At 40.0% G+C, this 144,179-nt stretch overlaps 1 protein-coding gene across 5 annotated transcripts; it reads left to right on the forward strand.

Moving 5' to 3' along the window:
- Positions 1–14,004: 14,004 nt before the first annotated feature.
- On the forward strand, positions 14,005–117,955 carry RBM33 (RNA binding motif protein 33). 5 transcript variants are annotated; one of them, XM_069859291.1, is made up of 19 exons: positions 14,005–14,257; positions 23,722–23,800; positions 28,456–28,504; positions 30,371–30,447; positions 33,090–33,390; positions 34,470–34,580; positions 40,867–41,038; positions 48,118–48,323; positions 50,130–50,436; positions 55,381–55,439; positions 70,621–70,780; positions 71,638–71,960; positions 74,202–74,438; positions 75,495–75,782; positions 83,187–83,825; positions 96,942–97,151; positions 98,605–98,793; positions 110,962–111,050; positions 111,249–117,955. In XM_069859291.1, exons 1-19 carry the CDS (start codon positions 14,230–14,232, stop codon positions 111,295–111,297), a joined length of 3,573 nt encoding a protein of 1,190 aa, XP_069715392.1. In that variant the 5' UTR covers positions 14,005–14,229; the 3' UTR covers positions 111,298–117,955. The 5 variants fall into 5 exon arrangements, with proteins under 5 accessions (XP_069715392.1, XP_069715393.1, XP_069715394.1 ...); XM_069859292.1 differs by having other exon boundaries at positions 96,945–97,151; XM_069859293.1 differs by having other exon boundaries at positions 50,283–50,436.
- The last annotated feature ends 26,224 nt before the right edge of the window (positions 117,956–144,179 follow it).

Genomic DNA, 144,179 nt, shown 5'->3' on the forward strand with positions numbered 1-144,179 from the left:
TCTGTCCCCCCAACAGACAATTTATTTTATGGGCCATCAAGTCTGGGAACAACTGCCGGCAGTCTGTTCTGTGGAACAACAGTCTTCAGGAAACTTGTGTTTGATTTGCACAGAAATGAAATCTAATCTCCTAAAGAGAGGGACAATGAGTCAAGAGTCTTGTATAAAGCAGAGATTTTGGGAGAGGAATTAAATTTTGCCTTATGGTCAAACTTCTTGCATGATCTTAGAAAACACCCTTCACCCGTGAATGTCTGCACGACACTGTCTGGGAAGCAGCCTAACTGTGATGAATTGGTTTATCTGGAACCTCATGCTGTTGTGGCTGGCCTAACTCTGGGTCCTGAGCCAGGTCCAAATGAGCTCATGCTGATATCTTTACAGGGATCCGCATTATAACTGTGAGGGCTTATCTGTAGGCATGGATCTGGAAAGACAAGAAAACTAGCCTATGTGGAATCCTGTGACACAGGACTTCTGGCAATAGCTGAGGAAGCTCAAATACCTCTACAGACCATTAGTCCTCTTATAACCTTTTATTCTTCATTTTAAAATGGTAATGATAGTGCCAAGTGGTGAGGTGAGTCTGGCCACCCTGTTTTGGGGGTAACAGAGTTCAGTGAACTGGGACAGTCCCGGGTTCGTCTCTGATGTCTTCTATTTACTGATACAGGTGTACCCACTCTCTTCACTCTAGGACTCATTTGCTTTTTAAATAATGATCTTACAGTAAATCGTGTGAAGTGAGATTGTGCTGACTGAATAAAAAGTCTGTGAATGTATCACAATCTCAACACTTCTTGACAGCATTGATGCCTAACAGGAAATCTCTATTTTCCCTAAATCAAAATTGCAATGAAATACAAGCAAATTTGATCCAGACTTCAATGAAAGGCAGTAAACAAGAGATTATATTTCTTCTGTTTCTTGAGCTGTTTTTTCCTGAAGCTGCTGAGAGTACAACTGCATACTGATTCTCAGTCCTCTTCAAGCTTTGATTAAAGTGATGATCTTATGAGGTCTTCGTATTTCATTACACTTGGAGACTCTTACTGAGAATGGGATCTGCCTTTTCATAGCTTTTCGACTGTCCCTACCTCAAAGACCTCATAAGGTAAACATACAAAGCCAGACAACCAAAATATTTAAAACCCAGTCTTAAGGATCATAAAGGAACAGAGGGGCAAATATGAGAAGTGGAATGGCCACTGTCACAGCATGCCAACTCTGCATAAAGCAAGTTGCATGCTTTATGTCCTAAAGTAAGCACAGCCACTTCAGCATTGCGTAAAGGTGTTCTTCTGAGATAAGCACAGCTCACAGCAACCCTCCTTCTACCCATCACACACTCGACACACAGTCCTTGGCATGTTCAAGGCTGCTGATTGCATTAGCACAAATTTCTTCCTGCAACTACTTATTAAAATTGGTCTTTCTTAAAAAATATTACATCTGGAAATTTCATAGATAATATTTTGTCTGAAAAACAAGGATCAAATGCCTTTGGAGGGTTTTTTTTTTCATTCTTCTATCAAAGTTAAGAAGAATGTTATGGTCTCAATGGCAAATATCAAAGCATTTAATTGATGTTCTTCTCTTTCTTGTGTCAAGTAGACATTACTGGATTCAGCTCAGACCCCCGTGTCCAGCAAAGCCTGAATAATGATCAAAAACCTGACATGTCTAGCTACAGTTTGAGTTCTGTTGTGCTTAGCTGGAGATCTGTCAACTTCTTTTTACAGTTTTTAGATTCTTTACCTTTTTTATTTTTCAACTTTTCTTATTCCACAAGTCTTGAAAGCATCTCTTACTTTGTTTGGGTTCTTCATAAGAGATTCTTCATGTACTGTAGAGGGAGGACGTGCACAGAACAGTTACACTTCCAACTGGACGTTCCCTCTGCAGTACAGGTCACCTCTGAAGAAGTGAAAGCTTGAGCTTAGATGCTGTAAAATACTCCATGGAAAATCCTATGACTACTCTAATTAAGATGTATAGTCTCCATATACCATCTAGCAAATGGAGCAAGACTTGATCTTTGGCTTTACTGAAAGGTTCTTTGCAAACATTAGGGGCTTTTCTGAGCTGAGGTAAGGTAAAATTCCTCTACTTCAGTGGATTTAGGGTCAAGCTGTAAAAGCAAAGAAATATCTACAGTGGTATGTAGCCTCCTACAGTGGACAGCCCATTGGTTTCTGTCGGACTCCTCTGGGTGATAAGTTGTATGGCTAGTGCTAAAGATCTGTGTACAAAGAATCATTGCTTTGAAATTTAGAATTCCTTTGGATAATAATATAATGAAAAGTTCACAACATGCATGTGAAGAATGATGGGAAGGAAATGGAAGCAGAGAAAGGTGTTGTGTCTTGAGAAAGGTCACAGAAAAGATTGGTAGCAAGACTCAGAACAGAAACCAAGCGTTCTGGTTGGGGCTTTTGTAACAAGAAAACAGACCCCCTTTTCATAGGAATCACTCATCTCAGTATAATGCTGAAGTAACTGCTGAGGAGACTGTGTGTACTCAAGCATCAGCCAGCCACCTTTTCCAGCAAGGAAACTCCTAGAAATTTTGGCAGGCAACTACTATTGTGTCAGATGATCTTTTGCCAGAACACAGCACCAACATATGGTTGTGACATGTGCAACATCATGACATTGTAACAGAAATACCTGGCAATGTCCTTTGAAAAAAATTGCTTGCATTAGATGGCACATTCAGATGCACACATCTTCACAAGCAATAATAACAAAAGTAACAGCTGTAGAGTTATAGCCCTTACAGACTGACCATTTCCCACAGAACTGTTTTACCAACAGCCAGTGTTTTTTCTTCAATTCTTGTTTAAAGACTAAAGGACTTTTCCCTCATTATTTTCTCATATTGTACAAGGTATTCTAACAGCTGCTGGAAGCTGAATACTGTGTTAACAATACATAATTTAGTTAATATATGCCCATATTGACATAGAAAGAAAACCTGAGATTGCACCACCGTATTGTGTGGTTTTATTATACTGTAAGTACAGTTTCAAACATAATAGGATTTATTCATAGCATATTTACTCCGCTGAAGTGAGTATAAATATGTAAATGTATGAGGCTTAGGCTGGGAATTGCCTACTGCTGCTTTCAAGTCATGCAGCTCTCTCTGCACTCTAAATGCAGGCTGACAGCAGAAACAGCAGAACTGTACTTCCAAGGCAAGTATTACAGAAGGATCAAGCTTGCATATCATTACCTTACCCCTGACTTCTAATACAGAATGACAGTGGACACACAGTTGTAGCTTTCACACTACTTTAATGGAGCAACTACACAGAGAGAGTGAGAGAGCAAACACTGCTGACTGGGGCAGCTCCCACCGGAGTGTGATTTGAAGGAAGAAAAAAAATCCCTTTTTATACAATACCATTCAGATGTATGAAGCAAAATAATTTTGTGTTGAAATACTTGTAAGCGGAGGGGGCTGATTTTGTTCCCCAGTTGTCAAAGGAAGAAGAGGACAGCAGAGTGCTTGCTAGTAGCACTCAGATAAAATCTTTTTCTCAGCGAAATAAGCATGAAGTATGTGGTGGGAAAGTCATTCTGCTGAAGCCAAGGATGCAGCTCTGTTGGCTTCCCTGAAGCATGAGCCATCAGAGACCCATTTCAAAGCCTTGCAGGCATGAGAGGCTACACCAAGGTGAAGGAACTCTATATTGGGTATATCAAGGTAAGGGACCATCCTCATAACTTCCTTTGAGGCAGCTGCAAATAAATAAACAAAAACACATAGCAGAAAAATTGCTCATGAGGCAATTGCTGAAGGGTAGTTGGAGCAAGACAAAATAATTCCAGCTTCACTGCTGGGATTTGAGGTCTAAGCAAATATCTAAGTAATCGTCTTTAGCTGTGTACACATTTTAATTCACACCTTTCCACTCACTTATTGCTTCTGTGCCAGACACTTTTTAAAAAAGTGAATCAATTGCCCATAAAAGGTGTCAGATTGTCAACAATGGAAATGAAATCCCCTGGTTACTGAACAAACGGACTACAAAACTTCCGCTCACCGCTGAGGCAATTTGCCTCTCGTGTAACCTGGAGGGTAGCTCTCATTACAATTGCTAGTCGGTCCTGGCATGAATTGCTCCAAGCACTTCTAATACAATCTGATCCCTTTAGACCCCGCTTTACTGCCCCTGTTCAAGCATGAAGAATTCAAGCTGGAACAGGTGCAGAGCAGGATGATTAATACAATCTGGGGAACAGGGAGTCTTTCACAAGCAGAGCTGCCAATGCTATCAATTTATGTGGTAGACAACTGCTTTGGGCAGTACCCTCCTGGATTTTCAGTATTTGGCAGCTTAGGTTCTTGGATGTCTGGAAATTCAGGACAATTTCACACAGCCAAAACAAAGCAACTTGAGGTGAAACAAACAGTGAGTCTGATATGTCCCTGGTCCCTGGAGTTGCACAGAGTCAATTTGTGGTTGTCACTTCTGGACCTGCTAAGGCAGAACAGTCTGATGGGGCTTGGTTTACACAGTGTAGTAAAGGCTGAATGCTGTCTGCGCTTACAAGAGAATGGGAAGGAAAAATGCTGGAAAGGAAGAAACGTCACTTATGGTAAAAGATAATATCAGTATATGGGAACAAATAAGTATGGACTAGTCACATTGTAAACTGGAAGATCTCAGGTAGCTGTTAGTGCAAGCATGTTGCACATCTTTCCTCTAAGGGAGGGAGAGGCAACATCCTAGCTACTTCTAAAAAAAGCTTGAACCTTTATGAAAGGATTCTATTTAAAAGAAAAAAAAAAGTCTGTAACATTATGGGTTAAATTTGATAGGTCCAAAGATCCTGTCCTGTATTCAACCACCCAGTAGCCCGTAAGTGCCTTTCTCATTAAAAACCATATGATCGTCTCTCATTTCTCTGGAATTTCCTTTGTGTTCTTCTGCACTGAGCATTAGCAGCAGTATGATTTGTGGTTTTCAGCTTGTCTGTCTTAAGTTAAGTGCTAGTTCTTTGTATTAGCCTTCATTTCTTTATATGTTTTCTGTTTATATGTGTTTACATCACATAGGTAAAGGACCAGTGATTTTGGCATCCCTTAGCTTAGCTGACAACACAAGCATTAAAAGAACAGACTTGAAATCATCTGTATCCCCCATTTTCTTCTATTACATAATTCATTTTTTTTTCCTAAACTTTACAATGTAAATGTAACTGTAGCACATTGAAATCAGCAATGAATGAATCTCTATGGCCACGACATCACGAAGTCGCTGGAAAACCTCCTGCGATCAGAGGCTAAATTTCTACTTGAGCTGAGAGCTGTTATGTTGTGAATAAAAATTACACAAAACCTATTAATTTCACCCAGGCAAGGCCATTGGTAACATTCTTCCCTTTTACAACCTCCCTTATAAAAGTCCATTCGAATCTGTAATACTAAGCCATGAAGAAAAGACAACAACCTAGAACTCAAAAAATAAGGTCTTTTCAATTAACAATTTAAAAACAGGGGAAGGCACCTTATGTACCTTTTTCTTATCTTTCGGATAAAAGCCTCTTGGGTAAGCTTGGTAAATCCTTATCTGCTAGATAAAGGACAACTATGATGGGTCTTATCGCTTAATTAAATCCTAGTACTATGTACAATGAAGTCAATAATTTGTTATACAAGATAGCGCTTCAAACTGTGACTGCACTGGGTGATGCATCTCTATTGGTTCCCTGTACCACAGCACGCTGAAATGGGTCATGTTCCATAACCTGCTTCTGGGCTGCCAGGAACTCATTATAGAAAAGGTGCCCAGCTTAATGTGGATGGGCTGTGATAAATAAATCTGTTGGATCCACTAGATAAACTAAGGCCCCTGGTTGAAACTGATTTAATATGTAGGGCCTAATTCTGTCAGTCTTCCTTGTAAGGAAATCAGTTGAATGTGAAAGATTTGTGGATATTGGCCCAAGTCAATTACTGATGTTGTTGATCACTGTAATGGAAAAATACTATGCTCAAAGTTCATGTTAGAAGATGCTGTGAAACCTGTGGAACAGCTACTGAAGAAAATATATGATAAAGTCTAAATCCTGACTCTCCTTTTAGTCATTCAGGTTCACATCACTCATTGCATTTACATCCACACATATCAGGGTGCAAAAAGAAACTGGTAAGTAATAGCTATAGCAACTATCACCAGATATCATACTGGCAAGTTCTTTCTGAATACTAAACCCAGTCCAATTGGTTTTCTTTTCCATGCAGGCAAACATATTTGCATAAAGAAGTCTAACGGTTGCAATGCTTCATTTCATTAATTGGCTTATTGGTAATGTGCTGATGATCTGTATCTGAGTTTGTCTTGAGTTTGTCTGGTAATAACGCTTTTGTACATATGGATAATCCATAAAATCAGGTGCATTGTGTCTCTGAGTCTCTGAAGGGCTCCATTACAGCCTAAATCCAGTACTCATTATGACCAGCAAACACAGAAATAGCCTGATCTGGAAATATATGCTGAAGCGCTATGAGCCAGGAGTCTTTTCCTGGTAAATGTGGAAAACTTTAGACTTGAGATCTGCTACTGGCTCTAAACTTGCTTGTCACTATCAATAAAAAGATTCTATGGTTGGGATTTATTTCATCAAAGGAGATTCACACAAGAAGCTTAGATTAGGCATCTAATGTTTAGCCAACTGGAGCTAGAGAACACTTATCCTTCCCTTAGAAAGAATTCCCGAGGAGTGTCTGAGCAGGTAGCTGTAGCAGTGCTGTGACAGAGTCTGTCCATTAAGGACAGGGCACCAGAATTGTTGGGTGCTCAGTGAAACAGATGTCGATCTTGTTCATACTGAACATGCTGATTGCTTTGAAGTGTGCTAACTTTACTTATTTATGCCAATGATATGCTGAGAACTACACTCTCAATGTTAAGCTGAGACAACTCCTGGTCACTGTGATAAACAGAAGTAACCATAAAACGCCTCTAGATTATGCCAACCAAAACCATCCTTGTTAGTGCTACTCTGTAAACACAGCATCATTTATAAGGTTTATTACAACCACATCCATACTTTCATAAAGCTGAGGACACAAAAACAGCTTCCAGGAACCGCTGGTATTGAGGACAGTCTAAACACACTCTTAAGCTGTGTGCAGAAGTTCTTGGATTGCACAGCCGGGTACATCTAGCAAATTGTACTCCTACCCATGCATAGCCCCAAAGGATAACCCCATAAATGCATAGACCTAGTTCTTGCATGTCTGGCAAACTCATCCTGTATGCTTGCCAAGTTTTAAAGGGCAAGGAATCAACAGCTGATAATTTATGCCAGGAACCTACAATGATCCAAATTCACCCCTTGTGTAATTCTGGTAATGCCAGCAGTGTTCCAGGGGAGAAGTTGTTGGCTTAGCAAAGTAAATTTTCACTGACATTTGAGGAATACATAGTATCAATTAAAGCAGAGCTAATTATTGCTACTATTATTTGCATTGCAGTAGTTCCCAGAGGCTTTTAACAGGATTATAGCCTTCTGGTAAGAGGAGTTTTTAGGAACATAAGCTCTGATCTGGAAGTTCATGTATGACAGCTGACATTTGATACCTGTGCACATCTCTACACTCGGTGGGGCTTCACGGAGCACAGGGCTTTGCTCACAGGTACAGGCCTCAGGAACCTGGGACACACAAGTCACTTGTGATGCTCCGAGGTTTGCCTAGAGCCACCACATGTCTTTCTACTCTTTATGGTGTGGAAGGGGCCGGACTGGCCTATGTCCAGAGAAAGCAAGTGCTTCCCGAAACTCAGCATTTGGGCAAGGCTAACAATGCCGTACATTGGTTCATCACGAAACCTTGGGAAACACTCCTAACCTTTACTCCTCCTGTTATGTTTGTCATGGGGTACCATACCCTTTGCCTGAGAAAAGGGCATCTTAGGCATTTTCCACTTTAATCTGAGCCACTCTTGAAAAGAAGGACTGCCTTATGTTTTTCAGCTTCACCTTAATTCCCCTGCTGCCCCTGACACCAGATGGGCTTCATGGTGAATCAAAGCACAGTTTAGTCACTAAGACTTCCAGCATCCAGACTGAAAAAAAAATAAATTACAAATAAAATGCTGTAATATGTGCAACACTTGGATTAGTCTGGTGTTTCTTAATTTCTTTTCTTAAGATCCCTAAAAGACATTGCAAATGCTGGAGTTCAATATTCAGGCTTCTGTGTGCTGCTCTCAGTTCAGCACAAAAAGCTACAGCCCAAACCTCCCTGCAGCCAGTTGGAGCTGCAATAATTTCTTTATTTTACACTATACTTCAACAATATCTGTGCTCTGTTGAGATTTTGAACTCTAGTGGGGGATCAGTTTTATAGGGACTCCACACGTGACACATTAATAACACATTTGACAGACACATTGCTGGTTCGCACAATTTCTCAGGACACAAAGTCCCGTTTTCCACCCTTGCAGCTGTTTCAGGGGCCCTTAGGTCATACTGCTCTGAAAAAATTACAGCTGAAATAAGATGCATCAAGTGGCTTACAAGGCAGATAAGACAAAACAAGTGGATAAATAAGTAACAAGAATGGGGGAGGAAACAGAAAGAAAAAATACAGTCTTAAAGGCTGATGCACATGAGCACTGCCCACAGCCCTGAAACTACAGTTAGTCTGGAGGGTGTAACATTCTCGGAATATTTTCTGTTCAATGTTTATCTCAGCAGTGTTTTTTGTATATTTTAATTGTTTTAAGCTTTGTACTGTTCTCTTTCCTTAAATAAGGTATTTACTAGTTTTTAAAGTCTTTCTCATCTCCTGCTCTGCCTTTACCTTTGAATATATTCAAAGAGAAAGCATCCTTCACCCATGTGTATCTTTTAAGAGGTACTGCTGCCTTCTAAGATTGCTCCCATTGTCTATAGGTCATACATCAGGTTCAGGGGCCCCTACAAGAGAGTGAATTTGCTTTCATACTCCTCATTTGTACACTTTGAATACAAAATTTCCTGTCAAGCATAACAGAACACTTGCTGCATCACAAAATGTTGCTGAAATAACCCAAGGTCTGTTTAGTGTCTGATTTGGAGGAACCTGTCCGAAGACAGGCTTAATTCTGAATGAAAGAAGGTGCCTCAGAATTCGATGTCACTTTCAGAGGCTAACCATAAGAAGTTTATGAGGCAAACACATGGTGGGAACACCTTTCTTGGCCAACCTGCCATGCTACGAAAACCCAGGCTGGTTTCACCAACAGGGTTAGAATAAAGCTCACAAAAGAGGCAATTGTGGTTAAAAAATAAGGCAGAATCACATTTTCTTTAAGGACTTAGGAGCCACTTGCTGTTGCTAACACTCTTCTTACTACCCTTCTATTAATTCTAAGCGTTTAATAGAATTAAATTTATAAGTCTGCTTTACTGGATTTCTGACTAGCAGTTTTTAACCATTTGAGTGTGCATGCAAAAATAAATAATTTAAATAAAAAGATAAACAGATAAAAAATTAATGTGTCTCCTCAAAAAATAAGCCACTAAGTGGCATGGAAAAGATGTTAAAATCCCAAACTAGCATAAATATAACTGATAGTGACTATTACAGTGGAAATAGCTTAAAGTAGAAAAGTTAGGCAACAACAGTTTTTACCAAAAAGTTTCAAATAATCAGAAGAAAATTAGTTTTGCATGATTCTCCCCAGCTTAGAGGGGGAAATCTAAGGCAGCAGATACAAGACAATATGCCCCAGTAATGCATCAAGCAAGTGCAGAACCAGGGCTACAAGTTTCTCGAGTTCTGCCTCAATTATTTACTCAATTCCCTGCAAGACAATGTTGTATTTTCAATTGCAGCTGGATTTGCTTTGGAAGACATGGAGGCAAATACATTACTTACAAAGAACTTCCAAAAGTATGTAAATAAATTGATGATGATGATTAGCGCACATACAGTCATTTTAATTCATGGATTTCAGGGGTGGTAAGTATGTTAGCCCTCATTTACAGAAAAGACACAAGCACACTTGTATTTTATAGCACGGGTTAGGTAGTATCAAGAAAAAGCTGGAGTTTTTAATGCAGAATCCAGAGCAACTATAGTTCTTGGAACTGGAAAACTCATGGGAAGTCCTCAGTGAGGGTGAGTAGTCACTGTATACCTATCTCTGTCATCATTGTTTAGGTTCCTGTTCCATACCTGCTGAAGTTCAGACATCTGGTAATGGCCATGTTTTTATGCCAGAGCTGTGCAAAAATGGCAGAAGGGTTTGTATATTAACAAACAGAGAAATAGTGAACTATCCTGGAGAGAGCCCAGTGGACAGCCACTAAGAGGATTAGAGACTGGAGCCTCTCTCTTCGGGAAAAGGCTGAGAGACCTGGGTCTGTTTAACCAGTCGGGAAGGCTGAGAGGGGATCTTATCAATGCTTCTATAATGGTGTGGGCCAAGGGGATGGGGCCAGACAAGGCCAGTGGTGCCCAGTGACAGGACAAGAGGCAATGGGTACAAATTGGAGCATAGGAAGTTGTGCATGAATATGAGGAAAAAGTTCTTTACTGTAAGGATGCAAGAGCACTGGAACAGGCTGCCCAGGGAGGCTGTAGAGTCTCCTTCTCTGGAGATATTCAAAATCTTCCTGGACGCATTCCTGTGCACCCTGCTCTAGGGAACATGCTTTAATGAGGGGTTGGAATGGATGATTTCCAGAGATCCCCTCCAACTCCTACTAGTCTGTGATTCTCTGATTCCACTATTTCTCTTTAACACTGGATTGGTATGTCAAACAAGTGGTAACTTGATTTGTGTTTGCACTGTCAATCATGGAAATCAAAATATAGAGCATAAAACACCTATAAAATACAGTCTTCTACATAGCTGAATGCTACAAAGATGCTCATGGTGAGTACTGCTTATGTTTAGCACTTCATTTCCCAGTCTCAAACAGAAGGGATACAGAGAATTATGAAGAGGGTGCTGTGAATTGTAACAGGCTGCTGCTGAGACTGGCCAAGTCTTGCTCCATACAGTTTCTTTTTCAGTCTTTAAGTGGCCTGAACCAGAAAACTCCCTCCTTTGCCTGGAAATCCCTTTATGTTGCAAACTAGCTACCCAAAAGAAAGATCACTACCAAGGAGCAATGGCTGAAACCTTGGTCCCACTGAAATCACCATTTTTTTTATCATTGATATTACCAGTGTTCACCTTGTTTGCCACCTCCGTGTCAGGCACTCAGAGCTGTACTGATGGACTATGTATAAGATACTCAGCAAGCATCAGCTACTGATGGTCTGTTTCCTAAATTAAACCTTCCTATGAGTTTTAAGAAATATGTTAAGAATAAATCTTTAGCTGTGCAGTTGTGAAAAAAACCTAAAAAAAATAAGACCAAATGCAATGCAGAAATAAGTCTGCAGGGAACCTGGAAAAAAGTGACATGAGAACTTCCCTAGTCTCACAGCGAGGGTTTAATCAGATAATGCTGATAATTTAAATACTAACATTGTTAATTATTTCCACGAGGACTTGTCCACCTGGGAAAGTTCTGCCATTTACTTGAACTAGCCTTGTTTTAGTAGGCTCCATTAAACTGTTTTAGATCAGACTGGACTTCTTCACAGGCAGTGTAACCTAAAAGTTTGGTTTATATCAAGGTATAATTTTATACTGTGTTTAACCTGGTCTGCGCAGAACGCCACAAGTCCTGGTTCCCCTGTGAAAAGGAAAACTAGGAAAAGGCAAGAAGGAAACTCAAAAGGAAAACTCTTTCTGGTTAATTACTTCTCTGTGCGATCGGCAATCCAAACTGATCTACTCTGCAGCCACACTATCATTAGGTCCTTTGAGGAGACACAGAGCATACAGATATGCAGCTAGGTAGGAAGAGCTCTGAGAAATGGCTAGCAGAAAAGGACTTTTAGCTTGCAGTGGGAGTGGATCCAGCATATTAGGAAATTAAGCTTGTAAACTATGAACCCAGGTGAGGTTGGAGTGGAGAAGCAAGAACTACACGGCCAGAACCATTTTAGCCTAGTTTAAGGAAGCATTAACTCCCCTGCATACTCCAGCCTTAAAAAAATGGGAGGACCGCAGATCTACCCAACACAAAACAAATTGTCCCTTTTGCAGTGTATTTTAATCCCATTAACTCAACTCAAAGAGCTATTTTCCATGCAAGAGGCAGCTGAACTTGGGGGTTCAAGCTGGACCTGCAATCTACTAAAGCCCCAATGCAGCCCAATGTGAGACGGGCATTTTGGAGGTGTTGTGCACTGCCTCCCACTTTGGCAAGACACGTCTCCAGATCTCATTCAGGAAGGCATGGGAGCACTGAAAAGCAGCTCTTTATGCCACCATTCCCACTCCCCACTATTTGTCCTGGCGAGGTAAAGGCACTGCAGCCAGCTTGGCCACCTCTGCACACAGGGGTCAGGCTCTGGGGAGCAGCCTCCCTCATGGCTAGGGGGCTGCTCTCCTCTGAAGGGGAGGCCAGGCTGGGGGCTGCTCCCCTGATGAGAGGAGGCCAGGCTGCTGATACTTCAAATACTGTCAAATAAACCCTCTAAGCCTCATTTTAGAATTTTAGAGACTCGTGGAGTTTCAGAAAGCAAGCATCCTCTGTGAGGCGTGAGCAACATGAGGGAGTGATCTCCATCAATAATGCTGAACGAGAAAAAAGCTGGTTACAGAATATATTTCTCACTTACATGCATATGTATAAATTTTCCCAGAAACCTTATGCATATTCTATTACTTTCCAAGGACTAATTTTAATGCTATTAGGAACTCCACAACAGTCAAAACTCTTGCTGATTTGGAGCTGGCTCCAGACCTCTTCTTGACCTTCCATTTGAGATAGACTCAAGAGAGAGGCATGTGTTCAGCACAGATCATACTTCACACAAGATGTTATCATCTTCAAAGAAGGAACAGCATCTGGAAAAACTGGGTATAAACTGGAGAGGGGCAGATTTAGACTAGACATAAGGAAGAATTTCTTTACTGAGAGAGTGGTGAGGCACTGGTTGCTCAGGGAAGCTGTGGATGCCCAATCCCTGGAGGTGTCCAAGGCCAGGTTGGATGAGACTCTGAGCAGCGTGACCTAGTAGGAGGTGTCGCTACCCATGGTAGGGGGGTGGAACTAGATGATCTTTAACGTCCCTTCCAACTCAAATTATTCTGACTCTGAGTCTCTATAACTACCTGAAAGGAGGTTGTAGAGAGGAGGGAGCTTGCCTCTTCTCCCAAGTGACAGGGGACAGGACAAGAGGGAATGGCCTCAAGCTCCACCAGGGGAGGTTTAGGCTGGACACTAGGAAAAAATTCTTCACAGAAAGGGTCATTGGGCACTGGAACAGGCTGCCCAGGGAGGTGGTTGAGTCACCTTCCCTGGAGGGGTTTAAGGGACGGGTGGGCGAGGTGCTAAGGGGCATGGTTTAGTGTTTGATAGGAATGGTTGGACTCGATGATCCGGTGGGTCTCTTCCAACCTGGTTATTCTATGATTCTATGATTCTATACAAAACAGTTTGAAAGAATACATGTTATCAAAGGGACAACCTAACTTTCACAAAAATACCATTTCTTAAATGAAACTTAACTCTACTTCAGCTTAAACCAAAAATATTCCGCTTTCTGTAATAGTAACTAACTACTTCTTGTATCACGGAGGGGCTGCTCCCCTTCGAAGGGGTGACCGGGCTGGGGGGGGGGGGGGGGGCTACTCCCCTGACGAGGAGAGGCTGGGCTGGGGGCCCGCTTCCCCGATGAAGGGAGGGAGGGAGGCCGGGCTGGGGGTGCCCCACGCCCCCCGCTCAAGGCCCGAACTCCCGGCCCTTCCGGCCGCCATTGCACGCGCGTGCGCGGCCCCGCCCCCTCGCGGCGCGCGTGCGCGGCCCGGCCCGCTCCCGGCGCACGCGCAGGGGCCCGCGGCGTCCCCCGGCGTGCGGCGCGCCTGGGCCCCCGCCAGCCAACCAGCGCCGGCCGCTGCCCGCCCCGGGGAGGGCCCGGGCCTCCGCCGTCCCTCCGTCGCGGGGGCGGCGGCGACGGTGACGGCGGCGGCCGCCGCCATGTTGTGGTAGTTTGTTGTTCTCCTGCGGTGGGCGCCTGTGAGGGGGCGGCGGGAAGGGGGGCCGCTGGGCGCTGAATCCTGAGCCCTTCCCCATTCCCCTCGGCCGCCTGCTGAGCCTGGGGGCGGCACGGGGTCGCTGCCGGGAGCCGCCGCCGCTTGGGCGAAGAGAAGCGCCATGGCTGCCGCCCTGGGAGGAGGCGCAGGTGGGTGCCGCGGCCCCGGGGGCTTGGCTTGAGGGCGGGCAAGGGGACTGGGGGCTCCGAGGCTTCCTCTAGCGGGGCGGATGAAGGGGCTAAGGGCTCCAGGGCCTCATCTGGGGGGTCTAACGAGGGTGCTGGGGGCTCCGGGGCCTCTCCTGGGGGTGGGGCTGGCGCTGGCGAGGGCTGGGAGCTCCGTGGCCTCGCCAGTGGGCGGGGGGTTCTGTGTCCTCGCCAGGGGGAAGGATGGAGGGGGAGGGGTCGCTGGGGACTCCCGTGGCTTTGCTGGGGCGGGAGGTGTCGGGGCGGGAGGTGTCGGGGGGGGAGGGTGGGGATTCTGTGGCCTCGCTTGGGGATGTGGGGGTGGGGGGCTTCGGGGACTCGCTGGGAGGCGTGGAGCAGCTGCCCGGGCTGAGGGGAGCCTTCCTGAGGCGTAGGCACCCCTCTTCGCTCCCTCCTTCATCCCCTCCTTCACCCTCCGCTCTCTTCTCTACCCTGTTGTTTCGTTCCTGCTTGGGAGTGGCGGTGTAGAGTGGGAGCTGCCCTTGTACCTCTAGGTCTGCCTTTGGCTGGAGCAAGGCCGGGAAGGGACAACAGCTTTCTCACTCACCATGGGACCTCTGGGTCAGGTGGATGTGCTTATTTAAAGGCAGCTTCCAATAGTTTTCACAGCTACAGTGTGTGACCTGCTTGAATAACTTCTTTTACATCAGGGGAGTCGTTATGATTTCTTTTGCAGGTGGCCCTGAAGTGGAAGATCTCTTTTGGAAAGTGTAAAACAAAGTTGGTGCTTGACCGCACAGTTCTCAGGCGAGCCTTGACTAAGGACACTTTTTCTCACAGCATTTTAAATGACAACTCAAGCCTCTTTGTGGTTCTGGCTGGTATATTAAGCGTATTTTAAAATGAGGACGTTTGGTTGAGTGGTTAAAAGAAAGACATACAATGTCATACAAGAGTGATACAGTTAAGAGGAAAAAGTCTGTTTCTAGTGCTGCAGGCCTTGCTTTCACTAGGAATAACAGTTTTGATAAAGGCTGGTCAGAGTTGTCAGTCTTGTCCTTGGCTGTGCAAAACTTTCCAGAGAGACATTCCAATATTTAAAGGAGGCCTGCAGGAAAGCTGGGAAGGGGATCTTTATCAGGATGTACAGTGATAATACCAGGGGGACTGGTTTTAAGCTGGAAGAGAGTGAATTTAGATTAGATATTAGGGAAGGGTTTTTCTTTCCTGTGAGAGTGGTGAGGCACTGGCACAGGTTGCCTAAGGAAGTTGTGGATGCCCCATCCCTGGAGGTGTTCAAGGCCAGATTGAATGAAGCTTTGAGGAACCTGATCCAGTAGATGTCCCTGCCCATCCAGTTGGAATGGGATGATCTTTGTGGTCTTTTCCAACCCAAACCATTCTATGATTCAATGATTCTAGTCTCCTTTTTTTTTTCTGTAAGTAGGTGTCATGGAGAAGAGTGTGACTTGTCCTGGTGATCCCTCAAATAATTGGTCTGACTGTTCATCATTGTTAGCTAGTTGGTAACAGTGTGTGTAAACACAATTAAACTTCCTACTGTAGTTAAATGCTACAAAAACATTACTGAACTTAGGAGTCAGGGGTTTTGGGAAGAAGGCTAGTAAGAACAGCTCTGATTGGTAAAGCAGTAAATAATTGATTATTTTGGGCATCATTTTAATGATGTCAAATACATTGTGTGGTTTTTAATGTTGGTTAAATGTTTGTGCTAGTTTCTGTGGTTCTGATCAGTTATTTGTGATGTGGAAGTAAATTTTGCATGCACGTTCCTTCTCTGAAAGTTTTTTTTCTTGGATTGTGAGAACAGAGTAATTTAAAGAAACTATCACTTTTGAATCATTTTAGTACTTGTGTTTAAAACTGCTGTAAATTGAAGGAGCACGATTTTGTATACAAAGGTCTGTGCAACAGATAGCTTTCAACTAAGTGGTGAAATTGCAGTTTCAAGACTTTTTTTTTTTTGTTGTGGAGTACTGTTTGTCTAACAGTGAATTAGGATCCCTTTGTACTAAGTGGGCGCAAGCATTTGTTTGTTCAGCATTAAGGCTGAGCTTATCAATAAATGGCAGCCAAATAAATATGATCCTTGCCCCATGTAGACAGCATTTATTTAGTCTGAATGATCCTTGTACTGTACTTACCTGAGTGAAGAAACCCAGAGGTGTCACACAGTTATGTCTGTATGACTAGTTAAGGAAAATTCATGGTTGAATACACTTTTCACGTGTTAAATTCAGTTTAAAAAAAAAAAAAAAAAAGCCTAGCAATTACTGCAGTGGTAAAGGCAAGTCTTTGGAAAGTGGCAGCTATCTACAGTCAATAGTTGGTAACAAAAGGGAAAGAATGTCTACAGGGTGAAAAGACCAGGACTAAGTGGTTATACAGCTTAAATGTTTCTGGTCAGATGAAGTTTTAACTGGAGGAACTAATGTTTTGGATGTAGTTTTTGAAGTTGGAGGGGAGATATTTTAAAATGAGGAGATAATGGCACCACAGTGTTTTCTTAAAAAAAAAAAGAAAAAAGAAAGGCTCTATTGATGGGTAAAGTAGTATGAACTAGGCAGTGAAAAAATAAATGGGGTGTTAATTTGTTGACTTTACAGGGTAGGAGTTAAAAGTTACATAGTTTTTGCTCTGAAGATGCAGATTAAAGTTTATGTTGTCTGTAAGGATATGATGCAGGGCTGAAAACTGAGATATGGCTATGTTGGCTGAACACTTAAATACATTTGATGGAATAGAAGGAAGGTGATTTGTCTATTGGACAGCACATATGGACTCACTCATTTATAATGAGCCACTTAAGATATTTTAGTCTCTGGCTTGATTCATAAGAATATTCATATGTACTTCTGTGACCTGATGCTTGTGTGGATTCAGGTAAGCCTTGGATGTGAGTCATGACAGGGGATGGGGCAGAGGAGGAGCTGAAGAGGGCACCGTCTGTACATGTCTACCCCATGTTCCTGCTGGAAGTCCTGTACCAAGAGTAGCCGAATGGGTGTTTCTGTACCTCAGAGCCTATTATGTTATTCCTCCAGCTTGAGTTTAAGATGTCATCAGCTTGATTTGATTTTAACTACTCTGAGGGCTGCTGTTGCACACTCAGCAATGTCGTGGCTTTAAAAACCTCTTTTGAAGTTGTTGATAAGAATTGGAGAAAAGCTGATACAGCTGGCACAGCAGGCACCTTTCTCTGTTGCAGGTCACTCTCCAATTGAAAGATGTAGTATAAACTCTCAGTCTAATAAATTCAATTGCTTTTGTTGTGCTTCAGGCTGTTTGGCGGCAGCATACAAGGACTGGAAATAGATTCTGCATTTGTGCCTAGATGGAAGTGGCTGTAGTGCTGGCTGTTTTTTGGTTTCAGTGGGTGTTGCATCCTGCTTTATTAGGTGGCCTGATTCCACTGGTAACTAACTCAGAGTTGTATTGGAATAGGTGCACAGTGAAAGTCCTCCAGGTGTCAGAGGCCTATGGATGTTTTAATTAATGAAATACAAATATATCATCATGGGCTACTATACCAGCTAAGCACTAGTACCGAAATGTTACTACTTGAATGAGCTTGTGGTAGACAGATTTGTGTTAAAACATAGCAGTTGTTAATATTTTTATGCTTCTTTGACAAACTTTCATTGGAAGTCATGTTGTTTTGAATGTTCTTCGTTTCAAGTCATCTAAATTAAAACATAGTGTTAGCATGGCTTGCTTTTACAATAACCAAACCATGCTTCATTGCATCGAATACTTGACCTCAGGTTTTAGGTCGCATAAAACTTGTCGTCCAGTGTAATTTAAGGTGATGTTTATGCTTAGTTCTGTGTTATATTGTGTTGTAATGTAGTCACACTTTTAAATATAACATTTGATGGCTTGGAAGGATGCTGGAGAGTTTTTGGGCAGTTGCAGTTTCTCATCAATTTCCAGAGCTGTTTGGGAACTGAGTTCACATGGATTTCGTTTAAACTCTTGGCCTTTATTCACTATTCAGTATGTTTGTGAGGCAAGGACTGTGACACTTCTGAAATATTTTTGCAAAGCAAATACATTTTAAAATCCAAGCAGACTTTAGAAACATTTTCTGTTGTGGCTTGGTGGCTATGGGCTTTAGATATAGATTCTTCTTCTTTTGAATATAAAAATAAATAAATGATACGGTACAATTTCTTTCATGTAGTGATTAGAAAGAGAACTTCAGTTCCTGGCAGTATATCATAATTAGTTCTATTCTTGCTTGTTGCTAGTGACTTGCTTTGCATTATGACAAACTCTTTCTAAAAAAAGAAATCTTTAAGAAAGCAAAAATTAAGCTAAACAATCCTGTAGGATTAATTTGGAAAGAAAATGTAATGTACTGGTTGAGGGACACGTTATGCAATTGTTACGTGGTTGTGAATACTTAGTCACTCAATACTTAAGGCTTTTATGAGTAATTGTTTACCAATATAAAGCTACCTGAAGACTTCCTGAACAGATACTTCACAAACAGCAACAGTTTAGTTTATTTGTGCACTTGTGTTCTTGTGCATAATGCAGTAGTTTGAGTAAATGATTTTTATGATGGGGTAGAGAGCTTGATTATCTGTTATAAATGAGACTTGATTTGCAGTGTGCTTTGTAATGTGTTAGGTTTACATCACAGACATTGTATTTTTACTGCGATTTGGTGCCAGTTTTCATTCAACTAGTATGATTATATTGCCAGCCTGTGTTTTAGATACGGCTTTTGCTCATTAAACCTTTATTCTTCTGTATCACATAGAAAGAGATACTGAAATTCAGTTCACTGTCAGGCAGGACCAGAGGTTTGTTTTTAAATTATACACTTGGTTCCTGAAAAGTCAGGGTTTTACAATACTTGTGTGTTGTGTAGCCTTTTGCAATGAAATCTGAAGAAAAATACCCTGTAGAAATAAGTTACATAAAGATAAGCTGGTAAGCTGTTTTTAATCTGGAGACTTGTGCTTGAAATGCTATTAGAAGACCTGTTAGGTAAAATGTGTGCAGTACTTTTTAATGCAGTGAATTATTGGATCATTGTGACATCTACATCTTGTTTTGGATAAGGAGAAATCTTTGATGCTTTTTCAATGCCTAAAACTAGTAATGTGTTTGATCTTGGTGATAGTCTAATATTGAAATGAACCAATACACAAAATTTTGAAATGTTAGGGAGATTTATGAGACAGCATGTGGTTGATGTTCCAGAAAGCACACAGGTGTATTTCTAGGAAGACAAAACTATGCAGTCATCAAATGTTTTTCCTGATCTAGAAGTCTTGGCCATATTGCAGTAAAATACTCGATCTTAGCAACAGTTGCTATGTAGGACTGCCTTTTTGGGCTATGTTGGTACCATTTTAAGACATTAAGAGCTCTGCACTGTTCCTGCTGATTCACCTCCTACGCTTGTAAGACTTGACTGCATGGCTTAGAACTTGCATTTTACAGAGAAAAATGATTAGTGAAAGGGTTTCTCTCAAGTTAGAAACTACCATCAGCATAGACAAAGAGGAAATGAGGCTTGTGTGTTGTGTATTTCTAGTGTGGATGATCTGTTCTTATTAAGCAGGAAAAAATTCTGGCCGTGTGTCATAAAACCAAAAAATAAGCTGTATAAAAAGCTTATAGTACTGCTGGTGCTACACCAGGGTAGGTATAAAGCAAATGGGAATCTTGTAGCATGGGGAACCAAATATATGTAGCTGTCTTTGTGTGTATTGTGGTTTACAGCTGGCTAGAACCTTGTGAGGCAGGCTGGTCTAATAAAACAGCCAGTGATAGTTAGTCTGTGCAGCATCCTGCAACTTCTCCGTCACTTTGATAATGGCAATTTTCTTAGAGCTGGAACCAAATGTCCAAATGTTGAATTATTTCTTCTGTTTTCCTCCGTAACTGGCTTGCCCTGTATCCTTGTTCAGTTAGTGGGTTTTTTTGGTATTTCATGGGTCTTGTTTGTTTTTCCCTTCTAGTGGGAAGTTTACCTTCTGCCTGGAAGTTAAAGAGGGGGCTTAGTGTGCTTACTGATTGCCTGTCAGGTTCTTCCAGTTTATACCCATCTAGTGCGCACACTTCTTGTTGAGCTTTGCCATGAGAGCCCTGAACTGAAACGAGGAGTGGTAGCCATTGCATTGCATGTCGTGGCAACAGTTGCTATGTGTGACTGCCTTCCTAGGCTGCACTGATACTGCTGCAAGAAATACAAAACCTCTTCCAACTCCTACAGTGGACGTTTTTCTGTTTAAAAAGCTAATGTTCATGGATTCCTCCCCTCACTTTTTTGCTTTTCTGTTTACCTCCCACATAGTCATACTGAGAATTATTAAAAAAAAACAACCAAAAAACCAAACCACTTTGGCTGTTGTTGTCAGTGGTTTTCAGCTTTGCTGGTGCTGAGTTTTTCTCTTCCTGTGCAAGTTAATGTTTTACAGGCACTTACCCATGCTTGTCACAAACATTGGCTTAGTGTTTCTCAAGGAGAATCATAGACAAATGTTATACTGATTCTTGTTTTCCAGTAGTTTCCAGCATTATTACCTAGCTAGGTAAAAGAAAAATGAAAATATGTATAGGTTCAGAAATGGAAACAAAAGTAAGCCTCGCTGAGGCTTGCTAGGTATCACATTGTGTTGCAGGTGTAAGCCCTGTGCCTGTTTCAATTCTTGCAGTCTCACAAAGGATAAAGCTGGCGATGAATGTTATTCATAGGTGTCTGATTGTTGTTTTCTAAAGGAGAGCCACAACCTGCTTTGGGCTCTGACAATGCTTAATATCAAAATGGCATAATTTGTAATGCTTATTGTCAGTGTCAGCTGTCACAGGAAAAATAAGCATAAAAAAGAAAAGCTGACTCTATCCTAAAGATCTTTATATCATAAGTATGGGATGAGATGAGAACAGGGATGTAGTAGGGACATGGGTGGAGTGCTTCTTGTAAGTGGTGGTCACCACACACACAGATGGACCAGTCATTTTTGAGGTTTTTGTATGCATCCTGCTAGAGGAGGCTTGTGAAAAGGGCTTTGCCTGGATGTAATTCAGCTTTGGATTTTGGTAGGAGTTGCTCATAAATAAGGAATAGGATGTGAGAAATTTGAAGGGGTCAGAAGTACCAGAGGGTGAAGGGGTGTTGGCTGAGTGGGGATCCTGGTCTACACGAGGAACTTAGGCCCTCTTTTTGTATTGTTTCTTCACTAGCAGTAATACTAGATTGAAGCACTTTTATGGCCATAGAACTTAACTTTCTGGTATGAAAAAGCGCTATGAAGTATACTAAAGGGTATCTCTTTTTGCTGTAGAGAGATCTCAACAGAGAACATGGACTTGGCCCATAACTTCATCTAGATTTAAACCTGGCTGACATGAAGGGTCCATTTGTGTAAGAATTGTGTGCCAAAGAGCTATGATCTTGTCTTCAAGTGGTGTTGGTTTATAATACAGCCTCTCTGTAGTCCTCAAAGTGATGCCTGTCATGAAAAAATATGGTGTCTTGCAAATAAGCAGGCACAACTTAAAAAGAAGTTCTTGTCTGATGCTGGTCTTTTTTTTTTTTTTTAGTTGTTAGTCAGTGTGTGGGCACGCATAACTTGGGTTGCTGCAAAACCGATTGCATTACACAAAGTCAGTGGATTGCTGCACTCCAGCTGTAAGAACAATGACAATGCAAGAAGTACATGTCCCAGAAGTCACAACGCTCTGAGATAATCACTGCAGTATGGTTTTGAATGAGCATAAGGAGAGCAAGGTGGCACTTTTTTGGAGAACACAAAATTGGATAACTTGGTGTTCAAGGCGAGGATAGTGAATGCTTGGATATTTGTCTGGATTTCCTTGTGGGTGAAATAAGAATTGGCATTGAAGTAGGTTGCTGTACGTAGAGCAGAGAAATAGAAAACAACTGTTTCAAGGGTGTTAGACTATGTAAATTAGCGTAAGCGTAGGAAGTTAGTTAAAATATGGAAGTATCTGTAGGGAGTAAAGGAGGGAACCTGATGAAGGGGAAATGATTTTATCTACAGTTTCAAAACAAAAAAGTTGCCACAGTTGGGTTACATCATAATTCATACTGGGCAGTCTTACTTTTGCAGCCATGATTGAAATTTCTGGTGTGAAAGCTTTTGATTTAGTGGCATTGCAAGAACTGAATATTCTCTTTTTAATATTTTTACTTCCTTTTAAATTTCTAGCAGTCACAAACACCTGGCTTTAATTATATGAAGTAAGAAGTGATTAGGTTTGTCATTGCATGTGTGGAATATTCACCGAAGAATATTTGGTCTAGTTTAAAGAGCTGAAAACAGATTTGGTTTTGAAGAGTCATTAACAAAACCCCAGACAAACACAAAAAAACCCCAAACAGTTGACCCTTGGCATTGTACTTGGTCAAAGAGTTGAGTGCAGATAGAGGAGAATGACTGGATATGTGGCATCTTAGTGTTCGCCAATCCAGGCTGGAAGGACTGGATTGCTCAACCTTCTATTATTTTGCAGGCCGTTAAACTGTAGCCACATACTTGTTTGACTCTTAGAGAAGTCATGGAAATGTCTGATAAGACACTGAGTGTCGGTGTGCATTCTCTGCTGGGCTGTGGCTACAGGATAGGAGAATGAGGATTGAGTGTTTCTGAAGGTATTGCTTCCAGTTTACAGATGATGAGACATCTGGATGTCTGAATGGAGCAGATGAGCTTTGCATTTCTTTTTGCTGATAAACAGAAGTTTTAATATTATTGAGTAGCAAAATAGTCATTTGCAAACTAAGCTATGCAAGAGTAGTATGTGATTTGATAGGCTAAAATGAAAGTACTTGTTGAGAGGAATATATAGCGGACCAGTTTTACCGTGGTAGGCATGTGCATGTCCTAACATGCAGCATAACCTGCTTTAGTGTCTTCAAGTATTCTTAATGCCCTAGTTGAAATAATTGACAGTCTATTACACCTGACTTCCTTCTTCTGTTTTGGGTTGCTGTTACTGTCCTACCTTGTGCTGACCTGAGGTTAACTCCTATTTTCCAAGTGCCTTTGCAGGCCCAGTGTGGGTAGATAAGCTTGTGGCCCCCAGGACAAGCAGAGTTCTGGTATACCTTGCTCCCTTCACCTCCATTGGACCTCAGTTTCATGCGTTGCTGGGGACTTCCTTTCTCTGGGATGATCTTTGTTGACAGCATTTTCCACTTGTTTATCTCATGCTTCATTTCTTTAGGTTATCCTTAAACTCAGTAGTGAGAGGAGAGAAAGCTATACAGGACATGATGGGTTTTTTTTTTTGTTATTAAAGCATGTTGATATTTATCTGTTCTCATGTTAAAATACAAAGTAGAAAAAGACATTTTTGCATCTTTTGAACCCCCCACCAAAAAAAAAGAAATCTCACCTACATAGTTGCTTCCGAAACCTTTCATTTCAGTAAATCATTTATGTAGTCACCTTCTTTTACAGATGATGACTTTGATCAGTTTGATAAGCCTGGTGCAGAAAGGTCTTGGAGAAGAAGAGCTGGAGATGATGACTGGGACAGGTAGGTGGAATATTTTTGTGTTCAGTTTCTGTACGCTGAATTACTTTGCTCTATTTTACCCTTCTGGCATTTTGTATTCTAACATTTAGAGGAGTGCGCATTTAGATACTAATGAAGATGTTTGTTGTTTTGCACGCGTTGGCTGATGCTAGATTGTGCCAAACATACTTGCCCTGAGGAATATAGGGAGCACTATGAAGAGATACCATTTAAAATTGGATAAATACAAAGCATTTGCGGGGTAATTAACTTTGCAAATAGTGTCCTGTTTTCCTTATAAATGTTTAGTGGATCTCAGTGGTTTAATATTTAAACTACGTTGGATGTTTTTTTTAGGGCTTGAATTTGCTCAAATTAACTTTTTTTTTAACTAGACACTTAAATTTTTATCCTCAAAGTCCTACACCAGTTTTGCATTGGGGGAGAGTAACGGAGTCTGGGTTTGTGCTTTTATTGAAAAATATGACTGCTGTAAAGATTTAGAAGTACGTATAAACTTTGTTATTTGGGGGTAGAATAAAAGCATGTTCTTTCATATGAAGGCACTGTAGCTGATGAAGACTTGAGTCAAGCTACTGACCAAAACTCTCCATTCTTTCTGAGAGAAAACTTTCTCACTTTTTTGTGGGGTTGCTGGTTTTTTTTTGTCCATTTTTAGTAACAGAGAGATTTGTTTGACTTTATCAGTGGTTTTCACTATTAAAAGGGGGAAAATAAGTTCTAGACAGATTTTTGTCTGCAATCACTTGACTGATTATTAGTAAACAAATTTTACACTTAGTAATTTTCCACTGAGCTGAGCCCTTGGAGTGAATCAATTACTTTACATTTATTGTCATGCCAGAGGGATTAGTTTCCTCTTCCGTGCTTTTCTGCTAGTTTAACTGCTTAGTTTTCATTGCTGTAGGAGTGAAGAAGGAATTTGGACAATAGCTTCTGTATATAGGGTGTTCTACTGCCTGCTGGTGAGGGGTCTCCTCTTTGTCATGCAGCACAGCTGTTTGTGGGTTGGATGGTGAACAAACTGCATCAAGGAACTGATCTGGTTTGAGAGCTCAATAAAACTTGTTCAGGCTGGGTCACTGTTCTGTGCTGCCTCCTAGCCCTGGATGTTCAGGAATACTGATGCCAGTATTACAGGCAAAATGCTTTGTGTTAGGAAAGTTTCTGAAGTTTTTGCCTTTACTGATTCATGGTAGGAATAAGTGGGCTCTTGGATGCTGTCTGATCATGTTGGTTTTCAGCTGTCCTACTGTTACCACCTTAGAAAATTTGGAAGAGTCAAACAGCTCTTGTATTAGTTGTAAGTTGTAAGCTTATTGCCGGTGGTGTAAACTCCCTGTGACAAATTTAATTTTGTAGGAATATGGAAGAGTTATAGAGTATTTTCACTAAGCTGAGATTTCGAAGCACACAGGGATTCTGTTTAGGGAAGGGAAGTGGTTTTAGATGCAGTGCTGGAGATTCTAGAGTTTCATCTTGCTGTTTATTTCTGAAAATTTTTTTTTGCCTGAAATAGAATATTAGTTTGTTTGCATGTGTTGAAATTAAAAGGTAATAATGAAAATTAATAGTAATCTTTTTAGATTGCCAATCTATCTTTTAAGTGTTAAGTTCTGTGGTTGTTTGGGCAATTTAAAGTGCTGTACGTGGATATGTTGTTGCTAAATGTAATTGCTTGATTTTTTTTTATTTTACTACTGGCCTAATTCAGTATAGGGTGAAGGGGCTGTGCTGTTAGTCACACATCTTGATTAACCATCATCCTTTACTGTGTTGGCACATAACTGAGGTCCATCCCCCAGTCATTTAAACATTTTGGAGTTCCACATCCCTTTCTTTCTCAGACACTGGAGGGTGGTAACTGAAAGTCCCGTGTTATTTGGGAGCACAAATGTAACATTGTTCTTGAAGCATTTTTCCCATTACATATTTTACAAATTCTTTTCCTGAAACACTTGTGCCCTTGCTACTGCTCATGTTTAATGAGGCATGGTCATGAAATTGGAGGCCAGAAACAGCCAGCCTGACGTCTTTATCACGGGCTGTTAATTTATACATTTATCTCTATAAGTAGCTCAAAGCTTGGGTTTGGGAAAAACATGCAGTTCTGGTGCTGTCCTGTGAGATGACAGGGCTGATTTAGTAGCTGACTTCTGCTGAAATGCACTTGTTTTGACCCTTCGCTGAGATGATTCATTTCTCTACACTGGAAAAAACTTTGAGCTTTTTGTTTGTATTTGCTTCTCCTCGTTTGGTGAGCTGAATTTATTCAGTGAGGGGAATGTTCAGTATTGGGAGTTGAGCTAGGGGAAGAATGTCTCTTCTGAGAGCAGCAAACTCTTAGATTATTTTAACCCCAGTTTGCTAGAGTTGTAGTTTTGCAAAGATCTTTGTGCCTAGGTAGTGAGGGTGGATTGCCTTTGGAGCTATCACAGATGTGAACTTTTATTCCAATTTAATTTATTTTGTATGGCTTTATGTGCTATCAGATTTCAGCCATTTGGTTTTGTCTGTTTCTCAACTAACTTAGGATATTTTAGCAATTTTTTTTTCCTTTTGCTTTTAATAGTCAGATCTGGTAATTCCAGTCCCTCTCGTTTTCACAGATAACTTCAGATTCAGCTATTTTAAAAGAACCTGGAGATAGGTCTGCTTTTACTGTGTGAGCTTTTCACTGTTATTTCGTTTATTCAAAAATTACAAAGGGTGATTTTTTTTGTCTTTTAATTTATCAGTGAAAATATTGAATGACATTGAATATTTAAATAGGCTTTGAGGGGCATTGGGTGAAACACTTTTCTGTTACAAGTTCCATTTAATTCCATTAATTTTTTTGACTGTCAAGAAATAATAAACCAAAGCTTTAAAAAATTGAGTATATATGCAATTATTTCTGTTGACCAAATGTTTAAAATTTTTAGAGAGCTCAAACCCAGGATATTTTTTTAGAAATTGTTGAGTAGTCCTAACTATGTTTAGATAATTAAATTAATCTTTCATTTTCTCTCCATTCCTTTCTTATTTGAATTTCTTACTACCTGAACATTCTTTTCATCTTTTAATGCTACTATAACGTGCACTTTTGTTGTCTTTTGGAGTTCTCTAGTGCAGTTTTATTAAAAGCTGTCAGTGGTGGACCATAGTGTTGGGACATATTTTCAAACCGTTTGGTGCATTTGTCAGAGTACTGGCAGCGGAAGAGATTAGTGACTTTTTCCTACTTTAGTTTTGGCTCTAAATGCTTCTGAAACCACTTCTGTTATATAGAGTGTTTTGTCTGTGAAATAAAGGGTTTAAATTCCGGTCAGTTCGCTCTTTGGGATGTATGATTTGTCTTATGTCCCAGTTTTTGTTTAATATTGCAGTGAGCACAAACCAATTGCTATTTATTAGTGTTCAGTCATTTCTTGAACTGTTTTATATTAGTAACTATGGACAAATATTATGTACTGGTGATAATGGCCTATTGAGTGCTGATTTGGAATATCATCTGTTCTCCTCTATCCCACAAGATTTTCATGCCTCCTGTATTATCTATACAGTAACCAGCTCTGAAAGAGATATATCCATCTGCAAAAACAACTTTTAGCACTGATTTGTGTCTTGGGATTGGCTTCTCCATTTTCAAGCATTTCCTATGTAGTCCTAAGGTACTCTTTTACATTTCCCCACTCTGTTCATATATAGCCCATTCTCACTTTGGGGTATTTAATTTTTATGTAGTACCTTAGGTGTGGGGGTTTGTTTTAAGGTGTGCAAATAGAAATAGGTTTGTATTCTTGAATTGCTGCCATCTTATTTTAGTATAAGGGCACATGTATACAGACATTTTTCAGTAATAAGCATTTATTATAGAAGAGGAAATCCATTTATTCTTGTCACTAGAGAATTACTTCACTGAAGGAAAAATGAAATTAAGCAGTTGTCCTAAAGCTTAACTAGTCTGGAGTGCGATTCTTTGTGTTGCATCCTGTTTATGGGACAGATGTTGTGTGATGGCAGAAGTTTTATAAACCAGGTATTTCTATGCTTCCTGAATTCTTGGCCACATTTATAAAGATGTTGAAACATACATTTGATTTTGCTGTCTGTCTGAACTTATCCTCAACTCAAGGAGTGGGAAGTAAGGTATTTATGAAAGATCTAGGCCAAAGTGTGTGCCAACCAGCTCCTGTACCTTTGTCTCCTTGCTGCAGTGCAGCTTGGGCTACGCGGTGGCCTGTAGGCTGAGTCTTGCCACACAGGACATTACTGTCTCACTTGCCCCTTCCCTGGAGAGGTGGGAATCAGCAGTTTGGACAATGTGCCCAGTGGGCCTTGAAGTGAAGGATGTAGAGTGGGAACCTAGCCAGCTGTGTTTAAATGCCTACACTTTGTTTAGGTCTCTGTACTGTGTTGTAGTTGGTGGGATATGTAAAGGAGAGCATATGAAAATGAAATGATTGTGCAACAATGGTCTTAAAGTGTATTGCCCCTTGCTCCGCTTAAGATACATATGTCTCCTTTTGCAACCTGCTGAATGCTTTGCTAAAAGGAAAGCTTTGCACAGACTCAGGGACAGTTCTCCTGAAGTTAGTTTTTTAAGTTGTATACTCTATACGGTGTTTGTTTTGTTTTCTAACATTCAGCTTACATTTGTTAATGTTTTCCAGTGAACTTGATGATGACTTGCTTGGAGAAGATTTGCTAACTGGCAAAAAGGTGAGAGATGTGTATTAAAGTGAATTGTTACAGATGTTAAAATGTGGATGTTGTTCAGCTTAACCACCTCACTTGATTGGTATTGGTATTTAGTCACCTCCCTAAAGCTTGTCACCCACAGGTACCCAAGATCTGTACTATTGCCAGTGTTGGGCACCCAGAGCTCTGTTTCCTATTGTGAAATACCTCTGAGTCTGACTTTTTAAAATAAAAATTTTAGAGAAATTATTTTGTTCTGAGATAGTGTATCTTCTCATAGCGTTGTTCAAAAAGCTTGTCAAAATCGGTTCCTTGGTAGCTCATACTGACTTAATCAAAAAACCAAAACCAAACCCAGTTATGCCTCCTTAGTGCTGATTAGCATCCTGGAGAATTCACTTCAGCTGCAGGTTTCTTGGCTATTAAAAGTTACTCATCAAAATTCTAGCAATATTTACTAGAGGGTAAATAAAAAAGCAATCAGTGGTGCCCATGAAAGGTCTGCTACACTGCACACAGTCCACTACTGCTTTGTCTAGTGAATAGGTAGATTTCCTCTTCTACAGTGAGCAAAGAATATGGGAACGGTGAGCATGGGAGAATGTAAATGAGTCCCCCATGTCTGCTATAGACTTCTCACTCTGATACCCATTTCCAAAACTAAACTCTTTAGAAAAAGCTTGATCAGTTAAACAAATTAATTTAGAATATAGTTTGTAAAGTTTTAGTTAGAGATTAATAGCTTTGTTGAGAAACGCAGATCTGGTAAAAGCTGAGGTTTAATTGATGTAGTTTTTTATAATTATACTCTAGATGTTGAAAGTTAGCTTCTGAGATTATTCTGTAAGTAATACCTGTTAAAGACAGGAAGTTTGTTTGTCTTAGGTACTGGTTTAAAAAATAAAATTCCAGGAGGACAGGGATTGCAGGTGTGTTAGGCAGTTATCAAAAATATAAGCAGTTAACATTACATGTTTCTTTGTAGTTGAAACATGAGTTGATAAAGTTACTTATTTTTAAAAAAAATCCATATGCATACTAACCAGTATTAGATTTCTCCAATGTATTCTGTGTTCTGGTGTTTTTTTCTAGTCTTGTTTTCAGCTTTCCATGTTACAGGGCTCTGAGCAGTACCTGTGGAATATGGACTCCTATGTTGGAGTAATAATAGATTTCTGAGGAAGTTTTCCTTGAGCTATTTAGGCTAAACTTGCTTTTGGATAAATCTGCCCTTGCATAACCTTTCTGCCACTATCAATTTAGGGATGGAAATAATGTTGCTGAGTAAAACTGCAGTTATCTCCTCGTGGGTAGTTTTTTCAAATAAATAAATGTAGCAACTGGAAGTATTATAGACAAATTGGAATGAGTTCAGAAAAGGCTCATTTTTTCTGGTTTTTTTTCCTTCACTTGTAAACTAATTATGTTTTTTCAGTTTTCTTCATGCCATTGTATCTCTTCTTCCAGTCTCCCTAATATCTCTGTTCTTGAGAAAAAGCTGTTAACTTAGTGTTTGTTCTTGATCTGCCTAATTCATCAGAGTCACAAGGCAGTTAAATAAGAGCACTAAAGCTATCTGTTCTTCCTGGTACTGCTCAAGTGAGTTGTCATCTTTGTATTTGGGAATACATCACTAAAAAGTGTTGATAGCTAGGCAGATTTGAGTTTTTAAATTTTGATAAAACTGTCAAATATTTGTCTTCAGATATGTTGTCTTGTATACTGTATTTTTTCTCATTAGGTAATTTTGTTGAGGGTAAAGACTTAAGTCTGGGATTCATCCTTAATATAAAATACTTAGTGTTCAGATGTTTCAGTAGTTACAATACATAGTTAAAAGTTTATATCCTTTTCTTATATTCATGATTGACTTTTCCTGAAACCTAGAATCAGTCAGACTTGTCAGATGAAGAGCTGAATGATGATCTTCTGCAAAGTGACAATGAAGAGGAACAAGACTTTCGGTATCTCTTTTCTAAATCTTTTGTTTTGGATATCTCCAAGCTATTAATCACTACTACTACTGATAGCTAACAGCTAATACACTGAAGTTATTGATATATACTTAAAGTAGTTCTGCTTTTTACTTAGCCAACAACTTAGTGATGTATATGTAATGTGTTCAGTATCATTGTTAGCATTTCAGTAAAATGATTTTTTTTTGAATTAAATAGATTTGAGTTAAATTTATTTAAAAGATAAAGAAGAAACTGTGACATCTCCTCTGCATTTAGTATTATTTGTAAGTTCTTACAGACCTCTTGTTCTATGCCTTCTTGGTATTGTTGTTGGCTCCCCTCTGTAAAGTCCAATTGGAGGCCAGTCACAAGTGCAGTTTCCCAGGGCTCAGTGTTGGGTCCAGTTCTGTTCAATATCTTTATCAATGATCTGTATGAGGGGGTTGAATGTGCCCTTAGTAAGTTTGTGGATGACACTAAGCTGGGAGGAGGCTCTGCAGAAGGATCTGGACAGGCTCAGTTGATGGGCTTCGACCAGAGGTACGAGAACAAGATATAATGCTGAGTCCTACACTTGGAACAAAAAAAAAAAAAAAAGCCCTGTGCAGCGCTACAGGTGTGGGGAAGAGTGGCTGGAAAGCTACCTGGCAGAGAAGGACCTGGGGGTGTTGGTTGGAAGCCAGCTGAATATAAGCCAGCAGCATGCTCAGGTGCTGAATATAAGCTCAGCATCTTGGCCTGCGTCAGAAACAGTGTGGCCAGCAGGACCAAGTATGTGATTCTTCTCCTGTACTCGGCACTGGTGAAGCTGCACCTCAAATGCTGTGTTCAGTTTTGGGCACCTCACTACAAGAAAAACATTGAGATCCTGGAGCGTGTCAAAAGAAGACCAACAAAGCTGGACAAAGGGGCTGGAGAACGGTTCTTATAAGGGGTGGCTGAGGGAACTGGGGCTGTTTAGCTTGGAAGAGGCTAAGGGGTGACCTTATTGCTCTGTACAACTACCTGAAAGGACATTGTAGAGAGGTGGGTGCTGGTCTTTCCTCTCAAGTGACAGGCAATAGGAGAAGAGGGAATGGCCTCAAGTTGGCCAGGGGAGATTTAGATTAGACATCAGGAAAAATTTCTTCACCAAAAGGGCTGTCAGGCACTGGAGCAGGCTGGCCAGCGAGGTGATTGAGTTGCCATCCCTGGAGGATTTAAAAGATGGATAGATGGTGCTCTAAGGGATATGTTGAAGTGAACTGGTATGGTTGGATTTGATGACGTCTAAGGTCTTTTCTAACCAGGCGATTCTATGAATCTGCGCTGTGCAGGCATGTTGTCTTCAAAGGGTAGGAATATATATGTATGTATAACATTTTACATAAATATATGTACACACACGCATGCTGCTTTTGATCTCTATTCAGTCCTTGGCAGGAGTTAGGATGAGGTCCCTGTGTTGGATTGGTGACAGTGTAGTGAAACACTTCAGACCATCAGTTATTGGCTGCTGTTGTTCCTTCCTACATGAGTGGTGGTTGGATTGTTCCCTTCAAAATGTGGGAATCCCAGTTTGCAGTCCTTGCTGTTTCTTCTCTGAATTTCCTCCTTATAAGCCTTGGGCAGCAGGGATGGCTGTGACTGCACAAGTGATGAGAGGGTACCTAAGTGTGATAATATTGCTCAGTGGAAGCAGGTTGCTGTAGAAAATCTTGCATTTTTAACAATTCTATTGCCAGGGAGTGAGGATCTTGCTTCAGTCCTTTCCCCTCTTCCTCTATTTCCATTCAAACTCATTTCTGCCTCTATAGTTGGAAGGATAATGATAATCCTGCATAAAATCTCCACGTTTGTGTTAAATCTTCTCAGTCTTACAGATGTAAAGCTGCCTAGATCTTGTTCCCCCAAACTGAAGAAAACAGTGAATAATTGGAATATATATATATAAAACCCGGTTTTCCTGGAGCCCTCAAATCAAGAGGAGCTTTCCACCTCCTCTTTTCCTAACTAGTCTGCAGTAAGTTAGTTGCTCATTTAAGTATTGGCGGCACTGGCTATTGTAAACAGTAAATTTTGGGGTTTGCTTTTCCTCCTCCTAAACTTGTCAGTGATTATATTGATCTTTTTTCAGTATTTGTGCCAGTGCTGTTACCAAGTTCGAATAAATTTAGGCATTTAAATAACAGTTCTTGACTATATAGTTTACATTATTTTAAGTAGAAAATTAAATCTGTTATAAAAATGTAAGTTTGAATTCAAGCTAATCAAAAAGGAACAGTACTTATACATTCAATAAAAATATTTACTAGTTTATTCTGAAAGATTGGGAAAATGGATGCAGGTACAGTAATCCTGTGTATTTTTTTTGTTAGTATTAGAATTAAGATTGAATCCAGTCCGCTTTGGTTACTGCGCAGGACTTTTGCCAGTTTGACCTGCTAAACCATCTGGTTGATTTGATTCCCCTGGTCAAATAGCCTGCAGCTGGTGATAAGCTGCAGTACAGTATGCATTATGAGAACATGGCATGGAATCAAGTAGTGTGAGGTATTGTTTTGTCCACCAACTTAGAGATTTTGTATTTGTTTGCTTTGTTTTGCTAAATCTTTGAGTAGTTGACTGTTATGCTTCAACCTCTAATTTTTTCCCGCTCCTTGCCATAGTTCTCAAGGTGTCACAGTTAGCCTCAATGCTACATCTGGCATGCTCTCGTCATACGAACTCTCTGAGGCCATCAATGATCAGTCAGTAGAACATGAGTCTGAGTATGACCAAGGGGAAGATGAAATTGTTTATGACAAATCTGAAGCACCAGAAGTATATGTTTCGGAGTATTCAGAGGAAGGACATTATGAAGGCAATGATCCTGAGCTGACAGAAGACCAAATAGAATATGGGGAAGAGCATGGAGAAGAAGATGAAGTGCTAGACCTTGAAATCAATGAACCTCTAGATGAATTTCCAGTGAGTTTCCTTCTTTGTATCTTCAAAGATAACATTGCTTCATGTGCATAGGGTTTTAGACTGATGTGAAATCTGTTTACCTCCCTAGGGAGGAGGGGAAATTAGACCTATTATCACTGTCTGCCAGTTTCTTTATCTAGGCTGTCACAAAGTTTGTGTTGACAGCTTGTTTGGCGGTAGGTAATGCTCCTTTGTCATGCTGGAAAGCAGTTGAGAATCATGACCTTGAGGATTGTATCCTTAAGGAAGAAAACAGCTTTGTGTGGTGGAGATACACTGCCAATTGTTAGAAGTACTTAATGCAAAAGCTTTTATCCAGGCTTTAGACAAGATCTGATAAAGTCCTTCGAAGGTGAAAAGATTATTGACCTGCTAAAGACATCTTTAAGGTGCTAATATCCCAAAGTGATTGATGTCCTGCTCGTTCATCCTTTTTGTAACTGAGAACTGTCTAAACCTGAATAAAGAGATTGGAGGTTAGTTCAGAAAATGTCACCTGCATAATTCAATATAATTTAAGCAGTGTATTAGAGAACATACACTGGCTTTAATTGCTAGTGAAATGATTTAATCTTAATTAAAGCTCGCTGTGATCAATGGTGTTTTAAAATACGAGCAAACTTACTTAGGAGAGGTTTTGCTCTTGGTTTTGGTCATAATTGTTCAGAATTGAAGTCGTTCATGTGTCAGCACTTGGAGAATATTTTAAGAATGCTTATATTCTTGATGGAGTAAAGTCTGATATTGATGTTTATGTGCTATAGGTGCATATTTCCTTTGGTAAGAAAGTACTGCAGTGTTTGCTGCTTGAGTTTGTATTAGAAGGATTACATGGGGCAAACTGGGATCTGAATGAAAACTGTTTGGGGTGTGGCTTTGATAATATTGAAATTACTGTCTAGTTAAAATCTCTGCAGTTTATACCTTATATGATATGTCACTTGCAACTGACAGTTCTAATAGATATACTAGTTCTCTTCCCATTTTGGAAATAGTAACTCTATGCAGACTCCATGTCTGGGTTTATGATTCTGTAAAGTTGGCCTGCGTCTTTTCATGTTCTTGTGTTATTGTCTTAGGATGAAGATTACATGCAATCTTACAATGAGCAAGCAATTGAAGAACAAGGAGAGTATACAGCGGATGAGGAGCTGGAGGAATCCCAGACAATAGCGAATGAATCGGAAGAGGTATGTTGTGAATTTAATGGCAACTTAAAATAACTAGTTGTTTCAGAATTTGAATTTATGGAATTGTCCATCTCTCTGGTTAAGAACTGATGTGACTGCTAATGCTGGATTATTGGTGATCTTACTCTTTCTGTAAGATGAATTGTAGTAGCATCCATATTGTCACATACATCGGATCTCCTCTCCCTCTTGCGATGAAAATCAGAATGGAGATGTCAAAATGTGCATGTCTAATCTTAGCTTCAACATTAGAAAATTCAGGTACTGTTCCAAGTAGGAGAGTGATAGCAGTACTGCATGTTATTTGTTAAATCTCTGTTAGCTATGGTGCCTCATGTTCCACATGGATATTTGCTGCAGTTAGAAGTGTGGATACTGTTCTTGCGTATCCCACTTTGAGGAGGAGTGTGATCTTGAAAGGTTCCTTACATTAGAAAGGCAAAGGTCATTTTGTTGTTTTGGAAGAAGCTGTATTGGGCTTGAAATTTCTGTGAAGTTTATCTTAATTCTTCAATTAGGAAAAAGGATGAGTTCCTTCATTTGCAAGAAGAAAGCTTATGCCAGAGATACATATACTTAGGCCAGTATATGTTCACTTGTTATGGCCTGGAATAATGGTATAATACCTGTTATTAATTTGCAGTTAGCTTTTGATGTGGGATTTTTTTTCCTTTTCCCACCAGGAATCTACTTTGATATTACTTTTATTCCAATTCTTAATTAAATAGGATTGAATGGATTACCTGCTGAGAAGTGTAGTCAGAGTGTGTTCCCTCTTTGGAGCTTTAACTCATCAGGAAATTAATTCCTCAAAGACACAGCAGTGTTATTCTGTGGAGTTCTAACAAATGGGTGTGATACTCTGGAGTTGTATCAAATGCATTATAGTAGAACAGCATTCTTTAGTAGGTGAAGAGAGATGCATTGAAAGGGGCCACGCACATTCTTCAGTCTTTACTGTTGCAAGTTTGACATCTTATAACAAATAGACCTTAGACATAGTTAATCTCCGAAGTATTAAATCTACTTTTCCAAAGAACTGCAAAACACTTCGACTCTTGTGCATTCGCTAGGATATATACACTTTCCTTCTGGTGCTTTGAAAACAGCCTGGTGTGTTTGTGCTCTCCGCAGCCACAGTCTATGTGAGATGATGAAAGCAGATCATGTAAAATAAAGCACATAGGTGGGATTCACTGTCAAACTTAATGCCTTAAAATAGCACAACATCAATTTTAGAGTATGAACTAGTGCAAATTCTGCAATAATCCTCTTGTCTAAATTTGTCATTCAAAATTAAATTCCTTTCATTCAAAGAATATCATCCATACAAGTTTTTAATAGAGCTTTTAGATAATTAGTTCATCATGTAATGTGCATGTTTTGGCCACGTGTTTATACAGTGATCCACATTCTGGTTTGTTGTTTCCAAAGTAGTATTGTCTTTTTATTCCTTCGTTATTTCACATGTAGCTTATTTACATTTGTCTGTAGGCTCACAATTGTATTCTCCAAATGTGAATAAGAGATATAACCTTTGTAGAGTATGCAGTTCTGTTTATTTCATAGTAAGATGCATGCCTCCAGTTCTGAACAGTTTTGTTGTTTATTCGAGTGTTATATTTAAATGTCATAACATTCACTGCTTGTAAACAAGGGTGGTTGTTGGCATTCTCCTGTAGAAAATCCAGCACAAGAATGGAGCTGTAATAGATGCGGTACAAATGAATAGCATTATTATTTCTTGATTGAAGGTTGGCATCTGCATAACTGAGAGCGAGCTGATAGAGAGAAGTGCTTGGTACTGTTGTGTTTTAAGTAGTTTGCGCATTAAAAGCAAATAAAGCTTATGTTGCATGAAGAAATTCTGTAAACCAAAAGAAAAGCTGACTGGCTAGTGAATAGGAACACAGTGCAGGGAAAATGGTGAATAAGAGAAGTGAGAGACCTGTTAAGGGTGGTACTTGGGTGGGAAATGTGAGGAAGAGGCAGGAAAAGTTTGTGTCCTTTCCCAGATCGGGTTCAAGCCATGATTTTCCACTTGATATTTAATGTGATACAGTGCTGAGAAATTGGATTTTGAATAAATAACGCCCTTTGTGGAGCTTCCCTGAAAAATATGGCAGTGCTTCAGACAATATTTTTACCTTCTTAAGGTACAAAGCAAAACCCAATACCCAGGAGTTTGAGCAGCAAACTGGTGTGCTAAAACTGTCAGTTACATGGGTCATCAGATCCTAAGTATTTTTAGAGTAATATCACTAATTATTTCTATGATATGTTCATAAAACTGTAACCTCCTAAAATTAGAATTAATAATTTCTTTGTTTCATATTGAACTTGTCTCCTGTGAACTCTGTGATAGGGGCCTCCCTATTGCAAAGTTTAAACCATGTCATAGGTTATGCTGGTAAGATATGATCAGGACTGTAAGCAAGAAAACATTGCATGAAGAGGAGCTGCATACTGCTTTCCTTTTGATAGAGTATGGACTTGGAAAAAAGTGCCAACTTTGGATTGGACTACACACAGCTGGAACAAACTTAAGTGTTTTAGTCCTTTTTTTTCAATTTAGAAGAGGCTTACCTGTTGCAAAATGATGAAAAGATTGCAAATTGAAATAGCCAAGTTTTAAGCTTATTTAGAAACTCTTAGGTTTGTTTTTTATTCCCAGTTTTCATCTGTGAAGTGAAGGTGCCCTTGAAATAGGTGTAACTTCCTCTTATCTGCTCTGTGTTATTTCTTGATCCCTTAGGATTGAGCAATTGCTGCTGCTTCAGTGTTAGCCTCTGGTAGAAGCCTCCACTGCTTGTTTTCTGGATAGTTAATAGTTCTTTGTTTCACCTTCTTAATGCTTCACGTGGAAAGAATCTGGTTTGGCCTTTACAGTGTGTACCTGGTTTGTTCATCTTAGCAGTCTCTGGCACAAAGCCTGCTAAAGCACTTGACAGTCCTATGTTTTGGGAGGATCCTGTGCGAAGATCAGTGTTTATCATGCCGACTAGCGTGTTCTCCTGCTTTCCCTGTGCTGCGTCTGTTATCAGACCTGCAACTGCCTGGTCAGCTGTTTGGGGCAGGAGCACGCTCCCTCTTGCTCTGGTCTGTGACTGGGATTTATAGGATAATTATTTAATGAGGATGGCAGAAAACTCTGACCTTGTGATAGAAGAAAGGTCATTGTTTTTCTTCACAAGGAAGTGTCAGCAAAGCTCTTCGGTAGCTTTGTGCGAGGCATCATAATGGGACATATTAAGGTTCCTTTGAGGGAGGACTGCTCAGAGCTGTGGCTGGCTAGTCCAGGCAGGTGACCTCAAGTGGCCATTCAAGGACTGTTTATTTCTATGCAGATATATTAATGATTAGCAAGTATTAAATAGAATCCTGTAAGTACTGGTGTGTGTTAATTCTATGTCTTTTCCTGTACAAGCAGAAACAGCATCCATTCATGTACTGTAACCTTAGCAAAAGAACTCATCCTGTTAGGCTGGAAGTTGGAAAAGATGATCTTGCACACTACAACTGCTGAACAAATTGCGGGGCAAGGGTGTGCACTCCTACACAGCTCAGATAACCTTTTCTGGAGCTGTGTGTAGAGAACATATGGTTGGCTGTCAGGTGTGTTTGTCTCTCCATCACAATTAATATAAATCCCTCAATAATATGTGCAGTCAGTCTGGGACGTGGGTCAGTTAGCATTCTCCAGCATCGCCTTTCCTTGGTGCCTGCTTTTTCATTAGCTCCTTTGATTTTTTAATCTATTTTTTTGTCTGTGATATTTAACGCTTACGAGCGTTGTTTGTTAATAGGTGACATGAGGGCTATACTGATGAATAAAGTGAGTTAGACCCAGAAAACTATTGATGTAAGTGAAATAATTGATATAAGTAAAATTTATATAAGTGGCTAAAAATAGAATAGTGCTGGTCTAGAACAGTTTGAAAAATGTGGGTTTTTTTATTGTTGCATAGGAAAATAGTTATCTAGTCTGTTACAACATGGATTTTTTTTTATATTTTTTAGAATGGATAGAGTTGTTTGGGGTTTTTCCCCCCATAATGAATAAATATTAAAAGGCATCATTTTCCACGTGCATTTTCTGTACCATTTCATTAAAATGTTGCAAAAATTTTCGGGACAATAGGAACTGGATTAACAATTGTAGTTCCTGATTATGCAGTCTGAGCCACATGTCGAGCCTTGCATGAGTAAGCTTTGCACTCATAGATGAGATTACATTATTGAGACCAGTATTTGATGAATAAAAACTGGAATTCCAACTTAGCATTTAAGGGGCATGGAAAAAGAGTGGATGTGCCTGGGGTTTATGCTCTGAAGCAGAACAAACAGCTCAGCATAGTGAGAGTGTGTCTCACAAAACAGCCGCTCCAGTTCTGTTGTCCCAGTCCTGATCCTGAAGGGGAAGTTTTTAAAGACGAGCGTTGGGACAGTGAAATTATGGGGTGTTATGATATTTTAAAGCATAAATTTGATAGAGATATTGCCACTCCTTCTCTTTTGAGAGTCCCTATTTTGAAAGTAAAATGCTAACCCAGTCTTTCTCCATTGTTCTTGGTTTTTGTTTTTTTTTGAATCAGTGTCTCTTTCCATGCTAACATTCCGCTTCTCATCTCGGTTCATCTCAACTGCCTGTCCTCAGAGGTGCTTTGATTATACATGGATATGTTAATCAGACCAGTTGTGCTCAATTTGGCTTTGCTTTTGGGGTTTGGATTTCCTTCATTCTTGAAGGTTTTGTGGTTTTTTTTTCTTTGCCTGCTGTCCTGTCTGTTGCTTTTGCTGCATTTTTTTAATATAATATTTACTATAATAGTTACTATATAAAAGTAAATATTAAAATACAAGCCTTAAAGCTTTTTGGAAAACTTCTTTGGATGTTTGTCTGGAATGGATAAAATATGTTTCACGATAAAGTGATGATAAACTGGAAATAACTTGAGATCCGTAGCCCATTGAAACCCACTAACCACACCCTTATGGATCATTTATTCACCAGACCAAAGCCAGAGTAGCTTTGGGCTTGAGTCTGTGTGGAGTGCTGTCTTTTAAAATAGAAACTGTCTTCCCAGCTCCTGTCTATTATTTTGCTACGTATTTTTCTTTTTGCTTTTGGATGAAGTTGGGTTCCTGAAAAAGGAATCTTGAACCATTCTGCCATTAATTCCTTTTCTTGATTTGTGTCTTGATAGTTGTCCACTTGACTGACACACTTGCTGTGCCTTTTTCATAGAAATTACTGCACCAGTCTGGTTAATTAGAAGATTAAACTGACTTTTCCATGTTCCATTTCACTCATTTTTTAACTGTCCTCCAGCAACATAAAAGTTATGGAGCATTTAGCGGCTTTGCAAAGAATTAAAATGCATGTACGGCCTCTAAGGAATCATCAAATAGGCTCGTGCAAGAAATAACCCAATACACAGTAACGTGATGTTTTATGGAAAGCCATACTGTATTAGAACACTTTAATTTTCAACTCTAGAAATCAAATATAACTTGTGTAACGCTCTGAACATTAATTTTATCGTGCCTGCACAGGAAAATGAAATTGATTTTTTTTTTTACTTATTTTAAATTTGAAGGAGAGAGATCCATTTTCATTTGGGACATTATTTCATCTAAATAAATGTTCTCTGTTATAGAGAAAACTGGAAAGTAGATGAAGGCATGGGAGTAGCGTTTTAATATACAAATTTACTATATTCAAGTGTTATCCAATCCTGTTCTCTTCATCAATTGCTGCATTAAAACTGGGAAATATTCAAGGAGTAGAAAAAGTAAAGACAAGTGTAGTTGTGCGTAACTAGAGGTATAAAATGGGGTTGTAAGTTTATTTTTGTTGTGTTTTTTTAACAACATGCTACTGACAATTGTTAACAGGTTAAAGAGAAATACTAATGATGTGTTGTTCATATTAGTTGAATCTGGTAGTATTGCAGGTTTGCATCTTAATTCAGTGATAAAATGTCACTCTTTGCAAAAGTAACTGCTAATCAGATGGTGGTGCTAACTCATTTCTACATTCCCTTAAATATTGCAGGAAAATGGATTTTCTCATATAAGTTTTACTATATAATTTCTTCTATCCTTCACAGCTTTATATTTGTAAAAATTCACTAAGCTCTTAAATGTTGGTGAGTTATGAATGAGAGCAATGTATGATGCCAGGAAATATGTGCAAAGGGACTTTTAAAGAAAGCTTTGTCTTTGACACTCGGTGACAAAGTAGATTTTTCAGTTTGCATCTTCTCTGTATTTTGTGATTCAGGCAGCTATTGAATCTCTGGAACTTCAAGAAGAAACAAAAGAAGAATCTGATGAAGAGGAGGATGATGATGAAGAGTCTGGACGATTACGTTTCAAAACTGAACGGAAAGAAGGAACAATAATTAGGCTTTCAGATGTGACGAGAGAAAGAAGAAACATTCCAGAAACATTGGGTGAGTTTTTGTGGCAGTGGACTATTTCCAAGAACTATAATACAAAAAAAAAAGTAAAAGGCAAGCTTGCCAAAACTTTTAATAGAGAGTTTTGTGGAAAAGATAGAACAGTCACCTTCTAAGTTAGATGGACGTATATCCAAGTTGTCCAAAGTGACATGTAGTTGTTGTAGTATGTATAGGATCTGTCTCCTTGGGAAAAACATTTAAGTATATCATATTTTGAAAACCAATGCAATGTTTGTTCACTGAGACTTCTGTGGTGTCTTTAAAAGTTTTCCCGTTTTCAAGCAGCAGCTATCTGAGCTATGCTTCACTGCATATTGTGGTGGAATACATTTTAAGGAATTCTTTGGACTTCCATCCTTGGAAGATTTTCAGTTGATAATGCAGATCTTGTTACTTGTGTTTTGTCCTTAAATACCTGCATGTTTACTGTTTTCTCCCAGAAACAGATATGTGTTGTGAAACTTGCATTCCTACTATCATATTGATCTAGAGAAATTGTAAGTTGTGAGGAGCGTGTTAGAAAAATATGAGTTCAGCTTTTCTAACGTGAAACAATCTGGATCACTTATCATCTTGATTCTTTAGGCAACGTCTAAAAGGGTTTATTTTCTTTGTATTTAAGTAGTGTAACACAAGTGTGTTTCTAGGAACACTGTCCCATGTAGGTAATGAACTTGTCATTGCTATTTAAGAAGAAGCAGTAGGTGTGCAGCTTTCTTGCAGCTGCTTTGTTTTAGTCTGTAAGTAAAATGACATTGATTTAAGGTTTTGAGAGTTGACTTCAAGACTCTGCACGTGCCTTGGGTACTCGAGTATCTGATGCTGGTGTTGTATTTGCCCCACTGGGGATAAGTATATTGCCATTTCATGTTGGCCTTTTATGGCGGTGGTAGTAATAATAAAAATAAATTATAATAAAGATACTGGGGAGATGTGCAGAAGTTAAGTTTTGCTCTGAGAAAGGTGTGCCAATCTCATAGTTTTCCTGTCGAACCAAAATACCAATTCAAGCTATGGAGAAGGTGCCCTGATCTTTTGAAGAGAATCAAGATATGCAAGAGAGGTGACTGGGTAATGAGGGCAAATTGTCAGATACTGTAACTGTTGTCTGTTTGTCACATACCACTGGAAGATGTATTGATGGTACTTCAAGTTTTACCAGACTACAGGGATGAATTTTTCTCACAGGATAGATTTAATATGGGCGCTATGCAGTGTTAGCTTGATAACTGAGTGCTTCTGCTTTCTTTCCAGATAAGCTCGTGTCTTTGGGACAGCAGGGCATTTTGGAATTACATTCACAGAGGACACACTTAGATTGCTGGAACTAGTCTTGATGGAATTTTCCTCTTACTTTAGAAGTCTTGCTTTGCAGAGGATGTTAGTTCTGAGGATTTTTTTTTCTCTTGAGCTGTATAGCCTGCTAATTCTTTAATTCAGTTGCAAGGAATTTGAGCTTTTACTATGCATGAAGAAACTGAGAAGCCTTAATTCTGTAAGAAAATTGTTGTGGCTAAGAGGACTTGTTCATGAGCAGCAAGGAGCCAGCTGCAGAGATTGAACCAGACTTTCACAGTGGTATTTATGTCGGCCGTGTCATGCTGTGAGACGTCACTGCAAGGTTTCAAATCGAGATCTTTCTAATCTATTGTTCCTGTTTAGCAAATAGCTCTTCTTGCAATATCAGGTGAAGTGTGTTTTGAGGGCCTTTACTCAGCATTGTTTTAATAGTCAGGAATTGATTCTGCTCAGAATAGGACTGGAGGAAGCTCTCTAGAGAGGCATTCAGACACAGAGTAGTCTGTATGGGCAACGGATATTTTATCTGAGGTTCATTGCAAATGTATTTTCAACTATGAGACTGTATTTCTGCATACTATATGCAGGCAATGTTATTTATACAAAAAGTGCTGTTGGCTTTGTAAAACAGAATGTTTTAATAATAAGAGTGCACTGGCATAGCTAAATCTCTGCGCATAATTGGAAGCTAAATGACAGTTGCATACATTTTCGTATGTCTGTGGGTTTGCTCTATTGTTTAGTGTAAAGACCAGCAAATACAGACAAAAGTTGTAGTGGAGCTTGAGTGTAAAGGAACAGTGATTTGAATTAGACTTATTTTTAAGTGTAATTTTAAGAGATTTGGGAAGTAGCTCTGAGATGTAAAGAAAAAGGTGATGCAAATGTGGATGAATCTATAAACTAAAGAGTTTTTTTGAAACTGCTTTTTGGCAAAGATACAGTCTTGCTGATGTGAAATGGCTTCTATTAATACTAGTTTTTAATGTTAATTTGTTGATAAAGAGACTAAATGATTGACCATGGAAAGCTCAACAGCAAAAAATGCTTGTTTACATATAAATATCTGCTTGCTTTTGAGATTAGAGAGCAAATTTTTACAGATGCTGTTGGTTTAAAAATGGAACTTTTTTGCACAGCTACATCTCCTTACTTTAAAATCTGAACATAGTTGAGAAAATACGTAAAGAGGAATTAACATTTCAGTTGAAGTTACAAACGTAATTTCCATCCTGTCACATTTTGGTGACCTTTTGTGACAGCTTGTCTCTATTGGAGGAGTGCATTCTTACTTGCTGATTAAAGATGTCATTTGAAACCATTTTATTACCAGTGATAGTGAAATTAATCTTGACACTTAGAGACACTAGAAAAATAATTGCTGATTCACTGCATTAACTGTGTGCGAGAACTAAGTCAAGATGAGTGTTTGTGCTGGTAAAAATTTGTATTAAAAAATAGAGAGCATTCTCATGAATGTAGCATAGAGCTTTCTTAAATATTTCTTTATCCAAGATAATGTAAGGTTTTGAAAACTTTAAAGGAGACGTATGTAGGACAACTATATAATTGATTTCTAGAGTTACTGAGTTTATATCTTGGATGAGAAGCATATAACTTCCTTCAGTGCATGTAGTTGAAGTCATCCCAGAGTTGGAATTGTCATGCTCTAGATTTTGTTACACGTTAAGGAATGTGAAGAAAAAAAAATGTCCTTGGCATCACCAAACTGAAGTATTGTCTCTATACCTAATATAAAGACCAAAACTCTACAGTTCTGCAGAGCCATTTGTAAAGTGATATCAAAGATGATTGGATGTGGTAGTACTTTTTGTAACGTTCTGCTTAGTTGGCTTATATTCACTCTGATAACTAGTGGCTGAGATTCTGGACAAGACTAGGGAATTAAAATGAATGGTTTCACTGCTGTCCTGTTGTACTGTGTGCAGAAGCACATAATATATTTAGGTTTCCAGAAAAAAATCTAAAGGAGAATATTTGCCATCTCTCTCAATTTAAATTGCACATATACCTAAATGCATATGTATGTTTATAATAGCTGTTCTGGAGTAAGATTTATGTTGTAAATTTCTGCATTATTAAGGATAATGAGGATTCTGGGATTCTCAAACCTGAGAATTTGAAATGCTGTTGCTCTCAGGGAGCTACCCAAGGCGTATGTAGCTGCCAGAGACCTGTGCTCAGGGTCAATGTAGGCAGGAGCCAGTGGCCGTATGCTACAGCACCCTGCACACCGTCCTGCAGGAGTGGCAGCATGTAGCCTGGCTCAGCAAGTTGTGGTCACAACTGCACACAAGCTTTTAGCTGGGGAGCAGCAGCGGGCCTTTTCATGTGAATACCTGATTGTACTGTGGAAGAGTTTAAAGGGGGGAAAGAAGATCTCTTCTTTGTCTGCTCATCGCCTCTTTTCTGGTTAGCAGTCTGATCTTGCTTTTGGATGGACAGGGACTGATTTCCTTGCTTCTCTCCCTGCAAGTCATCCACAGTAACTGCTCTTGTTTTCTGTGTGTGTGGCACAACACTCTCAAATTTCATTAACAGCCCACCTAATGATTGAACTGACTGCATATTTTTCTGCTTGGTGGCTGATAGTAATACAGAGCACTTGAGGTGTTAGTCAGTTTAGTTCACTGTATGGGCCTTCACTTTTGCCATCTGTCTCTGAGGCTCTGAACTTGCAGTTTTGTGTATAAGAAAAAACCTTCACAGGTGTGACACTTGCCTTCGGTGGCATGTTGTTGGGGAACTATGCTTGATGTTAGTGTAATCTTACATTCTGTTGCTTGTTGTTTTGTTTGGTTTTTTTTTTTAAATCAAGTGGTCATATTGTACTTCTGTGGTCATAGATGTGTGAATGTAATGATGCTTACTACAGTGAATTCATGGTGGTTTTTGTTTGCTTGGGATATTTTTTCCAAGGTCAGTGTTACACACAGTTTTCACTTTTCTGGCTCAAGAACTGAATACATGGACTGTGCCTTGAAAGACACAGCCTTTAAAGTTTAGGAACTTTTGTGTAGAGAGAGTAGGAAAACAATTTATTGGTTTTCATTTTAGAGAGTGACGAGATCATCGAGATCATCAGGACTGACTTTGCTCTGGATGCTCTCATCCTTTCCCAAGCTTAATCAGCAAAACCCCTGAAATCATTTTGCTTGGAGCAGCCCGTTCTTCTACAGCTATGTGTCCTTCAGTATGTGCTCTAGAGGCTAAGAGACTCAGACATGATTTTACCTTGTAGGAAGCCTGGCTCTATTCCCGGCTTCATTAGGAATTGCTTTTCACACGTGTGACTCCTAATCTGTTTAATAGGAATCTTATCCTGAATGAATATCAGTGGTAGGTACTTGTTGCAATGACTGAACTTTGCTTTCCAAAACTACCTTGCTGAGCTCATGGTTGTAGTGTGGGAGACAGCAGAAAAATTGCTCTGCCTGTCCTGTTCTTGGAAAAATAAGAACTTTCCAACTAGCAGCATGCCCATGTTACTTTGCAGTATTTGGTTCCTCTCTGGTTAAAGGGAGGAGAGCTGTTGCTTTGCAGTGTAATGGTAGCATTTCTTCCATAAGTATATAGGAGCCAGAGATTTTTCTTTCCTGTGGACTAAGCCCATGCTAGTCTTTCATGCTTGTAAGTGAAGAAACTTGACTTCAGGTTTGGACAGGAAGGAGGCTTGAAATCTGAGCTTTATTTTTCCCATTAAACCAGCTTTTTTCTCCCTGACAGCTAAGGATAGATAAGGTGGTTGTTTTCATCACATCCAATGCTTTTGATTGCTTTAGAGGAGAGTACATTTGTCTTCATTTTCCTCAAAAATCCATAGTGTGCATGTTTAATACCATACTAAGAATTGAAGGAGAGAGATTCCTTGCCCCTTTCTAAGCATGCTGAGATTTTTCTGATGAAGCCTGATTGTCTTGGGCTCTGCCAGTCTTTTAAGGCAGGTGCTAGGGGCAAAGGTAGTATTTTGTGAGGATATCTGGTGTGATTGTAAATTAAGGCTTTGTCACTTAATTGCAGTGTCAGAAAGGGGAGAGAAAAGGAGGTAGAGAAACTTGTCTCATCACCAGAATGCACAAATTAAGAAACTGCATGCTGATCTTGGGTTTGTAGGAGTCTGTCGCTTGTTGTGTTCTTAGACAGCCAGCAAGTTCTAAACTTCTCTTTTAAAAATCAAAAAGCCCTTGCCTTCTGGAGGTGCTGCATACCTCTGAAAACTGGGACATGCAAATTTACAGTCTTTGAAGCTCAGTCTTGCAGGTGGTTTTTGTAGCCAAGTAAGAACAGCTGCTGCAGTGGGAATGCGTGGCAGTCACCCTTCTCTGCCCTTCTGCCAGTCCTCGACTTCAAAGACTATTTGAGATTACGTATGAAGGTGTTTAAGAAGGTGGTGTAAGTAGCTTTGGCTATTAGAATCACAAGAAATTTTAATAGTTTTCTGATGCTTTAGTTATGTATTCTTGATAGATGGATGTAGTGATATGGAGGCATTGTTGTGCCTCAGTTGCCGAAAACAATTTTATTCTGGTCTTCAGGTATTATAGCCATTATGTGTAGTATAACCAAGTAAAACCACTTCATCCTGAAATGTGGTCCCTGTACCCAGTCTCCTTTAAAATTATGAGCAGACTTTTAAAATGGAGAAATAGAGTTCTTGCACTAATTGCCATTTATATGAATTCAAAATATATTTTTATTTGTCAGAAGTATGTTCATTGTAGAGTAGTTTAATTTTGTCCCATTAGAGGCAGAAGTCAGTTTTACCAGGGATAACAAGGTATCTGACTGACATCTGGCAACAAGGAATCCAGCTTACATGGTGTAAAATCCTCAGCTGCATGTTTGGGTTAAAGTTTATTCCCTTCAAGTAACTGAAACCTGGTAAGTGGCACCAGGTACTGGTTTTGGTACTGTCACAGTTTGTTTCCTGAAATTCATTGTAGGCTTTTATCTCCATTTCCAAGTAATTTCATCATCTGGGCCTGTTACTGCATGGATTTCTCTTGATGTTATCAGCGCTGTCCTATGTTTCAAGCGAATCTGGCAGTCTTGAGTGCTCTCTGTTCTCCCGTGTTTACCTGTGACGTCAGTTCAGTGAGTGTTATCAGTGGCCATGTATTTGACTTGAGCCAAGCACAGATTCTGAAGTGTGCTCTCTGAGTGGAATTTTTACTTGTGAACTATATCTCGTTCTTCAGCCACATACAATAGATAAAATACTAAGTAGTTAACATATTGCAAGAACTCTTCAGCAACCTGAAAGTTGTTCTTTGGAACAGGCCAGTGTGCAAGAGGGTCTGGTGGATAAAATCTGTATATATGGAAGACTCAACATATCCTATACTATAAAGTTTACTGGGGTTTTCATTGTGCTGCCTGTCATTTCTGCAGATAAGTGAGATGTGGTTTAAGATGACATGAATGTGAGAAGAGCCATAGCCTCCTCTTACAGCATAAGACAAACTTCAGTAGCATTTAGATAAATCAATAACCTTTTTGTTCATACTTTTGTTTCATTTATGTGCTGCTTTTTGCCTGTGCAACGGACAGCTATCTGCGTGCTTTTTCCTTTTAAAGATGACGTTTAGTGAAATGTTAATATGCCACCTAAAGGAGATCAAAGTGCCTGGAAATTTTCTGTTTGTTGCAGGGATGCTTCTGTAATTCTAGTGATGTTTTTCATCACATTTTTCATTTTCCAGATATGAAGCTAAAATGTTTTTTCCCCCCACATCTCTCACTTTTGACAGAACTTTCTGCAGAAGCCAAAGCAGCATTACTTGAATTTGAAGAGCGAGAAAGGCAGCTTAAACAGGGACGGTATGGCTCAAGGAGAGGAGGGCGAAGAGGAGGCTCAATTATGTGCCACGGAATGGGAGAACAAAGGAGAGACAATGATAGGGGAAGAATGAAGGATCACAGACCTGCACTGCTGACAAATCAGCCATCGACAATGGTACCTTTTAATCCTTAGGATTCTTTGAACATACTTTCAGGAAATTATGGATAAATGCATTCTAAATACTGACTATTTACGAAGGTGGAATATATTCCAATTCACACTTTTTGCTCTTTCAGGGCACTGTTAGGTAAGAAGGGCTCTGTGTAACATGGTGACTGTGAAAGTATGTGCTTAGTCCTGTTACCAGCCTCATCTTGAGGAATCTTAAGGCCTGCAAATGAGAAGTGGATTTTGACTCATGAAACACAACTGGGCTTACCTGTTGGCTTGCGTAAGGATGGAGGAACAAGTTAATTCTGTTGAAGTCCTCTATGTGCAACATTGAAATGTATTCAGTCCCACATTATTAATAGTAATTGGTTTAAAAAATACAATCCTGTAAAATATTTCTTGGTTTTGTCAAAACAGTATTTTTGCTGATACTTCTTAAAAAAAATATTGTATACCTATCATGCTTCTGTGGAGGCAAATAGACCCTAGGGAGGTAATCACCACTAGATAAACTAGTGTATTGGGATTTCAGATGAAATTCAGCTTTGCTCCTCTTTTACCCCCTATGTGCTTTGTATCGCAAACTAAAAGATTTTGATTTTCCCATCCAAAAAAAGCCTCAAAACAACCAAACCAGCAAATGCGTGATCAAGAGGTAGCCCACATTTATTTTTGCTAAAGTTCATAACGCTTACTGGAAGCTGAGATTGCAGAACAAAGCCTGTGTATGTCTTTGCAGGACAAGGTCATCTGCATTAAACAAAGGGGATTTTTTCCAACAGCAGTAACTCTAGGTGCTAATCACTAGCAGGAGTCGGTGGATATCTCAGCGGCTGAGAGCCCTGCAGTAGAATATTTCGTGCTTTTAAAACAGTGAAGGTGGAATAATTGTTTTACTGTGCTGCTACAGGCTTTGCTGGTTATTTTGATCTTAAGTGTTGTAAACATTGTGCTCATCACAATATTTTCTTCTTGTGCATACTTTGTAGCTGCTTTGCTTGATGTATATGGCTGCTGAAAAAATGTGGCACATCTTTGTTACTGAAAGGTTGCCCGTTTGGGACTCTTCTTGCACTACCATTTGGAAGTTAATTGGACTAGGGCTGATATCTAGTATCAGTGAGTTCAGAAGCAGAAGGATGTCTCTCAAGTGAAACATGATAGTTAAAATAAAGAAAAAAAAAACAAACAAAGAAACCACCAAACTGGTTTTGGCCATTTGGATTTGAGAGTGTTGAGCAGCAGTAGAGTTTCTTCAGGGTTACAGAAGGTGCTTTGAAAGTATCTTTAGTTCTTTCTTCAAGCAGTATGGGTAGATGGACTGTACTAATATCTGAAGAATCTGACTTAACTTGTGTTTTGACTTGTTGCTGCTGTTAGGTCTGTGTTCTCAGAAAGGCTCTAATATACATGAGACAAAAGTTAGTAGATATGTTTTGATACTAGGACATATTTCTAGTGATCATCATATGTATCTTATTGCAGTTGATGACGGTTTCCAGTGTCATATGCAGAACCCTGACTTACAAGACTGGGCAGTTTCTTTGTTAAGAATAAGTGAATGAATGTCTGCGTTCCCTGTGTGCTTCCTTGCTCTTTGCCATCGACTTCTGCACATAAGTGTCTTCAATTGTTCCTTTGCTTTACTGTGCTGCTGGTTCTTAACAGTTCCAGTTGATGATATGGGAATGAGTTTTTTGGTTCATATTTGGCCTTAATTGTTCTCCAAAGATGTCTTGATTTTGTGTTGGTTTGTCAGGATATTTTAACTTGAAAGCCTAGTGACTTTATTCTTTTGTCTGACTTTAGACTCATTCACAGAGGTTAATTCCAACACACCAGCAACCTGTTAGGAGTCTGTTCCAGCACCATCAACAGCAGCAGCACCATCAACAGCAGCAGCAACAGCAGCAACAACAGCAGCAGCAGCAGGAACAGTTACAATCTCTGCTTCCTTTACAGCATCAGCATCATTCTTCTCCTCCAGGGCTACATATGCCCCCTCAGATAGAAACGCCTAGAATAATGATGACTCCACCTCCAGTGACACCTCAACAACCGAAGAATATACACATAAATCCGCATTTCAAAGGGACAGTAGTGACACCTGTCCAAGGTGAGCTTTCTGAGTGCCTTTGAAGTCATGCAAGTGTGACTCATCTTTTTTTCCTTGCCAGAGATGTATCAGTTTGTTTGTTTATCACTTCATGGAAATGTGCTTCGGGCTGGAGTTTTTTTCTTGGGCTTGAAACAAATGTTTTGCCTAAAGTAAGACATAGTGTTGTTGGGCTGTGGCCAGCTGAAATAGTAAAGTCTTTTCAACTTCTTTATCATCTTTGTTACTTTACTGTAAAGCCTGCAAAGAGCAGTAAAAATGGAAACTGAAAAGAGAATGTGTTTTTTAAAAGTAGGAAATGTCAGTTTTCAAAACTAGATAAGTACTGCAGTTTAAAATTTCCCCTATCATTCCAGCATCATCCAAGCATTCACAGAATGCCCCCCCACCTGTTTCAGTGAGAGTACACTGAGGCACTCCTTGCACTGTAATTGCTCTGTGAAAGGTACCAGCTGGTGTCCTTGCTTGACAAGGTGCATGGCCTTTCAGTGCTGCATTTGTGATTGATTTGCAGCCTGCAAGTACATTTTTTCCATAACTTAACTAACATAACCAAGCACTCTTTTGGCTACACTTTTTCAGGCAGCTCTCAGTAGAGATGTTAAACACTTCAAAGTAAAGTAGTAATGTTAATGCCTAAAAGGATAAAAAAACACGTGTACGTAGCTGTGATTTGTGGTTCTGTTTGGATGGGGGCAGGGTAAGATGTTGCCAGTTGATAGATACCTACTAGTTTTCTCACACATGGCTTCATAGTAGCTGCATTGTAGAGATTATTTTGGTTTTTTTCCTGTCTAATAAAATCAGTGCTTCCCAACAAATTATGATTCAGGACAGATTATCGGGAAACAGTCCAACAGAGGTCCTTCAGTCTTGGATTTGTGCCTTCTGTGCATTTTCCTAACGTTTCCAAAGCAACAGTTACTGTTTTGTGAAAGCAAAATGTGTTTTTAGACTATTGATGCCTCTTCTCTCTTCCTGCGAAACAGTTGGCAAATTTGTATTTAGGTGAATAAGTGTCCTCCTAATGCCTGTAGGGACTACTGAGGTTTTTTGATTTTGCCTAATGTCCGTAGTAGTGTATATTCCTTCTTTTGTCTGAGTATTTTTTTACATGTTATCAGATGGTTTAGGGCTTGTCTCAGCCTTACTGGTACCTCTGTGGCACTGTGGGTATCTGAGGGGCCTTGCTTTGTCTTAAGCACCATCTGACTGTATTTGCAGATAGTCATTTTAAAAAAGTTGTGTACGTCCTTCATGTTAGGAGATCTGCAATGCTGGGTTTGTAGTCTTTTTATAGATCTCATACGTGCTGACTTTGTGTGTGCGGTCATCAAAGTTTAGTTGTCCTTGAAGCATGAGCAGCCCTGGAGAACGAGCTGTCCATTTTTGAGGGGTGCAAGACCTGTATTTCAGTGAGGAAGGTCTTGGCTATATGTATTGATGGCAGCTGGATCATATGAAGTACCTTTGTGCTGTCCATTTTACTACATGAATCCTTAGCAAGATCACTGAATATATCTAATAATAGGTGTACAGCATACAGTTAAATGCAGTTGCTGGAGAATCTTAACCTTCTTGGTTAGCAGGCTTATATGCTAAGCTGAGTCTTCTGCAGTGGCTGGGAGGAGTGGCCATCTCAGTCATTTAGTCTGCAGTGGTGTAATTATGTGAAAAGTAGACCTATGCATAGCTAAGAAAAAAAGTATAAGAAATCAGGAATCAATAGTCTTCTTCAGGGAAGATAAGCATAATTCTAAAATCAATGGCATTTGCATATTAAGCTGAAGTTTTAAGCAGTCACTACAGGCAAATGCTAGACAAATTCCAGTCTAAGGAAAGCTCTTCTAAACTTCTTTAAAAGTTCTCCTCAGTTTAATCTGTCTGCTTGAGGCCCCAGTAGGCAGTAGTTGACAACATTATGATGCATTTCATTCATTTCAGAATTACAGGAAATACTGAAAGATGAAATTGACCCTAGGTTCTTGATGATGTCTTGCCCCTTCTTGGCTGAATATATTTCCAGATGCATGAGGATAGGTGCAAAGTTTATTGGGGTTCTGTTGTTGAAAATGTGATGCTTGGAAGCTAAAAATGCCATGTCTGAAAGTGTATGATATGCACACTTGGGTTCTGGTAATTTTAATGGTATGCTGTCATGTTTTAGTGTAGACTGGCAATTTTCCCCCTCTAATTTCATGGCAGGATTAAGCTCACATACTTCTAATTGTCAGCACCAGGGACGCTTTTCTAACTGCAAGTCATAGAAATTCACTTCCTCAACATCTTTTTGGTTTGAGTTAGTCTTGAAATGCATTAACTAGAGCAGTGTTTTATAGAGGAGACTCAAACCTCCTGTAAATTATTATGAAATTTTTATGTGAATAACATGGCATGTATAAGAGCTCTAGGAACCAGCTGCTTCAGCCTGCAAGAGTTGAAGCAGTCCTGAAGAATCCTGTCATTGGCTTATTCCTTTGAGGTCTCAAAGGCAGGTCTCTTACAGTGGCCATCATCTCCCTGCCAAGCTTTGAATCTTTGCTTAAATAATAGTTACTTTCGAGCCAATTTTGTTCCAAGCAAATTTCTACTATTTTTAATGTTTGAGGCTTCATAAATTATTAAGAAGGACTCAAACTGTCAAACCCACTGAAATGGTTATGCGAGCCTCTGCAAATACCTGCTGCAGATAGTGCTCAGTTGTGTCTTTTGTAGCATTTAAATCCCATATCTTTTAGTCTCTTGCTTGTTGTGTAGTTTATCTTTTACTATCCTGTAAATTAGTTTGGAGTTGTAAGTAGTAATTTTTGGCTAAATGCGTGTCCAGTTTTGATTATGATCAATTTACAGCTGCTGGAGGACTATACACAGATGTACTATGAAATACTAGTTCAACCTGTTATAACAAGTATTGAGGTTTTTCCCCTTTATACCACAAATAGCTGTGGTGCTGCCAAAACTGACTTGACCCAATGAGCAGTTAATGGTAGCTTGGTAGATTAGTGTGTTATTTGTCATTTAAAAACAGTTTAGGAAAAAATACATTATAGTTCTCCTAAATAATCGATATAGTAATTGTTTTCTCATCTTTTCAGGTACAGCATTGGAATTTATAGACAAAAGCAAATAAATCTGCTTAAAATCATGTCTGACAACATGCTGTGTATTATTTTTGAAACGTGCTTTTCAAATTTATGGAAGATTTGACATCAGGAAAATGAATTTTTATTTGAGACTTCTTTGCTGCTTCAGCGAGTGTCCAAGGATTGAAAGGGCACAGAGTTTGAACGACTATCTTGAGTATTAAATTCATTTGCTTAAAATATATATAAATATATATATTTCAGTGTGCCAGAGGCAGGATACTGAAATAGACACAAGTGCCCTGTTCAGATGACATTTCTGTACATTTCCCACCTTATGTGATTTTTCTCATTGCCTCTCTGACCTGCAATACCTGAGCTATTTTAGTCTTAGGTCTGTCAAGAGCACCCTGTCAATTTTTTCCAGGTGGCCATGGCTGCTTGATATCGACAGATGTTCATTAGAAGCCAAGATGAGACTGTTCAACTAATTTTCTAGTGTAACCTGATACAAAGTTTGTGTGCACTCTTTCAGTGCTGAAAGACTGGTGCAATTAGTTTATCCCGTCAGTCCCTGAACTAATAAACGACAAATACTTAACAAAAGTGGATGGAAGCCAGACATGGGCATGAGCTAAAAATAGCCACTAACGTATCAGTTCTTCTGCCTCAGTTACCATGTAAAAAAAGGATTTTTTTTGAGGCATCTTAGCAAACTCCTGCATTGGGAAGTGCACCCAACTTCTTCCTTGAACTGACTGCATTTCCTAACATCTCTCTTGCTCTGAAGTGTAATATTGTAGTTGTCTACAAAGTCACTTTCAGAAGTGCTAAAAATGAACTGTATAAAAATAACCTTAGTAAAAATTTTTGGTAAATGAGAAGTCACATTCAGTGCTGTTGGAAATGCTTTCTTTTACTTGTCTAGACCTTTTGTTTAGCACTTGAACATTTGTATTTTTAACCCCTTGAATGGCTCAGAGAGGAGATAAAAAGTGCACTGGAAAGTGGGAAGTCTGTCATTACACTTTGTACTGGGGATTCAAACAGGTTCAGTCCCTAAGGGGATCCAGTGGTAGATGCTTTGTGTGTTATGCCAGAGTATTAAGTGAATGTTTTGGGAAATACTATTTTGTGGCTGGTCTTATGAATTGCAGTTGTATGGACAAATCATCTATGTTAATCCCCCTGAAATACTAATTGTGGAGGTTGTTTTTTAGGAAAAGATTCTCCCAATTCTTCTTGGTGTCTCTATGAAATAGCAGTGTTTCATCTGAGATCTATGATTACACAGACTGTGGTCACAGTTGTATATACCATTATGCTGGCAAGGCCAGATGAAGGAGTTTTTGCTTGCTTTTAATTGCCACTGCCTGCCTCATTTTGCCTTCCTGTGAAGAATGATTTGTACCAGAGAGTCTCTCGTGCCCATGCTTGTTATGGGAGGTTGGTGGTGAGACTGGGAGATAACCCTGGAATTGTGGAGAGGCATGAAGTAGAGAAGGCAAATTAATCATGTATTCTTGCAATTGATACACAGAATTATTGTTCAAGTCTGCTGTCTTTGTCTAAGAGACAGCTTTGGCTGACTAAGTATTCTGATTTTCCTTCCTGCAACAAGGAGCAATGTAATTCTGGAAAATGCAGAATTAAATTATGTAAATTAACTAGGAGAATCTTAATTGCCCTGTTGCATGTTGCAGGGGAGGAAATGACTGCTTAAAGTTAATTGTAGGAACTGTGACATGTGAGGGTAAAGGTAGCAGATTTTAATCATGGCTTCTTGTTGCAATGCTTTTGGAAATAACAGCAACAACTGTTAGGTAAAACAAATGGTGTTAAAAGGTGCTTCTTGTTTCAGTGCCCTTGCTGCCAGTTCCAGCCCAGCCAAGACCTGCTGTAGGACCCCAGAGATTTCCTGTGAGTAGCAGCTGTTTCTTCTTCTTTGATATGGATAAGCATACATTTGCAAGGAAATATTAATATAGCAAATAAAAGCTGTTCTAGTGAAATATAATTTTAAGGATTTGTAAATATTGACAATACACTCTGCAGTTGAAAATGTTTGTTAAAAGCTTAAGGTCAATGGATTTTTGAGAGAAGAATTAATTCTGTTTAACTGTAAAATTGTTGAACCAGTCTCTCCAGTGGGAGAGACATGAATGCATCTTGTCTTAAGGAATATGGGCTTCATTTTATTACTTGACTCTTACTGTATAAATAGAATCCTTATTTTATTTGGTATAATGGAAGGCTATTTGAAGTAATCCCTAAGCTTAAAAAGCAGTATATATTATTTATTGCAAGAATCAGCAAAATTTTGTTTCTGTCATTACTTCAGGCATTTAAGTGCCCTCATATTTTTGTATGAAAAATGAAAATGACATTGCATGACCTTCCTTTCTCACATGTTTCTAACTTCCAAAACAGACAAGATAGTTTCACTAGGCTAATTTCACTTGATAATTTTTTTTTAATACTGGAAATTAAGCAAGTGTATGCTTCTAGACGTTTTCTCATCATTTCACAGTTTTGTTGTCTTAAATTGTTAGTTCAGGTGGTTTACAGAATATCAAAATAAGAAAAAGAATAATTGGTTTGTGCAATATTGTCCTAAATATTTCCAAACAAAGACCCATGTATTATGTTTCCCAAATGTATAAAACAAAAATTATCCTCTGTTAATGTGCATGGTGCTGAAGGAGGAAAGTAGATGTTTGTTAACATCTGTGTAGTATCACACAGTAAATTACTTGCATAGAGACCAGATGTATTTATAAGAAGCAGTGACTTTTGGTTGTCATGTGCCTACTTGGCTGCTTTTGACACAAGACATTTTAGTTTCAAGACTTAGAGTTGAGGAATTGTGATGTCCCTATTTTGTACAGTAACTGAGATTTTAAATTGTCCTTTCCCTTCCGAGAAGTATGAAAAGGTTAAGCAGTGAAAGTGCAGTTTCATTAAGTAATTTCATGTCTTGTAATTTCATCAGCAGCACTTCACCAGAGATATTTTTCTATTAAAAAATGCTGTGGTTTTCAGAGGAAGCCATTTTTTTCAGGAGTTTTTAGTGTTATGTTGAGGCCTTATTAACATTTTAAGAGTAATTCTGGTTGTTTTTTATGAAAACGAGGGTCTTGCATTTGTTTTCCTTTGGCACTAAGTTGTATTGCCAATAAACACAGTTGCGGATGGAAAAGAAACCACAGGACAAGGAATATCTGTAAAGGCATCGTAGTTGACATCTTTGAAGTGTGTTTACATTGGTGTAGAAAAATTGGAAATTATTGTTTTAAAATTGACTGTGAAGTTAGATTTTAATTCTGTTCACTTTTGGTTTTGTAAGTTGAGAAGTACTGCTAATCAAGCTAATCTATTATGCAGCAGTTTTTAAAATGGAATAAAATAGATACAACATTTTTGATTGGACTCTTGCTTCTTTTGCCTGAAGGAAAATACTTGCCTGTTTGCTGCAGGTTTATGTAAGCAGTGCACTAGCAAAGAGTCAATGTAATTCTTTTGTCATGAAGAGTAGTGCTAGCTTAACTCAGAGGATCCAGTACTGTGATTTGGTTGCCCCAAGTGGGTTTTTTTTATTCAACTAGTAACTTGCTATATCGCCCTGAGAAAATAATCTTTCCATGACTCACTGAGTATAATATGGACTTCCCTTATGAAGCACTATATAAATTTTGCATAGGTTATCTGTCACATTAGGATTAGGAATTAAGTGTCACTGTGTACATATCTCATGTTTGTTTTATTAAATGTAGTATGTTAGCTCTTGAGCTGAAGTCATATTTACTTTGACTTGAATGTTTTATCTTGCAGAACTACCTTTTTTGCTCTGTTACATGTCAGATGCCTTTGCCATTATAATTCACATGTTTATGCGTAAATGTTGACTTAGAGCAGTACAGCAGTGGTTAGACAACTTTGCTGACAAGCCATTTGAAAAAGATAAAAAAAATATTCCACAGTAAAATTCACTCATCCTTTTCGTCATTGTAGAAAGAATCTCTGGATATATAATAACTTGAATTTGCTCTTGATTTTATGATTTCTTTGATTGCCTAATCAAAGAATAACTGTCAACTGTTTTTTCTGGTTGTTTTCTTTCTAAAAAAATTGTGGGTTTAGAGTTAAATATTTGTAGCCTGCCTTCCTCTTTAGCTTTGAACTGGATGGTTTATTTTTATTAAATGTGGCAGAGGTGGGAACCTTAACAGTAATTAAATTCTTATGGGGGAGAGACCTAAAAGGAGGGCTAGTGTCATCACTGAAGGAAAAATAGCCTCTGAGTTCCTGTCTTATCTAGGAGAGAAACCTCTCAGCATAGAGGAACCTGTATGTGCTCTGAAAGTGGGAAGAGCTTCAATTGGGGCAAGTCATAAATCCATTGGAAACCAGGTGTTATTAATTTAGGACTAATGAAGTGAGTTGTAACCATGTAATGATTAATTCTTACAACCTTTTGCAGAAAGATGTAATTGCAGAGTTGAACAAAGTTGTAATGAGCATGTTAGCATATTGGTGTGAGTTCTAAATTATAAGAAATAATGTAGTGCTAAATCAGGGTGATTTTGATCAGGATTGAACCTGCTTGGAGTTGGGACTGATTTAGATTCAAGGTTAAGTGAATTTAGTTTTAATATTTTTGTTGTTCGGTTATTTCTTACTTAAAGCTTAACTCCTTAAATGTTTAGAGAGGAAGTACTAAAGGATGGGATTAACTTTGTATTCCCTGCTTAAGATTATTTTAACCTTTACAGGAATCTTTAATCAAGCAAGGAAGTTGTCAGTCTCTTACTCTGTAAGAATTCAAGGTGACTTATTGTGAATGATATTTGAGAGCTATGTTCAGCTGATTAGGACTGAATAAATGATGGATCTGAGGCATGTTAGCAGCTGTGAAATGTGGTGAACTTGTGCTAACTGGGACTTAAAGCCGTGAATTCTGCAAAGGCTTCTATGCTTGTCTGAATTGCAAAAATATTCTTCAGGTTGCTGTAGTTGACAGTAATCCAGTCTTGAAGCATAGTCCATGCTAATATTTTTCCAGGTGTTTGAATTAACCTGGAACTGTGCAAGTGCCAACTCTTTATTTTATTTACACTGTTTAAACAACAGATTAAGCTAACTTTGTCGAAGTCTTTCTGGAAGTCTTGTTTTGTCATCATCTTTTGCTGTAAAGTGGGTAAAATGGCTATCCAAGCATTGTGGTTGGTATTTCACAAATAAGTCAGCTTCGGGGACCAAAAGGACGTAACAGAAGTCTTTCTTCATACTTGTATGGGTCTTATGAATCTTTCACATGTTGTCTGACCAGGTGTTAGTTCCTGTGGATGCCCCAGTGCAAGTATGAAGCCTGTGGCCTTTGTTGTTACGCAGGAGGGACCATTGTGATTTCTGTCCTGTCCTGTTCGTTATCTGAGCTAACTCCTCTTTCAACTGCTGTGTTCTGTGAAGAATGGTGGAGTAAAATCAGGGAAGGAGAAATAAAGAATTAAAGTGAAGTGTTTCTGAACACCTTATATGTAGGCTGCTGATAACTGAATGTTGTAGAGGCCAAATCCTTACTTAATATGAAACTGGCAAAATTGTTTGCTTTCAAATAGCAATTTTCATGAGCTAGGTTGATGGTCCAGGTCTTTTCATTTATTATGGGAGTCAACAGCGCATTCTATGTCCAAAATGTTTCGATATTTGCACAAAGAAAAATCTGTAAAGATTTTTTTGCCTCGAACGTGTTTTTAATTTAATGAGTACTGAAGTAGTTTTCATATGTGGCACACTTTGCAATTTTTTAAGGACATATGAAAGTGGAGCAAGTGTTGTTGTGCTTGTTTTTGGGTAGAATGTGGCAAAGGGAAGGTGTTTTGCACTGTTAAAATTCTTCAACCAGAAATTGTGAAGGATACCTAACATCTAAATTTGGGTCTGGAAATGAGGTATTTGGAGTGAAGAAGTGGTTGAGGAGAACCTGCTTCACACTGCTCAAGGCAGGAGAGAGATCTGGGGCCATTCTGTACCTGTCCTAGATCCCCTTCTGAAACCACTGCAGAGAGAGCAGAGCCTGTTAATGTAGCTTGTCTGCCTTCTGCCAGAAGAATTTTCAGGCAATTGGCATAAATGTTGTTCTATCTGCTGTTCGGAACCTGATGCCCTGAGTGTGGTGCGATCTAGGCAGGTGTCGGTTCCACAGACACACTTCATTCATTTAAGTTGATTTAAGTTTCAGAGCTGCAGTCAAGAGCAGTCTGAAATGGCACATAGCACAATATCAACCAGCACTGGTGTCTGCCTGACTTCCATGGTATGAATTCATACCAGGAAGGCTTTGATATTTTTTAATGCACAGAGCTTTTCTCCCTTTATACCTTAGTGGATAAGGGTACCTTTCAGATGACTGTTGAATTCAAGTCTGAAAAAGTTGAATGGTATAACATAAATTATGTTTTACTCAGTAATAATAAGACTTAAAAAAAATAACTTGTCCTCAGACCTTTGTAAATATTCTACATCACATGTCTTTTCAGTTTCCAAGGGTTTTGACATGATTTTGGTTTGGAACTTAGTTTTCTTTCAGAATCATCCTTATCCCCCAAAATACTTGATTTTTATTTTCTTGTTTTCCTTAAACTGCAGAAATGTTAGCAAACTTTCTTTATATTCTCATTCAGCATGCTTCCGCTTAGTCTTCAGGGTGTCAGGTATTTTCTTAAATGGATGCTGGGAAAGGCAGTTGAGAAGTTTTGATTCATTTTTTTTTCAGTGTTTCTGAGAGCTCTGGTTTGATGAATTCTGAGTTCTCCAGTGTTGTTTGAAATTCGAAGCCTGCTTTAAAACACTTATTTATGCTTTAATCTGTGAGAGGTTTTTAAACAGGTGCCCAGTTGTTTCTCAGAACATAGGTTGATGTCTTTAATTGCTGCTTGCTTGAAACATTTCTTTTAGTGAAAAAATGTATTAGTACTACACAAATTGATTATAAAATGTACATTGGAATACAATTTACTACTTTTCCTCAAATTAGCTCTTAGACTGACTTGAATGAGCCTGCAATGCCATTTCAGCAAACTTGGGTCAGTTAACGGATATCGCAATGTACCTGGGTCTGTGGGTGTGCATTTATGTAAACACTTCTTGCAGTATTTAGATATAGAAATTTGCAGCACTTTTAGGAACAAAACTTGCAATAGTGTTTGCTATTATGGGATACACAATTAGGAAGTTAACGTTTTTCCATTGTTTCAAATTCGATCATGAGTTTCTACAAGATAGTTAAGGTTTTTAGCAACTATTACTGTGGCTTGTGTTCTCCAGTTCTTACAGAAAGGACAATTTAAAACAGTCCTTGGTCCAAGTTATAGGCAATTGTCTTAGACTAATATTTAGCAATCAGTGATGTTTGGTAATTAGTGTGTGCTTGTGGCACTGTGTATGTAGGAGGCAAACTGGAAATGAAAAGCCACTTGTGAAAATTATTCTCCTGCTTCCTCACAATTACTCTGCTTTAGCTATGGCTTTACTGTAATGAGTAACAGTAAATGAAATTTTCACTCTATTACTGTGTAGCAGATCACAGGTAGTGTAGAAAGCATTTTGTTTTCATTTAACAGGATACGTGGTATCAGGTGGTGTTGATTGACATTTCTTGGATAGTGCTTTATACAGCATTTCATGCAAATCATGTTTGAATGAGACTGCTGCATCAAATTACATTTCTTTCAGATTACAGCCTTTGCAGATGTGAGAGAGCTTGTTCAGCAGCTAGCAAAAAGCTTTATTTTTTAACACTTACTGTTTTCACAACTTGACTGCAAAGCCCCGTAATTACAGCACTTAAGATTGTGAAGGAATGATGGGCACTTTCTCTTATCAGATCTATAAGTAGTAGCAAGCAGATGCAGCATGAGATCCCTCCAGCTGTCAAATATTGTCAGGCTGGCATAGAGGGAATGCAGTTTAAAATGCAGGTGACATAATACCCAACATCCTCCATTTGCTAGTGGGCTTCTGATTAATCACGATTACCATACATTATCATACCATCAAATTTAATCATATCAATGAATTCCCATCTGCAGGAGGAGCAGCAGCAGCTAAACATGATGGTAACAGCTATTAAATAAGAGAGGAAATAGATGGTTTCTAAATGCAGTAACCCTTTAACTTGTCATGCTAGCTCCAGTGTGTACATGCTCTGCCAATATTAAAATCAAACAGAAAACTTGTGCATTTATATTTCATAGTTATTGTCATTTACTTTTCTGTGAAATAATTGCCATTTAACACTGCCAAGGAAACCAGAATTGTAGATTTTTTTTCCCTGTATTAATGATGGTAGATTTTCTTCAGTCTCAGCTTTCATACCTGCTAAACACAGAAGCACACCATGGTTGAGGTTCGCTTGGGGCCTCTGGAGGTCATCTTGTCCCACTCTGTGCTCAAGCAGAGCTACCCAGAGCTCTGCTTTGAGTATCTCCAAGGATGGAGACCTCACAACCACCATGGGCAACATATTACCAGCACTCGGTCACCCTCACAGTAAAACAATTCTGAAATGGCCATATATATAAAAATCGGTATACTTTGCTTTTGATACATTTGTATGAATGAAGTGTGAACTTTTTTTAAGCCCTGTGAGCAAAGCACAAATTTCTATCAAGGCAAAGAGGAGAAAGTAATACACATATAGCTATATGGCCATGAATTAGACAGTGCTAAAGAAGTATTTTGCAGAAGTCAAGACTCCATAAAGAAATCTAATTAAAACATACAATAGACTTCTTACTACAGCACAGTAAGGATAATTGAGTGCTAAATACTGAATGGAGAAATAAAATATATTTGGTGTAAAATTACAGAGTCCTAGATGATAGTACAGTTCTTGAGGTATTTTTGCTGAGCTGAGAAAATGTCCTTTTAAAAGATAATGGAGTGCATTTATGTCATCCCAGTACAAAATAAGTAAATCTATAAGCTGCCATTTATTCACCTTTTGCATCTTCAATTCTTGCCATTTCTTTAGAATGTGAACGGAAAAAATGCTTCATGCATTATAGAACAGTAATACATACTTGTTTACAGTAAAGTGAGATATTTTCGAGGGATACTGTGAGTTGACTGTGGGGTACCAAGAAAGGAGAAAATATTCAGGCCTTTGTATGCAACATGTGAGTTGTATCTGCAGGCACATTGGGAGTTGTGGGTATTTAAAGTTCTTGCATCAGAGTGTTTGCAAAGTCTGAGATGTTTATAAACATCTCCAAAGTGAGATTTCCTTGCAGAATTAAAGATCAGGAATCGGGTAATTTGACATTTCAGACCTGACTACAAACTAAGTATTTTCTAATACAGATCAAAGTCCAGGTTAGCTTCATAGAGAAGCCTGTCCGAGTTCTGTGGTACATTTTAATATAAAAAATTACTTCCAGCTCAGTTGGGGAAAATATTGACCCCTTCTGTCTGTGGCGCTTTGCCACCTGTAAAACTAGGATCTGTGCAGTCCATATTCTTAAACCAGCACTTGCATTTTTCCCTCAAAGTATATTCCAGAAGCTTTGAGAAGACTCTTGTATGGTAGCATACAATCATTGAGTTTTATGATAACTCTGAAGTTTAGTTTTCGTTCTTCATAAAAATGTTTTAAGACATGTTCTTTTAATATAAAGTCTTTTTATAATACTAAATCCATTGGAAAAATCGTGGTGCCTGCTAGGTTTTAGTTATCTTGGTAGAATGCCATTATTGTCATAGACATCACGGGGACAGTACAGTATTTAGACTGTATTTAAGTAAATGTCCAAATAAGCTTTATTGTAAGATTTCAGCAAGTCATTTCCTTTTCTGCACATTATGAAACTTAAATGTGAAGAGCCGTGTTTTTTTGGGGATATATACATTTCAACTTGAAAATTTTTGAACCATATGCAAGATATGTGAAGCAGAGCTTCCCACACAAGAGGATGAAAATTCAATTCATTGCACTGGAAGGTAGGCATTTCAGGAAAGCTTTTCAAAAAGTCTAGTAGCTGCTGAAATAAGAGGATTAACATCCTGTGACAGATGGCTATAGTTTTAATTGTCATAGGTTATAGTGGTCATTATTCTTTGCATTTAAACCATATAAGAAGAATTAACTGAGTGGCCCTACTTAACTGTCAATGGGGTTCTCCAAGCTCTTTGCATTTTAAGTGAGATTAATAAATGAAAACATGTTGTAGAGGCAGGGTGTATTTTATTGAAAGATTCATGAAGTTTCAATGACATTGTTAAGGTATTTAATTAGTCTCATGAAAAAAAGTAGTGACCCCTTTAGAGAAGCTGATAAGTCATATAATAGCTGTTAGAGCCTCTTTATTCCTTGCTTTATAAGATTAACTTTGTGCTAAGCAATTTATGCTAAGTTTTCCCTTTTATTGGTAACCAAAGTTATCTGTGCTTCATGAATAGATTATTGTAGATAACATCATGTAATTAACAAGAGATGCAGAAAAGTAAAAGTACAATTTGTGTAAGAATTGTATGAGAGAGAATGTTAATTTCTTAACTAGGATGGATATTTAAAAGGATAAAAGGAAAGCAAAATAGTGCAGTTCTTTGAAAGGATTAAAGTAACCTTATCTCATGTTCTTTCAGAAGGTGGGATTGCCTCAGTGTGTGAAAGTCAGTGCTGAATGAGCTATTCACAACTCTAACGAATTGTAGACGCAAGTTTGCATTGCATTTTTTTTTCCAGAAGTGATTGATAAGGTGTAAGCTATGTCTTAGCTCTGTTGAATAATGAAAGTTAGTAAAAAGGGAAATTGTGCAGCCTGGAGGCATGTGGAGTCGTGTCAGCCTGAGATGCTGTAAATTATAGCGGAGAGAAGGAGTGAGGAGGAAGAGTGGGTAGGTTGTTTCATTTTGTCAGAATAAACTTCGCAAAATTAAAGATTTAAGACAACAAAATATCTGTTCATAGCACTTCAGTGTGTAGTTATCTTGTCCTTTGAAATATTTCTAAAACATTTGTGAATGTAGTCTCTTTGGATATCCACAAAAAAGCCCATTTCCACTGTAATCTGCTTCTAGACCTTAGGCCCATGAGGCCTTGCTGAGGCAATTTTTATCTCAGGTCTTTGAAACACTTGTTAATGCCAGGACTGCAGGTAGGGGTTTAGAAGGAGCTACAGTGCTGAAGGAGTTGCAGCTTTGTGAAGGAGTATGTGTCAGTCAATTAAGGACTCCAGGAGAAGACATTGGGATGATGGCTACATCTGATTCTGGTCTTGTGCTGTTGCCTGATTCTGTGTTCCTTGTGCAACTAGCTTTAAATCTAAGAAAAACTCTATTTTAGGAGTCTTCCTTTGCGACTTGGTATACTTCTGTGAGGTAATCAGTCTGATAATAATAAACAATATTAATCATACTAAATTGTAATAGTGATGCTATATAATCCAGTTACAATGAGAAAGGGAGAAGAATCCTCCAAAGAGTTACTGCATGTGCTCTACTGGGTATTTCCATACAGACATTTGATAACTCAGTCTCTGGAAATGTTGTCTGTATGAAATGTGATCCAACCTTGTTGGATCTTGCTGTAAGGGCATGTAAATATTTTGTCACTGGCCCCAGCGTTGGACTGAAAGTTAGAAAACATTGCTGCTTTGCCTGATCTTATGAATTTGATGTTTTCTCTTTTGTTAGGTTGAAATCTGTTAACTTGAAAATAGGTGTTTTAATGACTTATTAAGTAGGGAAATTTCTGAAAAGGTATAACAGTGAAGTAATAGTTAAAATTATTTTTTGTAGGGAGTCTTGGTTGATATGTGTACTGAATAGTTGGTTGTAATTTGAAACTGTCCGGATAGCAAAACCATGAAAAATGGGAGTAACCACTGTGCCTATAAAGATTTATTATGCATATATGTTACAGTATGCTTATTTTATCAAAAAGAGACCATTATGAAAACTGGCTTTTGCACCTGCTCTTCATTAATTTTTGAAGTTAAATAGCTCTGCGTGGTCTTTTCTGCAAAATACCAGAGGCCACTTGGGGGTTATTAGCAGCAAATACTTGTTGAATCTAGAGTTTAACACTAAGGGTAAAATAATCCATGCCTAGAATTATAGTTTAACTACTGTTAAGAAAAAAAAAGGAGAAAAAACAAATACAAAAAACACCCTCAAAAACTTTAAGTAAGGAGAACTGTTAATGCTACTTTGTACTATTTCTAGAGCAGTTAGAATCTGGCATAAGTAAGACTTGAAGTATTAGTGTATTCCAATGAAATTGGAAAAAGTAATAAAAATGTAATGGCATTTCAGAATAATAGGCAAGCACCTCATAACTTAGAAAAATATACACCGTGGTTTGCATATTTTCTTAAAAAAACTTCGTTTGTGTCTGGAAATAGTAGCTCTAGTTGAAACTTAAGAGTTTGTTTCACATGTAGTGTGTGAAATGAATCCATCATACAATCAAATTCCTGTTGGAATTGTTCTGGAAGCTTTTTCAGAAGAAAAATCTCAGCAGTGTAAAATCTGAAAATACAAGCTTCCCCATACCCATGATACTGTAATTTAGGGCAGAATTTGATTTCACTCTTTAGGGACAGTAGAAGAAGCAAAGCTGGTTTAGGAAATAAGGAGAGGTTGGTCTTTTTTGTGGATGTTAAACAAATACCGGTAGTTCTTTTTTGTGTGTATGTATGGAATAAGTCATCTGGCAGGGAAGGGTCATTCTTTCAGTGCTAGTGAATCCTGACAGTGAGGGACAACTCATGTTTGTTGAAGAGGATATAAAATGAGTCTTCAGGGTGTGTAGTGATAGGACAAGGGTGAACAGTTTTAAGCTGAAAGAGGGGAAAATTAGATTAGATATTAGGAAGAAATATTTTACTGTGAGGGTGGTTAGGCACTGGCACAGGTTGCCCAGAGAAGTTGTGGATGCCTCCTCCCTATGGGATGGGGCTTTGAGCAACTTGATCCAGTGGGAGGTGTCCCTGCCCATGGCAGGGGTGTTGGAACTGGGTGGGCCTTGAGGTCCTTTTCCAACCCAAACCGTTCTATTATTCTATGGTCTTCGTGTTACTTCAGACACAAAATGGAGAAGGATTTGCTTTAAGATTGGAAAATATTTGTTCTTTTTTTCCAAACTTCTCGGCCTCAAAGTTTAGCTGGAATCTTACTTAAAAAGTGTTTAAAAAAAAAAAAAATCCCCCAGAATTCATAACTATGAGGGATGGAAAGAGAAGAGGCCAGTAGGAAGAGTTCCAAACTTAAAATATTTCTTTCTAGCTCTGATTTTATTGGACTGTTTTGGACTTAGTTTACCCAAACTAATTTAGTGGGACATACTTTTATGAAATACACCATAATAAAACTAGAGGAAAAAAGTGTTTTCTCAGTGCATTTGGGTGGGCATTTGTTGGGATTTTCGGATGCTATGTTTTAGATAACAGTTGGATAACTGTTAGTTTATCTTAAAATCAGTGAAAGTATGTACAGGACAGTAAAAATTTGCTTCTTAATTTAAGCAGTTTGGTACTGAAGGGTGCTTGACATCAGTATTGCTTATTTTTAACAATAAATTACCTTGCTGGTTATTGGTTTCTGTAAATTTTTTTCATAAATAAGCTATAATTTTTTTTTTATAAAAGGTGTAGCCTTTCGTATATGTAAAAATAGCCTTGTATTACTTAGTTCTAAAACTTAATAAAGCCTATTTCATAAGTGTTTCCTTATTATGGGAGATACAACGTTACTCTCAGCCTGTATAGTACTACCAGATGTCTGTGGTTTGAACCAAATTTTTGTGCTGGGTTACCTGCCTTGTTTTGGATTGTTTTAGTTGAAATTTTCCAAATACTTTCATTCCAAGGTTGAAACAGTAGGATAATATTGTTATACTCAAGTGAGTTATTTAGAAATATTTATTATTGCTCAATTTTTTTGAGGAAAAATAGTATTTGGCTGCACAGAGGATGTTTCAGTACATAAGAGCTGTGTGAAATTCAACAGGATTTACCATACGTTTGCATTTCAGGGCTGCTTTGGGAAGAGTTATGTAGGTCTGGGCATAAATAACAAGAGTACAGGTTGGCAGGAGAGGGAAAGTTGGTGTGTGGAAGTGTTTATTTAAAATACAGCTAGAGAATCTTTTTTTAACCTGTGCTCTCATTTAACTTCTTCCCTGGTAGGAAAAAGAGGGGAAATTGCCTGGACTAAGTGTGCAGGCAAGAGAGTCAGGGTCTGGTTTGGATTAATAGCAGCTCCTGACTGGTTGCTGCAAGACAAGGCCACCAGCCTGGAGTTGGGAGCTGGGAGGCTGATTCTATGCTGGAATCAGGAACCAGTGGGCAGAACGAAAGATGTGATGGACATGAGAGAGTCTGTCTGAAGAGCAAGTAGAACTAGGAGAACAATAAGGCTGATAGGACAGAGAATTAATACTGGGGAAGATTTTTGAGATTGATATACAGATTAGGTCATAGAATTGCAGATGCCCACTTATTTTGTTACCTAAGTCTGTATTTTGTAGCCTAGCACCAAAACTGGAGTTTGAGAGTAGAGGGGAAAGACTGGCAAGGATCTGTTGCCTCGACCAGGGCAGAATACATCTAGTTTGGAAGAAGCAGGTAGAGAAGACTGTGGTCACTGCAGTGTCATTTGGTACTTGGAAAGAAGCCCAGCCAGATCACTGCTGCTGCCAGTTCTTATGATCAGGTGGCGAATACATGAATACATGATACACACCTTATTAGCTCAGGTTTCAGTATGTTTTCACATAATGTTTTTCACTCGCTATTTTAGAAAAAGCCAAGACATACTTAGGCATATATTGTGTCTAGAGAAAAATACAGGGAGAATTTCAGAGGTTCCAAGTCAAGCTCTCAGAAAATAGGAAAAAGCAGGTTGTATGTCAAGACTGTGTTCTTTATCCAGGTGCAATATATTCATGTGACTATGTGTGATTAAATAAGATGCAAGGTAAAAACCATGTTATGTGTAAACTGCCCTCATGAACTGGTTTCTTCCTTACTTCTGTTGCAATGACCTTATGTGTTATCCAGTGAAAAACTAATAACTAAGAAGCTAAATATCAGCTTGCTGGGTGCTTCCCTCAAGGCTATGCATCTCATGGAAGTGCTGTGTATTCCCTTAGGTGGCTGTAAGAGCAATACTTAGAGAAGTAGGCTTTTATCACCAAGGCTTCCAGGATGGAGGGGGATACATTTCACCTTACGTTGAAAGTATGTCTGGCAGCTCCTACCTGCAGTGATAGTAGGAGGTGCATTTTGAGATCGAAGGGTCAGGATCCTCAAGGTTTGTGTTCAGTTGCAATTTGGCCGGCAGCCAGTGCTGTCCTGCACAACATGAGGGAAGGGCAATGTAGTTGAACAGCCTCGTTCAGCTAAGCCTGAACACATTTTGATGGAACAAAGAAATGTTGCTTTCTCCATCCCAGATAGTTCCCTTTTCTTCCAGCTGCTGCTCTTTGCAAATGACCTGTGAAATTTGAAGATATTTGTATCTTTTGAGGTGGCAAGAATATTTTGCCTTGGTAACTGTTCACTTGCAGAGGAGTAGCATCTCCTCCTGCAAACAGTACGTGCGTTACAAGGATTGTCATGCTTGACTAGTATGTCTTTCCACTAAATGAATATAACCACAGGAGAGTGGCTGACTAGGAACACTGTCAATGGGTTATAAGTCTTTTAATCTTTAGGACTGATAAAATGTTTACTGTCGATGGCTGTATATTGATATAAAACAAGTATTCACAATTTTGCTTCTGAATGAGAGGTGTTAGTATCTCGCATATCCCCGTTTAGATGTTTTCAGGTAGGCCACAGATTTAAGAATGGCTGTGACCCTCATTGCTTCTCTCATATACTTCTTTGGGCCTTGACAGCCCTGATTGTATTATATCGGTAGAAGAATGTGAAGCAGCTTTGTCTTGTGCTACTTCTGTAGTGAGTAGACCTCAGTTTCCACGGCAAATACCTGTTTTTGGCTTGTGAGAGACTGTTTTCCTAAAACACTAGTATTTTTGTAGTAGAAATAGGATAGAGTGAGGCTAATGCTTATTGTTGGTGGGGGCAGCTCAATAGATCAATGATAAGCCACTGCGACTTGTTTAGTCCTTTGTGTTTCAGTCTAGCAGAAAGTGTTTTGTCTGGAATATGTTTTGGGAAGCTTATCTTCAGCAATAGCAAGTTATAAGATTTAATGTGAGCATCAAATGTATGCAGAAAAAATGCAACTACTGATGTTGGAATCCCTGTACTGAGGAAAGCAAGGATGTTCTTAGATGATGCTCATTACTCATTTGATTTACTCACACATAATAAGGAAATGCTTGTTAATATAATGGTTTATGTTAAGCAGAATTTCTTACATTTATCAGAGGCTGCCAACGTATTTTTCAGCTTTTGTTATTAAGAACAATTATAGTGTGAATTACTCAATTGATGTGTCTTCTGCATAGTTCTGCTTTTGGATTAACATCCTGCTTTCTGCAATATGTAAAAGCTCACTTTACGTTTAAAAAAAAAAAACTTACTGGAGGAAAGATAATTTTGCACTTTATCTTATAAGGGATCAGATGTGAAGTTAGGAATAGAAGTGTTTCTTCCTGAAAGATGATGTCTTTAATTTTCTAATTGCCATAAATTGTCCTTCGTCCGTTTTTTTTTTTTTTAAGTAAAGCTGCTTCGCTTCTGTAGCTTACATTGAACTAATGGTGATGAAGAATAGCATGGTTTAAGAAGATAAATGTCAGGAATGTCTTCTAAAGCAGACATTCATATTTTTTGGATTAATGGAAAAGAGGGTCAATAATTGTGTGGATTTCAATAAGCTTGAGAAGAAATAGCATTCCCGTGGTGCTAGTGATTATTAAAACATCGTGAATTCATTTCAAGATACTGTAGTCGTGTTTAACATCTCTTCCATTGTAAGAGAGTGACTCAGTAAGAGCTGCCAATTTGTACTGCTGATAGGAGGGGGGTAGCTCATGATTGCATTTTTAAATGAAAAAAGTTATAGCAGGCAATGGACAAATTCCTGGATGGTTGTCTTACCCTCAATTCTGTCTTATTTTACATAGGGTCCTCCAGACTTTCAGCAGCATACACCTGGACCAGTTCCTACCAACTTCTCCCAAGCTCCAAGGCTGCCAATCCAGGACCAGTGGAGAGGGCCACCACCGCCGCCACCACCACTCCCTCCTCCACCTCCTCAGGAAAGAGATCCTTTCTTCATAGCAGGTTAGCCATTTCATTGCCGTTAACATATAACATCCGCTTTCTGTAGAGCAGTCATGCAGTTTAAGTATGTATTGTATAACATGAAGCATTGGGAAGATCCTGAAGTCTGGAAGATCTTGCATGATCGTCAGACTTGTACAGGTCAAAAATTTTGGTGGTCTGGTGTCTTTTTACTTTTTTGACGTAATTGTATGTCTTAATCTGTAACTACCATCAATCTGGGTATTTATACAGATTCAGAATAAAATTAATGTCCAAGTGATTGTTGCAATAAAAATATTGTAACTTGTTATATTTTAGATAAGTAGTACTCGCCATACACTTTGATTTCCATCTAACTCTTTAAATTGCCTGGAAAATGTGTACTGTACAAAATCTGTTAAGGTTAGCTGAAATGATACAGCATAGCAAACAAAATACATGGCATGCATGTGTATAGATACATGTATATACCATCTATATGTAATATGTGTATATGGACATTTTACACACAAAATATGTGAAAAGTTGCTAAATATCTGGTTAGCAAATGTTTTATGAGTTCTTGTGTGATTTAAACTATAATCCCTGTAATCCTTCATTGATTTTATTAAAGTAGAATTTCTAAAAGATATTGCTAATTCCGGCAAAGTACCAGTTGTGCTGGTCTTTCAAGCATCAATTCCTTTTATACACAAGTGGCAGAAGAAAAAGAAATGTAACCTTGAGGGTAGCTCTTAGAATTAGAACATCTCATACGATTTTGCATTCTCAAAATTTCGGGTTACTTTTTCCAAACTAAAATAGAGTTTTATGTTTTGAAAGTGTGATTATGTCTCGGAGAGCTTGTCATGTAATTACTTACCTGATTCCCACAGATCCAAGGTTTCCAAGCCATCACCTGTTTGAGCAGCGGAGCCCCCCGCCACCGCCACCTCCCCCACTTCTTAATCCTGTCCCTACTCAAAATCCGATGCCATTCAGCCAGCCTGGACCAGCATTTAATCAGCAGGGGCAACAACCAGTGTTTCCCAGAGAGCGGCCGGTACGGCCAAACATGCAGCCTCAAGGTCCTGTGGGAATTCTCCACTTCAACCAGCCGGGTTCAGCTAATCCACGGCCGTTCATCCCTCCAAGGCAGCAGTTCATGCAAGCTCCAGGACAGCCCTTCCTCGCCGCACACACACAGCCCAGCATACAGGTACCAGTTGTACTAGGGATGCGTGAAGTGGCCAAGTGCTGCCATGTGTATATATATGTGTATATATATGTATACACACACACATATATATATACACACTAACCTGATCGCCTTCTATGACAAAGTGACTCGGCTGCTGGATGAGGGAAAGGCTGTGGATGTGGTCTTCCTGGACTTCAGTAAAGCCTTTGACACAGTTTCTCACAGCATTCTGCTTTGGAAACTGTCAGCCTCTGGCCTGGACAGGCGCACACTCTCCTGGGTGGAAAACTGGTTGGCTGGCCGGGCCCAGAGAGTGGTGGGAAATGGTGTGAAATCCAGCTGGAGGCCAGTGACAAGTGGGGTTCCCCAGGGCTCAGTGCTGGGTCCAGCCCTGTTCAATGTCTTTATCAATGACCTGGATGAAGGCATTGAGTGCACCCTTAGCAAGTTTGCAGACGACACTAAGCTGGGTGGAAGTGTTGATCTGCTGGAGGGTAGGGAGGCTCTGCAAAGGGATCTGAACAGGCTGGACCGCTGGGCAGAGTCCAGTGGCATGAGGTTTAACAAGGCCAAGTGCCGGGTCCTGCACTTGGGGCACAACAACCCTGTGCAGTGCTACAGACTAGGAGAAGTCTGGCTGGAAAGCTGCCTGGAGGAGAGGGACCTGGGGGTGTTGGTTGACAGCCGACTGCACATGAGCCAGCAGTGTGCCCAGGTGGCCAAGAAGGCCAATGGCATCTTGGCTTGTATCAGAAACAGCGTGACCAGCAGGTCCAGGGAGGTTATTCTCCCTCTGTACTCGGCCCTGGTGAGACCGCTCCTCGAATCCTGTGTTCAGTTCTGGGCCCCTCACCACAAGAAGGATGTTGAGGCTCTGGAGTGAGTCCAGAGAAGAGCAATGAAGCTGGTGAAGGGGCTGGAAAACAGGCCTTATGAGGAGCAGCTGAGAGAGCTGGGGTTGTTTAGCCTTGAGAAGAGGAGACTGAGGGGAGACCTCATTGCTCTCTATAACTACCTGAAAGGAGGTTGTGGAGAGGAGGGAGCTGGCCTCTTCTCCCAAGTGACAGGGGACAGGACAAGAGGGAATGGCCTCAAATTCCACCAGGGGAGATTTAGGCTGGACATGAGGAAAAAATTATTCACAGAAAGGGTCATTGGGCACTGGCACAGGCTGCCCAGGGAGGTGGTTGATTCACATTCCCTGGAGGTGTTTAAGGCACGGGTGGACGAGGTGCTGAGGGGCATGGTTTAGTGTTTGATAGGAATGGTTGGACTCGATGATCCGGTGGGTCTCTTCTAACCTGGTTATTCTATGATATTCCAGTACCTGAAGGGGTCTTACAAGAATCATAGAATCAGAATAGTTTGGGTTGGAAGGGACCTTAAAGATCATCTAGTTCTCACCCCCCTGCCATGGCCAGGGACATGTCCCACTAGATCAGGAAGGGTGGGGAAGGACTGTTTAAAAAGGTTTGTAGTGATAAAACTAGGGAAAACGGGTATAAACTGGAGAGGGGCAGATTCAGACTAGACATAAGGAAGAATTTCTTCACTATGAGAGTGGTGAGGCACTTGCAGAGGTTGGCCAGGGAAGCTGTGGGTGCCCCATCTGGCTGATGGAACCGAGGTGAATTGTTTGAGATGTAAATATGAGGCAGACTGACCCATAACCCTCTTTCTGGCCGTGCCCGAAGAAGTGATTAAGTTGAGAGCAGCCCAGCCCTGGCTCCTTAAGTTCCTTTCGCTCGGCAGAGGAGGGCGAGTGGCCCCGGGCGCGGCTGGGTCAGGAGCGGGGTGGGAGCGCCCTCTGCCGCTCAGCTGGGGAGCCCGGCGGGGAGCCGGGGCCCTCCCGCAGCCCGGCAAGAGGCTGCAGTGTGTCTGGGAGCCTTAAGGGGTGTGAGGATGTGCAGAGCCGTGTGTGTTCAGTGGGCTTTGTGTGGCATATTTTTGTAGCCTCTGTGGGGAAAAACAGATGAAAAAACCAAACAAACACTGAAGCTCAGACAGTTTAAAAGCCATTAGAAAAGGAGACAGAGGGCAAGAACCCTTACATTTGTCTTTTTTCCACTTCAGCTGTTGCCTTACACAGGTTTAAGTGTGGAACTACATTACACACTTTGTTAGTCTTTTTATTTTGTTCTGGCTTGGCTTGGTCTATAGCTGCTTACAGATATTTTGAGGACTTGGGAGGCTGGAGCTACTTGTTAGGAGTTTATTACCTTGGAACTAAAACCGAATAATCTTTCTTTTCATGTGAAGGGTCCCATGCATCCTCCATTACAGCCTCAGCCACAACCTCAGCCTCAGCAGCACCATCACCAGCAGCAGCACCATCACCAGCAGCAGCAACACCACCATCATCTCCAAGGGCCACCACAGCCCCTGATGCCCATGAACCAGCCCCAGTTTAGGCCTCACATGCAGGCCACGCAGCAGCAGCCAAATAATAACAGGATGCAGTGTCAGCCACGACAGGGTCCAATGAAGCCAAGGCATGTAAGTACCACGTACACCAGTGTTGCCTTGCGTAGCTCTGCATGGGTAACAGGCATACGAGCACAGATTTCAAAACTTGCCAGTGTGGCTTTTCAGTCCTATTTAGTCTGTCCTGCTCTGTCACCTTTTTTACTATTTCTTGCTCCTTTTCTACTTTGATTGTTTTATAACTTACATGCGAAAATACCATGTTTGTCTTTCCCTGTTCTCCCACAGTCTTCAGTATTCTTGATCTGGGTCCGATAAGAGATGATGCAGTTACCTGAGAACTGGCAATATAGGGTTTTTGGAGGATATGTTTGCTTAAAACGGCTGGTAGTCTCTGATTATGGAGCCCAGTTCTCTGATGCTGCCTTTCAGTTTGAAGGCTTCTCTATACCACTGTCAATAAGCTTTCTGATTCAGATAGTGCTCCTCTTGTTTTGTGAGTTTGCTCCAGTACAGCATATTTTGTTGCTTAGTAGCTTGGGATGACCTGGCAGTCTGTAGCAGTGCTCAAGAAAATGTGACTGTAGTTTAGAATAATTGTTTTGATTACAAAACTAAACCATACTGTGAAGCCAGTTTCAGAGAAAGATGTTAAACAAGTGTCATTCGTTGTTTGCTTTTAGCTTAGCATTGTTTGCTTTTAGCATTGTTTGCTTGTTGCTTTTAGTTAAAGAAAAATAAAACTGTTGTTAAAATGTTCTAATTACTGTAATTTTCCTTCTCACATTGAAGGATTCTATTCTGTGATTCTATTTTCAAAGCAAGGGTTATTGGGTGCTGGAACAGGCTACCCAGGGGGGTGGTTGATTGACGTTCCCTGGAGGTGTTTAAGGGATGGGTGGACGAGGTGCTAAGGGGTATGGTTTAGTGTTTGATAGGAATGGTTGGACTCGATGATCTGGTGGGTCTCTTCCAACCTGGTTATTCTATGATTCTATTCTAGGAAAAAATGTTTGTTTGAAAAGCTTGTTTTCCCAAACTCAATTAAATCACGAAAATGTGAATGAGGTAACATTTTAGTTTTGTTTTTATTGGAAGTCTGCAGTTTTTTTCCCTTCTGCCTTTCAGAATGCGCCATCACAAAATATTGTCAAGCGTCCAAATCAGCAGCTACAGTCAACTGCTCCAAGGAATAGTAACTTGCGTGAGTTGCCGATAGCACCATCACATGCTATGGAAATGAGCAACAGCAGGCGAACCTCTACACCAGCTGCTCAGGTTAAGCCCATTACAAGCACGATGTCTGCCACCAATTCTGTAGCTGGTGTTGGAAACTCACAGGGAAGGCCTGAGATGAAAACTAAAGCAGTCACACCAGTGGGCCAAGCAAAATCAGAAGTAAAATCTGAGCCAGAGGTAAGGCTTTTTTTTTTAAAAAAAAAAAAAAACAACCAACAATGACCAAACACAGACTAAACAATAACATCAAAATACTTTCAGTTTTTTAAATAAGTTTTCTAGCCTGACTTGTGAACTGTACGCACACTTAATGTATTATTCACCCAGTATTTTTTGGTGCCACTAGGGGCCTCCCTTCTGATTTGTGCTTTCCTCTTTAATGTGGTAGGAAGACCAGGCTGCGTTGCTTAAAAATAAGTCTGGAAGATTGACAGGGCTGCATTGAGTCTGTTTTGCAGGAGGAGGGGCCGTTTCTACTAAGGAAAGGCAGAGGTTGAATAAAGGTCATGAATGATACAAGCCTCTGAGATACCCATTGTGCAGAATTTTATCTTTGAGGATTATAGCATTTTTTTAAGGTAATCTCGTTCTTCTGAGTCAGAAAGCCTGTTTGCTTCCATTTCCTATGATGCTGTGTGGTTTGGAGAAAAAAAATAACACAAAGCCAACTGCTTGTGATCTCCTTTAGGATCTTGAGCACTTGTGTAGGAGCTTGCAGCTGTGTTGCCCTGTCCATGGAGCTGCTTGCCCTCGAAGAAGGAAATCTCTTCTGAAACATTTTGGCATGAGGGAAGAATAGATGCTCACAAGTTTTCAGTTTTGGAGAAAGACGTTTGTTTTGTGAGTGCTCTCCACAATCGTAAAGTGAGATTCCAGGTTTTTAAGGGTCCACCAGATCATACAATGTGAACAGATGACTTTTGCCCTGCACAGGTGCTCCTGGAAGCTAAAGCTAGAGAAGTCTCTCCATGAGTGCTATTAGTTTGAGAGAGGGGTAGGATTCCACTGATGATGCTGTTAATTCTAAACATCGGGAGGACTATGATGGACAAATGCACCCTGTACAATTTCTGAGTGTCAGGTTATTCTGAGAAGAACTGTAAATTTTGATGATTTAGTTGACCATGAATCTTGTTTCAAGGACCAGGTTTTCTTCAACGTTGTTGGAAAGCTTTGATAGTGATAATACTGTCTTCCCTTTTTGCTGGTTGTGATTAGCTTTTAATCTTATTCTTGAATTAGGGATGGTCATAAATGATTTTCACAAATGAGACACAAAAGAAACCCACAGCTAATAGTGTTTGACCTCCTGTGCACTTGCTTTTCAATGGAAATATATATATTTATATCTATAAGTCCTTATTTCAGCTTCTAATTCTGGTGTTTTTGAAAAATGGTGTAAGTACTTCCCCTCAATTAAGTCACAGAAAATGCAGTGCCTCTTAGAGGAGTTGCTGTCTTTCAGGCGGTTAGTGCAGGTAAGTTTTGAAGAGCTGTTTAAGGCCTCTCCATCTAAAACATCTTCTAATTATTTCATAATTTAGTCATGAAATTTAAGGCATTAGTGTTGAAATATCTCTGATAGTGTTTACAAAAATCAGTGAATGTTTTTTGCTCCTTTTAAATTAATCTAAAAATACAACTAACAAAGCCGTCGTTTTGTTTTCTCCATTTTGAGTTTTAAATATACCCTAACAAAACTTTAAATTTAAGACTGACCTTACTCATGTGAATTTTTGGTTTTACAAATAGAAGTAAAAAGAAAGATTAATCTCAAAGCTATCTTTGAAAATAGTTTGATACCTGTTTCATGTAAGCCTTTGAGAAACAGGGTGAGAAAAATGTTGCCGTTGAAGCAGTGACTCCCAGTGTTCCTCCTTATTAACCATAAGGGTAGAGCCTTTGTGGATACACTTGGCAAGTGTTAGAAAAGTGTGTTAATGTGTGCGTGCACAGAGCCCTTCTCTTTTCAAAGCAGGCTTTTTGGTACTGCGAATAACAGCGTAGTAGCAGTTGTCCTTTTTCAGCTGTGCTGCTGCAATAGTCTTGTCCACTGATGCTGTTCGTTATCAGTTCTACAAACAGCATGGCTGTACTAGCACAGTGTTCATTTCCAAGCATTTAATCTTATTCTTCACTCTTGTTGTAACAAAGGTTATTACATTTCTGTCCTTACAGATTGTAATATTTTGCCATCTTGTTTGTGATTTTTTTATTTTTCTCATAACTGGCTAACTTTGTCCTTACTTTTGTTTTCTGTGAAGATGAGAAAGAGTTAAGTTGTGTCATCTTTTCTGGCTGTATTGCTTGCAACTGAATTGGGCATGTTTTTCTGCAAGTACCTTCAACTGGAAAAAATTAAGACTTTTCTTTGCATTCTTCTTCCTGAGGAATCGGTAGATATTTATGTATGCCCTACCATTCAAGAAACACCAAAAAAATAGCAATATTGACTGTTAAAGGTTTTGCTCACCTTCAAAATAGATACTTGAAAGGTTTGCAACCTGAGTGACTAGAAAATTAAAACTATATTACTGCATTGCTAATGGTATGCTTGTGTTCCCATTTTTGTGAGGGTGCAGAATACTGGCTGTAAGTGCCTTTGTTTATGATAGCTGTTAGTCTCCATGATTTAAACTTGCATGTTGTTTTGTCAAAGAAATTGGAAAATATAGATGATGACTGTGGGCCTAATTCTGCTCATCTTGAGGTCAGTTTAGGATGAGGAATTAAGGCCATGTTAAGCATTTTTGAGCTAAAGGAAGGAGTGAAATGTAGAAACATAATGTGAATCTCTTTAGAACAAGTGAATATTTTAGCTCAGAATAGGAGAGAAATTAGTAGAGCACTGCATGATCATAGATCTATTGATAGTGCCATCTTGCAAGCCTTCATATTCCGTTCTCCCCAGTCCAGTAAATATTGAAGTTGTGTTGCTGTCTTTTTAAAAAAAAGACTTGCAATATGCAAAACAGTTGCCACGTTGCTATTGGAGAAAATTTATCTAAGTCCTTTTCATGTGTTTGGAAATTAGCTACCTGAAAAAATTGTACATGTCTGAATTTGAGTGTTCTCCAGTATAAATAGGTTTGATTTCCAAATTTCAATAATGTTTTCACTTGCCTTGTCACAAGAATGATCTCTTAAGCACAGTCTTTTTTTCTAGTTGGAAGATTGCAAGAGGGCAGTGTCTTTCTCAACTCGTAACCTTGTCCTTAATTCTCTTCCTGTTTGTCTGAGATGTACAGCACCTGTTTTGTATGGTGACTCATACTTCCCTAGGGTTCAGGAGCTGACGGCATCAGTGATGTGAAACGTGATATGTATGTAGGTGCCTTTAAATAAGATGCTTTATGATTTTGAATACAAGCAGCTGAATTATACATTTTGGATCTGGCCTTACTTTTTATGAAGATTTGTCATGAATTTTTGGACAAATTACTCTAGCCTCTTGTTTCTGATGTTACAACTGAAAAAATAAAGGTGAAACTACTGAATAGATTTGTGTGTATGCCACAGATAGAAGCATTTTCATTGCTCTGTTCTTGCAAGCATTCTACTGAAGGACGCAAGTGAGCCTAGTTGCGCGATTCCTTTTTTCGCCTTGACAGCAAACCAGAACGCAGAATATCTGATTTTTATGGCTCTCCATTATAACCAGTAATAAAGCCTGCAAACCTCTAAAAAGGTTTGTTTGGTTTTTTTAAATTCGATGTATAAAAAGCAAGCTACTGATACTAGGACTTGCATTTCAGTAGAAAGTTTAATCCCTTGCTTTAGATCATGTCTTTGCCATGTTTTCCTCAAGTCAACAGTGCCATTCTGAGTTCTCCAGGAGAATGATGTAGAACTGCTGATCTTCAGCTAGACTCAGAAAAGCAACCTGTAACAACATCTTTTGACTCTTCTCATCAAAACTTCTTTGAACCTAAAGGCAGAAGAACTTTTAGCTAAGGCTCAGTCTTCCCTTCAAATCACAGTTCAATGCAGTGTTGTCAAGAACTGTTTAAAGATGGATCATAGAATCTTGACTTAAAAAAACAACCAAACAACAAAACACCCCCACCCCCTGAACAAAAATAAGCCTCCCAAAACCCCAGCAACTCTTCACACACACACACACACACGTGCACACTTCCACAAAACCAAGGGAACTACTTTGCATCTCTGGCCTTTTCTACTTTGCTGCCTCCTGTAAAAGGAGGAGCTGTATACAATATCACACTTTATGTGGAGTTCCCTGCAGAAAAATTACGAAGCATCGGTAGTCTATCCAAGGAAAAGGCTGCTCTAAAATTTTCTGCTCCTTCATCTACAGATAAGGTTGCTTTTGGCAGCAAACTTCCAAATACAAGGTATGGATTGTTGACACCTTTGAAAAACATCTGCTTTCTCCCGGTTGCTTTTTTGGAAAAAATACCTTTGTGGTGGTGTGTTCTTTATTTTATTTTGGCAGTGTACTGCTTGTTGGAGAGATCTGTATGGGCCTTATTAAGCTAGTGGGATGAAAATTATTAGCAATAGGCATTGTATAGTGTTTACATCTTGACCCAATGTACTGTTTCCCCTGTTCCGTATGATGAAGCTCCTTACTACATACTATGGATCATGTATCTATACTGTTAGTCGTATAGATATATATGTATATGTTCTCTCTCTAGCATGGTGCGTATGTATATATAAAGTGCTCTTAAAGCTAAGCAGCAGAGGATTTAACTGCCCTTGTTTTCATCCTAGTAAAGAGTTTGCTGCCCATTCTGAAATGATACTGTTGGGTCATTGCACAACTAATTCCAATTAAACCTGACTCCTAGTGCAAATATTTTGTTAATGATCATAGTCTTTCTATTGTTCGGTCTTCCTCTAGCTGTAAGGATGTATTACTGCGAACTTGACAGTAGTAATAACTTGCTTATGAAGACAAATGATTTACATCTACCTAGAGCCTATTAACAGGCTGATCAGCAGTTGTTGTATCCCTTGGAACTCTTGGCCCTCTGTTTCAAAACATATTGAAAACATACTGACTATATAGGTTTCGTACTGATTTCTTACGTATTGAGTTGAGTTTCTGAAAGGAAAATTTCAGGTGATATTTGAGATGAAGTTGCCTGAATATTCTGTTAAATGTTCATCTAACTTCATATATGTTGGTTATATAGTTTGCTGATCCTCTTCTATGCCACTAATTAAAATCAGTGTGTCTGTTCAAGGAGTGTGGTCAGAGTCCTATAGCATGTTCATTCCTTGTCTGCTGGCAAAATTTAATTTAGGTGTGTCACGGAGTACACATCTGTGCTGCTATGTGTAGCCTTTGAGTTAGTGTTTTGTACTTAGGAGTTATGATCTGCATCTTCCAAGGCCTTCAGAACTTGTTAGATGATATTACGAGCAGACAGGTCCTGGTAATAAAGGACAGCTGATGAAAGAGCTGATCACGTGCAAGTATTTGCTGGTATTGACACCCTCAACTGAAAATGAAAGTTAAACACTACAGTGCTACCTCCAAAGGTAAGCTTGCTGCTGGCTCACTGGCATCCATCAGACATGTTTAGATAAAATGTAGAATGTTCTGATCTAAAGCAAAGTAAGTGAACAAGTGAATACATTAAGTGGAACAGATTTTCTCTTTGGGCAGTTTCACTAACTCTGACATATTCACTGTCTCTGAAAGTGACTGAAAGATTTATTCATTGCATCAGGATCTGCATAATAGCACATACTCCTTCTGTCTGGAGCTTATCTGTATTGTGTCATCCCATGTGAACTATATTTGTCCTTTTACTGAATTTTGTGGAGATGTTATTCTTTTTTTACTGCAAGCTGGCATGTCCAGTTTTCAGGATAAGATAAAATATTTGAGCTTCCTCTTATTCCACATTTTAGTTTGTGGAAGTATGTTCCACAATCTGAATATTACAATCCATCAACAAGGACCTGTAATCTAATTGTTGCATAGAGTAGTCATTAATTATCATTGTAGTCTGAAAAGCATAGAGGAAGATCAGAACGTTTTGTTATGTTATGTATTCTTCTGAAAGGACAGTTTAGACCTCATCCCAGAACTGTAGCCCATATTAAAAATAACCAAAAAACAACCAAATCTTGTTGAAGTCTGTTTTAGCTGTTGTTTAGGCTGGGCTTCTGGTGTCAGATGTACATCTATTTCTTAGTCCCTGAGGGAATAATCCCCATCAGTCAGTGCTCAGGGAAAACACAGTTATGTCCAAAGGAAACAAGCACTCAGGATTCATGCATCTGAATTCTGTAAGTACAAATATGACTCTCTTGGGCTTTTATATGTGCAAACCAACTTTATGATTGGATCTGTGTTTTCCTTGGTTTGTGGAGGATTCTGGGATGTGCCAGGAATGAAAGCACTTAAAATAAAAAAAACCCGAAACATTAATCTGTTGCTGCACATTTGAGTCATATATGTGCAGAAAATGGTATTTGTGTTGACAAAGAGTTTACATCTGGTTACTGCAAGGTAAATAAGTGTTCACCGGATTCCTAGGTTTTGAGAAACCTATTAGCATTCTTTATGCTATAATTTACTGAAATGCAAAGTCATCTTGCTTTGAGAGCCTGTTTTTATTCAAGGTGATGGATATATCTTGAGTAGAATGTCATGTGCATTATCTTTTGTAGGCAGAGTCTCTCTTGGTCTAGCTTAATATTTCGAACAGCTGTAAATAAAAAAAAAAAAAAGATGAAAAAGTATGCTTTGTAATTTTGAAAAATGCTTGTGATTGTGTCACAATCTTTTCCAGAATGATGAGAAACTTCCTTGACTCTTGTCTGTTTTTATACAGCTTTTCATAAGAACCTATTCTGCTAGAGTTGAAGAATCTTTAGAAAGGTTATTTGGTGGTGTGTAGTACTTTCAGAAGGGCCCAGGGCTGGAATATTAAAGGCATTCTCTGTATACCATTAATATTCCAACACAGCATTTGGCCACATTTTGATTCTGAAGAGAGTGCACGAGTTCAAGGTCAGAAAGATTGACTTGTGCTGTTCATTATAACCAATTATTGTGTGACAAATGAGTTTGAGATCAGTCTGAAAATTCTGTGAGAAAAATCAATAGTTCTAATCAGGGCCTTTCAGGTCATTTACTACCCTACCTTTTGTTACTTTGTCAGAAAAGAGCAAGATAAAACCTATGTGACAGTGGGTTGCCTCTGCATTGTTGCTTTCCATTTGAAACATATTTTGATATCTTGAACTGTATTAATATTTTAATTGGTTTTAGAAACTTCAAAATTAGTTCCAATTTGTAAAACTTCATTTTTTAGTATTCTGATAAGGTTTCTTAACTGGTATTATAGTTCTTCTCCCCCACCCAGCTCTCTAGGAAGTCCTTTACCAGATTTGAGCTGTTTGTCTGTAATGAATAGCAAATAAACCTTACCAGCAGTTATGCTCCACTAATAGCCTTACTTTGGTGTCAGGGATAATTTCAAAAGCTCTTCAGATTTTTATACCATTACGACATCAGAAACAACAATTTGATGTTGTTTTGACCAAGCTGGGCATTTGTTGAGAATTTTGTAAATTCATTTTTATTTCTCTTTGTAGTATCCAGATGAAGATGAAGAAACTAGATTGTATCGTTTGAAGATAGAAGAGCAGAAGCGTCTGAGAGAAGAAATTCTGAAACAAAAGGAGCTGAGACGGCAGCAGCAGGCTGGTGCTAGAAAGAGAGAATTGCTCGAAAGACTTGCGCAGCAGCAGCAGCAGCAACCTACCCAACAGTCCTACATGCATCATCAGGAGGATGACTCCTCCGAGTTCCCCACCAACGGCAGTCCTTACATACCCCACTCGGGTTTACAGACCAGGCAAAATGTGAAAAACAGACTCCTTGTTAAAAAGCAAGATATGGTAGTTCCGAATATCCAACCCAAACCCACAGATTTCCCACAGGTTGGGGCGAATATGCCATATCAAGGACAGCAGATGAAGCCAGTGAAGCAGCTGAGGCAGACTAGGACAGTACCTCCAAGTCAGCCTCAGACACCGCAGAAAGTGTTACAGACAAAACCTGCTGCAGCATCGCTGCCCACAACACAGACTGCTCGAGTGGCTTCGGTACCAGCAAGGCCCCAGGAAATGAAACCTGGTGTGAAAAGGACTGTCATGCAGCGGACAAACAGTAGTAGTGGAGAAGTGCCCCATGTCGGCAGCAAAGTCAGGGTGATTAAGTTGTCAGGAGGGGTAAGTTTCCAAGGCTCATCTCATGTCTGTGTGTCCTCATGGTTTGTTTTTGTGTGTTTCATTCTGTGTGATCCCAAAATAAACAATGGGCCTAAGCTGATAAGGGAAGTAGCAGGTTTAACATACCTAATGGCCAGTATTTTATATTTTCAGAACTGTAAGTTATTAACACTTATTCAAAAATGAATGTTTTCTGTCATGCTTTACCTGCCAGGCAGTTATCACTGAAATCACATTGAAATAACACTCCTTTCTCTTAAGTTTTAATTTGGAATTTGAGTCTGAAGGACACCTCAACTTTTGCGTAAGGTTGATAGATCTAAGAATTGGTAAGAGAAAAGGATTTGGATGGCTATTTGTAGGGTTTGGTTAAAAACCAAGGCTCTGGGTGTTTGGTAGTTGAAGCCACCTACTTTACTTATGTGCCAGTGCTGGTGCTAGTGTGGTTTCTGTACTCAAGGGAAGATTGTTTTTCTTGGTAAGCATGTTGTGAAACTTATTTAAGCAGTATTGGAGGGGGATGTTCTCTGTTAGAGGCTACTTTTAAAATGTTACGGTTTCACTTCTGCATCTAAATGAGATTTCCTTATCTTTCGGAGAGGGGTTCTATTATCTGCAGAGTGTCCCTTGAGCACCGGTGTGGTGGAAGACTCACAATGCTGGTCTTGATGGCAGCATGTATATTTTAAGATCTTGGGCTTTGGCTAGGAAATGTCTCGACCAAATTTCTTCTGTCTTAATGAAAAGACCAGTTAATTTGTTAGGGTTCTGCAGGAACTGAGATTGAGGGCACATGGTGAGATTGTATTGTCAAGGTGAAATTTGTCCTCAGGTCTGTGCTGAAGAGGATAGGAGGACGTGATGTGATTTAATGGTGTGGTATATTGGAGGTCGGGGGTTTGGTTTTTTTAAGAATGCTTCTTAAATTATTCAAAGCGTTAATTAGGGGAACTTGCAGAACTGCTCTGTCTATAATGAAATGAATTGTGTTAACAGAGACTGAACAAGGCCTTGGAGGCTAGGCTTTGCTCTATACGAATGAGGAGGAAGTCTAAACACTAAAGTCTTAACTGCTTTTTATGAATGTTTTTCTACAACCCATAAAACTTAAATACACTTAAAATTGTGATTTGCATAATGACCATGTGGTCTTTCACAATATTAACATAAAGGACGTTATTGACTAAATAGAGCTGACAGCAACCTGACTTGGGGGATGTCTAATTCCTCATACATGGCAATTTTAGTACTGAAGAATGAAGTACAAGAAGTTGAAAGGAATTGCTTCTATTGGGCTAAAAATATTTGTAAATATGTCTGCAGGAATCCCAGTGGCCCACAAGAGGTATGACAGATTTGTTATTCATGAATAATTGAATAAAGCAGTCATGCACAACTTTTTATTACGTGATGAAACCAAACAATGCCAGTCACCACTGTATACAGGTCTTCATAACAAATGGCTATTGGTGCCCAAACTGGCATTTGTAACAAAACACTTCTTGTCATAATGGTCTGTTTCAGAAAGCTAGGTATATTTTTTGTTTCAGATAAGTCTCATGATAAGCAAGAGCAAGTAGCTTCATTAAATGCATGTGTAACCCCTGTTTCACTGTACACAGAGGCAGATTTGCTCTGTCCTTAATTTTCAGGTACCAAGATTTTTAGCAAAGTAAGGCAGGTCCTTTGCATTTAGCCTTTGTAACTTTTTTCATATCACCATGGACGTTTTAAATTTTCCTTCTAACTGTGGAAGAATAAAAGCAAGCATTGCAGTTAGTTGTTTAACACTGATCAAGATAGTAGATTAATTTTTCATCAGTTAATGACAAGCTGAATCTATGACTTTGTTTCTTTGACCACACAAGAAAAAAGAAAAAGATCAAGCAGCCATGGGGGCTAATCTTGTCTATTTTGACAGGATTTTAAAGAAATATTTAAAGCTACGTGGGCTCTGAATGTTATAAGGATCACGGGTCACATATAGTTTCCATTTCTAGTGTTTAGTCACGCCACATGCTTTATTTATTTTCACAGCTTTTGCCTCAACCATAAATATAAAGTAAAAGCCAAATCTCATTTTTCCTAGCCAGTCTCCTTAGCATGTTAACTGTGCTTCCTCCAATTTCCCTGTCTTTACCCAAAGAGATGTCTGGTATCTCCTATCCATATGCAGACTTGATCCTGCAATTAAGTGGCCCTGCCTGTCTCCTAAGTCTCGTCACTTGTGCCCTTTTTCCTTTCTAGAGCTCTTCTGTGCAGAGATATTTTTGAATAGCCCTCTGCGAGTGAGATGGCTTGTGATTTTACACAATGCACGTTCTGGTTTGGAGCTCTTTGATTCATGTTGGGTAACGACTTGGCAAGTCCTGTCTCTTTCAGTCTGCCAGCCTTGGTGCAGCACGATCGTAGGGTGGTCAGTTGAAGCAGCTGATCGAAGCCAGACCCGTACTGACTCTCTGACCAAACTGACCTAAACCAGGAGCCGGTGCAAGGGCTGTTTTACGTTTGGTAGGACCATCAGTAGAAGAGGATTAAATGGTGGTGTGCTGCTGGGGATGTTTTTTGTTTAACAGTTAGAGATGTATTTGGTGCGATTGATGTTGTACAAATAACGTCAGAAGAGAATGGTTTCCTCTCTTGAGGGCAGTATGTTTCCCAGTCTAAGCTTCTAACTATGTTAATTGAGATTGCTGGGCATTGCAGTACTACTGTGAATCTCTGACCTCTAGGTAGAAGTATCCCTTGTTACTTAAGAAGGTAGAATGTCCTTTCATCAGTTTCCACAATATTGTCTCTTGAGAGGATTTTGCTTTTTAAATATTTTTTAAGAATTGCTAATTAAATTTCAAGAAATATTTTATTTTTTTCACTTTATCTGTTGCGTAAGATGCCTTAATTTATGGCTTCTTGTACTTAAAATGATTCAGCGTTTCCTGTATGTCAGACTAAGTCTGCATATCAAGGTTACATATGTTATGTACCATCATCAGTGATATTCTCTGATGCTTTTTAAAAACAAATTCTTTTTCTTCCCTTCCCCCTTGATACTGACACGCCCATCACTTTCTAATACTCCTTCTAATTTATGCAGGAATGACAGTACAGTGATTAGTTTTTAATTACTCAAAATGTTATGTTCCTGGAAAATGAGGCAGTGCTTAGTGTTTAGCATATGAATTTTGAGGTTTGTGGCTTTTTTTTCATGGAGGTCCTAGTGTCTTTTGATGGCTCTGGTCTGCTTTACGATTTGTGGCCTGTCTCCAGAACCATCCTGTCCGGATACAGGAGTTCAGCATATCTGCTGACTATATAATACTAATATATTATACTAAGTAAACGTCTCAGATTTGCCTGGCTTGGCGAGGAGCCTAAAATCAATCTAAAAACTAAGAATAAGAATAAACTCAGTGGGGTTGTAGAATGCTGTTTGTTGGGAAGAAGCACCCTCATGAATCACTTAAGAATGCGACCATAAAATTTGAGAAGATGGGGGTGAAAGGACCATAGAAATAATTAACTCTGTCTTAAAGGCGAATGAACTCTCTAGCATTTCTGACAGATTTGGCCAAGCGTTTTCTGAGATCTCATTATTGGAGATTCCTTTGGCCATCTATTCCAGTGTTTGACCTATATGCTTAGAAGAATTTTCTTAGTGACCTAGCCACATTTTCTTGCTGCAACTTTCAATCTATGACTAATTGTTATTACACTGCAAGAGACATGGGGAAGAATTTATATCGCTCTTTGTGACTGTCTGCCTTTAAAGATCTCTTAACTGTTTCTGAGCGCTAATACCCTTTGCTGTCTCTTGATGGGGCATGTTTTCTAACACCTTGACTGTTTGTGGTGATCTCCTTTGGGCTCTCTGTGGTCAATCTGTTGATATATCAAGAGTTCCAGTAACAATTCCTTAAGCGATTTTATTACAGGTGTCTTTAATCCTGGAAGAGTGAGTTTGTACCAGTTACAACCTTAAATATCTTAAGATTGTGTTGAAATATGACTGAACGTGTTTTCCTTTTAGTTGGGTGTTCTGTGAGAAATGTAATATCTTAAAATCTCTATCATTCAGTCGTCTTATATTGTTGTTGGGTGATTTCTCTCTAGCCAGAAAATGGTCTGCCATGCTCAGAGTGATGCGTATCTGTCCCAAAAGCCTGAAAATGCTGGTTCTTATGCTGCACCAAGAACACACCAATCTTTGTCTCTGTGGAAAGCTGAACAATGAGCTTTTTTTCATAAATACATAAATAAAAAAAAAATACATAATAATCTCAGTGTTCCCTGTTGGATTAGAAGCAGTATCTTATTAGTGATCGTAATTCCTGAAAACCTGAGAAGCTTCATCTGAAAAGCTTGAAGAAAGATTTGACAAGTTCTTTTGTTTGAAAAGCCTGTCATAAAAAATGTCCTTGGATTGTAAAAAGAAAAAGAGAATTGGAATGGAAGATAGACAGTTTTATTCATATTTAGAGTAACTGTGAAGTGTAAGAGATGAATGTGGAGTTCTAAATATGGAAAAAGATGCTGATTGAGGCGATTCTTGTTTGATAATGTAACCTTATCAACCAACAATGGTTAATGTTTGTACTTGTTTCTCCTTGCATGTATATGTTCAAGTGTGATTAAAATATTTGACTTGAAAGCTCTATAGCGCCTTTCATCTCAGTATGTCAGGAATTACAAACGCTAAGATTTTTGGCATTTGTCTGACAAGCTCTTGAGGGAGCCCTTCACCCAGCTCTGCAGCACTACTAGCTGTGAGAAACAACACAGGATCTCTCACTGCATACTGTGCTATTTCTTTCTAAGAAGCTGGAGCATTGTGGTTTATTCGTGTCTCACTGTTTGAAGGAGGTGTGGATAATGTCGTATTCTATCTGCAGCAGATTGAAGGAGCTGCAGAAACCATGATATCTGAATGCTCAAATACCACATATGTTGCTTAGAGAGTTGTCAAAATGAGCAAGACCTTTGAAGCAGTAGTATTGTAAATGCTGTTGAAAAAGCATTCTGCCTGCCACAACCTACAAGATTTCACTCTGGCAGTGTTTCAGAAATGGACATGAATTTCCTACTTCTGCCTCAAAAGAAAACAAACACCCTCTTAGCCTTGTCCCCCCCCAAAAAACAGGCAAAAGAAGTTGGTCGGGGAGCCCTGTGGTATTCCAGCTATGAAAAGAGCATAGTACTTTCATGAAACATGGAACAACAAACCCTGTCCTCTCAGACATCAGTGAGGGTGTTCCCTATAGAGAAAGAATATTTCATGACTTGGGGGTAGTGAGGCAGGCTGTGCTGTATCGTTTGGGGCATATTTAGTTACTAAGAAAATTAAATATGTCATGTGTGGATTTAGCAACTAGACTGACTTAAGGTAACAGCCAGACTAGAATGCATTTGTAATAAAATACCTAAAAGGGGGAAGAAGTGTCTGCCTAAAATAAATTTAAACTTTGCTGTGGATATCTTGGTACAATAAAGTATTTCCTATTGTAGATTGCGGAACATGTTTCTCCTTTTCCCCAGGAGACTTTTGAATTGTATGTTGAAGAAACGCTGCTTCCTCCTGAACACCCTGCAAGCGCGGCATTTGGTATTGCTTGTTGCTCCTTTTAAGTCTCAAAGGAGAGATTTTTATGCCGTGGTGTTTCACTGCAAAATTCATATTCATATCATGATGTTAGAGTGTCTAGTAGCCCACTTTCCTAATGTGCAACAACTAAAGACAGCTGTAGCACTGTTGAATGAAGTACATTACAAGGAGAAAGAGCTAGTGTTCAAATGAAAATTAGTTCAATGCAGTCTCTTAACTTGAGGAGGAAGCGTGCAGATGTGTCCAATTTGAACTTAATATTTTGAGAAGCCACAAATGCCTTTGTTAAATGGTATTTCAGGTTTGACCACTTCAAAAGGACCTGTAGGACAGAGTTCTGGCTCTGAGTCGGGAGAATCCTGACACCGTAAGTGATTGAGAAGGGAAATGGTGTGGGTTGTCCATGTCAAGACTATACAAATAGCTTGGGGCAATGCGCCAGAGAGGTTGAACTTGCTCTTTTAAGCATTGAGGAATGTAAACTAGAAAAACTTGATGCGACACAAGAAGAGAAGCTCCAGTTGTATTGGTGTCTGATATCCAGTACTGACTTTCTATGCCATAGAAAGCGTCTGTCTGGGAAGTACTCCTTGAGGAGCTTTGAGCCTTCAGAAGTTTTGAATTGCCTTTTCTCTTGGTAATTCCTCTGTGTGTCCAGTACTTAACTAAAACTGCCTGTACAACAAAATCTCAAAGGCTGGCAATTTTTCGTTTGTTTTTGAACTTTGCTTAAAAAAATGTTTATTGACATCTACATTACCTATTTTCCTGACAGCAACATAAAAATGAAAGTATTTCTGAGACTATTGCATGTACCCAGTCAGAACTTTGATTTTGCTGTAGCTTTGATAAAGAACGTAATATTTTTTTTTTCGTAATGGGTGGGTGGTTGTACTAGAAAAACACATAGTGGTGATTTGGCAGCTGATCAGCTGTGTTTGAAACTCATGGTGAAATTTCACTGTAGCACAGGTGAGGCCGGGATTCTCCTAACATCTTGGCCAGTCCTTCTCCATGTCTTAGTTCTCTCAGGCAGATGAGGAGATGCTTAAGGTAAGAATTCTGTTAGTAGATGGGATTAAATGGAATTGGCTGCTTTTCATACAAGACATTTTTCTTATTGCTGTCCTGACTTTTCATATGCCACTGGGCACAGAAGATAGTCATCTTATCATGGCTGACTGAAACAGCTTAGCAGTGTCTTTTTATTATGGGAAGGGAACTTGTTTCTGCATTTCATTTATTCATTGCTTAGTCTTGGTGATCTTGTTTGAGGTAAGTTTGCCTTATGCAAAAGGTTTAGTCTGGGAAATATAATCTATAATTCACTGTCCAGCACCGGAAGTGTCTTTTTGTTCTGGTATGAACGGGGAATGCTTTGGTTGTCCCACCACTTCTGTAGTCTGATGTGGTTTGTTTCTTTGTGTACTCTTGAGTACCATTAGTAAGTCTTAAACCAGTTGTTAATGCTGAATTTGTCTATTGATAGTATATTCTAGCCGGGTTGGAGAGCAGTGGGTTTTTTAGGTATTGCTATTCTTAAATTTGAAAAAAGACTTTTAAAAGTGTTAGAAGGTCTTAAAAAAAGGTCTCCAGGTGTTTCTGATTGGTATTTGACAGATTGAAAACAGCTCTTGTGCTGTTCAGAAACAGTGCCTGGTCATGTCACCTGGTTGTGGGTTGTTTGGCAATTGATGAGGCTTCCTTCCAGGTCTGTCAGTTGGCCATGTCACTGTGGTAAAACGTTCAGAGAAATAGCTAATTATTAGAGCTTTGCCATTAATAAATATTTCAGATAATTGTAGTGAGAAAAAACCCCATATATCGGATGATAGTATTTCTTGCTCTACATGGGTTTTGCTTTACTGGTGTTCTGTTACATGTGGATCACAGTTGTCTGTGTTGATGTTTCTCTTACTATAGTCAATTGCAGTGTCAGTAAGATACAAGTTTACATATTAAAACCTATATAGCTGGTGAATAGTCATTTCTCTTGTCCTTGAAGATGAATTTTAATAACCTGAAGGATGGGTTTTTTCCCATTCTTGATTACTGGGACACTGTAGAGGTACTCATTTCTAGAAATATTGACTTAAACTGGTAACAGATGAGGGGTTTCTCCTTCCTTAAAGGAAATCAATTACAAGATGTTTTTGGACTGAGATTTCCCTGCAAGATTTAAGCCTTCATCTTGCTATGGAGAATTTGAGTTATAGTGAGTCTAAGAACAGATGAAAATATTTTGCTTCTCTGGGTTATTTTACACAAATCAACCAGAGTTTATTTCCTTTTAAGTGCTTTATCCAGCATGCGCATCCCTTTACTACTGGGTGATTTTGAATTAGCTTTATAAAGATTACATGGATAGACACAGCATTGTCGTAGTTAATAGAAACCTGTGCAGTGAGGTCTATGGGCTGCAAGATCACTAACAGTGCCAATGACAGTGAAGTATGGCCTTATCGAAAGGCGAATTCATAAGAGGCTGCCCTGGGACACTGCACCACTGTCCTTCTGTGTATCCTGACAATGTTATCTGTTCTCTCAGTACGGAGTATCAAATGTCTGTCACAAGTACAGAAATTAATTTAATGTCACCTGAAGACATGCAATTAATCTTTTAGAGGTTTTCATAATACCTTTACAGAAAGAGTTGCCAGTTTGGCGGATTTGGATTTTGGGGTTTAGAGGAAGATAAGGAAAATTAATTTTTCATCAGGGTTAATACAAGCTAGCAGGGCCACAAAGGCTGAGAAAATGGTTTGGGAATTTGTCAAGTGTTGTCACTCTAGAATAATGCTGCTTAACGTCTGATAGGTGTAATCAAGAATTGAGATTTCTATAGAGGGGGATTAATCAATTTGCTCACTACAGAATGCAAGTTGGTGATACCATTCCTTCATGGGGTTTAAGAATGAAAATAAGATTTGATCTGTCAGATTGCAAGCAGCTCCGACAGTATCAATAGGCATTTTTATCAGTACGTTTTAAAGCATTTGTTATAAATAAATTTGTCCAGCTAAATACTGGTGGCAAATAAACTTCATCTTCATTGTTAAACTGTCATAATGGTTATGATAGAGAGCTTCAGCTTGCTGAATTCAAGCAGTCCCTCATAAAATTCTGCTTTTCGAATTTATGATCACATATTTGACAGAATGGTCTTTATGTTTCTCAAAACACAACACTGACTCTATATATGTATGTATTGTGAGAGTTTCACTGTTGAAAAACAGCCTCAAATAAGTATCGGGGAATTGGTTCTAAAAGTCATGGCCATTGAAGGGCATAATTTCTCTTTTGTGTTAGTCCAGTTTTGGATCAAACTGTGCAGACTCTTTCATGGTGGAAGTTTGAAAACCATTCATAATGTAGATCAAATCCTTTTGCCTCAGTCTTTGGAGTTCTGTTTAACTACACGAAGTATTTGAAATTAGCTTGTTGTTTTGGCACTGCTAACAGTCTTGCAGTACTTGATTTTAAAGGTAGTTTTCCTACTTTCCCTTGAACAGAACTTTTGCCACTTAAAAAAAGACATTTTCATTTAGAATTAATAAAGTAATGGTAAAGTTTTGTTCAAGAGAACTCTTTCCTGGCTATATGTGAATTCAGGAATGTAGACCTATAAAACTTGGAAATACAGATCTTAAAGGTGAAAATGGTTTGCAGTATAGAAATTAAGCAGTAGGCAATAACTGAAAAACATTTTTTTCTTTATTGATTTTAAGACAAAGAATGGAAATTCAGATTTTTGCTGAGGACTTTTGAGGATAATTGCAGTATAGAATCAGAGCTTCTATCAGTCAGTCTTAGGTGTCAGTGGTGGACTGAGTACCCTACCTAGTTTTAGCACTTTGTGCATCAAATTGCATCACACAGGCCGTGACAGTGAACAGATGCATCTCTGAAAAACTTGGTGTGGCCCTGTATGTCCCAAAGTGCATAGAAAGTCAGGTAAAAATGTATTTTGACAAGAGAAGAATTAAAATTTTAATACTTACTTCCTTCCTTTTGTTGCTGCATGGTTAAAGTTGGAGAGGGAAGGGATGTGAGCTACTGCAAAAGTAGCAATACAGAGTCTTTAGGAAAAGCAGATGTTGATTTCAAATTAGCTAGAACTTGACACATTTTAAGTAGGAAGATGGTAACAACTTAGTGTCTGTGATTTAGACATCGTTTTGGGTAGCTTCTGCAATACAGCTTCAGTTCGCTCACTCGCTTGCCTTTAGCTTTGCTCTATGTTTTGCTTTACCTTCTGGGTTCTGGCTTGTCATATACCTCGTGAGTGAAAATATGGAATCAACATATTTACAGTCATACATAGTTTACTCCAGAATTTTAATGTTCTTATATGAGTGTGTGACCTGTAAGTAATATGTTGAGGTTTTATAGCTTTAGGTCCAGATGTTAAAACTTTTTTGTGGGTGTTTAGCTTTAGTTCTTCATTGACATGGCTGAAGAAGCCCCTGTTTGTCTTGCATGGAAGTCTGAAGGATGCTGGTCGTGAGTCTAATTTGCAACTAAATATTACTGCGTAGGTTGTTCAGTTTGGCTTGGATAGTGCTTGTCCTTGCACTGTCATGTCTTCAAGAAGCAAAAAAGGAATTGGTGCTAAAATTTGTTTTCTGAGGCTTAGTCGTTCCATTTGTTAGGCACATAGGAACCTAGGAGACATGTTTGGTTTTCATTTTCTTAAAAGCACCTCTGGATTTAGTCTTTAGTTGAAGCCAGGGCTGCCTGCAACAGGAAACAATATATTGCTGACTTTCAGGGAGCAGTTAATGCTTAAGCACCAAGCTGCTCATGGATCTCTTTTGAGAAGTGGTGCTGCAGGTTCTGCTTTCCCCCCTTTGTCAGTAGATGTTCAGCACAGTAGGATAAAGAAGGGCTAGGATCTAGTTGCCCTTTCTTCCTCCTTGCTGCAGGAGCAGACAGATCTTTTTCCATCCCCTTTTCTTATCCTGTGGAATTTGTTTTGTATGGGGTTTCTTATATCTGAAATATATTAATTCATTAAAAAGTCTGGAGGCGTTTCTCCCTTTTCAGAGTTTTACAGGAGCATCACGCTAGCAGTGAAACCCAAAGGTGGCATTTGAGACCCCAGCAGGGAACAAATCCCATCAGATATTTTGTGAATGTAAACCAATGTTGTGTGCTTATGCCTTTGACTCTGTTATAGTTGTGTGTTTTATTTGGTGATAATTGAGCTTGGTAATTAAATATTGGGTGATTATTGGCCATTCTAGCTTTTTATGAGAAATAACAATTTGCTTTTGAAGTTTCAGAAATGAACGTGTTCAATGAGTTTTGTACCTGAGGGCTTCACTCTCAGATGCTGTTCCTATGTACTGCGATTGCCTTTTAGTTTGGAAAGAACTGGTTGCAAATATTTATGGTGGTTTTTCATTGCAGGCAGGAGAGATTAGATTTTACCTCATAATTATTGCATTTAAATTCCTCCTAGAATTTTTTTTGTTCCTTTTAGTTTCATCATTTTCTAGCTGCTTTAGGGTTTAATAAAAGAAATTATCTGATCGGGACATAGGGCTTCTGGTGCTGCTGGTACTAGAATGAACACTAAAATGAGGAGGATTTAGTGCTGATTTTCTGTTAAGGTTTTGTTTGTGTGCATGTTTGTATTTTTCAGGAGAGCTTTTGCTTTTATGGTTTTGAGCAGTAATTGAAGAGAGAGACTCTGAAGGGAAAACTTTATAATTGCCCACCAGTTACTGCTCGCAAAGGTTTATAAGTAAACTTTTCTGTGAAGCCACAGAACCATTCAGTTTAGCAAAGAAAAACATACTTCATTAGAAGTGGAAAAACTAGATGCAATTTTCTTTTGCTTTCTTGCCTTGAACAGTATGGAGGAAAGCCCTTAAGTGGGAGGAGCTCCAAGATTTTCCCTGTGACAGATTATGCTTTTGGAGACGGTGCAAGGGGGCATGATGAAGCTGATTCGTTTGGGTTTTAAGTTTTCTGGGATTGAAGTAGTTGAGTTCTTGAGAAATTGTTGTCTGCATTTATATTTGATGACACAGAGAACTTGCTTTAGGGATGTGTTCTGCACTAGTGAACTTACAGAGACGAAACTATCCTAGATCACCTGTACCAGACTATTTATCTTCAAATAATAATGAAGAGACTTGGTAGCCAGTCCTCGGTAGATGTTTCTTTTGATTTTGTGTAATCCCTATAGAGACATGTAATGATTTATATTCTCAATCAATGTAATCTTGCTCGTAGACTATAAAGCTGTTCCTTCTGCAGCCTTTTATTTTGTTTCCTTAACCACGAGAAACATGCCAGTTAGTATGAAGCCCTCTGTTTTATGACATGTTACAATTGCAAAAGGAGTTTTGACTTGTGAATATTTAAGGAAGGGGAAAAATCATATGTAAATAAGGGTGCTTCCATTTGTTTTTTTTTTTTCTGGCTGCCTTCTGTTTGAGAGCCTCTGAGGGGTTACCTGAGGTGGATCAGGGGCTTTGAGGGTGCCTTCAGCATGCAGCTATAATGTTCGCTAGTAGCTGGGTTCAAAAAGTAGAGCCCATTTAAGGCACAGATCTTGCTGTTGAAATCATGCAATAATATGGTGCACTTTATAGACAGGAAAGTACCTGATCTTTCATCAGGCTCTGGTGTCTTGCTCCACAAGATGCTTCTCAGTGACTGATCTGGCCAATGGGACACAAATTCAAGAATCACCTATCTGCAGGAGAAACTGAAATGTTTGGATAGAGAAGTGGAAGAAAATAATTTCTCCCTTAGTGCTTTCAGCTTATGCTTTTACTGTGCTTGATTGCACCGAGAGACATAGTGGAAAGACCCACATTGGATCACGGAGGGACTGAGGTGGTCTTTTGTTGTGCTTATGATTATAAATTTCTATAGTTAGAGCTTTATAAACCAACCAAACAAAATCCCTTCGGGAAGAAGTGTTCCAGGTATGGACAGTGTGTGAGGAAGGAGAGTATTTAAAAGGCTGCTGTTATAGAAGTTGGCAGGATAAATATGCACTGCGAGATAAATGTCAGTTTTTAACTAAAGAGAGGTTGGACTGTTACAGATGAGCAGAGTATTTGCCTGGTTCTTTCAGCCTTCACAATCTTTGTTTTTCCTTCTGCAATGTGTATGTCTCTTTTTAAAACAAAACAAAACTGAACAAGCCCCAAAACCCACACGCTATAGTTGACATGTAACCCTGGAAGGAAGAACGATTTGCAAATAGAAGTGAAAACACCTTTCTGCTTTGTATATGAAAAGACATTATTGAACGTTGTAATTATAGTAAAGTCTGAACAAAGCAAACTACTTCAGATTCTCTGGGTTTATTTGAGGCTGATGCATAACCTCCAGGCTGAGCCTTTGCATGCGCCTGCCACGGTGCTGGTTTGCTTTAGCAAGCAAACTGCTGGGCGTTCTCTGTGCGCTGAATGAGCTGGATTTGGCAGAAGGTTGATCAGGGTGAGGGTTGCAGTGCCTGGACATTGAGCCGCCTGTTGTGTTGTTGATTTCAGCAGGGGGGAGAGGATGCTGGCTTTTTTCACCCAGAGGGCCAGCCCCAGCGGCCTCAACAACCCCCGGAGCCGAAACAGCAGCCAGTGCGGAAGGTCACATTGACAAAGGCAATGCAACAGCAGCAGCACCAACAGCAGCAGCAGGGACAGATCCATTCACCAGCTCCTCAAAGAGTCAAAAACATCCAGGGATTCCATCAACCTAAAAAGGTGATTTTTAGATGTGTATCGCTGCTAGAAGTTTTACTGTCTAGCTGTGTTGCTCTGTTAATAACTAGGATTCTATATGTCAACTGCTAGCACAGGGCTGCATGACCCATGAGATGCGTAATTGCATATGAAGCTTTTAATCTAGAGAGATCTGTTTGTACCCAGCACAGACTGGAGTTGCCTGCAGGTCGTTTCATATGCTGACTTCCTGGCCAGCACAGTACTCCCTGAGGAAAATGCGTGCATCCCAAGATAGCCCTGTAGGAGATGGTATCCAGTGTGCTTTCTGGCTTTAAAACCATGAGTTTTTCTGAAGTTTGTCTTAAGCTTTTATTCCCACTGTTTCCTGCATATGTAGGAGAGCTCGCTGGCTGTTTCAGGATGCTCTTTGGTCGATTCTCAAATTGGTATTGCTCAAAAACAGTTGATGATCTTGTAAGTTGATTTTTGCACTGATTGTGCAGTGGGGGGGTGGCAGGGAGAGGGTTTGGGTGGCACTGGCATGTGCCTTCTCTGCATTCCATAACTGCCACACTCCCTGAAAATAGCTGGTATTTTTGCTTCGAAGTCATTTTTTCATTTTGAACTGTTGGCTTTAATCTTCCTCTTGAGGATAAAGTTTCCTTTCTGATGTGGAGGGGTGTGAAAAAATCATTACCCTCCATAGGCTTTCCAAGTAGGAATCAAGAAACCATGTTGAGTGCTAACTCCACGTTAAGTGTTAACTCAGTGTTTTGTTAACTCTGTTTAATGTTTGTTACTCTGTTTCAATGTTATTTTTCCTCTCTCCAGCTGCTCAATTTTTAATTTACAAGTATTAAATCCACACATTTCCTGCTGCAGAGGATACTGTCAGGTCAGATCCTACAGGATTTGGAGAAAAGGAACTTTCAAAAAACTTGTTTTAATGTTGTTAAACATATATGAGTAATCAGTCCTGATAACAGACCAAGAATTGGCAGCAAAATAGAGACCCGAGGTGCTTGAAGCAGTTTGCTGATGTACATTTAATTTACCTGTGTGGGTTGAGAAGAGAAACAGGAGAAGGGATTGTTGGTTGCTCTTTTTGGCCAGATTCTAAATATGGCAGCTGAATACATGCTGCTAATGTGATCGGTATTGAAAGCTAGGTTGTGTACTTTGGTCGGAGACCGACCCTCTACTGCTTGGTTGATCTATGCCAAACCTGAGGCTTTTAGCCTCAGTGCAATGTATACAACTCAGTATATCGTAGATAACTCACTATCCTTCTAAAAGAGGTTTGTATAAGCAGTGGATGAATATGTTAATAAGTGGCCTTTCATATCATTGAACAGCAACAAGCTGTTTTAAATCAACACGTGCTTTATTCAAGTCTTTAAGTAAATTGCCAACTTTTATATTGTCCATCAAATGCAGTGAGCAGAAACACTAGGTAAGTAAATCAAAATACTGTTACTTTTGTTGTTGGCAGGTCATTATGCACGGCAGAGGCAGAGGAGTAGCAGGCCAGATGGGCCGAGGACGCTTGATGCCAAATAAACAGAACCTGCGAGTGGTGGAGTGCAAACCTCAGCCCTGTATTGTGTCAGTTGAAGGGCTTTCTTCATCAACTACTGATGTCCAACTGAAAAACCTGCTGATGTCAGTGGGACCCATTCAGGTAGGTCAACCTCGGTTTATCATTTTTGTGTCAAAAGGCTTTCATTCCAGAAAGCTCAAGTAATTCCCTGACACTAACTACAATGTGTGTTTATTGGTAATTTATGTTTGAAGGCACCCCCACCCACACACACTACACCTGGTAGCAAAGACAAGCATGTGATGATATTGCGGCATGGGAGGTGTGGTAGGATTTTGCTAACCGTCACATTCCTGCTGCAAAAGTCTCCTTCATTTTGGAGCTGCTGCACTATCTCCATTAATGATTTTCTTAGACAATACAAACTTATACCTTCTTTGAGGTTGTTGAAGCCAAATGATCATATGAAAGCAAATATATTTTTGGTTGTTGTCCTTCTTTTTATTGTTGACTTGCACCTCCCTCTTTTTTGACTCCTGTCATTGCAGTCCTGGGGCAACAGCACTTAATGACCACTGCCCAGTGGGGGTTTTGTACTGTGTAGCACCATTTACTTTTTCAGATGAAAGCACGGACTCCTTTGAAGGATTTTACTTTTTTTTTTTTTTTTTCAGGAAGGTCCTCTTTAGGAGGGGCCTTGTGAGTAAGGTTATGACAGGCACTGGTAGAACTTCTGTGAAGCTTGTTTGTAAATTGTCTCCTGGAACTGAGGTTCTCAAAGCACTGAAGGTCTTAGGAGGCCCTGGCTGACTCACTGTTAGTATGTCTGAAAATATCAATTAATAATTAAACGTACAGATGAGGAAAAATTTTTTCCTTGAGTCTTTTTTTTTCCAATTTTGGCTGCTCCTTTTGACCGGATCAACATTTTTAGACAAATGGAATGCGTGAATTTGAGCTGTTCTGTGGGACCTGTTTATGAGTGGGACCATGTCTCTGTTGCAAAACACGCTGCTCTCCTAAAGATGTGCACTTTGCCTCACTCCTTCCCAATGTAGTGAATGGAATAATGCTGAATAATTTACGTTGTCAATTCAAAGAGGTTTAATTTGTTTGTGAAAGCGTAAATACTCTCAGAAAATACTTTCCTCCTTCATGTTTTGTAGTATTTTAGGAAATTATTCATACAGTTTCAAAGCACATTTATTCAGCATTTACTTGCTAAATCTTGCATTGAGAATATTAGGAGATAAGTAGAAACCCTGCTAGGAAATACTGACAATTGAGAGAAGTTATTGAGAATGTCCTAAATCAGTACTTGCTGTTTCATAGCAGACTCCAAACTCCAGTCTTTCAATTCAGTGCCACAGACAAATTTAGAAGGGTGTGCTTATAAGGAAAAAATGGATAATGAATTTTCCAATGCAATTTGTTATATCCTTGTGCCCTAGAGAATTTGTATTCTTGCAGCAGCAGTCAATAGCTGTACCTTTTGAAATTATCATTTCTGAATCATCATCTATTTTCATTTTATCAGGGGGTCTAGAAGTAGCACTTGAAAGAGATGCTTGAATTTAGCTAATGATGCAGAAGGCTTTTGTGCTAATTCTGCACCTGAATTTCAAGCCTGTCTGGTAGAACACTAGAAATTTCCTGGCTTGTTTGAGATTGAATGGTGTTTCACAAGTGTGGATAGTGAAATATGCAGGGGAGAAGTGATCCTGTTATAGGAAGAATGTGATGCTGGGACCACTGTATGCAATATTTAGCTCTTTTTTGTTGGGTTGGGGTGTTTTTACTAATGCTTATGCTGAGTGCTGTACAAATTCCCCTGCAACTGGAAATGGTCAAGAGACTCCGATAGTGAAGGGTTACTTAATTATGGTTGAACTTCATGATCCAAGAGATCTTTTCCAACCTGGTGATTCTATGATTCTGTGATTATTTCCTCATTCTTCCTTGAAAATGCATTTCATTTAAGTGATTTGCAATGAGGAGTATAGAAGTGAGCCAATGAAGAGAGCCAAGTAGTAGTGAGTGGAAGTGTTCCTTGCCAGGTGGATTTCAGGAGTTTCATGCACGAGGACAAGAACTGAGAGGCAAGGACAGGTCTTGGCTGTGGGCAGAGCAAAGAGATCCTGGGTACAGCAGAGCTCTCATCCTGTAAAATGAAATGTTGCAGCTTGATGAACTGAAATAGGAAGGGTTTGGGGAGATGGCTATTGAGAGGAAACAGCAAGGTGACGAATTCCAGCTGCTTTTTCAGTCCACAGGTTTTTAGCTGGTTAATGCGGAGTTCAAGAGACAGAGGAGGGGAAGGTGAGTCAGTTGTAGCTGATTTCATAAAGATGTAGCATATCTTGTCTTTAGCTGTTGACTGTATTCAGCAAAGCTGCCCTTAATGAGTTGAACTCCGAGACATCAGTTTCGTTAATTTTGTTTATCATGGGAGCGTAAAGGATTTGTGTCAAATTCATGCTTATTTTTCATAATTGTATAAGAAATTTCAAATCGGAATCAGAAGTTTTGCCTGCCTTGAAATGACATGTGCCTGTTATCTGACACCCAAATCCCTGGTTAAAGATTCCTAAACTGTAGGACATACACTTAGAATGGTAAGCAACATCTTGCTTCAAAGTGGCATGCAAACACAGCTGGTAAATGTGAGTATTGCTTCCTGTGTATCAGGTTCTGCTGCTGTGAACGTGGGAATAGCCACACTGAGGCATAGCTCCCAGAGAAGGGGAAGAGAGAACTTCCCAGTGATCTCTCTGCTCTTTGACAGCAAGAATAGATCACAAGCACTTGTCCCACCTGATACAGGACTTCTGCTCCGTTGGCACCTTCCAGACTGTTGCATCTTTAGAGCAATTGATCCTGCACCAGCCCCTATTTTCAAACATAGTTTTGCTCCTGATTTTGTTGCAATGTGCTTATCCTACATGTGTTTTCTCAGAAGGATCTTCACTAGCATAACAGAAAGTTTTGACATGTTTATGCAAAAAGTCTATAGCTTATCAATGGGGTGGATAGGAATTACTTTGCTTTTCTGAATACAAAAGGGTTGGATTTTTAGCTTTTCCATGTCAGTATCATTACCAAGATAGAGATACTTTGCACAAATCTTGGTAAAGGACGTTGTAAACAATGTTCAGTGCCTTTGCCACCAGCTTGTGTTGGGATCATAGTTCTGAGAGTCATGATTTGGTCATAGAATCATTAAGGTTGGAAAAGACCTCTAAGGTCATCAAGTCCCAACTGTCATCCCAACACCACGGTGTCTACTAAACCATGTCCCAAAGTGCCACATCTACACATTTTTTGAACCCCTCCAGGGATGGTGACTGCACCACTTCCCTGAGCAGCCTGTTCCAATGCTTGGCCACTCTTTCAGTAAAGACTTTTTTCCTAATATCCAATCTAAACCTCTCCTGACACAACTTGAGTCCTGTCACTTGCTACCTGGGAGAAGACACTAACACCCATCTCACCGTAACCTCATTTCAGGTAGTTGTAGAGAGTAAGGAGGTCTTCCCTCAGTTTCTTCTCCATCCTATAGCTAGGCATGCATAAGAGATGATAAAGGAGACTTACAGTTGGAAATTTACCATTTCTTCACTTCCATACCCTAGAAATTGAGAAAATTATCTTTTCCTGTATATGAGCTTTGAAATACCATCTATTGCCTAATCACTGAAGACTCTTTCATTCTCATCTCTGCTTCATTAAAGCTGCTCTGTTATTAACATGGGAGAAAAAAATACCATTAAAATTCTTAACACATGGAATAGGAGAAAATCTTAGGGGCTCCAGGAACAGCTACTTAGTTATAGCTGCATTTTACAACTCAAACATGATTAAATTAGCAGGCAAATTAATTCCTTTGAAGGTACAATTTGCTGTCAGATCCTTTCTGGAGAGGATGAGCTTTCAGATACAAATAATGTACCTGCAGTAAAATCTGAGTGCTGAGTCTAAAATAATTGCATACTGTAAATAAATTTATGCATTACAAAGTGTTGGAAAGTACAGAAGATTTCTGAACGCAGCACCAAAATAGAGCCTCCTGGGGCCCGCACAAGAACAGTGACATTCAGTACACATCCATCCAGAACCACTTGCTAAGGTAGATTACTAATAAGTTGCAAAGGTCATGAAAAACCCAGTGTGGTTTTTTTGGTGCCCTTGAATCAGAGTTCAATATTTATACTGTCCAAAGAGGCTTGTGTTCAGCCTAGGCATTTCCATCTTCAGATTCTTTTTATATATGTTTTTTTAGTATGGTGGCGGGTAGAGGAAATAATTTGCTAGATCTCAAGATAATTAGAGTACTGAGTGATAGTTCTGTGGAGGTGTTGCGTTGTCATCTTTAATCATATTTTCTTACATCACATAGTGGCAAACAGCAAACATCAGTGCAAAATCTCAATAATGGTGAAATGAATAAAAAAAAAACAAACAGAAAACTTGGCTGATGTATATCAGAGGTGATGAGAATGCTGCGACCGTAGCTGTATTTTGCATAGTTTTACAAATACGAGTTTTGCTCTGATAGTGTAATCATTTCTTTTCTGGTTTCAGAGGGGAAAAACAATTGCCTTGTTGATGGGCTTCTCTTCCCTTTCTTGGAGTGTTAGTGCTACCTAGTGCTCATTTAGGGTAAAGACAACTATCTGCGCTGACACTGCAGTCAAAATCAATGAGTTTATTTTTAGCTTAAAGGCTTATCGGTGGAGCTGACAAGCACACCTGGATGAGCATGCCCAGAATGTGAGTGCTTCTCCAGGATCAGCAGGGCAGTTCTCTGTGTGACAGGGTACACAAGGCATGCAGGTCTGTCATGGTGACCCATACGATCTTCTGTGTTAAAACATTTTAAGCCAAGAGCTTTTGCCAGCTGCATTGACTGTGGGAGAAGATTTGGGCATCGCTGTTCCATCCTTTGGGGCTCAGGGAAGAGAAGAGCAGCTCCATAATGAGCCTGTCTATCTCAGCCCTGATGTAGAGCACTATGTGGGCTTGAGGTCCCCATCTCAATGACAGAAGATGATCTGTTCTTCTCTTCATGCTTATGGAGATGGAAAAATGAGCACTTTTAAAGGTGGATAGTAGGAAGTCAAAGGTGGCAAAAAAACAGGAAGGAGGAACAGAAGGTGGAAAAGATCAGTTGCCACAGCTGAGTATAAAACAAATACATTCTGTCCCAGCCTCTATGCCTGTTGGAAGTGGCTAGGAAGTGTCACTCCTAGGGAAGATGCTTCAGGTGTCAGGAGACTGTGAAAATAATAAAAATCTGGCTGCATTTATTGATTGGGGTGAAGAACAAATTGACTCTGATCTTTCTTTTTAGAAAATGCCTGCTGTGCTGCTATTTGACTTGTTGCCGAGCAGGTTGGATCACATGCTGAGATGATGTTATTAGGAAAGTTTATACTTTCTTTTTGCATAAACCTTGTTTTAGCACCTTAATACAGGACTGCTGCCCCTAATCCCATACTCACCAATGAACTGAATGTACAGTCTATTAGGTAGTCCATTTGCTTCAGTGAAAGAAATTAAGTAAGGGAGGAAACTTTTATTTCCCATGTGTCTCCTATAATTGAAATGAGTGCTTGCTCCAGTCTCACTCCTGCCTGCTTGGTTTCCATCTCACGATGCTGTTATCTCCCTTTTAACTTCTTTCTCTCTGTGTAACCTTTGTGAGTTTTGGTGGCAAAGATGTTTGCTTTCTGCAAGAAATCTCTTGCTTTCTACTCATGGATGTCCTGCTGCTTGTCTCACGGCTCTTTGTTTTGCAGTGAAGCTTAACTAGAGATAATTGTGCTGCTATTATCATACAGGCTATATCAACATAATTTTCACTGATATTGTGAAGATGTAGATTTAATTACAGAGTGTGTATAAAGAAGAAATTTGAGGGCAGTGTAGGTCTGCAGGCCTGAATAAATGTCTGCAGAGGAATGACCCTTTTATGATATTAATGATTTCTTCACTGGTAGTACTTCAGCTGCAGAAAAAGCCAGAGCTGCAGATGTTGGATTTTTTTTTATTGTTATTCTTGAATTAGATAGTATGTTTTAAAACAGGCAAACACACAGTGGTCATGAAATATTGGTTGGTTGCTTGTTGCATTTTCTTTTCAACACAAGATCTGCATCTTCCCCTGTCAGTGACTAAGGAAGCAGAAAAAGCAGGTAATCAAGATGAGTATGAGCTCTATGCAACCTAAATCCTTTCCATGCAAAATACTTCTCCTTGGCCTAAACCAGTTTTTATTTTATTTTTAATGCTGGAAACGTATCAGAATGTAATGTCTTCTCCGGAGTCAAATGGGAACACGCCCAGAATACCTATGATCTCAGGTTGATCTCAGAAAATGCTGTATGGTAGATCTATATGCCTGAATCCATAAAGTAACCAGTCATTTGAAATCCCCTGGAAGTTATTGTGTGTATTGTCAATCCTTTACACCTGAGTGGATCTGGGAAGAGGTTTTCATCCTCTGGTGAATGTCTGACTAGATCAACTTAAAGAGATGTGAATGAAGTTGTTTTCTCAGAGCTGTGAAGTTTGGAAGGATTGTGATATTTCAGTTTAGGAATTCATATAGAAGGAGATTCTAGTGGAGTGCAGCACGGCGACAGGGAATCTCCTGTGGAGGAAATGTGTCCCAGTATTAAATGGGAAGTCAAGTGATGCTCAGTAGAACCAGCCCATCTTCAGAGGCAGTGCTGTGGGGCCAGTCATTCCCTGTTTCCCCAAACTAACCTTTCAGAATCAGGACGTAGCAGAATACTACTAAATTCAGATGAAATTCCTAAGGAGACATACTTTGGGAAAGAGACTCATATTTTTATCATCCTAACAAAGATCATAAGACTGAGGATTACTTCAGTATTATGTATTCTTTGAAAATGGGAGCATAACTGTAATTAGTGCTCTATTATGATCTGTCTGATGCTCTTAGCTTTCTTTTTTAATGCCTCAAGTCTAAAACCAACACACTGAATCATTTTTTTCAGAAATGCTGCTAATCTGTCGTATTCATTATATATGAACATTATGGAGAAAAGTATTTAATACCGATTTGAATGTGTCTGTCTCTAAGTAACAGTTATCTGTTTAGCAGGATATGGCTCAAGCCTTAGAGTACAAACCAGAAATCATCTGGATTTTGTAAGGAAAAAAACCCATACAAACAGTATGCCAGACATTTGTGTTCTGGCACTCAGGTATCAGCAGTAGCAGTAGCTGTTAAGGAGTGGAACCTGGAACAGGTCACTGGCATGGTCCCCTATTAGCAATCCCTGGGGCATTTTTGGAAGTATGATGTCGCGGGAGGGCTAGCACGTCTCACAAAGGACTGATAATTTGGTAAAGACTTGCAGTAGGCTTCTTTTATGGTGATTTGTAGGAGACATGCATAATTTCTGCTTCTCATGGAAATTTTAGCAGCCAGAGATTTGGTATTCCAAAAATAAGACTTAAAAACTTCCTTTAAAATCATGTAGCTTCTGGTCATGATACTAAATATTAACTAAAAAAAAACCCCAACCCTCATCTCTGAACATGTAATTTCAAATAAATATCATGAACTTCAAAAGTGAATGAGGCTGATAGATAAAAATGTACAAATACTAGATTAGTTGATTTATATAGAGAATCATGCAAGAAGAGCTTTTGTTCAGTGAAACCTATATGTCATTGTTATGAAATCTTCTCCAGACGTAGTTAGGCAGCGTGAAAAGAAAACACAACATTTTCAAACTATTCTAATGTACAGCATTATGTTGGAAATACAAGCTAGATATACTGTAGGGAAACAAAAATAATACTGAAAATATTATAGGTGAGTATCTGCAAGCTCTGCAATAGCTAATGCAGTACTTTAGGCTTTACTTCAAAAATAAACAATAAATTCTTGCACATGTATGAGTTTATACATTAATGAAGCATCATAGACAATGTTACTAATAATTCTGGAAAGTTATTTGAGCATTTTTTACAAGTAAATTGGCTAATACAGTGAATAGTCTGGTGAAAGAGCATGATTAAAAATAACAGCTTTTTGAGAGGTTATTTCAAGATCACTGTGTAATGAATGTGTGAGTGCTTAGGATATCCTGAGAGTCATATGGATGCTGGAAATATGACATTTTAGCACTGAAAATAATGGCTGCCAAATTATTCAAAAAAGTTGAATAAATTAAGGCTACTGAACTAATGAGGTAGCATCATTAAGATATGCAGAATTAATTAATTTTGCATGTATTTTTCTAGCAGATGTATTTGGAATTAAAGAAATCAGAAGCTGGTGAAGTAAATCTTTTAGCTCAAAATGTTGTTCAAGGAATTATTTTATAAAACTCCACAGGTTACAAAGAGAAATGTTTTCTTCAGGCTGTCACTGTTAACATCATATAAATGCACCATCAGTTCTAAACTGCATATCATCCTGAATTCAAGAAGATGGAAATAATCCAGTAGGATGAGCATGCAGTTATTTTCCTTCAGGTTTCCACTGAAATGGAACACTAGTTTGTATTCCCAGCCGATAACCCATCTGCTCAGGGTGGATAGCAGCAGCTCAGGACCTACACACTCTGGCAAAATTGTACTTACTTGTTCTGTGCCTGACAATCAATGTTGTCAAGCATAAAATTGAAGATTTGAATAGTAATGCAAATAAGCAGATATTGTCCCAAAATCAGAACATAGATTTTCAAGGTATCTTTGTCAGCAGGATGAGTCATGTTCATATTCGCAAGTTATGTTAAATGAGGATTTGTTTGAAAACACAGTGTAGATCATGATTCATTTTGAGATATTAAAAATGTGTGACAGCAAAGATTTATGGTGTTTCAAGCTACCTTATTTGAGGCTATGGTGTTTTTATCATCCAAGTAATTTAGCTTACTAATTGCCTTATTTATTCCTTGTTAAAACAAAACAAAAACTTTACTTATACCTAAATAAGGTGGATGAGGTCCAACACAAAAATCCCGGAGACCATGCCTGTGACTCTTTTCAAGAAAATCAGCAATGATTGCCTTTAAAACAGTTCCCTTCTGAGCTGACACACAGCTGCCAATGGTGAAAGCAATTCTGCACATTGTTTTCTGAAAGGCTGTTGAGGATCTCCATTGTTTTTGCTTTCATGTCTTTTGCCAACAAAAAACCCTTTCCTTTGAGCACCAACTTGATCTTTGGGAAGAAGGAGCCAGGTCTGGCAAACAGGGTGGGTGCTCAAGGGCAGTGGTGTTGTTAAGTAAAAATTGCTTCACAGACAAGATGCTGTGGGCTGGTGCACAATCACAGGGTAACAAAACATCTGTGTTTGAACACATGTCCACTCATTCTGAGTGAAGTGATTGAGTTGAGCCTTGTCTCATTCTGACAGGTTAGAATATGTTTTCTAATGACCTCTTTGTCTACTCCCTCCCCCTCTTGGTTCCCAGGTCTTGGGGTTAGTCTTGGCTTTTTTGTGTCGCACCTCATATATACCTAATATAATTAACTAAACATGAAGTGATTCTGCATGATTTTCGGTACAATAGTTTGAACACAGTGGAGGCTGTGAATTTTTGTTTTAATTAAATTTTAATGGAATTAAATTTTTTTCAGACAATTTCCACCTGGAGAAGTATTATTTCTGTAGTATTAGTTTATCCTGTTGTCTTGCAGTCCTTAATTCCTTCTCTTGTTAAAGCATCAGCACATGTAACTGCAGTAGTTGAGAAGACCCTGATGCTAGATTTTACTACCTGACCCCAGGGCTGTGTAATGGCTGGTGTTTTGGCAGTTCAATGGAAGATCAGATGGTTGCCTTTTTGTTTCCACAATTGTTTGTATTGGCAAGTGAAATTAAATCTGATAAGGATGCTTTTCAATAGACTTATCCAAGAATTGATGCCTTGTTGCCAAGGCAATTGAGTGTTAAAATGTATTTAATGTTTTAATTGCAATGATTTTTTGCTTTGGAAAACAGTTCAACATAAGAACAGTCTGTGATATAGTACCACAGCTACTCAGTCAATAAACTTCATTAATTCATATGAAAGCATAAATAAGTTGTCTATTAAAGATTTAGATACTTTGCCTAATTTCACTAGTAAGTCTGCAGTATACCAGAATGTCTTCCTTTAGTCGATTTTGTTTTATCTGCTAATTACTGAGCAACTTCTTAATAATTTATCATTATGGGTGTATAAACTGCAAAATCAAATTTTGCTTTAATGCATCTCGAGAATATTAATGCAATAATAGTTCAGTTCTTGTTGAAGAAGTCATTAAATGCAGCTTCTCTTCTTCAATTGATCTCATCAGGGGTCTGGAGCATAAAGCATTGGGAGACTCTTCCGTGTTGGCTGGTTGAGACCTGATGTTTTGAGGATTGGTTGTCAGCAGGAGGACTGGAGGATGGTTCAGGAGAGGGGAGAGAAGCTGGTGATGGCAGACAGCTGAAATGATGCATCCTTGGGTTCTTTTGCAGTTCCTCTTGCCTGAGTGTTGTCTGAAATACTCATCCTTTCAGTGATTCAAACAGGTTTTTCTCATATTAAAAATGTGGAGTTCTTTGAAAGGAACAGATTTACTTATCTTTTTTCATTGCAGTTCAGAGATTTTTTTCAACTTCTATGCGTCTCTTGTTTCTAAATCTTATTTAATGGCTCTTATTAATTTTAGTCTTCTAAAATTAGTCCTTAGTGGTAGGACTTAGTTCTTTTCTTGCCAGAGAAGTGTCAAGAGAACGTATATAAGATACAGTTCTATAAATGATAATAAAGTGACATCAAGTGAAGGAGAACACAAACTTCAGCACCTCCTTCACCCACTTGAGCAGATAACCTCCAGGAGAACTGAGCTTTGTCCAAGGTCTTTCATTCATGTTTTGTTCAGCATGACTGTATTCTTGCTGGTAAAATGTGCTTAACCTTGTTAAGAACTTTCTGATAAAAAACCAAAAGCAACAAACAAAAATCACCTGCCAAGTGTTCTCTTTTTTTAAAGCTAAACCCTATTACTACCATCTCAGAAACTAAGAAGTTGCAGTGATTTAGCTAAACCTTTCCATTGTAGCAGCTTTCCAAGAACTCTACAGTGCAAATTAACCCACTGATGCTTATCAGGTTTGCTGAATCCTTTACCTTTTCCTCAGCTTTCACTTTGAAATCACAGAAGTGATGGAAGTAATAAAATTTTGTGATTTTCCTAGTGAGAGGGAAGTTTCCTGTCAATTACGTGAGGATGCAAAGTAGCTACTGCCAAAATTAATGACTTAAGAATCACAGATAGATAAGTTACAGAAAGAGCCTAGAGCTGAATTGTCAGGCTTAGAAATGAAGAATTATGACTGTCAAGCGCCATGGCTCTTGTTAAATAAGCATTTTATCAACGAGTCTTACCTGTTCAAAAGAGATTGTAAGGAGGCAATTTTAATAGCAAATTTCATCTAAGCAATTTGACATGTTTCTTAAAATGCTGCATTAGATTGAATGAACAGGGAACGTGTTAGTTGAATTAAAAATTATTTCACTGGGAGATCTCAAAGTGTGTCACCCTTAAAATGTATCAAGGAGTGGTATTGCACGTAGTTTCCCAAGAAGGAGTTGTTTGTATAAAGATATGCGGTACCTTTTAAAATAATCTAGGTGATGATAAAAGGTAGCTTACAGCATTGTGAAATGTTGCTCTTGTGGTACGGGAAGCTTGTATCCCATGAACTTGTTTCTGTAGATGTGTGTTGCATGATTGCCTGTTACTAGGAGTACGTGGAAGTGGTGACCGAAGCCATCTCACTGGTATGGTCTGGTGTAGTGTCTGCCAGAAGCTAGACACTTGATTTTGTTAAAACAGTATAAGGATATGCAGTCTTGAGATCAAAACCTACCAATTCTTTTTCTGTTGCTGTCCTGTTTAACCTGTTGAAAGCCCTGATCCTTTGATGTTTGTCAGGTGAATGATTTCAGGTGCTTGTGCGTGAAGTAGAGCTGTGCCCAGCTGAACATTTCTCATTCAATTGGTGAGAGTCTGGCTGCAGGGTTTGGTTGATCTGCATGGATCAAACTGAAGAGCTATTACCTTTGCTTAATGAGCGATGATGAGGGTTTTCCAGGTGGTACAGCTGCAGCAGCTCAAATAGTTTCCACTGGGTCCCTAACTGCAGTCTCAGAAGTCTCTTTCCATTCCCTGGGCACCAATAAGTGTTACTAAGCAAAGAAATATGACAGAATTTCAATGTGTTTGATGCAGAATTAATTTAAAGAGAAACAAATACTAAAAATATATTTGTGCTTTTTTTCTCTGCAGAGTTTACAGATGCTTCCTCAACAGCGGAAAGCCATAGCAAAATTTAAGGAGCCAGCACATGCTTTAGCATTTCAACAGAAATTCCACAGGTAAATAATTAAGTGCTGCTGCTGCCTCAGTTCCTTCCCTCCCTTCAAAAGGTTAAATCAGTCTCCTCTGCTCAATGTGTTTCTCTTATTCCAATCAAGCATCTGTTTATCAGTGACCTTCATAGAACCTCCTTGTCTGTTCTCCACCCCTAGAATCAGTTTGAGTACCAGGTTTAAATTTCTTTTAACTTTTAACAGGCACATGATAGATCTCTCCCACATAAACGTGGCACTGATAGTTGAGTGATGTCTGCTGAGAGAAACCCTGACACTAACAGGAGTGTACTGTGGAGCTACAGAAGACACAGTGGCATAACCATCGGGTTGTGAAACCTTTCACCTTAGTCTTTAATTGCTATATTGAACTACAGAAAACAGCAAGATATCCTCCAGAAGAGCTGAACTTTAGAAGAACTGCAAAGGTGGAATTTCTGTTCGGTTTGCTCATGTTCTGTTGTAACCACATAGAACTACAGATTATTTTTTTTTTTCAAACTGCTTTCAACGCATGTAGACACTGTTCTTCAAGATCCTGCTGTGTGACCACAGTGACTTGAGAGAGAACGTTTACATCGAAAGATCTAGAAACTGGCTTCATAATAAAGAATATTTGATAATGGTTGCTCTTATCTTCAGTGCGAGGCATTTGAATGAAAATTCACTTTCCTAAACAAAATACATACAGCTGTGTTGTATATCTGAAGGCACAGAGGGTATTTCTTGCATAGGTTTAAATGTGTTCACTGAATAGCAGTATGCTGAGAACCTTTGGAGGTGACACTGGAAAATTGTAATTTCGACCTTTGTAAATATGTTAAGTCTGTCTTTGCATTTTTCTATTCCAACACAAACTTCCACCTTCTCCTTCCAACTCCACTTATTCCCTAATACCCTATGTAGGAATAACTTTGCTGTATTTTTCCTTGGTTTTTAAAAACAAGGATCTTTGCCCTAAAGGACCATCATGGGGTAGTGAGCTCCCAAGCTGTAACTAGGTTGTTTTAAGTAACGTTGCCAGATACATGGAAAAAGAAATATTTAGTGGCTCAACTCAAACCTATTACACAGGAAGAGTGGCGCTTTCTTAGTAGTTCTTTTGGGCTAGAATTTCATGACTGCCGTATGCTGTATTTTGATTAGTTTTTTTTTTCTTTGAGATTTATTTTGTGACTAACACTGAACCATAAGAAACCCATGACTGAAAGGGCTTGGTTTAATGTGTTGTTCCCAATAAATATGGGACTTTCAGGACATTGTGAATCTGCTCATGAATGTGGCAGTTCCCCAAAATTATGTGCAAACATTAAGGAGCTTATATTTTATTCAAAGTAAAATCCATATTTCCTTTTGGTTAGAATAATTTAGATGGTATTGCCAAGGGAAGAATTTTTTTGAGTTACTTCTGAATAAAGTTATAAAAATGTCATCTTTATATCAGATTCCCATTTTTATGTACAATTCCTTAGTGTTTGGACTGTGAGCTTTTGCTTCATCCTTTATTTTAGGAATACTCTTAAGCACTCCACATATTATTTGAAGGGGGGACTTACGGAAACACTGTAGGTTTGTTATCTGCATGACCACAGAATAACACTTATTGGTATGTAATGGAACAGCTGCAAATGGGGTCCAAAACAGGCATGCCATAGGGAAGCGAGTTTATAGTAGCATAGGATTTTTTATTTTATTTTTTTAATATATATTTAATGGTAACCAAGTCACAAACACCTAATTGGTTTTCTTACAGTTTTGGTCTGTATTTTCAGTTACGTAGAAATTACTAGAAGTAATAATTGAATAATAAATACTGTTGAAAGGATTCTAGGTCAAATTGCTCTTTGTTCATTGAAATAATATAGAATAATGTGACACTTTGGAAGTAATGCATTGGAAAAAAAAATGAGAGGATGCACTAAGCCTATTTACAACTTACAAGGTGCAGTAACATCATGAGAATTTTTCTGTGGAAGTGTTTTACACTCATCTGTGTAGTTTCCCATTTCTGCATAATACCCAGTAACATGTAACACAGTTACTGTACTTAAAGTGCTAGTGCTTCAGGGGCAGGACAGGCCCAGGACAGAGAGTGAGCCACAGGTAGGAAGTGCCCGGTGGGAGCCAGCCATGAAGACCCATGCGAGGTGATCTGCCACTGTGAGCGCTAGGACCCCACGCTGCCTTCTCAGGTTATGTAATTTTTATTTTTAAGAAATAAATGCTTATCCTTACAATGAGTCATTAAACAGTTATTCATCCCACTGTTAGGGACCAGCTTCTCTGTAATGAGAAGGATAGGAAGACACTCTTGGAGTGGAGTGATAATAGTGCGTGTCTGGAAATCTGGGTTAGATACAAGTGCCAGACAGGCCAGCAGCTGAGTTCAGCAGTAGGAACATCTGCAGTTGATCAGCTGTCCTGTCAGAAGGAAATGTTATTGGGGTTAGAGGGTTTCTTGGAGCCTGAGAATATGGGTTTGATTCAAAAGTCAAAGAAGTTTGTAGAAACACTACTGCTTTGGGTTTTGAATCCATCCCAAAGAGGCTGAGGTTCAGCTGACTTAAATTTTAAGTTTTTATTCAGTTGGGGTTTTTAAAAAAGATTTTTTTTTGAGACAGATGTGTGGCTTTGGAATAAAGATGAAATCACCTCAGACCTGTGTAAGTGTAGGAGGCAACGTAAGCAATGCCTGTTTAATGACTAGATGCATCCTCTTTAAAGGTGGTTGCAGTAGGTTATTGCTTGTGCATAGGCAGAGTGCTAGTGGATTGCTGGTGGTGATTTTAGCTGCTTATTGCAGTACCCGGGGATCTTACTATATGTAAACATACTATATGTATGTGTGTCTATATGCGTTTTATTATACACATACATACATATGCATACCCTGTGTTGTCACCATATCTTAAAAAACCTCAGTAGCAAAAGTAGCTATTAGGCAAGTCATTTGTTAAAATATTTGTGTTTTGTTAGTTCTGAAATCCTAACTTAAACCTGGATCTCTTGGCAATGATCAGTTTGGATCATATAACTCTCCTAGATTCATTGGTTGTCCCCTCTCAAAACAACCCAAAGGAAGTAGAGATAAAGCTAGACGGACATGTTCTTGCTATGTTCTCTTTCAGCATATAGTTAATTCTGAACATCTTGAGTTAACTTTCTTGGAAGATCTGTTGCAACCATTATCTTGTTCTTTGTGTATCGTGCGTTTGAAGTACAATGCAAAATGGAGAGAAAAAAAAGCATTTAATGTAGTATGTAAATATTGAACTTTTAAAATTAAAATGTTACTCAAACTGCTTACAGTCAACCACATTTTAGCTATTTGTTAGTTTTTTGTGTTGTCTTATCTAAGTTTAATGGATACAGTTCCATAAATGTTAATGTGTTTTTGTGTATATCTTCAAATTTTTATAAAGATGCTAGTAAGTCAATACATATACCCTGATCTGTGTATTATTTGTTCACAGTTTTTATTAGCATAATTTTATATTATTTTAATGGGCAAATCCAGTAGGTGATTTTATGGAGCCAACTTTTTTTTCCTCCCAAATTATTTTGGTTTTGTCTTGTAGTACTGGAGAACTCATTTTATAACTAATCATATTTTGCCTTGACTAAAAGATTGGATTGGCCGTATGATTGGTGGTATTTTAGTGGAATGTTTTACTTAATTTAAAAAAAAAGAAAAGAAATCTGTCCTTAACTTCTGAGGGGAAATACAGTGCACTATCAGGCCAAGGGGTGGGGGTTCTAGGTTTGTTCCATTGTGCTGTACAAGTACAAATTAGGTCTGTCGTGTAATATTGTTCTCAAAAGTTTGGAATATTTCGGGTTCACACGTGATTCAAGTTGGTCATGTAACACATTTGTTCATCACAATGTTAGCAACCAATGTGGCACATATACTGTATGATGGGTCCATACGCAGTGTTTGAAAAGCTCAGCATCGTTGGTGCTAGGGAGGAGGAGGACAGGCCCACAGCATCTTCGTACCTGGAAGAGCTACCATGCAAATATCTCTAGGCATAGAGAATAAATTTAGACAAGGATAGCGTTCTTGGCGCAGGTACATCTCCAATATTACTGTAAATACCATCACCCCCTCTGTAAAGTATCTTCAGGTACATAGATTGTTCCCTAGTTTAATCCTAAAGAATCATTTCAGATTTCCAAATTTCTGCAAAAAGCCCTTCTAGCCAATGAAATAACAAGCAGACGGTGCATTTTAGTCCTTTGATATTAGTCCTTGCATCCACTGCAAGGATATTGATGGGACATTTTTAATAAAACTGTAGGTTGTTTCAGAATAACCTTAAGGATCTTCATAATTTTCCCTTAACATGATCTACCTCTTTGGAATAAGAAAAAAAACTTGGTGCTGATTCTTTTTTTTTTTTGTATTTTTTTTAAACGTAGTGTCTTTCATCTGTTGAAATTGTGCAGTTTTTGTAGAAGCTGCTGTAGGCGCTCCCGGTAGTTACACACATTAACCGCGTGTCTGTATGTGTGTGTGGGTGTGTTGCCCATGTAGCTGCGATGAGAGGGTGGGCAGGAGGGTGCAGGGTTTGTTCCTTGGGGGTTTTGTTTTGCCTGTTTATTTTTGTCTAACTGCAGGTAGCCTAGATTTGTTCTCTGGTGTAGTATCATGTTGTTCTTGTCCTTCGCGTAGTACTGTGTTTATGTGGGTCATGGTGCTTGAAGGTAGAAAAGTGGCTTCACCTGTTCACTTTCAGAAAGGCATTTTTTGTTCAGACAGACAAGAACCTTTTTTTTAATTATTTTTTGTACTTTTTATTTGATTTTTAGCAGCATGTTGGATGAGAAGTTAAATGTGCAGGAAAACAGTGCTGGACAGATTGCAGAAAGTTAGAGCATAAAGGTTATTTAGGGTAACATAGGGGGTTTGTTTCAATGTTACCTTAAATCATGCCTTAACCTCTAATTAATTCATAAACATAATACTTGAAAGTATTTTATCTTCAATTAGTATCAAATCCTAAGGATTTTATGTCAGGTTTCTTTGTAACCTGATTTTTAATCATATAGGTGATTTATTATCCACATGAGCACAGGGTCTTGTGTACGAAACCACTGATTCATATTGGATCCTTACGTATACCATCTTCTGGTATGATATGGTTGGGAAGGATCATTTTATTCTTTATAAAGCTTCTTTTTGGAGAGTTGGGTTTTTTTTAATTAAAAAACACGTCTTGTTTTCTACTTCTGTACTTATTTTGGTCCCTGTTGCACTAAAGAAAACCTCAAAGGGAAAGTGAATCTCACTGGGTCTTTTAGGTGCCTATGTTGCTTTCTCACTTCTCGGTTGGACGCACTGATTTTTCTAACTAACTGGAAACAGGCTTTATATATTCACTGTTTTTCAACAGGTTACATTGCTTTTATTTATTGTAACAGTACTTGGGTACAGCGATTTTTTTACAATTTAAATAATTTTAAATGGTATTACAGTTGAAGAACATCTTTGTACAAGAACCTGTGTACAGTTAAATGTGGCTGTGTTGCAATGTTGTGTGTAGTCAATTGGAAGATCACAGTTTAAAACACTGCTTTATTAATGTTATGTCTGTTTGGTAGTTCAGGATTTTCTTTGCATCTAATGATTTTTAATATGCCTTTTATTTTTCCCTAGTGTCTGTCAGACTGACTTTGGAACCTTACCATTATATTTCTATTTATATAATAACAAAACCTCTCTCTTGCAGGGTTTCTTTTGCAGGTGGTGAAATGTCTTTCAGCAGTTTAATTGCTAATTAATATACATTTTCACTTACAGATACAGCAAAGGCAGGATGCTAATGCTCATTTTTAACAGCTGATCATCAGTACCATTGCACACAATTTTTATTGACGCAAAGTGCCCTTAGAATAAGTCAAGTTTCTTTTTTCCTGCGGTGCCCTTTCCTTCTGCCCTGTGCTTCACGTCATTTCCATCTCATCTGCCCCCACTCTTTCCATTCCCACAAGGGTATTTGTATCTTTCTTGTGTTCCTGCTCTTTTTGCTCTCTGTTCGTCTCTCTGGACTTTTTCCTATCTGCATGCATTGCATTCAATCTTCCACTCTATTTTCTGTTCTTACAGGTTCGTTTGAGGATACCTGGAGCCTACATCTCCCTCCCTGAAAGCACATTGTACTGTATTTTTCTTTGCAGTCTTCAGTACATAGAATCGAGGTTGCTTTTACAGGTATTGCACCTTAGGAGGTGCTGCCCATCCCCAAATACTGGATAATCATCACTTAATGGTTTTGCTTTGCAGTTTTACTTGTGTTGGAGAATTAAAACATTTTGTGTACATGCTCTAGCATTTGTGGCAAGCCAGGAAAAACAGCATTAACTCTTCTTTTGTCCTTTTCACTTTTTCAGGAGTTCTGTTCTTGAATTCAGTGATAGTAATAGCACTTCTTTTTTTTTTATTGCCACGTAGAAATATGAACACTGTCGACAAAATTCTACCTCCTATTACTATTACTGAATGTGATCCTTCCTAACCTGTAAAGTCTTAAACACTGTATATATTTGGGTGTTTTCACAATCACTTCAAATGTATTGCTTTAATCTGGATTGCAGAGTTGTTTATTAGCAGTTCAGGAAATAAATTCATCAGACGACTGTATCATACTGACTCCAGTGGGGGTTCGTCTACCTCTACAGCGTCATCTGCACAAGATGTTTACTGCTAATTACTTGAATGTAATACTGAACTATACCATATCCTCCGCTTGCCTAAGGGATCTTTGTCATACTTATTTAAGTGAATGTAAAAATGGAACCACAAAGATGACTTCATGTACAAGATATTTTACATGTAATTCCATGTTTCAAATGTCAACATATAAATATATTTATTGTACCTAAAATATGTCAATAAAAATCAATCTTTATCATACTTCCTCTGTTGTTGCTTAATATACAACCTTGAACTTCAAACATGAAGGAAAAACTTCACATGCCATATTCTTTTACCACTTTTATTATGGTGGCATCTCTGGGCCCCTACTTTTTACATCAGCATCATAGAATGGAATTCTTTCAGGGCTGTGCAAAGGTACCCCAGGTGGAAAAAAACCAACAACTGAGGAGAGATGGTGGCAAAAAGGGGCTTGTGCCTGTGTGGCTATTTGCAGGGATCGGGAGGTAACAAGGATCTTACAGGTTTAGGAGGAAAGTTTGTGAGTTTAAAAGCTTTTCTGGTTCTTTTCAGCCATACTGAATGTCTAATAAAAGAGCTTTGCTTTCAAATATTGCCTCCCTTAACATATGACATAAAGAGGAACTGTTGGCAAGCTCAGTAGGGTCATCATCAATTATATTGTGAACACAATTAGATCAGTGTGCTTGAAGGTATTGGCCAAATGCTTCTGGAATATTCCACAAATGGAATATCCTTTAATTATTCCACTCTTCAAAAGGAATGTTACTGTATGTTAAGTTCTGGAGTATTTTAATAAGCACAACATCAATGAATGTTAATTCCACTGGCATGTTGTGTATCAAGGAAAGAGGTTGGAATCGTCTGCCTCGCACTTTGTAGGGTTTTTCAGTAGTTATTCACAGAGTTAAATGTAAAAAATCCCCCTACCACCGTGGTATCGTTTGCAGAGAGGCTACCTGTGACCCAGCATGTACATTTTCATTGAAGCGTTACTAGCTCATCACACCATTACTGGGGGTAGATCTGAGAGAACATAGTTACTTGGGGGCAGACTAATGATACTCACAGTCATTTGTTTCTGCTTGTATCCCGATAGAGGACATACTGGGGACCTGCAACACTGCAACCTTAGAAAGCCCATGGAGGTGAAAAGCCTCTGAGCAGTGTAAGAATAACCCTCTTTGCTTACAAAGTTCAAATTTAGTTTTCAACTTGTGGTTTTGCTTTGAATTAACAGTAAGAGCGCACTGTAAATACCCATCTGACCGCAACTCGCCTCTTCCACATTTCTTCCTCTACAGAAACTCCAGGCAGATGTAAACCTCACCAAAAACCTTCCAAACCCCAACCCTGATGTGTTATATCTCCTTGTTTCTTTGTACTTTATTTCCTTGCCTCTGTTAATAGGCAGTCTTGGGGCTGTGTTTTAGTGAATTTGATGCACTGCCAAACACAACATCCACTCTTGCGATAAACCGAAGAGACCGACCATTGCACAGCACAGGGGAAACCAATCTCCCTTTTTGAGTGCCCAGGTTAGGCTCAGGAAAAGGAGTCCATGTGGTCTTTAGAAGTTAAAATCTCCAGCTGCTGAACTGGTAGAATGTTTAAGAAAATTAGGAGAATTAGAAGGGTGAAAACCGCAAAGTCATGGAGAAAATCTGTGGAGCTAAAAGCTAGTTATTCCAGTAGTGGAAAAGGAGTGACCGAGGGAGGTACAAATAAACCTTTACAATCAAATTTTTGAGTTGCCTAGTGGAGTACTTTAAAAATTGGTCTTGATTGACCATAATTAATTTGTAATGATTTGGGCAGGATGAGTTGGAGTGTGCTCACCAAGCATGCTGGGAGATGGATGAGGGAGGGCTTGGGGGAGGATCAGAGCATCTTGCAGGAGCTGGATGAGCTAGAGAATTAGAATAATAGAGGTGAGATTAAATTTAATCTTGTGAAGTGCAAGAGCATGCACTCTGGTATTAATAAATAAGGATTTTTGCAGTAAATGTCACTGAGAAAAGAGAAAGAGCAGTGAATTAATTGCAGATAGCTGATCTATAGATGTGGCGAATTAAGAAAAAAAGATGCTTGCCTTTTAAGGATGGGTAGGTCAGACCCTTCCAGAATTGAGCTATTATGTGTAGCGTGGAGATTTAGTGCAGGACTTCAAAATAGCAACCCAATCAGCCACCTCCCTACTGCCCTGATTAGAAACCTCCTTGTGAATATTTATTTTAGGGAGCTTTTTTTGAATGGTTCAGCTATCAAAGATTTTGTCTGGTTTTGCTCTGCACATTCAGCCTTTAAAGGACCAGGGCTTAAGCTACAGAAAGCATCCCTAGATGAGTTCAATGAGAATTGACTGGTCACACAGTGCCACTGCTCCTTGGTTTCAAATGTCAATTCTAGTAACAGCTGAATATACGTTAAATATTTTCACTGGTCTGTGCTGTTTTGAAAAGATTCTAGGGGAAGGTTTGCCTTCAACTGATGAAAAACTAAAGATGCTGACTGAGTGAGGTCGTTCTGTGTAGATGCGAATGGCATTCAGGATGCTTCACAGAGGACTTGGGAGCTGAGGATTTCCACTTCTTCTGACTCTAGTCACACATTCCACTTACTGTTTGCTTATTAACAATGACTTTTCATTAAATTACTAATGAAAGGATTCTACTTCCATAAGGATTTGAAGGCAACAGCAAGCAGGAGGACTAAGTAGCATCAGCAGCCTTTTCCAATTCTGTTTTCTTGGGTCACTAAAAAGTCAGACTGTGTCTTCTGAAATTTCAGTATTCTTGTACATCACACTCTTCGTAGAAAAGCTCATAAGAAGAGAGGGAGGGACTTTGGAGGCTTTTTCCTTCATGTGTCTATGCAGCGAGTCAGGTGCACAACACCAGGCACTGCGGTTCTCGCACCCTTGATTAGCACAGATCCCACTCTGCAGGGCTTGAGAGCTCAGGGAATAGCTAAAAGCTTCAAAGAAAAGCTTCCATATGTTTTGATAGTGGTCAAAAGTTATTTGGGGGATTGGGATTCCTGGCTGTTCTTAGAGCCCTCATTGCAGAGGAGGCTGGGGTCTTCAAACTGTTTGATACAAGATAAATCACAGGGAGTTTAGGCCTTTTCTCAAGTATGAAGTGTTTATTTAGCACCACATACAGCAAAATGGCCCTCAGTCAGGGACTTGTGAGCATATGATGCTCTCTGGGCAATATTTATATTAGTAATGACGGCTGACATGAAGTACGTTGTACACTGGCAAAGTCTAGCATTTTCTAACACTTTAAGAGAAGTTATCCTGGGCTGCATCCATGGCCAGCAGGTTGGAGGAGGTGATTCTGCCCCTCTACTCAGCTCTTGTGAGACCCCACCTGGAGCACTGTGTCCAGTTTTAGATTCCTCAGCATAAGAAGAATATGGAACCGTTGGAACGGGTCCAGAGGAAGGCTATGAAGATGATCCAAGGGCTGGCTGAGAGAGTTGAGGTTGTTCAGCCGGGAGAAGAGAAGGCTCCGGGGAGACCTTATAGTGACCTTCCAGTACCTGAAGGGGACTACTGGGAAGAGACTTTTTACAAAGGCTTGTAGTGACAGGACAAGAGGGAATCACTTTAAATTGGAGGGGAGAAGATTTAGACTAGGCATTAGGAAGAAATTCTTCACAATGAGGGTGGTGAGGCACTGGAACAGGTTGCCCAGGGAAGCTGTGGCTGCCCCATCCCTGGAAGTGTTGAAGGCCAGGCTGGATGGGGCTTGGGCAGCCTGATCTAGTGAAAGGTGTCTCTGCCCACGGCAGGGGGGCTGGAACTGGATGATCTTTAAAATCCCTTTCAACCCAAACGATTCTATGATTCTGAGTTGATAGAAAATCAAATTACAAATAACACACTGAACATTCATCATCTGGTTCCTTACCACTTTGTGTTTAGCTAGGTCTTTATTAAAACAGAGGGCTTGCCATGAATTCGCTTTCAGATTTAAGACTGCTCTGCAAGCATTCAGTGGCCCGAAAATCTGCTTGTTCTTTGTCACTTCCTATCATTTCCCTTTCTTTTTATTATCATCATTATTATTCTTATTACTGAACCGAGGCTTCTGCGAACCGTGGCTGGTTGCGAAACCCAAGTCCCAGGGAAATAACTGAGATTTCGTCAATGGAGCCCCGGGTGCTGTCTGAAAGTGCCTGCTTTGTAAATGTCCTTTTCTATTTCTAGCCTGGATTTTCACGTTGCAAAACCAGTCCTGGAAGCCAAACCCTGTTTAACTGAATGGGGAGATAATTTCTTTACATATTCTCCATCTTGAAGACTGCCACAAACTGGCCTTTCTGCAAAGTGATATCTCCCCTGTTCCTGTTACTATAAACCTGTTTAAAGGTGCTACCTTATTGGAAAGAGCTTGTTTTCCTTCACTAAGGTCAGGAAAATGCGTGGATCACATCAAAACAGGGAAGATGCAGTTATTCCCATGTCTTCCCTGTGTTACTGTTAATCAGCTGTATCCAGAGGGAGGATGCACTTCGTCTTTAATGGGGGTGAGGAGCAGGAGGAATGTAATCATCCCTCATCAGCGAGACCCTCAATCACTGCACTTCAAACAGCTGGGGGTACGTAACCTCATCCTCATTTGAAAATTTTAGTACCTTTTCTCTTAGCTGCCTTCATTTTATGCCTATTTTTTTTGCCCTCATAAATTTTTATGATTTTTTTTTAAAGGAGAATTTATGGGCGAAATGGCAGAGACCGTGTGAAATGTGGAGGAGCTAAAAGGCTATCACGGTGGTAAATGAGGCTAAATGGTTCTCTACCACCAGCTGTTTAGAGTTCAGTGATTGACTCTAACTGACAAGAAATAATTACCCCCTCTCAGAGAGGTGAAATGGGTCCTCACACAGTGAATGCTGCTGATGAAGGGGCCGTCCCCGGAGAAGGCAGGATCCTTTTGACAGTTTCTATGCCTACATCTCGGTTGCTTAAACCTCTCACAAGCATCTTGCACTAAGGTTTTTCTTCTACAGGGTGATGTCCTCCCATGACTAAGTGCATCTCTCCCATCTTTCTAGTCATAAGATCTTTCAGGGATGAGCACAGAGCCAAAATATTCCTTGCATTATTGATTAAAACTGGCAAGTGTTTCTTAGCCCTTTTTATTTCAAAGCAAGAGCCTCTTGTTTCTTATTGCAAAGTGTGCATTAGGATCTAAAAGCACCTTTTTTCTTCTTCTTTTTTAATCAGTTGCAGGGAACAAATATGATGAGTGCATTTGTATACAGGCTGGAGATGGTGGATACTTTGCCTTAGATCTGGGAAGTAAAGGACTTGCTGTGCTCCAGTGCAAATCCTTTATCCTCACAGATCGCACTGAAGCCAGATCCTTTTTTTCTTTTTAAACACAAATCAAACCCTAAATATTTTGAGCATGCAAGAAGCATGAAATGAGACACAAAAATAAGCACAGTGGTGGCAGCTTGAATGCCAGCTTGTTTCTCTGGCAATATTAGTTTTGTTGCTGCTTGTCTTACAGACAACTCAATTATTATTGTGCAAGACCCCATCCAGAGTCGTGGTGTATACTGGCCAAGCAAAAGTAGGTATCATAGAATCATAGAATCACTAGGTTGGAGAGGACCCTCTGGATCATCCAGTTCAACCATTCCTATCAACCACTAAACCATGCCCCTCAGCACCTCACTCACCTGTCCCTTAAACACCTCCAGCGAAGGTGACCCAACCACCTCCCTGGGCAGCCTGTTCCAGTGCCCAATGACCCTTTCTGTGAAATATTTTTTCCTGATGTAAAAAAATATCATCACAGGTCAGCTCAGGAGTGTGAGTGGATGCCATGGCCACAGCTTGGCAATGCTCTGTCACCATTGCTCATCTCATTTCTTTAGAAGATGATGGTCACGGTCACCTGATGGCTGCTGTGAGCCACCACGGTGCAAACAGGGCTTGGTGGAGCCTCAGCAGTGAAAGAAAAACTCAGTGAGATTCTGCATTTGTTTCTGGTTCGTTACTCCTTTAAGTGGCTGTTTCTGATGAGACTCTGCATTTTGAGAAGAGAATTTCACCCATGACTATCCCAGTAAATGCCCAAGGTCTCATAGAATCATCAGGTTGGAAAAGACCTCTTAGATCATCAAGTCCAACCATTCCTATCTGCCACAAAATCATGTCCCTGAGCACCTTGTCTACGTGTCTTTTAAACACCTCCAGGGATGGTGACTCACCCACCTCCCTGGGCAGCCTGTTCCAGTGCCCGATGAGCCTTTCTGTGAAAAATTTTTTCCTAATGTCCAGCCTGAACCTCCCCTGGCGGAGCTTGAGGCCATTCCCTCTTGTCCTGTCCCCTGTCACTTGAGAGAAGAGGCCAGCACCCTCCTCTCCACAACCTCCTTTCAGGTAGCTGGAGAGAGCAATGAGGTCTCCCCTCAGCCTCCTCTTCTCCAGGCTAAACAACCCCAGCTCTCTCAGCTGCTCCTCAGAAGGCCTGTGGTCACCAATGACAAGGCTGCCACATCCTCGCTTTTCCTTCTCTTCCTGTGGGAATAGTTAAACAAAGCAGGGTGATTTACTGAGTAGAGAAATACAGGTTTTATCCAAAGAGCAGAAGTAAATACCCCCAAAACCCTAAAAATACTCCCCAAAAAACCCCAAAACCCCAACCACAAAGCCAGCTAACCTGATAAGTGAAAAAAAAAAAAACAACAAACATCCACAAGAGGGCTTCTGTCCTTCCATCTGCCACCAACAGTCCTGGTCACCAGTGCATACCCTGTGGCTCTCTCAGTTTCATGTAACTGCTAAAAAATAAACATTGAAGAGGTGAGACAGATCCAGGATCTCCAGCTAAGGGGGGCCTGGCAGCAGTGTGAGGAGTCTGGTGAAGGTGATTCTTAACCCCAGCATCAGGAAGGGACCTGAGTGAAAGTGAGAAGAAACCTTCAGTGCCAAAGCACGGTCTGGGAGACCAAGCACTCTGGTGCAGAGAAAACTGGAAAGAAATGGGTTTTCCTACCTCCTGGAAATAGCAAGTGGTTCAGGGTTTATTTCTCTTCAGTTTTTTTTTCTCTTTGTACCCAGATGCTTCTGTCCTTTCTAAAAATATCTTTGTGAAGCAGAAGAAGGGCCTGGGGTGACAGGAGCTCCAGCCAGGGTCTGGGTCACAGTACACCAGGGAGGCTTATCTGGTGGGGCCATGGATTCCATTCCCACCATACTCCACAGTGGTTTTTTTAAGTCCCCGTCTTCAAGAGCCAAATCATCAGTACCCACCTCCTTAGTGGCTTCTTTACAACATCAAAGCCTGAAAGCAAATGAAAAAATCCCGACATGCTCTGTTCAAATCCCCCAGGTTTTTAAAAGTGTGGAGTGGACAACAGAAGGGATGGGCATCTTGTCCGTGAAGGTGATATTTAGTTAAAATGTATTTGGTTTTGCTTCTTGAGTGAAAGTGTGAAGTTACCTATGACAAGAAACACAAAAGCGAAGCTTCACAAAAGTCCTCAAGGTGGTTTTTTTTAGGTTGCCTTTTGTTGATGAGTGTCTTTTAAGGGAGGATGTGCCAGAATGAGAGGCAGAGAGAAGGACTGCTGCCAGTTCTCTGGGAGGAATTAAGAAAAGTGATTTTTGGCCACGGTTGCAAGGACTCATGCTAGCATGATGGTACAAGGGCTTTTCTTCTTCCTCAGCCTCATAAAGTTAAATAATTAAGTCTGGTGTATGTCCTTCAACCACACCTTTGCCCATCCCCAGGCCAACAATTCATGATGCAATTCTCACAGGTGCGGGGAGAAATTCTCCCCCAGGATGGCACCTCCCGAATTCCCTCCCAAACCCTCTGCACTGTTCGTGCTGCTTCTCCCAGCACAGGCAGAGGGATGGGGGGAGTTCCAGCCCACCTGGGAATGGGCCCATCCATCCCAAAAGGGGCCTGAGCCTGTCTCTAATTCATTTTGAATTTAAGTGCTTACCTTCCCCTTCCTCCTGTCTCTACAGTAAGAATTCATGATGGAGAAACATAGAATAGAATCATAGAATCAGAATCACCAGGTTGGAAAAGACCTCTTGGATCATTGAGTCCAACCATTCCTATCAAACACTAAACCATGCCCGGAGCACCTTGTCTACCTGTCTTTTAAACACCCCCAGGAATGTTGACTCAACCACCACCCTGGGCAGCCTGTTCCAGTACCCAATAGCCCTTTCTCTGAAAAATTTTTCCTGATATCCAGTCTGAACCTCCCCTGGTGCTGCTTGAGGCCATTCCCCTGGTCCTGTCACTTGGGAGAAGAGCCCAGCTCCCTCCTCTCCACAACCTCCTTTAAGGTAGTTGTAGAGAGCAATAAAGTCTCCCCTCAGCCTCCTCTTCTCCAGGCTAAATACCCCCAGCTCTCTCAGCTGCTTCTCATAAGGTCTGTTCTCCAGCCCTCTCATCAGCTTCGTTGCTCCAGAGCCTCAACATCCTTCTTGTGGTGAGGGGCCCAGAACTGAACACAGGGTTCGAGGAGCGGTCTCCCCAGTGCCGAGTACAGAGGGAGAATAACCTCCCTGGACCTGCTGGTCACACCGTTTCTGATCCAAGCCAAGATGCCATTGGCCTTCTTGGCTACCTGGGCACACTGCTGGCTCATGTTCAGTCGCTGTCAACCAACACCCCCAGGTCCTTCTCCAGACCCACATGGAGCAATGGGGTGGGCAGAGGAAACGTCTGGCCACTGGTGAGGGCTGATGCTGAACGTGGTGTTGGTCATGCTGGAGTTTTGCCTGCTCATGCCAAGCCCAGAGGTGCCAGGAGAGGGCGCTGGGCAGGTGCTGAGAGGCCTGTGGTGGGTAGACAAGCTGGGGGCTGATGGATGAGGAGAGTGAAAGCCCATTTACCACAGAAATATGGTCTTTATGCCATTATTACAAACACCCTGGGGAAAAGCAAGAAAAACCCCATCACAAAGAGCCCCTTGGTGCAGTGTTTTTTATACCAAATGCCGCAGAATATTCTTAAGGAACCACTTTTAATGTGTGATTTTGGAGAGGGCATGGCAAAACCTGGGTCAGACGGAGCCAGAGATGTAACTAATCTTGAAATCCACTTAGAGGAAACAAGCACCAAGGGTTTGGGGTGTCTGCAAAGTCTTTAGACAGAATCATAACAAACAGGCAAGGAAGAAACCAGCTCTGGAAATGCAGACCAGGATGGCAGGGGGTCTGTCCTTTGCAGGACACATCTCCCCGAGCTGGGCTGAGGCTGCAAATGAAACAAACTGGGAAGTCAGTGACTGAGCTCCTGATGCTGGCGGTGGAGGTGCCTGGTGACCTGGAAGTGAGGGGTGGCCCACTCATGGTGCTCAGCCAAAGTAACCCGGGAAGGAAATATTTAACTTGCCAAAAAACTAAGTGAGGGTAAAAAGCTAAGTATTGCACCGTAGTATGTGAGCCCAGGTACTCTGTGCCTGCCCTCCCTGATGGCAGAGGAGATCAAAGCCCCCAGCACAGGGCATCCAGGCTCAGCCTCTTCCCCCACGCTGTCCCACCACTGCAGCCCAGGGAAATTTGTAAGCCTTCAGCCCTCTCTGTCACCACTCCTGCTGCAGCTGAAGGATGTCACGGCAAGATTTGTACGACCTCAGTTCTTTTACTGCTTTTTGGCCTCAGGAGATAAAGTTCCCCAAGCTCTAGTGTCATCCTTGCTGGTGAAAGCAAGGACTTTGCTGGAGGACTCAGTGGAAACACTGTCCAGCTGACAGCCCTCCGGGTTGGAAACCGAAGTAGCATATTCACAAAGGAGAACAGGTAGGAAACAATAGTTTAACTCAATTTTGTTGCTCAGTTACAGTGTTTGAGGGATGCAGGAGCCTGGCTGATGCATAACAGAGAGGAAGGGTAACACGGGGAGAGGTGGGAGGCATGAGAAGTGATTGCTGCCAGTGAAACCTTTATACCCACCAGAGAATGGCAGGGAAAAACATAACACCACAAACTGAGTGTGCTGAGGCTGTTTCTCCTTTATATTTGGCAGAACTGAAAATTCCCAGACCCAGCTGCTGAGTGAGGCTGCTGGTGTCAGCAGGTGGTGCTGGGAGGCTGGACAGGGTGACAGAGCATCCCTGAGTCACCGGCACTGCCACATCCAAGGCAGGGGAGTGAAATCCTGAGTGTCAGCCTAACCTGGAAAACGTAATTTGGGTGGTAGTAGGAGAGGCGTAAAGCCTGCAACGTGATCTCCATCCTGCTAGCTGCTTTCTAACTGAGCTTCGTTATACACATAATTAAAGGAAAAGATTTGAATGATATTTAGCAGTGTTTTAGGGGTATTAATTTCAAGACTCAGGGCACCTGGAGATTAAATGAATTAACTCACAACAGAATCAGGTTAATTGTCATTTTCTTTACCTGGAGTGAAGCTGAGAAAAAGGAAGGTTTTGATCCAATCATAACTGCAGATATATTGAAGAAAAGCAGGTTCCTGAACTGAAGGAAACTCACTATGAGAAATCTGGGAGTAGGCATTTCAGGTGGGTTTTTTGCTCTCAAAGATTTGGCCTGGCAAGGCTCCCTTCATCATACCAGGGAGAAGCTGGGCTATACTCTGACCCGTGCATTTTATGGCTCCATGTGGGAACAACCCAAAATTGAATCCTCTGTCAGACACTGCCCTGTGCACTTTTCTGTGGTGGGATGATGCTGCTGGACAGGAGCACAGCTGACCTGCACCCACACCACAGTAGTCATAACTTCACTTTCTAGGATTATACCAACCTTTTCACTGCAACCACCCAGAATTACTGCAGCCTTACGTGAGCCTTCCCTGGCATCCCATCCAGGGCTGTGGCTCTGCACACCCACCCTGAGACTGAGTCTAGAGCTCTCTCTTGACAAACGCTGAACCTCCAAGTTCAACACATCTGGTTTACTGGTGCTTAAATCTGGCTGGACACCTTCAGTGTGACCTATGCAGCTGTTTGTCTCTTGACCACTGCTCCTACACCCGCACTTTAGGCTCGTCAGCCCTGGAAATCTGCTCTCACATATAAGTGCAAGTTAAACAATCCTTGAAATAACAAGTAATTAGCTATAAAGATATCTGTGAACCTGACAAAAGTCCTAGAAAGATGTGATTTATTGCTGAGTGCTTATTTTCTCATTACTGGTGTGACTGGCTGGTGTTAATGCACATGTAGCACAGGCAACCACTCCGCAGAGAACCTGTCTCTAAGCCTTCATCTTTCAGAGTTCACAACTGCCCGGGTTTCTTCTTGCATCTCTGTATCACCAGACTCACTCTAACACTAAGCAAAACCTTCAGCTTCAAAACTCCTTCCTTCCCACACATATGCGCCTCTTCCCAAAGCTTTTCCTCTAGCTCTGCTGACAGTTACACAAAGATGGCTAATGCTTGTAGGACTCATTTCTTCTCTCTTATCTCCATTTTCTAATGGGAATGACTGTTTTTTCTCCTTATGTGCACAAGGAGCACATTTTATTATTCATTTTCACATTACTCGTATTATCTAGTCAAGGTGACCTTGTGCTTCCTGACCAGCATTTTGGTCACCTTTATTGACCATGGCAGGTCTCATCTTGCCATCCACCACAGTGTACTTCTAATTTTCTGCCAGCAGTATTAGAAGAGATGTGTGAAACAATCAATGCTTGAGGAAAGCCATTTGTCTCCTTCTTCCATTTTCACAGCGAGCCCTCACAGCCCCTCCTTGCTGAGCCTGCAGCTCCCACGCTTGTTTTCAGCTTCTTGGGCTTAGGTAGTATATACTAATGTAACATCATTGCAAATTCTTCTTTGATCAATTGTTCTATCTAAAAATAAAATAAAAATCGCTGACTTTTTCAAAGAATCATTCTACATTACCTGACCTAATCAATCTGATACTATGCATCCCATTTTTTGTTTGACTCTCTCTCTTTGATCTTTCTTTCATCTAAAACCTGTTTTATTTTCTTGTGCAATGCTGAGGTCAAGGTATTGGCCCTGTGATTGCTCAAGCCCCTTCCTTCCTACCACAAATTAGTGTTTCAACCATTGCACTTGTCCAGTCACCTGCCAACACAACTAATTAGACGGATGTGCTTAACAGCATCCTTCCTGGATGAGTTATCTCATACGTTGGCTCCCTCCTGCTCTTGCATGGAGGGTAGCGAGGCTTCTTGTTTTAGATGTGTTACAGAACAAGTTTCATTTGCCTGGTGCATGCAGTCATTTTCTGGACATACCCTTGTTACTCTCACATTCAACATCGGCATCCTCCTGCAAAACACGGCAAGGTACTTTTAAAGCCATATCTATTACTTTGACTCCTTCGTCTCTGCAGGATGAACAAAGTTATCCTTGCACGGCTTCATCTTTTCCTGCACGTTTCAAGAACCTTTAGCTTCTGCCTATTCAAAGTCTAGCTACAAAACCTTACTTTTGTCAATTTTCATTGTAAGCATTCAAAAAGATTTGTTTCTTTGCTGCTCAGTGACTTACCATCTTGACTCCAAGAGAGTGATCTGCCTGTAGGTACTTTAGTATCTGGTTCTGCTTTGTGCAAGAGTGCCTAAAAAGGACTAGAAACAATTTCATGTTATCACAAAATCGGCTAAAACACAGACACAGCCCAGGAAGATGCAGGGAGAATAACTGTTAGTTTCAAGACCTCCAAAGGGCTTCATGATGATTGTGGGCATCGTGTCAGGACTTTGTCATTTCAACCAACACAAGTTTTTTTTGGCAAACTCTTTCTTTTTTTGGTATGAGATCCAAAATGTGTTTGGCAGCTTGTGCTGTTATCATTTTGGTACTCACTCCCCTCTAGTGTGAGGGAAGTTGGGGAGGTTGACTCCATTTGGAAACACATGTCAGGAGATGCTGGGGAGGTGGGAGCAGAGGGACCTCCCCAGCCCTCATGTTAGAGCTTCCTCTCCCTTGCTGCCTCCTCCAGCATTTCTAAACCTACTCTTGGGTAGAAAAGGCAAAACTCTGTGGGGAGTTGAGAAGGATCTGCAAGAACCTATTATCACAGAATCTAAATGATTGGAAAATACCTTTAAAATCAAGTCCAACTGTAAACCTAACACTGCCAAGACCATTGCTAAGCCATGTCCCTAAGCACCCTGTCTACACATCTTTTACATACCTCTGGGGACAGTGACTCAACCACGTCCCTGGGCAGCCTGTCCCAATGCTTGGTAACCCTTTCAGTGAAGTAATGTTTCCTAATATCCAGCCTAAACCTCCCCTGGTGCAACTTGAGGCCATTTCATCTCATCCCATCTCTTGATACTTGGGAGAAGAGACCAGCACCCACATAGCCACAACCTCCTTTCGGGTAGTTATACGGAGCAATAATGTCTTCTTTCAGCCTCCTTTTCTCCAGACTAGACAATCTCAGTTTCCTCAGCCGCTCCTCATAAAGTTTGTGCTCCAGATCCTTCACCAGCTTCATTGCCCTCTGCTGGACTGGCTCCAGCAATTCCATGTCTTCCTTGACGTGAACACAGAATTCGAGATGCAGCCTCATGAGCACCAAGTACAGGGGGACGATCACTTCCCTGTTTCTGCTGGACACACTATTTCTGATGCAAGCCAGAAACGGAGCATTTATTTCTGCAGGCTGAGTAGTGGCTCTTTCTGTACTCCAACACTGCTTTCGTTCCAAATAAATCTGATGAGACCTTTTCTAATGAACATCTTGTCAAACACTTTCCTCAAGAAAACTTCCCTTCAGACAGCAGTGAACCTTTTCTAAAATATGCAATACCATCATGCTTCACCTCCTTCAAATGAGTGCCCTTGGAGGACCAGGGTGACCTGCTCTCTTGAAGACAATCGGAGATGGGTAGGCAGGATTCCAGCTGGCTTATAGTTTTCTGTAGCTTCCAGCATCAAAGAATTCAAGTGTTTCACTGTGCTACTTTTGACTCGTCTCCCAAAGCCAACTTCAACTCTACAATGACATAGATACAAGATGATTGTAAACTCAAGTTTTACTTTAATTTCCTCTTTTTTTTTTTCCTTCCAGGTCTGGAATATTTCAGGTTCACCTTCTTAACACTTCTCTGCAGACAATGAAGGCTGTAAGCTAACTTGAAAAAAAACAACATAATCTGAAATTTGCCTGCAATCACATGGCTCACACAGTCAAGAATTTAAAAATGCCTCTAAGTATTAAGAAATTCAAAACAAACAAAAAAGAAGTTTAGTAGACACACTCTAAAAGGTCCAACTATTATGCACTGTTATCTACGAAGTTCTGTCATCAAGATTATATTTCAGTAGCTTTAGAAAGATGGGATTTCTAAAGGGGATTTCTAATTTGTATTTGTTTTTAATTTGGGGTTTGGATCACAGCAGCAGCAACAATGTTTTGTTGTGTATTTATGGCTGCACATATTTAAAATGGTGAATCTGCACTGACCTACTAGACCACAAAAATGAATCCAGCTTCTGTATTGTCATTCCTTAGCTGGAAAAATAAATCCACAGCATGCATGTATAAATTAAATTATATTTTTATAGCTTTTATATCTGCAAAGGCTGTGCAAGTATTTTGGATTATCACAGTCCTGGCTTTAAAAGTAAGGAAATGGCTCTTCACCAGAAAGTGACTCTTCCAAGACAAAATGCATTTTTCTAGCTTTTGCTTTTCATTAAAATGGTATCATTATATCCAAAATGAAAGTAAAATTAATAAGGAGCTTAACAAAATGTCCAAGTTTCTTTGGGAAAGAAAGGAACCAAGAAAGATGCTGGTTTGGTTCAACACCAATAAAAATATCCAGGTCTAAAAAATATTTCAGTGGTAGCACCAGATCATCCTGCATTGAACGCTCTGCTTCTTCTTACCTACCTGTTTTAATTGGCTTTGCTTCTCTCAACAAACAAAAATGTTTTCCTTCAGTCTCTAAGCCTTAAGAGCAAATAGAGGTCGAGTCATATTTGATTTAACAGAGAAACATGAACAGGACCTGTTACTTGGTTGCTCCCCAGCCGTGGCTCTGAAGAAGGCTTACCTGGGCAGAGGGGAGGGCCTGGGCTGAGACTATGCTAGCTGGATTCATTATTTGATGACAAATCCATCTCCTTTGGCTAATCCTTAGGCCCTGGACAAACACATGCATGATTTTATTCATTCAAGTTGTTTCATGCCCCAGGATGGAGGAGGCTGAATCCAGAAGATGCTCCTGAGCAGTGGCAGATGAAAACATACGTTGACAATTAATAACAGCCCAGCATCCAGGTCCAATCTGGGCATTTTAGAGGTAGCGAGCAGTTGTTACCAGGAACTAAGCCCAGTTTCACACCCAGAGAGGCAGGAGAGTCTCCTGGCATCCCTCACAGAGCTTGTGGGGCAGGCAGAGTGTCAGGCCAAGCTGGCAAGTTAAATGACACCAGCGGCAAAACTACGCATTTTCATGAGAAGTCGTTCTGAAACATATCTTAGGAATGTCCTGAATAGTACTTGCTGGTGGGAGAAGAAGGTGCTGACAAACCCGGGGAAAAAAAAAAGGAGCTTTATTGCAAGTGGGTGGTGAAAGTAGCACTGACCACAACAAGGGAGCACATTTCATTACAGTGGCAAAGCCTCTGTGAAAATTACAGGGAATGCTAAAGCAGCCCTGGAAAGGATTCAAACAGCAATTTGCTGTCGGCATGACCATTGTGGAGAGCTGAAAACAGGGAAAGAGAAATAAAAAGGATGCAATGTTCTTGTCCTTCCTCCTGCAGATGTCAAACGTCATAGTGTTTAATGGAGATGGGGAGGGAAAGAACCAAAGAGGAGGCTGGAGAGTAACTTCTTTGAAAGTAGCTGAGTGATATTTCCTGGTAGGAATAATGTCCTCTTTTTCACCCAGTTCTGGTTCAGAGATTGCCACACCTGCTGTATGGAAGATATATTTTTTTAAAAAAATCTGCATTTTGAGTCTTAACAGAGCTCAGCATCTCCTTCATGCCCATCCCAACCCCCCATGTCAAAGGAACTGATGATTTTTGCTGCCTTCCCCAAACCTGAAATATCCTTGGGGGATGTTAGACCAGAGCACCCAACCACCTTGCTACTGGCTGAATTTTTCCCACATTGCCCCTGAGTAATTGCACCCTACTTCTAACCTTCTCTATTGATTTTAGTGGTAAATCAATATATTTTGACTGATATATATTTTTAGTTTCCCCCACTGCTGATGAACTGTAACATCCTCTCTCTAGGCGCTTCTTTTTTTTTTTCTCTTCACCTGACAGTTTGGGAGAAAAAAGATGACCTTGTAAAGGTGGAAATCTCTCTTCTGTTGTCCAGCCTGGTTGAACCTAGGGATGTGAATGGCTTAGCCCCACAGGAGCACTCCACGCTGCCTGTACAACTGGTAATAATTTTGTGATCTTCCTGTGACTGTTCCAAAAAGTAGGAACAAATGAGTTAACTTACAAATCTGGTGCACTTCCTACCCTGCCTATTCCCAATGAACAGCACGTCAGCAGTGCCAGAAGACACATGGATGATAAGTTACTAATAAATTCATTATGTTGCTTATTTTTAATGGGCTAATAAAAACAATCCTCTTCCTTTAATAACTTGCAACTTGCATGAAAAGAAAGAGTACAGATTGGGAAAATATTTTATACTTGAATTGTAGGAATGGTTATTGTAACAGTCATTAATTGCTGTAATTTAGCTTTAATCAGGTATGGATTGCATTTATAGCAGGCAAGAGAGTGTTGTAATGTTGTACCACTCATGCTCTGTGCAGGCGGCTGCCGAGCTGCATGCTTAACAGGGAATCACTAGAGGTCACTTTGATTCCACCTAAAGGAACAAATCCTAAAAGGTCTAGGGTTTTGTTTCTGCTTACTCCTTCTTTTTGGTGAGATATTTTTGAAAAGTAAATTCTTTTTGCACATGTGTATAGTACTTGTTTATACAAGCTCCTTGGGCTGATTTTATTTTGAACCTTTAAAGAAGTTTGTAAAGCTGTGCCTGTATTCATCAAGAGGAAAATTGGCCATGAGTTTCCTTTTTAATATGAAACAGCTTCCACTGGATTAGATATTCATGATAACAGATGTCATTATTTAACTCTCAATACATACTTCTATCCTGTCAGGATCCCTATAAATAGGAAAAGTATAGCTCCGATCTATAAATCTACAAGATGTTCTAATATTGCTGCTTGTTCTGTTATACCGAAAGATGAAACAGTATTTAGGTGTATTTCATTCTCAGCTTCAGTTGACAACTGAAGTGCAGTCATTTCCTTGATGAGAGAAAAAAAACCAACCTGAAACCAAAACCCTTGTGATCAGGTGAAACATTTTGACGCTACAAAGAGCAACTCCAAGGAGAGCCCAAGCTTGACTTCTTTTACATCTTTCAAGTGACAATTTGCCTCCTTGGGAACCTGTATAATGAAATCTGACTTTTCCTTCATTTTGTACACCTGGGCTCCTTTGGGCCCTACTCTGCTAGCTCCTCTTTCTGTGGAGTCACAAGCACCTTAGCCCCAGGTGAGGAACTTGTGCCACAGCTCCATCTGGAATGGCACCACCACTCCCCAGCTGCCCACCTGCTCAGTCCCTGAAGGGGCAGGGGCTGTATATAGACATCCCACCTGCCCTGATGAGCAGCAGCATCCTGCTGGGTGGTTCAGAATGGACATCAGGAAAACATTTTTCACAGAAAGGGTGATTGGGCACTGGAACAGACTGCTCAGGGAGGTGGTTGGGTCACCTTCACTGGAGGTTTTTAAGGGACAGGTGGATGAGGTGCTAAGGGGCATGGTTTAGTGTTTGATAGGAATGGTTGGACTCGATGATCCAGTGGGTCTTTTCCAACCTGGTGATTCTATGATTCTATCACTAAATGCTGTTGGTTTATTCCTGTTTTGAGAAAAGCAAACCATCTCCATGATCTTATCCAAGGAGATGGAAATGCTTTGGTGGTGCTTAGGTCCTTCTTGCTGTGCATGCATCAGCTTCTGCTGCAAACTGCTGGCCAGAGCTCACCGGTGAGGTTCCATAAAGCTTCAGCATTTCTTCTGCACCCGATATTTTTCAACACCTGCGGAAGGCGTCAGGGGACTTGATGAAGCAGCATAGTCCCATGTGCTGGTGGGTACCGGCTGCATACTGCCCAAGGCAGAGCCACCAGCTCAGTGCCAAGCTGCTCAGTACTGACAAAAACAAGGCATCAGAGCTGGTTTGAAAGGTAAATACTTCAGAAGGGTTTGTCCCATGTCCTATGCTCTGTGCAGAGGATGCCTCCCCTTATGCTTGGGAAAGGAGCCTGCTGCCTCTCCCAGAGGTAGAAAGCAACCCTGTGTGTCACAATATTTTTTGCATGGACCAGGGCACTTGCTTTCCCTGAACAAGACCTTTCACATCCCGCACTGCAAAACAAAGGCCTGAGCGACTCCCCAGTGCCTCCGTGAGCAAGTCAGGGAGCAGCAGGTGGGAGAGCTGTAGGCTGTTCTTGTTTGGTGTCTGACACCCAGAACAGCTCCTGGCATCAAGGCTGAGTCACCGAGACGAGTGCCGGTGTGCAGACCGAGCTGTGTTACGCCCTCACCCAGACACTTGTAATTTCTCCTGTCCTTTCCATGAATTGCTCAAAAACTGGGGTTTGGAGGATGGGAGGTTCCCAAGAGCCTAAAGGTCCCAGGCAAGAAGTCAGTGTTAGGGGGGTCTCAGGACAAGCCTCCATCCACACCTCCTTGCCTTGGAGATGGTCTTGGTTTCCTGTTTCCTCTCCTAGAAATACAGTGCTTCTTCCCTTCAGTAGCACATGGATTAAGGGAAATCTCCTTCCAGGGACAGCTCTCCGTGCACTCCGTGGTCCTCACTTAGGCCTCCACAGCTTTCTGTCCTCACAGCGCTGCGTGTCACCCTCCAGATCCCATTAAGCAATGTGATAAGCACCTCTCCCATGAGCATCTATCTCTTCTCCCTCACTTCCCCCTGGGGATAATTGAGTGGGAATAGTTTTAATTAACTACACTGTACATGCACGATGTTTCTACCAATGCAGGCAAGGCTGAACAAGCATGCCTCACTCCTGGAAAAAGAGGTGCTGAGGTTTGTGGCCTCTCTGAAGCCCTGAGCTCAGCCCAGAGTGGAGGACCAGCTCCTGAGAAAGCTCTGGCTTTGGAGTACTCCAGGGTTGCCCTATTGTGGACACAGAGCAGGGGCAAATTTGTCAATGCCCAGAACTATGTCACTCTGCAAAGCCATGGGAAGTCTATATGGCCCCCACACCAGAACCACTGGATGAGTCAAGGAGGCCTCAAATATAACCCAGCATACTGTAGGGACCCTCCACAGAAAAGGGAGAGCTGAAATGATGTTTTGGGCATGATTCATCTCCAAGTTAGGACTCCTAAATTCAGACATATATTTGCTATGGAAGGTCTTGGTGTCTCAGCTCCTGGAGAACTTGTCCACCCAGACTCTTCCAGCGGGTACCTACTTCAGGGAAAACCAAACTGCCCCGAGCCCCACAGACTGCACTGAGACACATGGAGACACAATCAGAATCCAAAATTGTGTCTTACTCTTGAGCCAGTTGCTGCCTTATGGGTCCTCCTCGTACCTCATGTGTGTGGCCTAAAGTTTAACATCATGTAAAAAGCCAGCTGTCCTCTTTAACAACAGTATTTGGAATGGACTTTAAAATCCTGTAGGAAGCAGCTTATTTTATATAAAAATATGCCTAATGCTAGCAGCTGTGAGAGATTTAAAAATAAAGCACAATTTGTTAACAAATATATAAATAACAGGGATTGCCAACAGGCTGCTGTGTAAAGGTTTGGATTGTCCATGTACACACAGAGGAGATCCCCCAGAGGGGCACACAGGCAGTAGATGATATCTGAATCACTGTGCTTCTCATCCTGCAAGCCACGGAGACCACACAGACCACAGAACATTATCTTCAGAGATGCCTTTTTGCACATTTCTGATGAAGGCAGAGAGACAACAAGCTGCTTGCTCAAAATCAGAAGAAACCCCATCAAAGGGTCAAGGACCAGACCTGGTTCACTCAAAGCATAACGTTGTTCTGCCAACTTGTTTGTCTGTAATGAGGGATTTCTTCACTGTTTTCTCTTTCAAGTGGAACTCGTATGGCTATTTTTAGTTTCACTTCATAACCAGTGGTTAATATTTTCAAAGTATTCTAGCACGTGATCACCCACAAAGAAGATGTTACTCTCTCCTGTGCTGCCTAAAAAGCCCATGATATTCAAGATCTTTCTGCAAGGGACTGTTGACAGCGGGCAGGGAAGATGCCCTGCTGCCTCGGGAAGAATGTCTCGCTGAGGCCATCGTGCTCTGCAAGGTTGTGCATGAGCTTATAAAGCTCTTACCTTCTCCTGAAGATGCTTCTCATCGGTATTTCAGGCATTAGTTTTTGATTCCTATTGAATTTAGCCCCTCTTCTCAAAGTACGGCTGTATACTCCTGAACCCATGAGTTAAACCTTATTGCACTCCAGATCAAAGATTAGTATTTCATGCCTTCTCCTGCACTATTGTGTAGTGACAAAGTTCCTGGTTACTTAAGTGGGAGGGAGGTTGCGTCCTGGGAGACAAAACTTAATTGAGTGTAATACCACAGGGCAAGTAAAGTAGGACAACACAGCCTGACCTCATTTTGCCCATACATAACCCTACTGACATCAGTGGGAGCTGCACATATGCAGTCAGGAGATGACATTTGCCCACTCTTGGCTGCTCTAGGAAATTCCTGCTTGCCTGATAAATTCTATTATCTAATCATGCAATATGAAAGCAAGGGATACACCAAGTAAAGCTGAGCAAACACAGCTCAGCTCCACGCTTGTTTGAAGTTGTGGAAAGACTCCTTTTGACGCTGGTGGTTGTTGGATCGAGCCCACAGTACACAGTGATTCATAATAATTTTCCTCAATGAAAGCAACCAGGTTGGTTTGTTGTTATTTGTGGGATCACATGATTCATTATTTGCAAATATTTGAATGGCAGTTGGACTTTCTGATGCCTGTGAACCCTGTGGCTTCCACCGGTTTTAGCACAAAATGGTTATTCATACAAATACTGTGCCAGAACAGACTTGTTTGATACTGTACATTTATTATGCTCCTGTTTCTAGAAAAACTTTGCAGAGTAGAAAGGGCACCATTTGGCAAAGCCAACAAAGCTTACACCAAACTGGTGACTATTCCAAGAGAATTGTTCATGAGTAATACTGAAACTAATATTTATTTGCATTCATCACAGTCTAGTAATTAAAAACAGTGGTTACTGCAGTAGAAAACAGGACAAAACTGACTTACAGCAAAGAGGCTGGGCAAGTAATGTTTCATCTGTCTCTGCTTGGAACAGGCTGCAGGAGCAGAAGCAGAGATCAGCAGACCTCTGAACATCCCAGATTTTGAACCTGGGATTTCTTTAAGCTAATGATGTTTTAACTCTTGGGTTTCTTTCTCCCCAGAAGAAATACGAAGAGAATATAGAGGGAGATTCTTGGTTAACGGAAAGCAATACTGCAATATTGAGGCAAAACATAACCATATTTAATTATACCAGTTACCCAGAGAGGCAGTGGCTCTCCATCCTTGGAGACACATCAGACCAGACAGGAGATGGGCTCCAGCAGCTTACTCTAAGCCTGCCCCATATGGGACCCAGGACCGCCAGAGGCCTCTTACAGACTAAACTGTTGGAAAAAAACCTCATGAAATATTTTAATGATCCAAACTAGCCAAAACCTGAGCTGTAGCCTGCTTGTAAAATAAGCTTCCTCCACCCAGTGAAATTCTGTGACAGGTCTGTGACATAGTGCCTGTGTGTGAAGATACCAGAAGGATGTTGCTGTAATTGCATACAGATTTATCATCCGTTCCCTTGTAGCAAATGCCATGAAAAGACTGAAGGCTTGGAACAATACAGCGTTCCCAAGTATATTTTTTCTGTCAGCACATCCTCTTTTAAAGGGAGACATTGCGGTGTCCCAGAGAACTGCTCCAGACAAGCATTACCTGGGAGAGGATGTGATCCTCATGAGCCAAGTGAGCTGGACAGACGGGCACGAAGCACCCAGTGCTCCCACAGCATCCCTGTCCCCTACCCTCATCCATTGCCTCCTGCCCTTGGGCAGCAGTGAAATGTGAGTTTGGTGACCAAGGGACCCTCTACAGTCACGTCACACAGAGCATCCCTTGTCACCTCTCCTCCTCGGTAATATGAATGGACATTTGTTTACACCAAACTGAGCAAGTCTAATATTTATTTCAGATTTAGGTCACAGGACATCAGAACAACTATTTTTACCCCAAACAGATTTCTTGACCTTGTGGTTTCACTCCTGATTCTCAGTACCTTTGTTTGAAGAGCTGGTTTGCTGTCATGTAAAATTGGAAGGAAAAGATGTTATACAGGGTCCTGCACTGGGCTTTAAGGTGACAGCACAACTCCCTGTGCACCCAGATCAGCTCTGGATGCCGCTCTTGATTATCCTGGAACCAAGACAGGATTATTAAACTCATATTTCCTGTATCTGGTTCCTTCTTTTCTGTACTGAAAACCAGAATTATTTAAATTCGTAAGCCTGAACACCCCAAATGCAAAGTACTAAAAATTACATTTAACAATCTCAGCATAAACTGTGCCTGTGGGCCTCATCCTGCTCTCATCAAAATCTAAGACAATCTCATGATTTCCAAAGATGTTTTTTTTCTCTTTCATGCTGTATAGGCCAAGGATCACATTAACACTGCTCCATTTAAAGCTCTGAAATGTTCTGTACATGGAAAATTGAAATTTTTTTTGGTGAAGTTTGCACTAGTTTTAAGGCAGACATTGCTGAAGAGAGAATTTCAAAAGCTTAGGAAATCTAGTGGTCCCTTATGGCTTGCAGTAATGAGTAAATTAAAATGCTCTTTCTGATTTCCTTCCCCCTGCAACTGAAATAGATGTACTGGAGCTGCAAAACTGCTACCCAATTATCACCCAACTGGGCTGATTTACATCATCTGCTTAACCTCAGCACAGTGTGAAATGCTCGAAAGGGCCAATGTAAACGTATTTATAGCCCACTAGGGTATGCTGAGCTCTTATTATAGGGGAAATAATATTATACATGTATACAAATATGTGCATATATATATATAAAAAAAAGATATATCTAAGCAGTCTTACATAGGTGAGGGCACAAAGAACTGCGGACTGTGGCACAGCATAGTTACCTGGATGTGAAAGATTTTATTTGGACAGTGGACATGAACCTCTTTTTACTGGGGTATCCAAGCTTCCCTTTGGTTGTTGTGCCTGGTGTCTGGGAGCCAGGGCGCTGTGTGAAAGACCAGTCAGATAAATACAAACTAGCTCCAGTCTCATTAGGGTCACTTCTCATGCTGGCTTGGATGGAGAAGGCTGGGGAGGACATGCAGCTGCTGACGGGCTGATTTCCAGGGTGTTCCTGTCTCCCCACAAAACCCTGCCAAATGAGTTGGCTTTGCAGAGCCGCGCGGTATTTCACAGGTAAATGCCAGACTGTCTATGTGGCTCAAGGTGGGAGAAGAGGGAGGTTGCCACCATCACACGACCAGCATGGACACAATTCCTGCTGCATTTGAAGGGTCCCTTGCCAAATCCTGTCGGACTGAGCACCAGGCTCCCCACATCCTGTTTCGATGTCACTGGGTGAAAAAACACAGAGCTAAGTGTGCAATAGGAATGCTGCCACATAATAGACATTTCAGGAAGTCTCCGTAATTTCTTTAATTATTCAGACAACAGAGCACAAGGATAATAACTTGAAGTACATTCTTATACATTATTTTAACAGTAATAGATATGTATTTAGTCATAAACTATTCTGTAGCCACCTCTATGTGTACATTTTATACAAACTATTGCCATACTCAGACCCTGAAAACAGACGGTGACATCTCCTAGACATTTTGCACAATGTTAAGACAGTACATCCTTCATACGAGAGCTGTAGCTATAGGTTGGATCGGTCCATCTAATGAAGCATTTCTAATGCATACCATGGAGGGATGATCCGGACATGAGGCGTCAAAGGAAGAGATGTAACAAACATACAGTGAGAGGGAGTCATGTAGTCACTCAAAACATACAATGGTAAACACAGCATGGCATTTATTCGCATGGTGAAACAGATTGATCCCAGTATAAGACGGCATCTTAGCTTCTCTCACACAATAAAGCTCTGAGTTCATCTCAGACTTTAGGTGAAGATTAAACTCAGCAATGTCTAATATGGTCCCTACTGGGGCATGTACTCTACACTGACACAAGCTGGGGCTCTGGTCTAATGGCTCTTTTTCATCTCAATTGCAACTTAGACCAAAGGCCCCAAGCCAACGGCTTTAAGTTGTATCACTGCCATTCCCTTAACACCTCTACTGCCTGACCTCTGAAGAAGGTAGGCTCTGTCACAGTTGTTTTTTGAGTGTAAAGTCTTTACAAAATTTAGAAACAAGGGCAAGAGAGCTCAGATGCCCAGATGCTGCCGTAGGAAGGTCAGACTTACAGCAACACTCCATTTGTTTCACAACCACATTTTAACATGCCCAAACAAACTACGCCTGCAGTCCCCAATGCACCGGCAGACCCCAAAGACATGGAGGTGGCAGAGTCCAAGCTGGGCAGGCAGTAGATCCCTGACACCCACTGGGCAGTCCACAGTTCTCTGTGATGCCCTACACCAGGTCGGCATTTAGGTGGCTTGGTTCCCATCCCAGTGGTCCACACAGGTGCTGCAGCATACTGGTCACACTAAAGTCTCGCTATCCCAGACATGACCAAGCTTCATAGGGTGGAGGTGGCCCTGGATTAGAAGCTGCTGGGAAGGAGAGATCACATCCATCTGTTAGGGCTTGACACGGGGATGCCAATGCCTGGGGCTTGGCCACCAGCTCCTGGCGCTGTTCTGGATGCTCCTAGACTTTGAGCATGGAAGAGCATAGTCTGTGCTCTCCAGCTGTAGCCCCAGGCAGGGACATCCTGGGAGGCCAACTGAAGCTGCCGTCCAACCCCAGCAGAGGCTATGGCTGCATCTCTGGAGCTGCCCGACGGATGAACGTCCTAAACTGGCAAGTAATGGAAACCGAAGAAAAGGTGAAAAGACATTCAAGGAAAGCTCCCTTCTGGCATGGTCCTGTTGCAGACACACACGCACACACAATGTTTTGCAAAATTTTTAAACGGATCCTGGAAACCCTCCGGGGAGGGGCATAAGGTGCAGCAGAACCTCACTCATTGGCACCTGGCAAGGATGAGCCCCTCAGCACGGCTTGGAGCTAGGACTGGGCAGAGGACGCAGCACTGGTCCTACCACACCTTTCCTAAAGCACAATTCCAATATGTTCACCCATCGATGGCTCAGGATGAACTCTGATGCTAAGGAACATCTCTCAGAATAGCTGAACAATTTTTGTGCCTTTTTGGGTTTTTTTGCAAAAGGTTTTTTTATTCTTTTCTTAGTGGCCCCAAGCCCTGCATTGTTACTCAGGCAAGGTGGCCAGTATAATCTGGTGCCCATGTCCTTCCTCCAGCATCAGCCACATGAATCCCAGTTAATTCACCAAAGTCAGCATCACTTCCCTGGATTTCCATTTTTCAGCCACCTGAATCAAAGCTGATTCAAATCTTGATGCCACCACAAGGTAAAGGCAGCTGCCTGCCTTGAGATTAATGTGCTTCCAAGGGAAAACTTGATATAACACACTCACAAATCAATTTTAAGAGGTGTTTGTGGTCTCCAGACCAGAAGGTGGACACAGAGCCGGGACTGGTGCTTGAAGACAGGAGCATCACCTGGGAGTGGATAAGGAAACAGGGTTCCAGCGAAGGGAAACCGCGTCTCCCTACCGTGTGTACAAATAAGTGAGGTTCTACTGTTACTACAAGAGATTCCAGGCTATGCACGGATGTGATGGATTTGTTTTGTTAATTAAAGTATCAAAAATTAAAAGTTATAAGCAACACATCTAAATAAAATAATAGGTACTCCTTTAGGCATCATGTTTCCTAAACCAATAAACAAAAAGGAAAAAAAAATGGGATGCACCAGGAACTCTTAGTTATTATATACTAACCAGACTGTGCATGGCACATTTTATTTCTATAAAACTATTAAAACTATTACAAAATATTCAAAAATACATTTTAGTAAATTTACAGCAGTTATTTCTCAATTTATTAATGCAAAACATCCTTTTCTCCCCTCTGTACAAACTACCATCTCCATCGTCACAGAATTGCCGCCATGTGCGCTTTTTAAAAAATATTATTTTCTAATAAATTTTTTTGAAGTTAAAAATAACAAAGTTTCTTACGGTTTTCGCAAATAAAAAGTTTGTGTAACAGTCTTGACTTCCATGAACATGGCCAAATGGTGTTTTTACAAAGCAAAGCATGGAAAACAATACAGGAAATGACGTTACATTTGAAACTATTTAAATTA

This window comes from Phaenicophaeus curvirostris, chromosome 6 (assembly GCF_032191515.1).
Source record: "Phaenicophaeus curvirostris isolate KB17595 chromosome 6, BPBGC_Pcur_1.0, whole genome shotgun sequence".
In the NCBI taxonomy this organism is placed as follows: Eukaryota; Metazoa; Chordata; class Aves; order Cuculiformes; family Cuculidae; genus Phaenicophaeus; species Phaenicophaeus curvirostris.

What these genes read in the sequence shown, in the direction of transcription:
- RBM33 (XM_069859291.1), top strand. Translation starts at nt 14,230, where the DNA reads ATGGCTGCCGCCCTGGGAGGAGGCGCAG. An exon ending in TAGGACCCCAGAGATTTCCT is followed by an intron (nt 55,440 to 70,620) that starts GTGAGTAGCAGC and finishes TATTTTACATAG; the next exon opens with GGTCCTCCAGACTTTCAGCA. An exon ending in GATTCCATCAACCTAAAAAG is followed by an intron (nt 97,152 to 98,604) that starts GTGATTTTTAGA and finishes TGTTGTTGGCAG; the next exon opens with GTCATTATGCACGGCAGAGG.